Below are 144179 nucleotides of genomic sequence, written 5' to 3'. Positions count from 1 at the left end.
GGGTTGGACCTACAGCTACTGCCTGTATATTGTTGAGTAGGAGTATCCCATTCTTCTTCTTCATCTGGTCTTCTTCTGCATCATCACAAGATCAGTTAGTTACAACAAAGTCTTTGTGTTGAGGATGCTTCACACAACTATCCATGATACCAACTGCATCATACTGCAATGGAATTTTATAGAAAATATATGTCACCAAATGAGCTGCAATGCTCACACAGTGTATATACACATGAAAGTTGCTCTATCATTCATTTTAACAATGACTGGAGACGCTGCTGTGATGATGAGGTGATTCAGACAGTGTGGTGTTGCTGCAGGTGTTCTAGACATTGCAGTGAAAATACTGGTAGAGTAACATTGTTGTGAGAGGTATGAACAAAATAAAGCATGATTTTCGGTAATACACACATATTTATTCAGTAGCCATACATTGGATGCGCTACATCAACAAATTATTTGGTTCTTTATGTATATTCACACTTATACAGAATTCAGCAAATAAAGCTTTCTTGTATGCATGGAATTTAGTATGTAATTCTATCAAACTGATAGGTGTTCCTTTAGCTTCTTTAGACATCATATCGATGCAGTGTTCTAAGTCGTATGCGTGCACACTATATGTACGGAGATAGTTCACAATGTCTTTATACACAGTTTAAACACAAGTTATCCATCTGTTAAGTCTTTCCATCACAATGGATAGCACCATATGTAGGCTGAACAACTTTGTTACGGCGGAGTATTGTAGATAAATGGATCGATCCCCAGATCTCATCATGAGTGCCATGCTGTTGTAGAATGATGTTATAGATAGCATCAGGTCAGCATAGCAAATGTCCAGAGATAAAAGAGGTGAACCATACTCAGAGGTCATCTGTTGCTTGATGTAGTATTCTGCATCTCACAGTTCATTCCATTCCAGCTCCATAAACCGAAATTTAATACTTCTTGATGCTAACACCACACACTAGACACTGTCCACTGGTACTCCTTTACAAATATTTAAGCACTTTGAGCCGCTATCTGTTAAATTATAAGTTGAAAAGAATAGCAGTAGAGCACTGGGAGGGATCAGCAGTGTCTCATCCACAACGTCCATTCTCTGTGCTTACAATAACAGCAGAATATTCTGAGTTGGTGCATCAGAAACCACTACTGACCAGCAATGCGTGGTGTAGGATCCGAACACAATTCTTCTGAGAATTGGGAACTGGCTGTCTGTTTTCATTACACAAATCGATGAGCGGATTGATAATAGCAGCTCGTTGTCCTGCTCGAACATGATGGTCAGGTGCATTACAGGATCCCACAATGATGCTACCACCGCCAGTCCCGATAACACAGAGGTCACTGCAAATCCCAAGAAGGTTACTGCTGGCCCAGAGATGCCGTAGGTCGCTGCAGATGCCAACAAGCTGGATGTTACTGCCTGTCTGAACATATAGGATGTTGCTGAACAAATAGCCGGGTGCGGTGGTCTCGTGGTTCTAGGCGCGCAGTCCGGAACCGTGGGACTGCTACGGTCACAGGTTCTAATCCTGCCTAGGACATGGATGTGTGTGATGTCCTTAGGTTCTAATGACCACAGCAGTTGAGTCCCATAGTACTCAGAGCCATTTGAACCATTTTATTTTTTTGCTGAACAAATAATAATAAGAAGAAAATATAACCATGTACAGGCAAACACATGGAGTTGAACAAACACATGGAATGAAGCCACATGCACTTACTTTCATGCTTCCGCTGTGGAACAGGCAGATGAGAATCTCTGTTGCTGTTGGCGCTTCATGGTTCTTCACCTGACTGACTGTCACTGCGACCATATCTGTCTTATGTCTCCCGACGACACAATCACATGACCAGATGGCTTCTACTAGTTTTCAGGTGGGGAAGGGGGACTGCCGTGTTACTATTGGTTCCTGGCAGGACAAAATTAGTTTCAAGGGTCCTCTGTGGATTAACTCATTCGAGCCCCATACACTAAGGTGAGTACCTTTGGTTCATTCAGTCTGGAGTGGTGGAATAGGACAAAGTTTTCTCCTGCATTGTGGACTGACTGACACTTCAAAAATCATGAACAGCTCCAGCATAGGCAGTAGAGTAGCGAAATTCACCTTTAGTCCATCTCGCTTCATGACCATTACTCCCTGAATAATATTCCCCCTACAGTTGTCTGTTATCACTGCTTCCATTCCTCGTGTAGGAGACAGACCTCAGCTGTATGCTTACTGATAATACACTTATCAAACTTCCCTCCATCCAATACCAACATCTTGTGAATTGAACACATTTCCTGACCAAAATATATAAATAAATAGCTTATGTCCTTTTTCTCCAGCCTTTTTCTCTTCATTTCACAAAAAAGTTTAAGTAATAAGTAATCTTGCCGAAAAACACCTGATTTCAGATAAGTCCTTGGGACGAGGAGAGGCCTGAATGGCCATGACATTACGACCTGAAGGCTGAATGCCATCTTTGCTAAGCCAGTGGCCTAAGCATTTCACTTCCAGTTCAAAAAAAAACAACACTTGTCCATCTGACAGCGTAAACCCGCTGATTGCAGAGCGTGAAATAAGGTGCTGAGATTCTGCAAATGTTCCTGGAGGGAACGCCCGGTAACCAAGATGTCATCCAGATAATTCACACAGGTGGCGACGAACTGTGTAAGCTGTTCCAGGAACCGCTGGAAAATGGCCGGCGCCAAAGAGACACCAAAGGGAAGGCGCTTGTACAATACAAAAGGAGTGTTGACAACCATGATGTTTTGCGATTCAGCATGCAAGGGCAACTAACTGATGGTATGCTTCAGCCAGGTCGATCTTTGAAAAATACTCTCCCCCAGCGAGCTTGGCGAGAAGGTGTCGGGGCATGGGGTAAGTGTCGACGAGGGAGTGAGCACTGACAGTAGCACTGAAGTCCCCACACAGCCGAAGGGACCCATTGGGTTTCTGTATGGCCACCAGTCGTGTCGCCCAGGCACTGTACGTCACAGACTCCAGAACGCCAGCAGCCTGGAGCTGATCAAATTTCCTGCTTGACTGCCGGCTGTGAGGCCACCAGAAGGGGCTGGGCGGCCGGAGGCGCCGATGCCATAGAGACGTCGGACAACGATGAGTCCCGATGGTGCTGGCCTCTGTCGACTGGGCCAGGTCGACGTCCCGAGGGCGGAACGCGCCGTGACGCTTCTATCGCCGCCACCTGTGGCCGCGCCATAAGACGCTCGTCAGCCGCTTGAGCAATTTCAAAGGAGTGGGCAATGCAGAGGATCTCTTCCGAGGAGGAGTTATCGAGTTTCAATGCCGCAGTACGGACCTCAGGATCGGGAGCCAGCTGAACCATCACATCTCAGATCAGGGATTCCATATACGAAGCTGAACGAGAGGCAGGCGCTTAAAGACATGACTGGGGACGCCGCTAATGGACGCTGGGACCACGTGTTCGACTGTGGCGCCCTCACACTAAATGTGGGCCAGGAGGCGCACGCCACCTCGGCTTATGGCGCGATGGTGCAGAGACCTCTGTGGGTCTTCGACATCCATGTCGTCTGGCGTGGATTCAAATTCCGCGGCGCACGGTACCAGACTATGTGTTTGCTCTGATGAACACTTTCTAGTTTTTTATTGCCAAAATGTTGGGACCTGGTGAAAAAGTGTGAACAATTGTTAGAGATTCTCCACCTCAGCAAAATGATAACTGGCGAAAATTGTTAACAAAGTGAAAGTGTTTCCTGGTCGCCAAAATGTTGTGAATATAGTAACTGAATGCTGCTATTAATGCAGCCCGGAGTTTCCGTGCTACCAGATCCTTAGCGCTGGTTAACTGCATGCTTGTTAATTACAAACATGAGCCAACACATTAATAAATAACAAATAACATTTATTTAAAGTGTGGTACAAAATGATACTTAACTTTAGTATGATTTGATGCATGGCACTTGTTCTAAACCTAATAAAATGATATCTAGATATATGAGCCAGTCAAATAAAAATGAGACAGTTGGAAAAAGTAAGAAAACTCTTTATTATTTCAAAATTAATCACCAAAATTGTTGATACATTTATCCCACTGTGAGAAAAGATAGTCAATGCCTTCATAGAACTTCCCTAGGGAACTATGGCTGTACCCGGGCATGCACCTCTTCATCTGAAGCAAACTGACAGCCATGAATGTCTCTCTTCAGGGCTCCAAAATTATAGAAATTGCAAGAGGAGATATTGCTACTATAAGGAGTACCAGTAAGGGCCCGCCCACATGTCACCAAGGTCGTTTCAAGTATGCTACAGAAGTTGCACTGGGAAACTCTTACACATCTTTCATACAGTCCCGATCTCACATGCGATTTCCATATATTTGGAACCCTGAAGCAATATATTTGTGGCTGTTAGTTTGCTTTGGATGAAGAGGTAAGCAAGGGAACAAAATCAAAATGAGCACAGTCTGCATTGTTGCCAAATTTATTAAATATGGCGGAATCCTGGGTGTCCTCCTACCTCCTCTCTATGTGGGGTAGATGTGGCAACGTCGCACTGATGATGTCACCACACTTACTCCCCCTCCATCTCCTACTTCCCCTCCTCTCCCTTCCCCCACTTGTTAGTTGGCAGGAAAAATAGTCAGTCTGCACTGGGCTGCTGGAGAGGAAGGATGTATCAGATTGTCCTAGGGCTGTATACCCTCATGCAGCAACTGCACTACTGTCCACTGAGCATGCGCGCTGCACGTTTGTGCAACTCGTCAGTGAAACTGACACACTTACGGCGTGTTCCAACTTCGGTGACACTAGCTACACGAGTTTTGAGATTATGTGTGTTCATAGAGTGTAGACAAACTCAAATATGAAGTGGGGAATAGATAATAATCTTCGCTTTTTGGATATCTATGCTTTGCATAGGTGTTTGTGGGATTTCAGTGTTGCTGATTACAAAAATAAGTAACATAATGCTGAGCCTGAGGCCATCCCGTGCGATCTGAATACAGATAGTTTAACAATATCTGAGCTGCAGGACAAAATTTATTGAATTAAGAGCTCATTTACAACTGAATTAAGAAAAATACAGGCAAATGTAGTTCCAGCTGTAGAAATGCTCTTCTCTACCCATCATTCGATTTGTCTGACTTCTTTTTCTAAGGAATATTGTTGACAGTAGGGAAGGATACACAAATCAAGAAGCTACATTCTATATTCAGTATTCATCTATTTTGAACATCGCAGAGGTGCTCCCCATTCACATATGTCTGAATTTTGAAATATTGCCACTGTACAGATCTATCTTCAAGAGAGCATTTTGCAAACCATTCTCTTCTTAATGCGGCCTGCTTCGAATAATTACTGATATTAATGTTAATAATTGTTGTTGTTGTTGTGGTCTTCAGTCCTGAAACTGGTTTGATGCAGCTCTCCATGCTACTCTATCCTGTGCAAGCTTCTTCATCTCCCAGTACCTACTGCAACCTACATCCTTCTGAATCTGCTTAGTGTAGTTATCTCTTGGTCTCCCTCTACGATTTTTACCCTCCACGCTGCCCTCCAATACTAAATTGGTGATCCCTTGATGCCTCAGAACATGTCCTACCAACCGATCCCTTCTTCTGGTCAAGTTGTGCCACAAACTTCTCTTCTCCCCAATCCGATTCAATACTACCTCATTAGTTATGTGATCTACCCATCTAATCTTCAGCATTCTTCTGTAGCACCACATTTCGAAAGCTTCTATTCTCTTCTTGTCGAAACTAGTTATCGTCCATGATTCACTTCCATACATGGCTACATTACTGTTAATAATTATTGGTCAAAATGAAAGAGCATCACCACCAACTAAAACCACATCTTATAACATTCTGAGGGTTCTCGATTGTAATGTGATATGTTCTGGCGTCAGTACTTTATGCATTACAATATATTTATTCCTTATCGCCTAATTAACTCTATTTAGAAGAAATGGTAACAATTCTGGACAAATTCTAAGATAATTATAAGAACTTCTTTGGTCTTCCGTTACAAATTATTTCAGCAAGGATGCTAATCAACCGAGCTGATATCTTTTCTTCGTCCAGTCACGAATCGAAACACGTTTCTTACTGTTTTATTATTAAGTGATTTCACGCAACAAGCTTTTACTCCATTACAACTCGTTCGATGTGCAGCTGCCAAAACTTTCATTTCAGACACGACTCAGGAACCTACAAAATGACGAAACTGAAGTGTAGTTTCGCCATGTCTACAGGCAAATATGAAACCATTTGCGTGCAACTCATTTCACGCAACGAGTGGCGCAACCCAATGTCGTCGTGTAAACTAGGTTTAACGCGCCAACTCGTCAACTGGCCGATGGCAACCAAAACAACGAGTTTGGCGTCTCACTATCGATGAATACTGGCAGTGGTAATACAACTAATCACGATGCCACTTCTATGACGCTCGATGAGACTGTTTCTCAGTTCTCAAAATGGTTCAAATGGCTCTGAGCACTATGGGACTTACCATCGGAGGTCATCAGTCCTCTAGAACTTAGAACTACTTAAACCTAACTAACCTAAGGACATCACACATATCCATGCCCGAGGTAGGATTCGAACCTGCGACTGTAGCGGTCGCACGGTTCCAGACTGAAGCGCCTAGAACCGCTCGGCCTCACCGGCCGGCATCAGTTCTCAACGGGAGACTTTTTCAAATAGTGAAACTGAAGAGTGCGACAGCGAAAACTCCTTTGATTACTTGCTCACGACATCGTAAAAACAATGTAAATACTAGTTAGACACACATTTTGACACAACAGTTTACAAAATAACAGGAATTTTAGGAAAGTGTCATACAGCAACTTAAGGGTACGATAGCCGGCCGGAGTGGCCGAGCGGTTCTAGGCGTTTCAGTCTGGAACCGCGCGACCGCTACGGTCGCAGGTTCGAATCCTGCTTCGAGTATGGATGTGTGTGATGTCCTAGGTTAGTCAGGTTTAAGTAGTTCTAAGTTCTAGGGGACTGATGACCTCAGATGTTAAGTCTCATAGTGCTCAGAGCCATTTGAACCATTTTTTAAGAGTATGAAATAGCAGTTCACAAAACATCAGGAAAATATAGGACAACAGTTTACACACACAAAATCAGGCATTTGACGATTTCAAGAGTAGTATAAGTCAACAGTTCAGCGAGGTGAGGAAAACTATATGCACTGAATTATGTGACGAACTATCAGGGAAGTTCACAGAGCAAGGTAAACAACTAAAAGGCGAAATAATTACCGACATATCCCGCAATAGAAATAAGTTAACGGCAAGAGTATTATCCGTGGACGATAAGCATGAACAACTTGCAGGTGAGTCAAAAAACCTGAGTGAAGAATAGGCTATTCTCAAACTCAGGAGACGCAATCGCAAGTGGATACTTAGGTAAGAAAAGTGCTGGACGCAGTCAACGAACTGCAACAAGTGTGCAAAAACTTACCTACAGCACTACAAAAATTAAGTCTAAAAGTGGACCAGTTGAGTTTGGAGTCAACTTTTGCCAAACAACGGAGAGATAAGATATGCGCAAATGTAAAGGAAAAAACCTAAAAAAGCTGAAGAAGGTATGCTGTGTAAGGGCAGCACCCTCGCTGAAAAGGTGAAACGCCCCCTTAGAAAAATTATACACGACTGTGCTTAAACTGACACACAATATTTTTGGCGCAACGCAATCTGACTTACAATAATCGCTACAAGAGAATGGCCCTGACTAAATTAACCTATGAGTTTCACAAATCACTTACCTCACGAAAATCTTCGTTACTCAAACTACTGCAATACAGCGAGCGCCACTACTGCCAGCTAAATAAAAGATTCAAACTACAGAAGGCACTAACTACTGATATGCATAGTTAGCGAATGAAAGATTTTAATACAGAACAAACAATGTATTTACCTTAAGAGTCATAATATATGTCTCAGTTCATGACATCCAGTCTTACAAATTTCAAAACTCCGCCATCTCTCTCCCCACGTCCACCACTGCTGGCAGCTCACCTCCAACTGCGCAACGCTACGCGCTGTTAGCATACAGCTGCCGTTGCCCAACACTACAATGGCAGACAACAATGCAAACCAGCCACAGACTGCACATGGCACAGCCAGTGATTTTCATACAGAGCGCTACGTGGCAGCGGGGTTACCAATAATAAAACCTAAACAGCCTACTTACAAAGGTAGCATCAGAGTGCAAAATTTATGTAGATATAGTTGAAAAAGCTCTAAAATAGAAATAAAGTCAGTTTCTAGCGAACATAGATTCAGGTTTAAAGGAAGCAGAGGAAAGGTTACGAGGCAGTATTGCTAAAACTGACATTCCAAAACAACATTTAACAGAAAACAAACCCATGCTTTCACTGGTTACCCACGATACATGGCTAGCCCCTTGAAGGAAAACAGCGAAGGTTGCAGAATGCAACAACACTTGACACAGTTGAATGCGCTACCCCACAAATAAACATAAACAAGACTGTCACTGACTGCAGCGTGTTTGTCAACAGTGTTTGGAGATGAAGGATTACTTAGGCATAATTTTCAGTATTTACCTCTGAAGGGAAAAGAACAAACTTTCCTTGTACCTGGACCGAAGCCCAGGAAATTAGATTTGTTGTTGGACACACACAGGGTGGCGTTCTGCTGTGGGCTACGAACTTGGTGGAACGTTGCCAATACTACGGAGAGTTTGAGAGAGCCTTTCTGGATAAATATTGGTCTTGAGGCCGTACAAGAGAAGCTCAGACGTGAAGTATTCAAGCCAACTCCATTCAATACCAAACATGGAAGCTTAAGTAACTATTTAGAAAAATATTTGAATAAAACCAGGTACTGGACAAACCCGGTATCTCAAGTAGACATGTTGAAAATCTTAAAGAACCATCTACCTCCTACATTAGGGAAAACTCATTACCATTCCGGAACACGACACAGTATACTTTCTATCTGTACTAGACTCAATGGATCTGATGTACGAAGAGAGATCAGTACAACACTACCCTCTTAATATGCAGATAGTGCCACAAGGATTTGCGGACCAACACGTGATTAATGGATTTGTAGTACAACACGGATGACAACCTTACCCCACACAGACCTATGGTGACGCTAAGGTTAACGATGATGATGATGATGATGATGATGATCATGTTTAGTTTGTGAGGCGCTCAACTGTGCGGTTATCAGCGCCCGTACAAATCCCCAACCTTTGCTTAGCCCAGCCCAATCTCACCACTTTCATGAATGATGATGAAATAATGAGGACAACACAAATACCCAGTTATCTCGAGGCAGGTGAAAATCCCTGACCCAACCGGGAATCGAATCCGGCATCCCGTGTTCGGGGAGCGAGAACGCGACCGCAAGACATCGAGCTGCGGATGGTAAGGTTAACCACAACAGCAATGGCAAAAGCCATAAATTCAAGGGGGGATATAAAATAAATGAGAAAGAAATTTAACAAAAACAACTACAACGGGCAAGTAAAATATGGACAGCCTGTACAATATGTACAGATGCAAGGTACCGGCAATAATCAGCCGATTGCTTCACAAACAAAAAACAACGCCAGACAGCCGAATAATCCACAGACAGCGAAATTCGGCCAACAAAGTAATGCACGTATGCCGAATAAAACGCAAACGCAAAGAGAATTCGAGTCGAGAGCCTCACAGGATACTAACTGGCATAATAAATCTCAAGCAGTCCATACAGTAGAAGTTAAGCCAAGCCCAGACTCCGATGCCACCGCGATGCCGAAATACTTGAATTGGTCACGGTAGCTCCCTATTCTGTGACCTTAGAGGAGAGTGGCAGCATGAGCTTCATCGACACTTGATTCATCAGATACGATTAAGGTAGTGATGTCGAAGATGATCTGTATCAATTTAATGAGGATACACAGGAAAACTTGAAAAGGAACAAGCTAATATTAAAGCCAAAATATTTGACCTTGATGTACCCACTCTTCTTGACATAGGTGCTACGATTAATTTGATGTCGCAAGGATTCTTTCAAGAACTAAACAAACGTGGGCGTATACCCACACTGCCAGTAAAAAATTGCAAGGTACAAACTGCGGCTGGTCAGAAATCGAAAGGAGTCCAGCCAGATACAAGCTTCAATTCCCATCCAGTCAGGACAGATTTCTGTATGACGCAATTTTTTGACAGCAAATAACTTATCAGTTGACTGTTTAATCGCTATGGATACATTTAGGACATACCAAGTACAAATTGATATAGGCAAGGGCCAATGTCATTTCACAGCAAATAACCAATTATTTTCAATAGGCCTGATCAGGGGAAGTACTGATAGACGTGAAACTGAAGTTACTCACGACTTTGAGGTTCAGCAGCAGTTGCAGTACGTCACATTTCACGATGCTAAACTAAAGTTGAGTACTACCAAGTAATCAAGGGGTCGAAACCTAACTACTGTGAGTGTCGACTACCTATGAAAGCGCCAAACACCTGAATTACGTTGAAACTTTTACGCACTTTTGTTATGTAAAAATTGTTTTACACTGATCATACGTAACGTACTGTATTGATGATATCACTCCGTAAACCTCAGTACATGAAATGGCTATCCCTTATACAATGAACGTAACAAGTAAATAATGAGCTGCACTTTTACTACTACTACTACCCCTCGGCTCTACAGCCCTAGGAGAGCGTTGGCACAATATCATGCCATTCTATCCGGTCCACGTCTTTCCATCTCCATCCTCTGACACCCAACAGTGTCTTCTTCAATTCCGTCCACCCATCTCTCTCTGGGACGTCCCTTCCTTCATCTGCCTTCAGCCTTGCCATCAAAAATCTTCTTACATGTCCCATCTTCCTCCATTCTGACCACGTGTCCTGCCCAATGCAGTCTTCTTATTTTAATGTTAGTGACAATGTCAGGTTCTTCAAAAAGTTGTTCTAATTCTGCATTCGTACGGATGCACCAACCTTCTTGGGGTGTATATTTTACTCAGAAGCTTTCTCTCTAAAATGTTAAGAATCCTTTCCTAAGTTGCAGTCATGGTCCATCTCTCGGCACCATACGTAACAAGTTGTCACATAATTGTTTTGTAAATAAGGATTCTAGATTTTCGTGACAGAAGTGAGCTCATAAGCATGGGTAGTGTGGCAAAGTAGCATCTGTTGCCTGCTGTTATTCTAGCTTTCACCTCGCTGCTGATGTCATTTGTCTCTGTGATAGTCGATCTGAGGTACTTGAAATCTCTCACCCTTTCAGGCTCCTTGTCGGCTATCTTGAAATTTGGTAGGTTTCGCTGGTCGATCATTGCCATATATTTGGTCTTTTCGACATTGACTACCAGGCCAAGTTCTCTTGATCTCTCTCCAGTTGTTGATAGGGATGAGCCAGCACAACAGTGTTTCGTTTGAGTTATCCAACATCATCTGCACAGGCTAAGTGTTGACGTAACGATTAAAAATGGTTCCTCCTCTAATTATATCTATCTGACTTATGACTTTTTAGGCCGAGGTTGAATAGCAGTGAGGAGATGTTGTCACCTTGTCTCAGCCCCTGGAGATTTCGCCCTGCAATTTTACTTTGCAGTTGGTTTCTCTGAGGGTCATCATAATAAGTTTAACGAGCTTCTTAGGTATTCCCGCATCTTCCATTACATTCCTCAATGTCGCTCTTGGGATGCTATCATAAGCTTGTTTGAAATCGATATAAAGCTGATGTATGATTATTGATGTTTGTAACATTTTACAAGTAGCATGTGTAATGTGAATATTTGGTCAGTTGTTGACCTTTTGCTTCTAAAGTCGCTCTGATAGTGTCCAATACTCTCTTCCACATAGGGGGTAAGCCTCCTAGATAGGATTTTGGAGAACACGTCGTATGTAGTATTTAGCAGGGATATTCCTCGGCAATTCTGGCAGTTTAATTTATCTCCTTTTTATGTATGGGGGATATAACAGCCGTTTTCCATTCCATTGGCATGCTGTCCTCCTGCCAGATGTTCAGTTTTACTTTATGTATTGGTTTCCACAATGCTGCCCCAACATATTTGAGAAGTTCTGCCTGTATCTGATATTCCCTGGAGCTGTGTTATTTTTTAAGGTCTTAATGGCTTGTATCACTTCCTCCACTGTGGGTTCTGGTGTTACGACCTCTGGTCCATAATAAGTAATTTTCACCAGTTTTTTTTTTTTTTGTTCTAATACTTCTGCTTCTGGGTTCAGTATATCTTGGAAGTATTCCACCCATCTGTCGAATATTTTATTACTCCCCCCTATCAAATCCCCTTCTTTATTTCCACATACAATTGTTCTAGCTAGAAACCCAGCCTTTCCTTCTTTAATCTTTTGGTACATTTCACATGCTTGCTTCTCTTCTCGTAGCTGCTCAGTTTGTTCCAATTTTTTCTTTTCTAGTGCTCTTTTCTTCTTTCTGCAAACCCTCTTATCCACATGGTGCTTCTCATTCTATTCATTTAAATTTGTCCTAATTCTTCTCTGAAATTATTTCATTCATGGTATGTTACACTACTCAGTTCTTCCCATACATTCTTCAGCAAATCAGTCTGGCTTCCATTGAGCCCGCACATGTCCCAAAACCTCCTCAGCTGCCTCAAGGGTTGCATTCTTACATTGTTTCCACATTATTTCTATATGTTCATTTGATGTATCAGTATTGTTCTTAATCCCCTCTTCTGTTTTCGTCTCATATGCTCTCCGTATTTCTTCTGTCTTAAGTTTATTAATGTCGAAACTCAAATGTTTGTGGCCCTTTCTGTTTACTCAATAGTGAGATCCTTTGCCTGTACTTAATTCTCACTAGATGATGGTTTGAACTGCAGTCCGCTCCACATTGGCTCCTAACATCCATTATGTCTGATCTGTGCTTCTGGTCAATCAATTTATCGTCTATCTGATTTCTAGTTTGTCAGTCTGATGATATCCATGTTTCTTTGTGTATCTTTTTGTGTGGAAAACATGTACTGCTGACAGTCAAGCTTTATAGCAAAATCTATAGCCCTAATTCCATTGTCATTTGGTATTTCATGGAGGCTGTGTCTTCCTATAGTTGGCTGATAAGCCTCTTCTTTTCCTATTTTTTCATTCAACTCTTCTATTAAGATCTTAACATCACGTTTAGGAGCCTGATCATACAATTGCTCTACCTTCCTATAAAACTCATCCTTCTGTTGTTCATCTGCCTTCTCTATGGTGTGTGTGCATTTATAATTGTTATGTTGAAAAATTTTCCACTTAATCTTAATATATGCATCCATTAATTGATTAGTTCAAAGTCCATTTCAGTCCTTTAGCGACCACAAAACCTGTACCAAATGTATTCTTCCTCCTGTCACTATAGAAGATTGTGAAAATTCCTGAGTCCATTATGTCACTAGCCTTCCACCTAATTTCCTGGAGAGCCAATAGTTTTATACATGGTTGTTCACTTGCTTTAGCAGCTGCCATAGGGCCCCATCTTGGTATAGGCTCTGCACAGTCCATGTTTCTATGTAAGTAACTCTTATCCTTTTTTTATTTGCTGTGGTCGTCATCAAACTACATGACTGGTTTACTCCTGTGTTAGCATTCGCAACAAGTGATTTTTACAGGGAAAGACTGTTAATCTTCTGCCCAACCATTTTGGGGGGGGGGGGGGTGCCTCTAACAGCTCGCCAGTTAGCTGGTTCCATTTTCAGGGGAACATCCTTAGCCTTTGTAGATCCCTCTACTGATTACAAGGCAGCAGTTGATGGTTGGGGCTTATCTGCCTTTTTTCCAAGAGATTAGCCCTCATACCTGCTAGTTTTGGTCTGTCTCAGGCATTTTATTTCCCTGGTACCCTCCATACCTGGAGGGCATTCCCCCATCTGCCACTTGGGGAGGCGCCTGATGGGGAACCAGCAACCCCGAACGGGCAGCTGCACTTTTAAACAATAAACATTTGAGACTACTCGTAAAGTCAGATTTGAGTTGTTCTCAGAAGCAACAAACTATTTTGTTCTTGGGACCACAGTTAAGTTTATTAACAAGACGCAACTGAGCACATAAGTGCCTTTCTGTGGAATTTCCACAACCCTGTATAGTGTAGATCCTTCCTGAAGAATGCTATAGAGGCAAGGCCATGTGTGGGTATCTGAGCACTATAATGTACATGCGTTGTTGTTGTGGTCTTCAGTCCAGAGACTGGTTCGATGCAGTTCTCCACGCTACTCAATCCTGTGCAAGCTTCTTCATCTCCCAGTATTTACTGCAACCTACATCGTTCTGAATCTGCATACTGCTTACTGTATTCACCCTCCACGCTGCCCTCCAGTACTAAATTGGTGATCCCTTGATACCTCAAAACATGTCCTACCAACCGATCCCTTCTTCTAGTCAAGTTGCGCCACAAATTCTCTTCTCCCCAGTTCTATTCAGTACCTCCTCATTAGTTATGTGATCTAATCATCTAATCTTCAGCATTCTTTTGTAGCACCACATTTCCGAAGCTTCTATTCTCTTCTTGTCTAAACTATTTATAGTCCATGTTTCGCTTGCATACATGGCTTTCAGAAACGACTTCCTGACACTTAAATCTATACTCGATATTAACAAATTTCTCCCTTTCCTTGCCATTGCCAGTCTACATTTTATATCCTCTCTACATCGGTCATCATCAGTTATTTTGCTCCCCAAACAGCAAAACTCCTTTATTACTTTAAGTGTCTCTTTTCCTAATCTAATTCCCTCAGCATCACCCGTTTTAATTCGACTACATTCCATTATTCTCGTTTTGCTGTTGTTGATGTTCATCTTATATCCTCCTTTCAAGACACTGTCCATTCCATTCAACTGCTCTTCCAGGTCCTTTGCTGTCTCAGACAAAATTACAATGTCTTCGACGAACCTCAAAGTTTTTATTTCTTCTCCATGGATTTTAATTCCTACTCCAAATTTTTCTTTTGTTTCCTTTACTGCTGGCTCAATACACATATTGAATAACATTGGGGAGAGACTACAACCCTGTCTCACTCCCTTCCCAACCACTGCTTCCCTTTGATGCCCCTCGACTCTTATAACTGCCTTCTGGTTTCTGTACAAATTGTAAATAGCCTTAGTCTCCCTGTATTTTACCCCTGCTACCTTCAGAATTTGAAAGAGAGTATTCCAGTCAACATTTTCAAAAGCTTTCTCGAAGTCTACAAATGCTAGAAACGTAAGTTTGCTTTTCCTTATTCTATCTTATCTAAGATAAGTCATAGAGTCAGTATTGCCTCACGTGTTTCAACATTTCTATGGAATCCAAACTGATCTTCCTCGAAGTCGACTTCTGCTAGTTTTTCCATTCGTCTGTAAAGAATTAGCGTTAGTATTTTGCAGGTCCACGCGCGACGATAATGACATGTCAGCAAATGAATAGGACAAGTTTATTTGTAACTGCACTTGTATTTTATTATGTTATGTGTACAGTATGTGGAAAGGATAATACAGAAACTTTATGTAATGTAACTTTATGAAAGACGGTCAAAAACAAAATGCAAAATGTTAGGTTTATGTGTGTTAAAACAATATGTGGGTGTGTGTGTGGTAAACTAAAAACGTCAATACTTCATGTAACATGAATGTCTGGCTCAACAACGATGTAAAAGCAGCAAGGAACGTACCTTGTTGACGGATGTTGGTTATACGGTTGGTCTCCCCACTAAATAAGTCAGAGTGAAGAAGTGAATAAATTTCGCGGGCCGCTGATATGGAAACTAGTAGTCACTTCATCGAAGGTTTCACAAAGTATCACGCCGATTAACACGAACTTCACGAATTTTCGTAGTGAAAGCCACTGTAAACGCATGACAAGGACACTCGGGCTCGTATTGGACATCTGAGCGTGAACTGTGGTGGTAACGGAAATTGAGCATCTCATGTGTACTTCGCAAGTTAAACACTGTGCAGATTCTGATTGACAATAATGGGACTATGCGCTTGCAGCATGCACTTTGTTAGGAGAGAAAACTTATTGCAAAACTGTTGATTCCTTCAAACTTTGAAATGCAAATACAAAAAATGTGTGTATATTACGTGTGTGTGTTTGTTTTATGAGAATCTGACATGCCCATATTCACTCAGGTTTTTTGACTCACCTGCAAGTTGTTCATGCTTATCGTCCACGGATAATACTCTTGCCGTTAACGTATTTCTATTGCGGGATATGTCGGTAATTATTTCGCCTTTTAGTTGTTTACCTTGCTCTGTGAACTGCCCTGATAGTTCGTCACATAATTCAGTGCATATAGTTTTCCTCACCTCGCTGAACTGTTGACTTATACTACTCTTGAAATCGTCAAATGCCTGATTTTGTGTGTGTAAACTGTTGTCCTATATTCTCCTGATGTTTTGTGAACTGCTATTTCATACCCTTAAAAAATGGTTCAAATGGCTCTGAGCAATATGCGACTTAACTTCTGAGGTCATCAGTCGCCTAGAACTTAGAACTAATTAAACCTAACTAACCTAAGGACATCACACACATCCATGCCTGAGGCAGGATTCGAACCTGCGACCGTAGCGGTCGCTCGGTTCCACACTGTAGCGCCTAGAACCGCCTGGCCACTCCAGCCGGCTACCCATGTTAATTGATAACCATTCAAGATAACTCCAATGGCCGAAAATAAAGGCAATGCCCATACTAGCCAGGATCATCAAGCATCAAAACAGGAAATAAGCTCAGCCACTATGTGCCTTTCTATGAAGTCAGTACACAGTGAGGTGGAATGGTATTGAATCATATTATTTTTCTTTCTTTTCTTTTCTTATATATATAACCTATATGTAAACTGAACGAGCTATAAACCAAAGACACCGGCAAAAATAAATTAACCAATAGTTTTGTGGTAAGGATAATGTTTTGATACATTGTTAAATATCTGTATGAAACAAAGTAAGAAATACATTCTTCAATTATTAATTCATGCATCTTCACCCTTTTGTTTTGGTAGGTGGTAGCATACAGACATGTGCTAGGGTCCTTCATACCAGCATTGTTAAAAACGTTTATTTTAATGGGACGCGGAATGTCCTATACATCCAAAAATGTAAGGAACATTTTCTTATGAACTATTGACACCAGAATGATGAAACTTTTACAGTATAAAATTACATATATTTAATACCATATACCGTATGGATTTTAAGTTATTGGTGTTTTTTGGGAAGATATTAATTATTTTGTTACTGAAAATAATTGACACATTTCTTGGCATAGTATCTTTAAAATAAAATCTGTTATCAGTTATATATCACAAAAAGGCACTGTTTACATTCCTTGAAAATTTTAAGTCTTTATCTCTAATAGTTTAGCAGAAAATGTTTCTTATATGGCAAAAAAGTGAACTTGTGGAAAACGAGTTTCAAAGTTTCACTAACATTTTAGTAGAGTCCAGCACCATAAGAGGGGTTTTCAGTGTCACTAGACATCTCCCCATCTAGCCTTCTTTTCACACCTTTCATTCTTTGTCTGGCTTGCCTCTCACACTCCTTTTCGTTTCTTTCAGCATCCCTTTTCCTCACATTGTATATCGACATCATTGCACTCACCATGTACTTTCTGGGCATCACATCCAACTTCTCCAGCACATTGTACTTTATAATGTTACCTTTGTTGTGCATAGAAATGGCATCATATACTCTAAAATGAAAAGTATGACTTTCCACAAACATATTTTTGGGATTCTGGTCCAAATTACATTATTCACACTCTCATTTTGATTTTGTGTACGACCATGGAGACATTTCTTCAAAAGTTCAGTTGCAGAAAGATCTCTGAAAATTGGTTTTATAGACTTCATAACAGTTTCTGGTAGACTGTGATGATGCTTGTATACACGTTCAGATCCCTGATATTTGTTGTACTTGCACCAGGAACTGGGTCCCTGTGGGCATAATCCATGTAGTGGTTCCTCGTCAGACGATAAGGTGTGATAGTAAAGTGCCATTACAGCCTTTTCCATTCCATCAACACTGTGAGTATTTTGTCTTATTGCCAATCCATAGTCTCTCTGCAATCTGTTGATTACCTCGTCTGTCAATCTTTCAGCGCCACCCAAAGGTTTTCCATCACTGAGTACTTGGCCTTTCATTGTGGTCTTCAGTCGACGCAGCCTTGTTCCCGTATGTTTCTGAACGTAACCTCTGCACTCCTATTTAGTAATGGTAACATCATTTCCATAAGGGTTCAGCTCAGATACAGCAGCAAAAGACTTCGAATCACCATCAACTGTAGGTATCTGACCTTGTACCACAGAAGAGAGAGACTGAAAATGTCTTTCACACCGGAAACTTCCATGGCCCCACTAGACTCACTGTAATTCCTTCAACAGTTTTTTGCATGCCCATCCCTCACTCTTTTAGCACACTTACAGTTCTTGGATTTAATTACAACATCTATAACTTTTGTAGTATCAGCACTTGTTGCCATTATTACCCCATTATGTGAAGTGTGCCCGCGCTTCTGCCACATACCATCTATTGTGACAATCTATTCTGAACATCTTGAATTTCTTCATTCACTGCCACAGCCGCCTCCACTGCTTCTTTCATGAATTCTTGGGCAATATCTTCAACACAGGATCCAACAACCGAGTTATATTTTGAGAATTTCGTTGGTGGTGGTGGTAGATTCATTACACCATAAAACATTTGACCAGCAGAGTATCCCTTACCGACTGACCTTAGAGCATAAACAAATCTAATATTCACACCATAGTACTTGCTTTTCTCACTATCAGTTTCACCTTGGCCTATTTCGACATATTCTGAGTTACAAAATGAAACACTGTAATGACAACTAGTACAATGGAGACAGATTTCTGCTGCAAGTCCTATGTGTCGCTTGACATTTACTGACATACTCAATTTTCAACATTCCTTACACAGTACTGAACTCTCAGTCACCTTAGAGAGTAATGAAATGTTAATTATTTCTTTCACATTATCCTCACTACACTTCTCCAATAAACTGCAGTATTTTTCAGTTGATCCATGCAACTTCTTGCTTGTGCTAGAGACAGCAGTAGATTTCACTTCATGAATAACCTCACTATTTTCAGAATCATTTCCCAAGGTCGGAGAAATTGTCACAGCTCCACTAGTGTACCTAGGAGGAGGCTCCTTCCTCTTGCAAACTCTGTTACTAAATCTAGGCATATTTGATAAGTTCCAGTTACGCAATAGAAATACAACACAAATCGTGCAATAACCACCAAATGCTCAAGGTAAAAAAACAGTATCCGAAGACTACAATATGCAGACAAAACAATTGCCTATCAAATCGTGTTGCCAACATAATATAAAGTCTTTGGAAAGACCGGAAGTTTTGAAAAACGATGTTTTCTATGAACATGTATCCATGGAAATTCAATGTCGCGATATGCCCTCTGCAGCACATTATTGAAAATAATACTTTCAATACTTGGAGTTGAGCTACAGGTAAGATTCACATGTCATTTTAAAGAGGAAGATCTGTAGTATTTTATTTCACAATAAACTGAAAACCCAAAATTTCATTATTTTTAGGTTCCGGGTTCCCTTAACCATTCATTCAAAATTTAACGAAAAGAGTTATTAGAAAAGAAATATTTATTCGCATGGCTATAAGTTCAACTCCTATCTGTTCATCATTTCACTCACTGCCAAGATCCTGCATCAAGAGATTCGGTCAGACAAGAATAATTTATGAAACTTCCTGGCAGATTAAAACTGTGTGCCCGACCGAGACTCGAACTCGGGACCTTTGCCTTTCGCAGGCAAGTGCTCTACCAGCTGAGCTACCGAAGCACGACTCGCGCCCGCTCTCACAGGTTTACTTCTGCCAGTATCTCGTCTCCTACCTTCCAAACTTTCCAGAAGCTCTCCGGCGGACCTTGCACAACTAGCACTCCTGAAAGAAAGGATATTGCGGAGACATGGCTTAGCCACAGCCTGGGGATGTTTCCAGAATAAGATTTTCACTCTGCAGCGGAGTGTGCGCTGATATGAAACTTCCTGGCAGATTTTAGGTTGAGAAGTGAAGGGAATCATCTTCAAAGTTCCATTAGATTGGTAACTTCAGCAGAGAGCAGAATTGCGTTTAAAAACAATTTAGCAGTAGAAGTATTTGAACTCGCGACATGTTATCTATGGTGCATGAATCTTACCATTACGCAACTTTTTTTTTTTTTTTTACGAAGAGACTGGTGTGGGGCCTTAAACCAGCTCTTTTTTATTTTATTTTTTATTTCTTTTAATTTTTTCAATTTCTTTTTTTTTAGGAAGGGAAAATAAACATTTGCTCCGATGTGTAATGAGAATAGAATGAACATAGTATATATCAGTTCTAGGCTGCCGTTGCACAATATAAGAAAAGAAAGGAAATGTCTTCTTGAGGTTGGTTTTTGTTTTTGTTTTGCCAGGTAGTGAACAGAAAATTTTATGGTGCACAAAAGACTATCACTTCATTGTCGAAGGAAGGTTGCTCCGCTGCTCTGCGAGAGAAGGAAAATGTTGAGGCGAAAATGGGAAAGAAAAAAAAAATGCCTTCTGCATTGGTGAGCATCTGAATAGTATCTTAAAATTCCGACAAGAACTAAAGTCCTAGGAAGCAAATAGGATTCATACATACAGGTAACTGGCAACCTCTACTATCCAAATATTGTATTTGAAGCATTTAACCGTCAATTATGATTTTCAGCATATTTCCAAATATCCTCCTGTAGTCACAATGTTGGCTTATTTTAAAGTGTTCAATTTCTAAGTAAGAATAATAGTCTAGGAAAGTAGCATGCCTATTCTGCATAATAAACGATGCTGTGTGGCCCATGATCCACGTTGCAGCGTTGTTTTTTGTTCGTGAATATCGCAGTTTTTGTGACTGAATGATGTCTAAAAGGTCTACTCAAATGGGCATCGTACGGTCTATCTCCGACAATCGTTGAAGAAGAAATGTTGTAATTTCGTCTGCATGTCCGCACGTGAACCTATGAAGAAGCGTATCGACTCTTCCGCATGCGTCACAGTTGGGCATCGGATGAAGGCCTATCTTATGTAGCTTTTCATTCGTTGCTACTTTATCGTTGACTGTGAGATACCAGTCGGCTATGACGCGTGATGGTAACATGTCGTTGTGCACATTCCGCCATACTATACTCCAATGTGTATGTGGATGTTTTTCTTCCAGACGATTCCTGTGGTTTGTTGTCATGAGAAGGTCATAAAGCTTCCTGTTCGTCAGGCTTCCGTTATCGACGATGTTGTGTCGAATGTAGCTCATTTCCATGTAGTACAGTCGCACATGTCGGTAAGAAAGTGGAATGCCGGCGATATTAACGGGTGGGTCAAGGCTATGAGGCTTCCACCGCTAAATGAGGTTTGTGATGATACTGGTCCTCCGGGTACGAAACTCCTTCCTGATGCGATTTGGGAGCAGGGTGACACATTTTTTGTGTACCTTAACGAGGTTAAGGCCACCTTTGGACGAAGGTAAGCTTAAGGTATCGAACTGAACTTTGAAAATACCCCCTAAAAATAAACCAACATAACGCTTGTTGTATACTCTTGGCTAGATGGTCGGAGATTGGAAGAATTTGCGCCAAATAATTCATCTTGCTCGCAATGGTGATCTCGATGGACTTAACTTTCTGTAGTATGTTCAAGTCACGGTCGGAGTGAAGTATCAAAGCAGCACGTAATTTATTAAGCATGTGTGACGAGTTCTTCGTCAGGAATTGGTCTGGTTTTGCCTCAAAGGTAACACTGACGGTTGTGTGAGAATCCTTTACCTTGCATCAGGTAACATGGGATATGTCTCCGATACCGTTACCGATCTGCAAAACTGTGGTTTTAGTTCTATTGAGTATTGCTCCTGAAAGAAACGTGAATGTTTGTAGAAGAGTTTCTGCTGACAGAAGTTGTTGCGATGATGACACAGTTACGCATATATCGTCAGCATACGCAGTGCAAGGGATAGTGACAGACTCGACGCTAAGCCCGATCCCGCTATGCGCTAAGTTGTTCAGTAGCGGCTCTACTGCAATGGCGTACAAAATCATTGACAGAGGACATCCTTGGCGGATGGGTTGCTCAATGGAAACTTCTTTTGTTAAATGTCCATTAATGAGAATCCGTGAAGAAGCGTTTGTAGTAAGTTTGCGAATTAATTCTGTGACATGAGGTCCAAATCCTAGTTTCTTCATGCTTTTAAAGAGGAAATCATGACGTACACGGTCATAAGCCTTCTCAAAATCTAGAAAGATCAGAGCGCCCTGTCCTTTGGTTTCAGCATATGAACAGATGATGTCCCTCAAATTACAGGCAGCTGAGATTGGACTTCGGCCTTGCACTGCACTGTACTGGTAACTGCCCAAAACCTTGTACATAACAGGTTGCATCCTTAGCTTAATCGATCTGGTGATGATTTTGAAATCGGCATTCAGGAGTGTGATGGGTCGCATGTTTTCGACCTTCCTGCTATTTCCTTTTTTCGGTAAGGGCAGGATGATACCTTCCGTAAATGTCTTGGGTATGACTTCCAGGTACCAGAGTTCATTCGCTATCTCGAGGAGTGTAGGACCGAGGAGGTTCCAGTATCGCTGGTAAAACTCAGCGCTGAGACCGTCGGGTCCTGGTGATTTCCCTTTCTTTGCACTGTGGACCGCCAGTCGGATTTCGTCCTCTGTGAAAACAGTTTCCAGATTTGCATTATCCTGTTGTGACAAGCGACAGCTCAAGGTCCTAAGAAAATCATCGCACGAGTGTTCATCAACGGGTTGCTTCTTGTAAAGTTGACTATAATAGTCGTAGACGTGCGAGATGACGTCACGTTGCTTCGTGATGGCATTCTCAGCGTCATCAACGACAGCTTCTATCAACAAGGCTTTACACCGTTTCGTCGTTCTCAGGATGTAGTACAGAGAGGCCCGTTCTTCGGCGGCAACGTCCTTGGGGTGGGCTCGCACGATGATGCCATGCATTCGTTGGCGTTGTATCGCCGTGATTTTCGCTTTATATCGTTTGATCTTTACGTCGATATCGCGAGAAGGATTGTTAGTGCGACTGTACAGTTCTCTCGAACAGCGATAATAAAATTCAGTAGTCTGTTTCTGCCAAAAGCTTTTTTGTCGGGCGTAGCTCACGAGGGTGAGGCGTAATTTAGGCTTAGCACACTGAATCCACCACTGTAGAACGCTAGCGTAACAACGTCGGTGCCGCTGAAGCTGTTGCCACGTTAAGTTCACCTCCTCCTCAAGTTGGGCATCCTGCAGAAGGCTGACATTCAATTTCCAGTAGCTCTTCCCGCGGTAAATTGGCTGGCGTTGTAGGTTGAGGTAACACTGATATGCACAATGGTCGGAGATGTTGACAGGAGCTATGTCACAGTTGACAGTGTGTCGCTGGAGGGCATCGGACACATAGATCCTATCCAGCTGACTGGCAGAATGACTGGTTACGAAGGTGTACGCTACCCGTTCACCGTGCAGTTGTTCCCATGTATCGTGAAGATGCATGCCATTAATTAAATGTTCAAGTTCGATACATCTGTTCGTGTTAGGAGTTTGGTCTCTGTCGTTGAGCACACAATTGAAGTCACCACCGAGGATGAGATGTGCACGATAAGCGCTAAGAAGAATGGGGACTTCGTTTTTATAAAATTTTGAACGATCTCTCTTATGAGTGCTGCCTGAGGGGGCGTACACGTTAACAATCTGCACACCGTTCACTCGAAGTGAAATGCCACGACCACTGGGCAGCCGCTGCACATTCGTAAAGGGTATACGGTCACGCAGAAGGATGGCAGTGCCTACAGCATCCTGGAGATTGATGTTATCAATGAGAACGTAACCGGGCACTTCTAAGGCTGTGACTACCTCCTGTAGGAGGGTAATGTCAACGCTGGTACCATACAAGAAATCAGTTAGCGAACGGAGTTTCCCCTCACTTTGAATTCTATTGAATGTCATAGGTTTGGCTGTCGCACATGATGGTTCAGAGGACAATGAGCTCTGAGCGTTGGATCGTCCTTCTCGACGGCTTTGAACCAATTTCGTTGGTAACGTCTGGAGTACGAAGCGAAATGTCAAAACCAATAACGGGTCAGGGAGTGGAAAGGTCGCAGCGCAATGGTCATGCGCGAGAGCAGCTACTACTGCATCTCCTCGTCCTGCCGCCACCACGGTCACTGCTGTCGGGGTGCTGCTCGGTGCGCGCGCCGCCCTGTCCGCCACCGCCGGCTGAGTCTGTCAACGTGGTCGCATCCGCCTGGCCACCACGCGGGGCTGCGGCTGACGTCAGCGAGTTCCTGTGCGAGCGCTGCTGCAGCTGCTCGCTACTCTGTTCGCTCTTCCTCTTAGCCGTTACCGTGCTCTGTTCCCTCTCAGCGCTCAGTAGTGCCTTCAGTTGTTTGGTTTGTTCACGAATGCGTTCTTGCCTCGTGGTGTCTTCGCAGCTCACGGAGCAAGAAGATTGAGGTTCAGTCTCAAATCATCCGACTTTTCCTCTTTGCTACTATTCCCTTTGCTTCTCCTTCGGCGGCCTTTCTTCGTTTCTGCTGCTGTCTCTACCGATAGGGGTGGTTCAGGCAAACTGATCTGCACCCCCTCCTGTATCGCACACGGCTTAGTGTCAGAGGTGGCTGGCGCATCGTTGGTATCCAGCGGTAATTGCCCCGGTGAGGATGACGGTGCCGAATCGAAGTCCGTCCTACCGCGAATGTCTTTGACACTGCATTCCACCTGAACTGGCATCTCCGCCTCGCTAACATGTTCCTGCTGCCGGGGTGGTGGTACAGTCCCCGCGACTATCTCACTCAATAGCGGAACAAGCTTTTCACTACCGTCTGCAGGACGTTCCCGTGGAAGTTGAAATGGACGTCGACGTGCGCAGTTCATCAGCAGATGTTCTGTTGAATGGCAGATCGAACAGGTAGGGGGTTGTCCAATGTAAGTTACCTGTGCGCGACAGACGCCAATGGTAACATACGAAGGTATATGCTTTTTTAAGTATACGCGGACACTTCGCACCCCGCTGTTAACTTGGTAGCGATTTGCATGCGACCATTTTTCATTTGTAACTGACAAAACAGCGCCGTACAGCGACAGAGAACGTGAAATCAGATCATTAAGGCACTCAGGTGGCACATTAAATAACCTGACGGTTCTCACGCCGTATCCCGAAGCCACGATTTGCACATTACTAATACTGCCATCATTATGACGAAATGGTCTCACACCAGCATGCTCCTCAACGAACTTCTCATAAGTGTCACTTGAAATAAATTAGATAAATAACGAGTACTGCACAAAGTCCAACTGAAACGTATCAACTATATCTTCAGGCAATTTCAAATCTTCAAAAATCCACTCATGACTTCAAATGCCGTCGGTCTCAAGGCAGCGCGATCGAAAACACACTGAACGCCGTTCGCTCTGTTAATTGTCGACATCGTACTTACAGCAGTTATACAGAAACAAACGTGAACAGCGCTCGCACACGCTGCTCAGCACTCCACCTCAGCACTGCTCGCGACGAAACACTGGCCCGCGCTACCGCCCGTCACCACGCGATATGCATTAGCCGAGTGCCTGAACACGACTGACCAACCGAGCTACCGAAGCACGACTCACGCCCGGTCTCACAGCTTTACTTCCGCCAGTATCTCGTCCCCTACCTTCCAAACTTTACAGAAGCTCTCCTGCAAACTTTGCACAACTAGCACTGCTGAAATAAAGGATACTGCGGAGACATGGCTTAGCCAGAGCCTGGGGGATGTTTCCAAAATGAGATTTTCACTCTGCAGCGGAGTGTGCGCTGATATGAAACTTCCTTCCAGATTAAAACTGTGTGCCCGACCGAGACTCGAACTCGGGACCTTTGCCTTTCGCGGGCAAGTGCTCTACCATTTTTTTCTTTTTTTTTTAGGAGGGCTCAAATAAACATTTGGTCCGATTTGTAATGAGATTCTGGAAACATCCCCCAGGCTGTGGTTAAGCCATGGCTCCGCTATATCCTTTCTTTCAGGAGTGCTAGTTCTGCAAGGTTCGCCGGAGAGCTTGTGGAAAGTTTGGAAGGTAGGAGACGTGATACTGGCGGAAGTACAGCTGTGAGACCGGGCGTGAGTCGTGCTTCGGGAGCTCAGCTGATGGAGCACTTGCCCGCGAAAGGCAAAGGTCCCGAGTTCGAGTCTCGGTCGGGCACACAGTTTTAATCTGCCAGGAAGTGTCATATCAGCGCACATTCCGCTGCAGAGTGAAAATCTCATTCTGGAAACATACCCCAGGCTGTGGCTAAGCCATGGCTCCGCTATATCCTTTCTTTCAGGAGTGCTAGTTCTGCAAGGTTCGCCGGAGAGCTTGTGGAAAGTTTGGAAGGTAGGAGACGAGATACTGGCGGAAGTAAAGCTGTGAGACCGGGCGTGAGTCGTGCTTCGGTAGCTCAGATGGTAGAGTACTTGCCCGCGAAAGGCAAAGGTCCCGAGTTCGAGTCCGGTCGGGCACACCGTTTTAATCTGCCAGAAAGTTTCATAGCAGTGCACACTCCGCTGCAGAGTGAATATCTCATTCTGGAAACATCTCCCAGGCTGTGGCTAAGCCATGTCTCCGCAATATTCTTTCTTTCAGAAGTGCTAGTTCTGCAAGGTTCGCCGGAGAGCTTGTGGAAAGTTTGGAAGGTAGGAGACGAGATACTGGCAGAAGTAAAGCTGTGAGACCGGGCGTGAGTCGTGCTTCGGTAGCTTAGATGGTAGAGCACTTGCCCGCGAAAGGCAAAGGTCCCGAGTTCGAGTCTCGATTGGGCACACAGTTTTAATCTGCCAGGAAGTTTCATATTAGCGCACACTCTGCTGCAGAGTGAAAATCTCATTCTGGAAGAATAATTTATGCCGTATCTGGAGAAGCTTGCCTGCATTGACATTCTTACACTCAAGACCAAACACAATGGAATTAATGTGCATGTAATGACTCAGTCTTGACAGGCACCTATTGAACTTGGTTTATTTACACTAAAGATATCGTGCTTTGTGTGTTTAAGAACTTAAAGACAGATCAACAATTTCAATGCTTGCGGTGGTTATTTGATACTGCACTCTACTGGAAGCAGCAGTACATAATGCAAATTATGTTTATTAACCTTGAATCTAATGATATTCAAGGTTTGTTGATATTGGTATCTGTTGAAGTTCACCCAAGATTGTGTACAGATTCATAAATTACCTTCAAAATTTTCTCAACTATTCTTTACAATCAATTTTTTCAATTATTCAAGCAATTATTAATCCATTTCCATTTATGGTCTGTTAGTAGTTTTAGTCGTTATTGGGCTTTGTGTAGGGTGGTAAGGAGATGTGTGTTCCATGTTAGTTTTCTGTGAAAAGTTAGTTCTAACTATTTTACTTTATTAGTCAGAGGGATCGGTTAGTTGAAGATCGAGAGATGGAAATCAGTACGATGGACACACCAACTGGTGCGACCAATGATGGTGGCTTGACTTTTATGTGGAGTTGTTTGAAGTTTCCACATATCACATCACTCAACCAAGAAATTCAAGTGGTGTTATAGGGAGACATGGGAGACTTGAAGGGTGTGATGAATGGCAAGGTATGAAGTGTAATCAGCATATTGCAGGAGATATATTGGGGGTGATGGTTTTGGAAGTCTACAATGTACAGGATGTAAAGGAGGGGTGAACGAACAGATTATTGAAGCACACCTGGAGTGGGATGGTAGATGTGGGACAGGTGTGGTTGATTATAACATATGTGTGGCAGTGGTGAAGGAAGTGCACTATAAGGTGGACATAGTTAAGTGGGAGTGCATAGGTTTGTAGCCTGAAGAGCATTCCTGAATGACATACCCATTCAACCTCATCTTGGATATGCAGAGAGACAATTATGGTAGGCTTCCATTTATTCAGTTTATGGGAGATTAGTTTGGTAAGACAAAAGAGTTGGTTGTCGATGGAATAGTTGGGAGAAAAGCGACACTGAATACTTGGAATGGCTAAGTGGACTGCAAGGTGCTGACAGATTCACTAGGTAACAATGGCTTCAAAGTTTTTGCTGAAAACTGACCTGAGGCTGTCGACATGATGTATGTGAGGGTGGTTTATCAGATTTCAAGAAGAGGACGATTCTAGATATTTTCCACAGCTCTGGATAGTCATCTGTGTTGAGGATGATATTGTAAAGGATGGCAAGGGTTTCGTGATAAGCTCTGAGACATTCGTTAGGTAGTGCCGGCTAACTGTATTGTGACCAAGTGAAGTGTTTCGCTTCGTAGTAAATGCTTGTGTAATTCTGTCGGCTGTCATTGGCGTGTTTAGGCCTGTTTTTGGAGTGCTGTGTAAGTACTGAAAGTTCAGTGTGAGAGGTGGGATAGTTGTGTTGGTACATTCATTCGTGTACGGGTCCATCGTGTAATCAAAGTTGGAATCATATAGGGTGATAAATGTGACTTCCAGGTAGAATGTGAAGTTACTGGCTTTGGTGATGTTTTCTGGAAGTGGTCTGTTGTTTTGCACGATGCGATAGATGGGAGTGGGGTTGTTTCTGACGAGTCTAAGAAATGCTTTCCAATATTTTCTGGAGTTTATAGATATTTTGTTTAGTTTTGTGCGTGTCATGTGCTATTCCTAACGTCATTTGGCCTGTACGTCACTGCAAACATGTTGCTGGAGCGGTCGGTGGCATGTGAGTGTGTCGTGGTCACCAGTAGGAAGGAATTCTCTGTATGCACGATGAGATTCTTGGAGCTGGACGAGAGGGCATGGAGGGAGAGTAGGACGGCCGTATTAGAGATTCTGGAGTCAGATATGGTTGAAAATTGCATCCGAGGTGGTATGTTTTAAGAAATCAGCCACACCTTGGATGTCATCAGGATTTGGAAGGCTGGAATCGTGGCTTTCGACTACGTCATGAATTTCGGCACGTTATGCACTCCTGTCTTTTCGGGAATAATCCTGGATATGTCGAGGTGGATCAGAACCCTAGACTCAAAAGGTTTCATAACTTATCTTCCAGTGAGTCCTGCATTTTATGACAAGTTATTATTATAAACGCGAGATAAAATAGAGAAGCAATATACGTTAGGGAGAGAGACTATCGCAGACATCAAGAGATTAAACGTAACTTTAAGATTTCTGATGACAAGTATGTCTTTCTAATGGTCGATGTTTAGTTTTGTAATATCAGCGAACACAATTAGCAAAGTTCTATAGAAACATGTGAAGCAGTTATATCTGCCTGGCAAGGAACTGTTATGACAATTAATATAAAACATTCTTTTTAGGCTTTATGATAATTAGATGAAACTGACATGCGTTCCGCAGACCTCTTGTCAGTCACTGCAGATATATGATGTAATTTTCGAAGTGGAAACATTTTTCCAGACTTCTGTCACAGCAGATATGTGGCGTAATTTTCGAAGTGGGTACAATTTTCCAAACTGGTATGTAATTCACCAATTTATACTGTATTTTCAAATTAATAAAGTAAGCCTTGACCTCCATTAATCATTCTGAAGTGGCACATACAGAATGTTTACCCTTCCATAGTAATATTAATTTTTTATTAAAAGATTATTTAAAATTGAATCTGAAGTATGATATAAACAATGGCGAAATGAAAACATAAACAGTGCACACTGACATCGTGTACCTTGTTCATGAATCTCTTCAACATCTGAAGGAGGAATTGTCAGTCAACAGTTGACCTCACACGTTCAGTATGTAGATATTGACAATACTGAGAAATTTTGAGGGCCTTCAATACTGTTCGTCAATATTTCTAGTTATAACAATATGTCAACACGCGCCCTCATACAGATAATACACTTCACAGTTTGGCAATATTATTGAATGTGAGAGGACCTTTGAGATATGTGTTGAATCTCTTTTGTTTTATACTCTTTGTACGAGATTCATAGCACGCGCAGAGTTGATACGAATCTTTTAGGTTATGATCTTGGACCATAGATACTACGTGGTTATGATGAGGAATGTGAACTGCTTTGGAACTGTGTAGCTATGTTGTTTAGCGTTGAAGTGTGACGACGAATTTGAAGTTTTGTTTTGAAATTCTCTTTCTATGGTTAGAATGGTTTAATAACTTTGAGTACACATCTAAACTCTGTGTAATCTACTGATAACTCGTCTCATGGATACTACAAATGAAAGGTAATTAAGCTGATAATTTCTCGGTACATAAATACTTTGATCTAAGCAGGTCTGAGAAGCGATATACCGTAGTTTTAAGGACAGTAATGTGTAAAAATCTATTACTTTAAGTAGCTATATGTGATGTATTGAATAAGGAAGTGTTTGTATACTAATATTTTGGGAACTTAAATCGCTATGCCTATAAACTGTGTATGCTATACCGCTTTTGGAAGTATATTTTCAACTATATCTAGGTGTACGTTTATGTGCGCCCTGCACTCAATAAATAAATCAAAACCGTCTTTTCAGATTGCGATACATTACAGTACCAGTTAACAGCAACTGAGAACGGAAACTTAGTTTGTAGTTGTTTAGTTCCATTCCCACTTACATATTAGACAAACCGTCTCGAAACTTGGAAAACAGGTTTCGTTGAAGTAAAACGCATTCTTTGCGGGCAAAGTTATTGTTGGCGAGTCAATGCATGTATTTTGAAAAGTGCACAGAATATTACTTTCTATGTAAATTCTTAATGCGGGGGTAGTCAAAAAATTTTGTATTTAAAATACGAAAGTCTTGAATTCATGAACAACGAAATCCAAAATGGCGACAATATTAGGATTCTTAGTCTGTCGAAAATGGGCAAATGGTTTTTGCGCTGAAACTGATATCTTTACTGCTTTCTGTTCTTCGCTGTTTGATGATAGTTGTTGTATGCAGTAAAACTCTTTGGACATTTAACGCGCTTTGAGGTTATATCAGTCGTCAGAGGTCAAAACTTGCTTCACAGAGTTTCAGTATGAACTTTAAAATTCAATTTGTGCATTATGTTTTCCAGTTATATGCTAAAACAGTGCTCCAAAAACATGAGTACGTTAACTTCTTGAGAATGTTTAAATGGACGTAATTTATTTTTTAAGCTCCGATTTCTCGTTAACTGATCACTCATCTTGCGCAAACACTCGGCCCAACAGATGTTTACCTGAGTGTTCCTTAACTGTGCAGTGGTACGAACGCTGGCTAAACAAACAGTTTTAATTGTCGAGGATAGCGTATTCCAGCTAGAATCCTGTTAAAGATACTTTTGTATTTCAATGTTAACAGGTCATGTATACTCTACCAAGGGAAAAAAATATAAGATGATACTGTTGATTCATGTAGATGGTCTTCAAATCTGATATGAAACTACTTTTGGTTCAAACTAAAATATTGCACTGTCAGTTTGGTTTAGGCACACATTAATAAATTTTAATGTGTGCCAAGATTTGTAAGCCAGGTGGAGGCACTTGTGTTGTGGGTATGTTATTGTGCAATTTCGTTGTATATTTGTGCAATAAAGAATTTTTTACAGTAATTTCTGTTGTGCTGATTTTGTAGCAGTGTTACTTTCATACTTCTGTTATATGCTGACTTCGGTGAAACATTTTTTGTAAACTGGTAATAGTACAGTATTTGTAAATTGAACAAACTCGATTGTACTAGTGATTTGCAGCTTTTATTTGGCATATCTTACAAGTGATCCCATAAAATTTAATTTGGTTGTGTGACAGTTTTTAAATATTTTGGTTTTTATGTGTGACTACTCTATAATTGAGAAGTTCAAAACAGTTAACTGTGTTGCAGCCTTATTGAGTGGTGACAACATGTGCAGAACAGTTTTCAATTTGGAGACATTAACATTAATTTGGATATGGGTTAAATTACAATATTGCATGTTTATTACTGAAAAATAACTTAAATTAAAAAATAGCCAGTCAATATGACCTCCAAAGTTTTTAGAAAATCAGCATTTTAGACTCAAAAATAACAACCAGGGAGTGATTTTAGAGGTTTTTTTCCCCTAGTTAGATATCATAAGCTACCAGTCTTATATGGAGCAATGACACAAATGTTTCCTTAATTTTTTAAAATTTTTGAAATTTCAAAAACCTTAATTTGATAAAGTTTGGGGCTAATTATATCTGGTGAGGCTGAACATACATGAACTTTTGCAAATTTCGTATACTTAAGACATCAAAGAACTGTCAAAAATTCAGCTTTGATATTTGACTGTGAACAAAGACATGAATTTTTGAAAATGATAAGATAATGCACATTAGACTGCAGTTGATTTTATGACTGTAGCCTAATTCATATGTGATATTGGCTAGGTGTAATCAATTATCATTGAAGTTAAGATACTGAACTATATGCTGAAACTCAAAAAATTACTTATATTATCCTGAATGATGTAAAATAAATATTTTCAGTTAACTTACTTTTGAGATGTGTTGCTTCCTAGTCCTAGTGTTAATGTTAAGAACACTCATATCTTCAGACAACTTCTGTGATCTCCTAGTTGCTGTGGTAAGTTCAAGCACTGAAAGCTTCCTTAGTATGTTTTTCATTGGTACCCAAACTGTCACTAGTACATGTCTTGAACAACATGCTAGGGCCAGCAGGGTGATAAATATGCATAAAAACATGATTGTTGTACAAACTTGTTCTTTCGACCTATGCAAGCCACCATTGCCCATCACATACACTTGCCACTGTGCCATTGAATGTTAAATTTTGCTGACACAATGATCCTCATAAATTTTGGTTTATGATTTCTCCAATGCCAAGGAAATTGTGGAATTCCTTGTTTTATCACTGTACAGTTTTCAAATCTGGTTTGAAGTATTGTTTTAATTAGAACTAACAACTTCCTCTTCTGCCTTGATAAGAAAATAGGTTATGCCTTTAATTTATTCTTGCAAAAGGCGTACATATATCTTCTGTTGTAAGAATTTGGTCTTTGGTCATTTTTTGTAGGCTGGCTCTAATTACATCGCATTTTGTTGTACCTCCTCTTTCATCACATGCGGTTTTACTTATGGCAAGTGGCAAAAAAGCACGATTCAGCCTCCAACCTGAAATCTACTTTGTAGTTGCAAAGATTTGGAAAATTCTTTCTGTTGTTATATTGACCACCACTTCCATCTGAAAAAGTATGAGCTTCTCAACCTGAGGCAACTTTTTCATGTCACCTGTTACACTTTAGAAACACATGGACAACCGAAGTGTTGTACTCAAATTAGTCGCATAGAATGCAAATTGAAGAAGTGCAAACTTCATCTTTCTCATTTTTTAACTACAGAACAAATGATCATTAACCCTGTGGTACTCTTGTATTCATTTCATCTTGAAACAGCTAGGGCTATGCATGCAATTAAAACATTGTGCTTTGTCCTTCAAAAACTTACTTCGTGCCTTTATCACACAAACTCATCGTGCAGTCATAATTATTGGTGTCACAGACCACTAAATCAAGTAACTCTTCGTATCTCGTGTCATTGAGTTTGCACCTGCGATCATCATTTTGACATTTAATGACGAAACTAACACATACAGAGCGTGTTTCTGAGGATTTGGCCAAAATACACCGCTTAGGACGAAGGTCACAAAATTTTGGCCTTCCATTCAAGATGAGCATTTTTGAAAGCTACATAAACTTCATTTAAATTTGATAGTGCTGTCCACTAGTTGTTTCTGCTTTGTTACTTTAACTCCATTTACAACAACCCTTTTGCTGCCTTTGCTACCTGGGCACATTCTATTGTTTTGTCTTCATCAGAAAACTGAACCCATGAACTGTTTTTTTCACTTGACCATGATTCAGGGAGCAAACTTAAAATTTATAAGTTTTTGTTTTTTAGGTCTCACCGAACTCGTACTTTTTAATTACTCAATTAAGCTCAGATATTCTGTGTCAGGTGGTTCTGGTGATAAGATTTCTTCCTTGTCAGAATACTGTTGGTAACTGCATTATTAAAGCATGATTAACAGCCTTTTGTAATTCTGTCTGAAATTCATTGTTCCTTGCTTTCAATAGCTGCTTTTCTTTTTCTGCTACTTAGTTTCCTTATTTTCGAAGCAGGAGATACTTCTGAGTTGGAACAGGCAAAATCCAGTTTGCTAATAACATCCCAATTAGGAACATAAATGTCATTAACAGTGTTAGTGATTCTGTTTTTGGATTCACGGTAAGTATTTCTGAGTAACAGTTTGGGCACAGGGAATTTCCAAGAATCAGAGTAAGACTCACTTGGGAAGCCAATTTACTTGCACTTAACAAGGACAAATATTCAAGTTTTATTTCCCTCAAACCTTTAGTAACTGGGTTTTTGGGAACTTGGAGTGAATCAGAACATTTTTCCAAAATTGCGATTGTACTTCAGAAAGTTTGTTCTCATGATACTAATGAACTGATGATACAGAAGAACTTATTCATAATTTAAACAAAGTTTGTCTATCTTCGTCAGTCATTAAATTTTTAAGTTTTTTGGAACTGGACCATAAACCGTTTTGTGGCACTCTTCACTTATTGTTTGTCCAATAGAGCACTGTTCATCCATTTTATTACATTCCAATTACTCTTTAACATTCATTTATTATTAAATTTTAAAATGATTTTAGTTGATTTAAGATTCACCCACAACAAAAGCACATAAATTATTCTACACTATCAGTGAAAAGTATATACATCCACACTCACAGAGTTTTATGTACAGACTAGGCACTGGCTACTGGGCTCCTTTGCAGAATTATTACTCTGAGCTTCTGTACACACCTGTCTTGAGTACCAAATTGGTGCACAACACTGCACCCTTCTCAACAGTAATTTCACATGTTTATTTTACTTTCATTGTTTTGAACTAGTAATTATGTGCTGCTTAATTGAGAATAAACTGAGATGTAAATAGGCAACATTTTACTATACTGTCATGTAGAAGAAGGGGTAATTAGATGAATGACGAACACTAACTTAACTTAGTGACGGTTTATTCAGCACTTGCACATATAAGAGTGCGGAGTGAACTGCCTCCGGCCAGAACACTTGCAGTATATATACAGCTACAGAACATTCCAGTGCAATGATCCTTGACATTTGTGGATACTTCTAAAATGTACTGGAACAGAGTATAGAAATTAAAATAGTACAGTCCAGGTGAGTTTTGAACTCGCGACCCTCCATGCAAGAGTTTAGTATCGTAACCACTACACCATAATGCTACTCAGCTTCTTCTGCGACATTGTTCCCTCCTTAAGAGAACAGTGTCTTGGTGTTATGTTGTCCTAGTCTGGGAATGAGTCATCGATCCTACGTACTCAGACTCCCGATGACTGATGCTCGTGCTGGCAGTGATCTTCTTAGAACTTCTTTTGCAGCTGCACTCTTCGTCACCTTTCCGTTTGTTGCCTGCTGCTGGAGCTTCAAATTTACCCTGGGTGGCAGGATCCTTGTAGGGCTTCATTCGAAGGACGTGGACCATATCTCTGACATTTCGTCGTCTTGTGTTGAGGTCGAAATCTTAAACTTCATAAATAACTATGGACTACTGTCTAACAACCTTATAAGGTCCAAAATTGCACCTGAGGAGTTTCTCAGAGAGACCAAATTTCCAAACATGAGTGAAGATCCAGACGAGGTCACCAGGCTGGTAGACAACAGGATGGTGGCTTGCGTCATATCTTCGGCATTGTTTTCTTGAGCCTGCAGTGTGTGGAGTCGTGCTAACTGCTGAGCCTCCTCAGCTCTGGTTAACACCTGGCCGATGTAGTCCTTGTCCACTTCATCAGGATGTAACGGAAACACAGTGTCCATCGTCGTCGTCGCCTCATGCCTATGCACCAGGAAAAATGGCGTAAATGCTGTGGTGTCTTGTTTGGCAGTGTTGCAGGCAAATGTCACAAAGGTAGCACCTCATCCCAGTTACTCTGCCCATTAATGACGAACATTGATAGCACGTCAGCCTAGGTCTTATAAAAGTGTTCAGTAAGCCCTTTAGTTTGTGGATGGTAGGCAGTCGTCATGTGAGGAGTAATGTTACTCCAACAGTTTCTCTGTCACAAGATTCGATTGAGAAACTTTCCCTTGATCCGTAATTAATGACCTTGTGGCATTGTGTTTTAATACAATGTCTTCCACAGTGAATTTGGCTTCCTCAGATGCTTCAGCTGTTTTCACGGTTTTTGTAATGGCATAGTGTGTCAGTTAACGAGTGCAAACAGTAATCCATCTGTGATTCTTGAGTTTCTCCCAGCGTATTTGATAATCAAAATATCCACGGGTGTACTGCCGGTCTATAGTGTCCAACGGGCACAATATTTCGGCGATCAAACATGTCGCCATCATCAGGTGGACTGACGGACTGAGCTCCTGTGAACGCGCCGGCACGGAGATCCGTATGCTATGGCTGCTCGGGGAACTGGGTTCAATCGCGGTGGCAGCCAATTTAAATACCCTCTGCCCGCGGCGCGCTCCCTCCGCTGTCTGCGCCACGGTAGCGCGGTGGAACAGATTGCGACGGCGTCTGAGATGACGTCGGTGTGATGGCTCTGTCCGCCGTGGTCGTCACAACTATGCGTTTGCTCGATTTACTCTTGATTAACCCAATCGCTGGTTCCCAAGCCTTGCTAAGATTATAGCCTCAGTCACGGTTTATGAGGTAGTCATTGGTGCGAATTTCGATGGCCTCTCTAACAACGCTGTCCCAGTATCTCGATGTCTGTACCAGAATCCTCGTGCGGTCATACTCCATAGCGTGATTTTCCGACAAACAATGTTCAGCGACCGCCGACTTGCCCGGATACATCAGTCGAGTGTGCCTCTGGTGTTCACGGCATCGATCCTCGCAGGGCGGAGGGTATTTAAATCGGCCGCCGCTGCGACCGAACCCAGTTCCCCCTGAACAGCCATAGCGTACGGATCTCCGTGCCGGCGCGTTCAGAGGAGCTCAGTCCGTCAGTTCACCTGATGATGGCGACATGTTTGATTGCCGAAATATTGTGCCCATTGGACACTATAGACCGGCAGTACACCCATGGATATTTTGATTAATAATCCATCTATTGCCACTAGCAGAAATTGGAAATCGTCCGAGGAGTTAAATCCCAACACACTGGAAAGGCATTACGGTTGGTGGAATTGGTTTGTGTCGGCCAGGTGGTTTCTGAGGAACTGCCTTTCTCCTCTGCCACTCTCGACAGTGCGACACAGTGACGGACACTCCTAAATAAACGTGTCCAGAAAAATCTCTTTTGGATTCTATCGTAGGTCTTAGTAAATCCTAAATGTCTGGCCTCAGGTGTGTGATGGAATTTCTGTAGGACACCTAAGCATGTGTTTAGGAATAACTGGTAGCCACTTTCCGAACAGATCAAAGTTTTTCTTGCAAAGTAATCCATTAACTACCTTAAATTGTCCTTTCACATCCTCTGACTGTTGTAAGGCAAGCATAATTTGAGATCTTGGAGTCCTCCTCCTGCTTAGCAGAGTCATCCTGGAGTGCAGTGAGACAATCTTCATCAAAGGCTTGATGATCTTGCACAGGGTTTCTTGAGAGACAGTCGGCATCTTGGTGTTTTCTTCCACTTTTGTACGCTATGGTAATATCATACTCTTGAAGACGTAGTGGCCACCTGGTGAGTCGTCCTGTTGGATCATTAAGACCTGTCAGCCAACAACATGAATGATGGTCTGTAACAACTGTAAATGGCCTTCCATAGAATACTGTCAAAATTTGCACATGGACTGGATCTCAGCAATACATTCTCTTTCTGTAGTTGAGTAGTTTCTCTCGGCCTTTGTAAGTGTCATAGAAGCATAGGCTATAACCTTCTCTTTTCAATCTGAAATTTGCACCAGAACAGCACCGATTCCATACCCACTGGCATCTGTGTGTAGTTCTGTATGTGCTCTGTCATCATACAAAGTACAGGCTAAGTTGTCAGAGCTTTTTACAGCAAGTCGAAAAAATCTTGTCGAGCACCGCTGCAGATAAATTTAGCGTCAGTTTTTAACAACTCTTGGAGTGGCTTGGCTTCACTACAAAAGTCTTTGCTAAAACAACGGTAATAAGAACATAATCCAAGGAAGCTTCTCAAATCTCTAATACTGTTAGGAACAAGAAATTCCGTTATAACTCTTACCTTTTCTGGGTCTGGCCGCACGCCTTCGTTTGACACAAGGTGTCACAGTATTATGATTTCTTTGTCTCCAAAGAGACACTTGACTTAAGTTTCAGTCCGCCTTGTTGGAGACGCTTACGAGCGGCCCTCAGTCTTTTTGTGTGTTCATCAGATGTCTCTGAGAACACTATAGTGTCATCTAAATAACAAACAAATATTCCACTTCAGGTGCATTAGAAGATTATCAATCATCTGTTCAAAAGTTGCTGGTGCATTACAGAAACCAAACAGCAATACCTTAAACTCATACAGGCCCTCGTGTGTGAAGATTGCAGTTTTCTCATGATCAGCCTCATCTACTTCGATTTGCCCGTATCCTGAGTACATGTCCATTGTTGAGAAAAACTTAGCCCCCTTCAGACAATCTAGTTTATCGTCAGTTCGTGGAAGGGGGTAAATGTCCTTTTTAGTTATCTTATTAAGCTTCCTGTAATCGACACAAAAGCACCAACTGCCATCCTCCTTCCTGATGAGGACCACTGTTGATGACCATGCGCTCTCTGAAGGCTGCATGATGTCATTCTTAATAATTTTCTCTACCTTGTCAAGAATTATTCAACGTTCTGTTGCTGACACATGGTATGCTCTCTGGCTTATTGGTTGATGATCTCCAGTGCTAATCCGGTGCTTCACTGTCGATTGGTGTAATTTGCTCTTCACTTGTGGATTGAAGCATTAAGAGAAATCTTGAAGAATGGCAAGTGGCTTCTTCTATTGTTCCTTAGTGAAATCTAGTGATAGCCGAGCTAGAAGATCTTGCCTCGTAGTGGTAGCACTAATTTTGCCCACAGACTCTGCCTGGAAGGTTTCTAAGATGTTCAGCTGTTCTTCGATTAATGGCTCAGCGTTTGCTATGTACGTGCGTCTTGGAAGGATCTGCAGTTCTCGGTGACAGTTAACTATCGACAATTCACCGGATCAGTTCGTAAATGAGACGACAGAGGCTGGGATGACAAAATTATTCTTCAGTGGTATGCTTCCCTAAACGATCCATGGGTTGATGCATGGCATGACACATGACAGTTACCTTTCTAGCAGTGACTGCAAAAATGGTCACTTCATCGAGCACACACAGTCTCCACACATTCGGATGCGCATCTTCCTGTCCACAGTATCTCATCTCATCTAGCATAATCTTTGAGCGACCACAGTCTATAATTGCCTGAGAAACTTTCAAAAAGTCCCATCTGAGAATGACATCATGGCTACACTCTTGTAAGACAATGAATTCTAAGGGCTGTGTATGAGCACTTATACCAACATGAATGACACATCTTCTTCTAGGTTTTGCATATTTCCCATTAGCCACCTTCAGCAGTGATGTTTTGTTGTCGAGGAATACAGATTTCCTGCAACTGCTGGCTGTACTTCTCCAAAATGACCGAATATGATGATCCAGAGTCCACAAGAGCTTGGGCTGGTCAGCCATCCATGAGGCTATCGACATAGTTTCCTGTCATTTTTGTAGTGATTGACGGCAGAGGATTTTTCTCTTCGGCGGCCTCACCTCCAAGGAAGGTCGCACCCTCTAGTTTTCCAGGTTATGGCAGTTAGGTGATCGGCTGGAGCTTCTAAACGGCGATGGAGACCTTGATCAGCATGTTGGGGAGCGTACTCTATAGCGGCTAGTTTGTGACAATGGTGACCTACGTTGTCCTGCACCCACATCTTCTTGTTCATCTTTGACTTCCCAGAGCTGTTGTCAGCTAAGATCGGTCTGCTGTATTCTTGTGCAGGTGTCATCAAATATCCGCCGCCTTTCTTGACAATAGCGCACCACATGTCCCGGTCGTCTGCAGTGGAAACATGCTGCTTGGTTGTCATGGTTCCTCCAGACGTCAGTCTTCCTTGGTGCCCATACAGGTTCCTCATGCAGCATTGTGGGAACATAATTTCACCTAGATCTCGACTTTTTCACCATGTTAAAGGGAAATGTATGACAGAGATTGGGTTCAATGTCTGTTCCACTTCCTCCCTTATGACCTTTTGAAGCACCTCGGTTTTTTGCTCGCCGTGTAATCAAAGTGTCTTCTGAACTTCCTCTCTCACTATCTGACAAAGAACACTTGTGAAATCACTTACTTCCTCCATCACAGACATCACTACAATGTTTGGAAGCTGTTCAAACTTCTTGTGTGTGCATCTTTTTCCATGCATTGTCTCAATATACTGGCACCATTTTATGAAGTGGTCTGCTGTCGAAACCTCCTTCAGGAGTAGGGCTTGATACATGTCCTCAGCAACAGCATTCATGAGATGTGAAACCTTATCTTCCTCCTTCATTCTCGGATCCACTATTTTACACAGCTCCAAGTATGTAGGATGCTGTTGTTTCTCCTGGATGCTGTGCCCTGCCCTTTAATTTATCTTCAGCCTTGCACTTTTGTCGTTGTGTGTCGCCTGAAATACTTGTGCAGTTCTGCTTCAAATACTTCCCAGCTTGTGAACTTCTCCTCGTTGTTCTCATGCTATTGCTTGAAAGTGTCCTCCAAGTAGAAAAATACGTTAGCCAAACACACAGTGTCATCCCATTTGTTAAATTTGGCTATATGCTCATATACCGTCAACCACTTGTTTGGATCTTGGCCATCGTCACCAGAGAACCCAGAAAGATGTCTCATGTTGTGGCACACAGTTGCTGTCATCATTTTTTTTAAAACTGTTTCGAGCTTCACAGTTATATGGTAATAACATAAAAAAAGAAAATAATGTTTTTAAACAACCTTCATTGGATTGTTCTTAATCCTCTTGTGATATTAGAGAGGCTTTACCACATGCAAACAATATTTTCCTCTGGATTGCAAGTGTTCTGACACTATGCTTCGAGAGATCTGTGCCCTCAGTCATTTCAAAGCATAGTGACAATACAGTTGCAGTTGCATAATTTTGGCCGTGCAGTTGTTGCATACACACAGTACCAAAGTAAAAATAGATTCTGTGTGTTTTAGCAATGTTGTCAAAATCAAGAAGTGTATAATTCCAAGTTTTGGTAAAACTCAGTAGTATCTTTAAATCAATAAATGTTCCTGACACTGTTATCATAAATGATTTCAATGTGTTACTACATATTGTGGCCAGTAGATGGTGCTTAATGTCCATGGGTAACAAAATTGTCAGGGAATAAGACAAACTGCACCTGCTTACGTATAAGTTAAACTGCTTCTACAACCTCCCAGATTTCTGTAATACGGAAATTTGGCATTATGGAAGTGTCAGATTCTACCCATCTGCTTTGACCGATGACGTCAGTATGGTGGAAACGGCTATGTCCAGCATACATAATATGGTGACAATGACATCACTACATACATACACACACACCAACAAATGCAAACAGAAATAAAAATGACACAGTAATGTCTCACTTCAGAAACAAAATTAAACTAATGGGATGACCATGAAAAAGTTGGGGTTTAGGGTGGGGACAAGGTAAAACCACACAACATTAAAAAACCATGCCACCATCCAAAAACAAATAACATAAAAAAAATTAATTACAACATTCCGCTACACCAACAAAACCACAGGAAGTGGACATTTCCGTTGTCCTATACAGCTCAATTGAAACTACTGTTACATAAAAATCAGTAACTACATCCCCGAAAAGTGGAATTCCACACTTCCCTTCAACTGATAGCTCAACTGCAGCTATCAGTGCCAAAAAATGGCACTTAAACTTTGATAAGTGTGAGCAAAAACCCAAATACTCCATATCACTACATTAAAACACAACCAACCTACCAGAAATATAAAACAGACAAAACATCACAATTACTATGGAATAAAGGCAAAATAGGAATTAATTACCACCAAAAGCTGATGGCAGTACACCCCCCCCCCCCTTCCCCTTACACACACACACACACACACACACACACACACACACACACACACACACACACACACACTCTATAACACCCACTCTTGATCTTCCGTCATACCCATACCTAATTAAAAAGCAATCACCACCTTCCTAAACTTGAAACCATGTTTGGATGATGACAACCAAAACTCAAATGAACCAATATTAAACTTAGCATGTCCCAAGCAATTCAGAAACGCCGCAACTGACATCACACACCACACCATTACATAATGGATGGCATGACTCAGAATTTGTAGAGGTTTGTTAGTGCTCTTTGTTTCAGTTTGTGCTGTAAATGTGCATTCGTAGTTGATTTACTGGAAGTTTGTCTTGCATTTATGCAGAAATGCATGCCTAACATTACTTAGCTTAGTCCCAAATAATACAAACAGATCACTGCCTATATGAAGCAGTTGTTAATAAGTACTCTGAGAGGACTAGAGAAAAATTGTTTGTTGCACCAGGATGTACAAATATCTTAATAGCCGAAACAGTTTGGTGCAGCTGTTGTGTTACCTACATCTATGAGATGATCATATGTACATGGACAATCATTACTCTATAATGATACAGACAGATACATCCTCTAGTTGACATTCCATTGAAAAACGTGAAGTAAAACAAAATGTGAGTGATGGCTGCTAGGCATTATCCTAGTTATCTTCATAAGATACTGTGGGAAATTACCTGTTTTCTCTGCCTTGACTCCTATCAGAGTATAGGTGTTCATAATTTGAGTCAGAAATTCTACTTCTGGTGCTTGCCACGCCATTTGATTCACATTTATATCCTAGCATGTGTGGTGTTATATGAAACATTCATCCCATTAGAATGAGGTGGGTGACAAGATCTTAATACATTATGTTCTGGATTGCAGGTATTGAAACCTTTAACCCAGTTCATTAGGTTTTCTGGTGCTTTTTCTATTAGTGCACTACCCCATGAATTTGGATCATGCAGCTACAACTTTGGTTTTTGACTTTGTTTCATAGCAGTGCTCAGTGTTAGCTGCAGCTGGTTTGCAGTTAATTAGTTACATTTTCCAAGGATAAATTTGCACAATAGATCGTATTAACATGTAAAGTCATTTTACATTCACTTTGTGCTATAGCCAGAATAAACACAATTAATGGAACATAGTACTTCACAGAGCAACACATAAGATACATGTTTTGCATAACACTGAATACATTGACTGGACAATGGTAATACAGTGTACCGAATAGGCTGAACACTCACAATCGTGTAAAAAAAAAAAAAGTTGTTTCCTTGGTGGCTTACCACTGTGTGCAAGGCAGCTGAGCAAGGTGGCCTCTATAAGCAGGCCTGTCAGTTGTATGGATGTGCAATTGCAGAGACTGCACCTATGAGTGAAGGTACATCACATTGCAATTAATTTGTATCTATCATTATATTCTGAACATTTCTAAGCTTTTTTTATGTGAGTTAGTAATTCCTGCCCTTCACCTTTTGCACATTACAATAATGGAAATTCTTTAAGGGGTGGTGGTAATTCTCAAGGAGAACCTTTCTCAGTTTGTCTTCAAATTTTACTTAGCAGTCTGTCGGACACTTTATACCGCTGAGTAAATGATCAAAAATTTTTGTAGAGTAATGAATGCTATTTTTCCTTTTGGCCTTGTAGTTATGATCATGGTTCCTTTTGAACTGCAGTGGATTATTTATAACAAACTTCACGAAGGTATAAAATATACTGTGAAGTAGTAGTCAGGATGCTCAACTCCTTCAACAGATGTCTCTGAGGTGATTGTGGGTGAGCACCACATATTCTTCTTACAGCACATTTTTGCAAACTGAAGACTTTCTTTCTTAAAGATAGATTACCCAGGAATATTATCACCTTCTGCAAAAAGAACTAATTCTGCTTGGTATTTACTAGATGGAAGATTGTTTATGCATATGGGGAACAATAGCAGACCTAAGATTGAGCCTTTGGAACCCCATATGTGATTTCTTCCCAGTCAGAATTATGTCCCTAGACTGTATTGTAAGAATTACTGAATAAAACTTTCTGCATTCTTTTGGTTAGATATGACAGTCTCCACTGATTGGCTATATCATAAATCCCATAGAACTTTAATGCACCTAGGAGACTACTGTGATTCACATCAGATGCCTTAAGTGGGTCTCAGAAAATTTCGACCTGCACTGTTTTATTATTTGATCCTTGGGGTGAATGAACATGTAAGCCACATTCTCAGTAGAGCAACGCTTCTCAAACCAAAGCAGTGGACACTTCAATTACATATTACAGTACCACTAGCAAGAATTGTTGAATGAGTTGCAGATAAAAATTGCTTATATTGTTAAGGTAGTATTTATCATGATGTATTAGTGCACAGTTACATTTTTCTAGATTAAACCATGTTGTGCTGTCAAGTTTAATTTGAGTCAAGCAAATTGTAACATTGGATAAGCAATTTGGTACAGATGTGTTCTTGCACTGTGCTAGAAAGTAAAATTGTGTAGTTTTTGTGCATCTTCATTAAAAAAAGACATACAAAGATAGTTTGGATAATAGAAAGAAATGCAGATGTGTAAGAATTCAGATTCAAATAGGTACACTTGAAGACAAACATCACTAATCGAGCATATTTGAGGTATACTGATTAGCAGAGTCATTCTCATAAGTGGCAGTGTGACAATCTGTGGTGGAGTAAAATAACATGTCTTCAGCAATTAATCTGTGTAACCACTAATCACACATGACAAACCACAGAAATCACTCTTGTCAGGAATACACTTTTTTGTATTCATATGACCAGTGTGGAACACGCGAGGCAATACTGACCCTACGACTTATCTTAGAAGAAAGATTAAGGAAAGGCAAACCTACGTTTCTAGCATTTGTAGACTTCGAGAAAGCTTTTGACAAGTTGATTGGAATACTCTCTTTCAAATTCTGAAGGTGGCAATGGTAAAATACAGGGAGCGAAAGGCTATTCACAATTTGTACAGAAAGCAGATGGCAGTTGTAAGAGTGGAGGGACATGAAAGGGAAGCAGTGGTTGGGAAGGGAGTGAGACAGGGTTGTAGCCTATCCCCGATGTTATTCAATCTGTATATTGAGCAAGCAATAAAGGAAACAAAATAAAAGTTTGGAGTAGGTATTAAAATCCATGGAGAAGAAATAAAAACTGTGGTTCGCTGATGACATTGTAATTCTGTCAGAGACAGCAAAGGACTTGGAAGAGCAGTTGAACGGAATGGACAGTGTCTTAAAAGGAGGATATAAGATGAACAACAACAAATGCAAAATGAGGATAATGGAATGTAGTCGAATTAAATCGGGGGATGCTGAGGGAATTAGATTAGGAAAAGAGACACTTAAAGTAGTAAAGGAGTTTTGCTGTTTGGGGAGCAAAATAACTGATGATGACCGATGTAGAGAGGATATAAAATGTAGACTGGCAATGGCAAGGAAAGAGTTTCTGAAGACGAAAAATTTGTTAACATCGAGTATAGATTTAAATGTCAGGAAGTCGTTTCTGAAAGTATTTGTATGGAGTGTAGCCATGTATGGAAGTGAAACGTGGATGATAAATAGTTTAGACAAGAAGAGAATAGAAGCTTTTGAAATGTGGTGCTACAGAAGAATGCTGAAGATTAGATGGGTAGATCACATAACTAATGAGGAAGTATTGAATAGGATTGGGGAGAAGAGAAGTTTGTGGCACAACTTGACTAGAAGAAGGGATTGGTTGGTAGGACATGTTCTGAGATATCAAGGGATCACCAATTTAGTATTGGAGGGCAGCGTGGAGGGTAAAAATCGTAGAGGGAGACCAAGAGATGAATACACTAAGCAGATTCAGATGGATATAGGCTGCAGTAGGTACTGGGAGATGAAGCAGCTTGCACAGGATAGAGTAGCACGGAGAGCTGCATTAAACCAGTCTCAGGACTGAAGACCACAACAACAACAACAACATGACCAGTTTGGAGACATTAAATTTCATTATCTAATATTGTCAGTTTGTTTCATTATCCAATATTGTCAGTGTGGATGACTCACATGAAGTTCATTGTAATTTCTTGAGTTTTGCTGATGGCTGGAATGTACCATAAAAGCATGTTTATGTGCACTGTATCATATACTGTAATTTAAGCACAGTAGATGTAATGATTCATTTAATATTTGGTAGTGGGATTGGATGCTGCAAAACTAGTCATCCAAATTAGTCCTAACAGTGACTTTGGAAGAATTCAGTCAGTTTTTGTAAACTACTTAAATTTCGACCCTCAAAAGCATCATACAGATGACCAAATGTTTGCATCCTTTTCTACATTGCTATTTCTGTAACCCACCACAAATTGGTTCTGTAGTAGCTTCATTGTTGCCATCCTGCCTCCTCTTGTTCAGTATTTTAGCTGTGGTTTCTGTAGATCAAATATGCTATTAATGTAACAAGCTGTTCAATAGTTTTGGATAAACTTCTGTTAACGTGATGCCAACTATACTGAGTAACCAGTGTACTGTGATCCCTTTGCAGACCAGAAAATATATGTAGCCCTATTTGAAAAACTGCATTAGTAGTGATGAGACTAGATAGTCCGTAACTCCTGAGCAGTTGAGCTTCCAAGGAGCCCTCCTCATTTGTACCAACAGTTTGATTTTTTTTTCTTTTTATCTCAAAACACTAACTTTTCCAGTTACAACACTTTGCAAAGGCCTTTATTTGAGAGACTGAGATACATCTGTCTCACAATGTGTCCTGTATGAAGCCATCCTCTTGCCTTTGCAATTGAGACTGATTTCCATGATTTATTTTGATTATTAGACCCTGAGGATGTGACTGAATCTGTGTTAACAAAATTGCTGGCTAGAAATGTCATATTTGTCTCCTAGTATCACAAGATGCTGTTCCTAGCCTTTGTGTGATTTCAAATAGTTAATTCTACTTGAGTTCTCCAGCCTTGCCATGAAGTCTGACATTTGGTTGATATTTCTATCAAGCTCATCTCCTGTTGACATTTTGATGAAAAGCCTATAGTAAATGTAAACACCACTCATTGATTAGGCTGTAGGCCTGTTCTGACTGGCTATCTGCTGCCTACAATGCAATATGAGCAGCAATTTATGATTGTGGGATATGATCAGCATGCCTCCAATCCCTCTAGCTGTTATTGCCAATAAATAATTGTGATGATGTTGCTGCTTCTTTATTCAAGCAGCTCCTCACCGTAGAAAGATCAAAGTTTGTACTCGGAATCTAACCAAGCTTCATCCACACCAAAAGCAGCAGAACTAACCAGTTGGCTAGGGGTGGTAATTAGGATGCACAGCTTCATCAACCATATCAGCGTCTACATGATTACATTACAGTTCACACTTAACTGCCTAGCAGAGGGTTTATCTTGCCACTTTGACTAATTCCCCATTGTTTCACACTCATATACTATGTGGGAAAAAGAACACTTAAATCTTTCTGCATTAGCTCTGATTTCTATTAATTTCACTGTGGTCACGTCTCCCTATGTGGGTGGGAGTTCAGAAAATCTCTTCGCATTCAGAGGAGAAAATTGGTGGTAGAAATTTTGTGAAAAAGTCTCACTACAATCAGAAACATTGTTTTAACAACTGCCACCCCAACTTGCGTATTATATGTGCGAAACTATATTCCCTGTTTTGGCAGTCATATAAAACAACCTGCCCTTCATTGAATTTTTTTTCTGTGTTTTGACATTCTTATCTGGAAGGGATCCCATACGGTGCAGTAGATGATGGCCAATCTTAAAGTAGGCTGTCTAGTTGTTTGTTGCCCCTTTTAAGTGTTCTGCCAGTAAAAGTGTCTTTTTTAAACTTTCCACATTTTCTTTGCGACCATTCCAATTTAAGTTGTCCATAATTGTAATTCATAGGTATTTAGTTGAACTGACCGCCTATAATAGGTTCCTTTTAGTGCTCATGATGATGACCTCACACTTTTTATTGTTTAAAGTCAGTTGCCACTTTTGGCACCAGGCAGATAGATTATCTAAATGATTTTGCAATTGATTTTGATCTGCTGATGACTCCACTGGACGGTGATTGACAGCATCATCTGCAAACAATCTAAGAAGGCTACTCAGATTGTCCCCTCATCGTATGTATAGATTAGGAACAACAGAGGACCTATATTACTTTGTTTTTAGATGATTTTTGTTAATCACTACGAACTGTGATCTCTGACAGGAAGTCACATATCCAGTGACACAATTGTGATAACACAACATGGGCATGCAATTTGATTAGAAGCCGCTTCTGAGGAAAGCCACCTGGAAATTCAGAAATATTTTGAATGGATTTGAGATTCCCTTTCAGTAAGTCATTAAGTAGTGTGACTAAAGAGCCAGTTCCATTTTGCGAGAATATTTTTTAAATCCATGCCGCTTGTGGAAGTAGATGGTTTTTGTCAAGGCACTTCCTTATAATGTTCAAATACAGTATATGTCTCAATCTTGCTGTAAATTGTCATTAGTTATATGAATATGTTGTTCAACAAATCACAATTCTGTTAATTGTTTGAAAGATATACTATCAGGAAAGACTAATTCAGAGTGAACAATATATCATAAGGGGAAGTTGGGGGGGGGGGGGGGGCAGTATAATACAGTAGTGTGTCAAATTATTTATCCCTAATTGGCTTCCTCATTGTGTTCTCAACTTGATACCAGTGGCCCCTCACTACAAAAATGAAGTTTATTAAAATGTTACACCACATATTACACTCAAACTTGGTTTCCTTCAGTCAGTTAAGTCTGTTTAATCACAAACATTTCACTTGTTCCTGCTCTCAAACACTCATACTGCTCCTGTTTCTTACATTGTCTTGTGGTACACTACTTTGGTTCTGCAGAGAAATACTTAAGACTTTCCCTTGCAAATCATTTTCATTGGCCCCAGCATAATCCAACTGTTCATACTTTCATCTCTTCTCCTGATTTGTCATTCCAGATATCCCAACTAGATTTCCTAGCAGTCTCTCAGGTCTTGCACTCTCACCTGAACAACCCACTGTGATTCACTAACAAGAATTTATCGATGCTCAGTGCTTGCCGACTACCCTCTTCCCTTTCCGTCTATTGCTGGCACACTGTAGTGTAGATTAGGAAGCTGCGGGGGAGGGGGGGGGGGGGGGGGGGGGGCGGCTTAGTTATTTCTAGCGGAAATTCTGTCACATAAAGGAAGATAGATCAAAGTGACAAGTTGAAAATAGTAAATTAGTAAGTACTGCGCTTGCTTCACTTCAAATATAAGTAAATGTACAGCTGGCCTCAACCCAGAACACTTATTTTGAACATCATGTTTTATTAGGGAATGTCCATTTGGAGGTGGTGTGGCCTTGCCTTTGTCTGAGGTTTGCACTGACACGTCCAACTAGTTATGGGATGACCTATAGTTTAATGTGGGGTACAAACCAGTTTGATATTTTTCACCTACACACATCATGGCAAGATGTGATAAGTGATGAAAAAAGGACCAATACTTAATGTGGTGGTGAGCCCCCAAGGTCTTATAATTTACTTACTGAGCTACACATGTAACAGACTGATAAGTAAAGGTGGAGCAAAAGTGAGAAACTGAATTAATAATTCAACTACGGAATAGGGAAAAATGGAGGAGGAGAGGAATGCTAATGGCTAAGTTCTGACAGCCACCATATAGCGAACGGGTAAGGAAGAGTTGTATGTAAACAGAGAAAAAGTCCAAGAGGGGATAGTGAAGAGTGAGTTTCCATCACTGTAGGTAGTGGAAACTGGTTAGGAGGCTCTAAATATTGTGTGTCATGCATGTTTTTAATGTGCTCAGTATTTCCTATGGTGTCTGCATGACATATAATGTCATTCCTGCAGTTACACTGTCAGTGTGTGTGTGTAATTTCTCAACTTCACGCAGTCCTTAGCAGTAAATCATTGGCTTATTTGAACTACAAGCTTTTGTGTGTTTCATACTCTTGTGATTTTTCTCCCAGTTTTATGCACAGATTGAACTGTAACCTAATATTTAGTGTGCACAAAACAACTTGGCCTGTTCCTGCATAATGGATGGAGAGGAGACAGTTGTAGTAGTGGGGGTTTAGTTGTGAAAGACCACCACATGATTTGTAAGCTGTTAGCACATCTGCAGTCATATTAACAGGTTATGCCAGTACAAACAATAATTCAACAAATGACATTCAAAGTTTCTCATTAGAGTATCTAAAAAGAAATGGTTATGTAAACAAAGCTTAAACCACAACAAATTAAGCATAATCACATGTTGCCAGAAAGAAATTCTCATAAAACAAAAAAGGGTAAAAAATGTAGTGTGGGGAGCAAAGTGTTTTAGTAAAACACTGAAAAGGTAAAATAAAGAACTTGTCATATTAAAGTTGTGTGGCCATTCCCTGTTGTTCTGTTCATCAATATTGTCTGAATATGAAATTGTCTTCTTCCATGTCTTTTCTGTAGTAGTGAAGCCTTTCCTCCTGTATGTTTTCTTTATTATTGTTGTTGTATGATTGGAGTAGTTAGTAGTTCCAACAATCCTCTCAAGCACAACTTTTGATGAGATTTTTGCTTCCTCGTTTGCCTCTTCTGACATAAATGTAATAACATTGTGTATAATCAGATGTGCATGAGTATGAAAAACTTTCCCTAGACTGAAAGTGCTTGAAGACAGTGCAACATAGCAAAGAGAAAGCAACAAGAATGCTCAAAGTGTGCTAGTTGGCAGGTTACTGCCAAATGTGGTGCCTGCCTATTCAGAACAAAGGGGTGAACTCACTCAGGATGACTAAGCATTTTTGCACACGTGACATGTTTCATAATGTTTCCAGAATAAGATTACACGTAGCCAGTGTGATCTGCAAATGTTGCCATCGGCACAAGCTGGAATTTAGATCTTCTACCAGTCAGTGACACACAAACTACTTTCTTGTTCAATTAAGACATGGAGAAACTGGAAATTGGTGCATCTATGTTCCCCCTCTGCCTCCCCCTTCCCTGTTAGCTTATCCCACTTCTGGGCCTTCATGTATTGCAGAAATACAGTTTTTCTATTCCTCAAATTATTTAATTGGGTAGATAAAAAAATCTACTCAAGAAGTGGCAGCAGAAAACACTCACACAAGGTTGTTGTGATTGGAAAGCTTTTGGAGCCAGTGGCAGAAGGGTTGAAGGGTGAAGGAAAAAAGGACTAGAGAGATTTAGAAAATAGATTTTGGGAAAGTCATCCAGAACTGCAGGTCAGGGGAGACTTACCTTATGGTATGAGAAGGAGAGACTGATTGTTCAGGACTGTTTCGGATGAGATTTGAGAACCTGAGAGCTTAAAGGTGGAGGACGGGATAATATGCATACAACATTGTGCACGAGTTAATAAGAGTGAGAAGCTAAGTGCATTGTATGTAACAAAGATGGGATGGGATGGTGAAAAATAGACGGGAAAGACAACGAAAGGTGTAGAAAACTAAAATGGAGTGAAGAAAAGAGTAGTTACAGTGAAGAAATGCTGAGACAGAAGAAATTTACGTGAATTAAGGCCAGGTGAGTGGCGAGAACGGAGGACATGTAGTGGAGTTATGAGGAAATGGTGTCTGGGGTAAGAATACCGCTGGTGTGTGTGATGAAACAGCTACACACTTCCGTCCACATCAAACCTACCAATAAACAACAGTACTTCCATTTTGACAGTTGCCATCCTTTCCATGTCAAACGTTCACTCCCATACAGCCTTGGCATACGAGACAAATTTATTTGTTCGGATGCAGACTCTTTACAGCAATACACCACCATTCTCATCTCAGCCTTCACTGTACCTAATTACCCCACCAGTCTAGTTAAAAAGCTGATTTCCTGGGCCATCACTTCCAGTCCTGATGCTGCTGATCCCCCCACAAAATGCTTCGGAGCACGCCATTGGTTACTCGATATTATCCTGGTCTGGAATGTGTTAATCAGCTACTTCGACAGGACCATGACTGCCTAAAATCATGCCCTGAAATGAGATCCATTCTGTGAAAAAGTTTGCCGTCCACCCACCTCGCCTTAATTTACGTTAATTTCTTCCACATCAGATTTTCTTCACTGTAACTACTCTTTGCTTCACTTTGTTTCAGTTTTCTACATCTTTTGTTGTCTTTCCCATCAATTTTTAATCACCCCCTCCCACATCTGTTGCGTACAATGCACTTAGCCTATCACTTTTACTAACTCATGGATGATGTTTTAGTGGTAATCTCTGTCTTGCGTATTACCCTATCTTCCACCTTTAAGCTCTCAGGTTTTCAAATCTCATCAGATGCAGTCCCCAACAATCTGCCTTCCCTTCTAATACCGTGCAGTAAATCTTCCATGACCCGCAGTTCTGGGTGACTTTTCCAAAATCTAACCCTTTTTGTAGCCCTGTCCATTCCTTTTCATTCACCTTTCTTCCTTCCCCTTCTGCCTGAAAGGGGAACCACTGGCTCTGAAAGCTTACCAGTGACAACTGTCTTTTATGTGTGTGTTCTGTCCCACTTGGTGAGTAGATTTTTATCTTTTTAATTAAATAAATTTCTAAATAATTGATATTTTTTCTATTCCATATATTTTTGTTTATTATTTTCTAACCAGCATTTGGGATGGCATTTATTTTGAACTTGTTTCTTGCAGTTCATCTATATTACTGTATAAAGACATGTCATTTCATGTTGTTGTTGTGGTCTTCAGTCCTGAGACTGGTTTGATGCAGCTCTCCATGCTACTCTATCCTGTGCAAGCTTCATCATCTCCCAGTACTTACTGCAACCTACATCCTTCTGAATCTGCTTAGTGTATTCATCTCTTGGTCTCCCTCAAAGATTTTTTTCCCACCACGTTGCCCTCCAATGCTAAATTTGTGATTCCTTGATGCCTCAGAACATGTCCTACCAACCAATTCCGTCTTCTTGTCAAGTTGTTCCATAACTTCTCTTCTCCCCAATCCTACTCAATACCTCCTCATTAGTTATGTGATCTATCCATCAGCGTTCTTCTGTAGCACCACATTTCAAAAGCTTCTATTCTCTTCTTGTCCAAACTTTTTATTGTCCATTTTTCACTTCTGTACGTGGCTACACTACATACAAATACTTACAGAAACGCCTTCCTGACACTTAAATCTATAATCGATGTTAACGAATTTCTCTTCTTCAGAAACACTTTCCTTGCCATTGCCAGTCTACGTTTTATATCCTCTTTACTTCGGCCATCATCAGTTATTTTTCTCCCCAAATAGCGAAACTCATTTACTACTTCCTTTTCCTAATCAAATTCCCTCACCATCACCCGACTTAGACTACATTCCATTATCCTCATTTTGCTTTTGTTGATGTTCATCTTATATCCTCCTTTCAAGACACTGTCCATTTCATTCAATTGCTCTTCCAAGTCCTTTGCTGTCTCTGTCAGAATTACAATTTCATCGGAAAACCTCACAGTTTTTATTTCTTCTCCATGGATTTTAATACCTACTCCGAATTTTTCTTTTGTTTCCTTTACTGCTTGCTCAATATATAGATTGAATAACATCGGGGAGAGGCTACAACCCTGTCTCACTCCCTTCCCAACCACTGCTTCTCTTTCAGCCCATTGTCTCTTATAACCACCAACTGGTTTCTGTACAAGTTGTAAATAGTCTTTCGCTCCCTGTATTTTACCTCTACCACTTTAAGAATTTGAAAGAGAGTATTCCAGTCAACATTGTCAAAAGCTTTCTCGAAGTCTACAAATGCTAGAAATGTAGGTTTGCCTTTCTTTAATCTTTCTTCTAAGATAAGTCATAAGGTCAGTATTTCCTCACGTGTTCCTACATTTCTACGGAATCCAGACTGATCTTCCCTGAGGTCGGCTTCTACCAGTTTTTCCATTCATCTGTAAAGAATTGGTGTTAGTATTTTGCAGCTGTGATGTATTAAACTGATAGTTCAGTAATTTTCACATCTATCAACACCTGCTTTCTTTGAGATTGGAATTATTATATTCTTCTTGAAGTCTGAGGGTATTTCTCCTGTCTCATACATCTTGCTCACTAGATGGTAGAGTTTTGTCAGGAATGGCTCTCCCAAGGCCGTCAGTAGTTCTAGTGGAATGTTGTATACTCCCGGGGATTTGTTTCGATTCAGGTCTTTCAGTGCTCTGTCAAACTCTTCACGCAGTATCGTATCTCCCATTTCATCCTCATCTACATCCTCTTCCATTTCCATACTATTGTCCTCAAGTACGTCGCTCTTGTATTGACCCTCTAAATGCTCCTTCCACCTTCCACCTTTCTGCTTTCCCTTCTTTGCTTAGAACTGGGTTGCCAACAATGCTCTTGATATTCATGCAAGTGGTTCTCCTTCCTCCAAAGGTCTCTTTAATTTTCCTGCAGGCAGTATCTGTCTTACCCCTAGTGAGATAAGCCTCTACATTCTTACATTTGCCCCTGCTTAGCCATTTTGCACTTTCTGTCGATATCATTTTTGAGACATCTGTATTCCTTTCTGCCTGCTTCATTTACTGCATTTTTATAGTTTCTCCTTTCATCAATTAAATTCAATATTTCTTCTGTTACCTAAGGATTTCTACTAGCTCTTGTCTTTTTACCTACTTGATCCTCTGCTGCCTTTACTACTTAATCCCTCAGAGCTACCCATCCTTCTTCTACTGTATTTCTTTCCCCCATTTGTGTTAATTCTTCCCTTATGCACTCCCTGAAACTCTCTGCAACCCCCGCTTTAGTGACTTTATCCAGGTCCCATCTCCTTAAATTCCCACCTTTTTGCAGTTTCTTCAGTTTTAATCTACAGTTCATAGCCAATAGTTGTGGTCAGAGTCCACATCTGCCCCTGGAAATGTCTTACAATTTAAAACCTGGTTCCTAAATCTGTCTTACCATTATATAATCCTCTGATACCTTCTAGTATCTCCAGGATTCTTACATGTATACAACCTTCTTTTATGATTCTTGAACGAATTGTTAGCTATGATTGAGTTATACTATGTGCAAAATTATACCAGACGGCTTCCTCTTTTATTTCTTACCCCCAATCCATATTCACCTACTATGTTTCCTCACCTCCCTTTTCCTACTCTCGAATTCCAGTCACCCACGACTATTAAATTTTCGTCTCCCTTCACTACCTGAATAATTTCTTTTATCTCATCATACATTTCTTCGTCATCTGCAGAGCTAGTTGGCATATAAACTTGTGCTACTGTAGTAGGCATTGGCTTCGTGTCTATCTTGACCACAATAATGCGTTCACTATGCTTTTTGTAGTAGCTTACCCGCACTCCTATTTTTTTATTCATTATTAAACCTACTCCTGCATTACCCCTATTTGATTTTGTATTTAACCCTGTAATCACCTGACCAAAAGTCTTGTTCCTCCTGCCACCGAACTTCACTAATTCCCACTATATCTAACTTTAACCTATCCATTTCCCTTTTTAAATTTTCTAACCTACCTGCCCAATTAAGGGATCTGACATTCCACGATCCGATCCGTAGAACACCAGTTTTCTTTCTCCTGATAACGACATTCTCCTGAGTAGTCCCCGCCCGGAGATTCGAATGGGGGATTATTTTACTTCCGGAATATTTTACCCAAGAGGACGCCATCATCATTTAACCATACAGTAAAGCTGCATGCCCTCGGGAAAAAATATGCCTGTAGTTTCCCCTTGCTTTCAGCTGTTCGCAGTACCAGCACAGTAAGGCCCTTTTGGTTAGTGTTACAAGGCCAGGTCAGTCAGTCATCCAGACTGTTGCCCCTGTAACTACTGAAAAGGCTGCTGCCCCTCTTCAGGAACCACACGTTTGTGTGGTCTCTCAACAGATACCCCTCCGTTGTGGTTGCACCTACGATACGGCTATCTGCATCGTTGAGGCATGCAAGCCTCCCCACCAATAGCAAGGTCCATGGTTCATTGAGGGGGGGGGGGGGGGTCATTTCATATTTCGGCAAAAATTAAAATTTTTGCATGATACTCTAATAAACATTTGGACAGACATATTTTATAAGTGACTACCTACAGTTTTCTGTCAAAGCTAAATGCGCAGGGGAGAGACGCTGTGCTATGAAAATATGCGGTTTAGTTTTTTCCCAGTCAGTTTCAATGATGATAGCAGGGCATGTAAACCATTATACAAATTGTTTCTGCCATCCATATTCTTTCTCTTTGTATATAATTTCAAACAAATATTTTTTTACAGAACATTGTGGTTTCCTTCGTAGCTGCCAGTTTTAGAGAAAAAGGATAGTTATATTTATGCCTTATTGGCTTATGATTAGAATACTACTAAAGAATCGAGTTGTCTAAAACTATAATTCTTCCCATTCGCATATTAATACTAAGGGAAATATCATTGAGGCCGTCCTCACAGGTCCAGCAGTTGGAGATCTCTCTCTCTCTCTCTCTCTCTCTCTCTCTCTCTCTCTCTCATATGACATACACCAATGTTATTAAGTGATGTACTCAATAATTTGAAGCAACTTAATTCGCAGTCACAATTTGTAGAGTGGGTAGAAGAGATTACAAGAGAGGAGAAAAGGAAATGGACATGGGGAAGGGGGGGAGGGCAGTGTAGTTTAGGGCATATATCAGATTCCTCTACGTATTTAGAAAATGTGAAGTATTGACAGGTTCACTAGTCTTAAATAGTAACAAAGCAAGATATATCATGTGTAATGTTGATGCATTTTGCAAGTTCATTATTTTTTTCTGTGTCAGTATGGAATCCTTTATTTACATCTGGGGTTTTATGGAACCAGTCATTTGAAAAGTAACATAGTCAGGATTAGGCTAGCCATTTTCTAACGTGTAATTGTGAGAAAAATTTTTCCCATGTTGTCACTCTTGTGGACACTTTCTTGACATGCACATTTATCTAAAATTTTGGGAAATTTCATGAAATTAAAATTTTAAATGTTAGACTAATAAAAAGGCATCATTATGTAGGTAACATTCTGTTTTCTCCCATTTAGGACTACAGGCTGGAAGAGAACACACTGTGCTCTGGCTTGTAAATGAAGACTACGGCTAATTTGAAGCTGCAGATGGAAGACTACGGAAACATATGCTTTATTTCTCGCAGCTGCTCTGCATTAATAGAAACACTGGTTAATTGAGGTTTAGTTATGGACAATTTCAGTGTCGAGATTGTCCGTGGTGCAGACCGTGATAAAATAAGTGATCGTGGGAACGAGGACTTTGCAGTGGCACATGATATTGTCTTAGCCTTACATGGGGAATATTCTCAAATCACTACTCACCCTTCTTGATATCTTTTGTGCAAACAGACTTCAAATGTTTCTCAAAAACATTTATTGAATCAAGCCATCAGTAGCTACAGCAACATTAAAGTTTGAAATCATTAAGTGATACACAACTGTCTCTGTATGGCAGTAATAGTTACAGAGGCCTGGAAACCAAAATTATACATTTGATTTAGTAAATACATGACAAATTAATTGCCACATGTAAAACTAGAGAGCAACTCTGGAAAAATGAAGTAACTGCAAATGGACCTTTTAATGTGGTATGATGCATTGGACTTAAATTTACATCAGGTGTTCTGAGATCGAAAACAGAATAACTATAATACTGGGTATAGCTTGTTTGTATACAAGAAAATTCAGCATTAGTGAAGTATGACAGTGGCCAGACAGCAACATCTGAAGTATCCAAGGAGCTTTCTGTAAAGTGTGAGTGAGAATGGAAGGCCATCACCAAGAAACTGTTGCAGAGTTACACCTGACACAACAATAGTGAGAATCTGATGCATGATGTCACTTCAGTGGAAATAGGGATGACTCGAGGAAAATTTTAAGTAGAATATACAAGTAGTTAATTGATTACATACTCTCTTAACCCCTACAACTTAAAGAGAACTGCAGATTTTTAACTGTCTAATACATAATTCAGATGTAGTGGGTAGGAAGCAGATTATGGTGGTAAATTAATGTTAAGCAAGTATAAAGTTACATGGCTAGGAGACACTCAAGATTAAATTCAGCTGCCTGACCAGAAAGGGGTGGTCTTTTTAAACTTCACACACAGTCAACTCTCCTTTTTGCAAAGAGAGAGAGTTGTCATAAGTATATCTTTTGTGTGTAGGTGACTATAATGGGTGTATTTTTATAGTGTACCATCATATATGTGTTCTATGATGTTGGAAGAAGGGAAAGGACGTAATCTAAAGTGGACACACAACCTACCCCTTGTGAGTGTGGGCCCAACACGCTTAATGTCCCCATCCGGTGTATGGGTAACAATCAATATGCCCTCTCTCTGAATAGAGATGTTTGTAATTTAATCTAGACTGTTGACAAAAATTCTACTGATCATTAGGTTTATGCCTCCACCTCTCCTCCCCTTTCCAGCCTAAAACTAAAAGTGAATATTTCTTCCACTGCCACGATTCAAACCAGCTGCCTCAGCATCCAGTGCAGTCACACAAGTGTCTGTTGGTGACCTTTGCAACAGAGATGGGTTTTGGTTAATGTTAACATTTGTGATATGGTTGATCAGAGATAAGGCTTCGGTTGTAAATGTAGCTTCAGTACAGAAGATAAAATTTGTGCCATAAATTTGCAAGTAAGTGTTTTCTGGTTAGAGAAAAAGTTTGAGATTTAAGTTTGTAGTTTGGTAATTTTGCAGTTTTGCTCCAAAAATAACAAACAAAAGAAAATGAATGTAATCTTTGCAGTATGCTTAGAAGGCAAAATCTTTGCTATGATAATACAAACCCATCACATCTTTATTCTTTCAGTTCTGCAGCAGGGAAGAAATAGCTGCAGATTACTATGACAACTTAAAACTGCCTGGAGTTTTGAACTTGGATCCCAGTCATTTGCAGGCAGTGTGCTACCAGTTGCCTAAGTTTTCACCTGACATATGAGGGAGCGGGGGGTCAAAAAGTTTCTAGCCTAAAAAATAATGAAAGAAATTTCATAATACCAATTTATTTTTCAATGTAATGCCTGTGTACACTAATACACTTGTGGGCACGCTCAGATAACTTTTGCAAACCATTTGAATAAAAGAGCTTAGATTTCGAGTCCAACCATTGAATAAAAGAGCTTAGATTTCGAGTCCAACCAAGTGTTCACGGCATCAATCACTACTTTGTCATTGTCCTCTGATGTCCTTTTTTTTAGGTTTGGGAAAAGAAAAAGTCTGATGGAGCAAAATCTGGAGAATATTGCAGATGGTGTAACAATTTGAACCCGTAGTTGCGCAGTTTCCAGTGTTGTGAGGGCTTTGTGCACTGGTGCATTTCCTGATGTAAAAGAACACTGCACACCAGTTTGCTGCACCTTTTTTCTCTCAAATGGTGCAGGAGGTTGCAGTAGTATGATACTTTGATAGTTATGCCCTTTTGCAAGTAATCCGCCATAATACCCTTTCTGCATCCCAGAAGACTGATGCCATCACCTTAGTGGCTGATTTTTGCACTCAAATTTTTTTGAGGTGAGAGATGAAGAATGATTACATAGTCATGACTGTTGTTTTGTCTCAGGATCGAAGTTCATAGACTTCAAATTGGTTGACTATGTCTTCACAACACTGCATGTGCTCCTATCTCTGTTCTGTATTCAAGCCTTTTGGGACCCACAGAGATGAAACTTTCAGCATTCCCAAAATATCCACAACAATGTCATGGGCATGCCCATAGGAGGAGATTCCAAATGTGGTTTGAATGTACTACAACGTTGCTAGACCATCCTGCAAAATCGTATCGTGAATTGCAGTCACTGTTTCATCAGTAGCAACGGTGACAGGCCTTCCACCCCTTGGTGTGCCTTCCACACTTGTTCTAATATGTTTGGAGGTGGACGCCCAGTTTTTCACTGATGCATAAGACAGAGCACTGTCCTTAAGTTTATTCCGCATGTCCTCTGCAATTTCCTTGGGCGTCATTCTCTTCAAATGGAAATATTGAATCTCAGCATGGTTCTTGATTCTCTCAATATTCGTCATTTTGTGTACACTACGATATACAATGTATCCTAGTGGCAAAGCTAGTTAAGCTGGAGCCGCAAAATTTGATTTGCATAACACAAAGGGTCACCATAAAAGTACGTGGTGGTGTTTTGCTAGACATCACGGTAACTATCTCAATCTAGAAACTTCGACCACCCCTCATCTAATTCGTGCATTGTATGCTATGCATAGAGTAACAATAATTCATTCTTGACTTCTGCTTTCTTAGGTTTGAAACTGTAGGCTGTAGCCTCTCTCTGAAATAAATTCATATTGTGGAACAGTTGTAGGAAGACAAGTATTGTAAATGAACTGACACAAGGAAATTTGTGATGCACAGACATGGAAAAGAAAGATTCTGTAATGTATAATTACACTGAGCAACTGTTCCTGGTCAAATTTTGCTTACCAGTAGACAAGGACAGTATGAAAGTCTTCCACACAAGTAACGATAGAATCAGTTGTCCATGAGATACAATAAGAATGTGGCAGGTGCAAACAAGGTACATAGGGCCACAGTGAAGGGTTTGATTTCCACAGAACTTTTAGGGTCACAGTGAATTTCGAGGGTTGAATTCCACTGAACTATTTGGGGAGATGGGGAGGGGGTATCTGCAGTGTCAGAGGAAGTTAGAGGAACCATTACATACATAATATGAAGAAACTGAAGAGAGAAGTGTCAGGCAGTAATAATTTTTAAACTTCGAGAGATTATGCTACATTGCTTAAAACTAAGACAGCTGTTGGATAAGAACCATTAAATTCATTGGCAACATTACTTAAATCTAATCCTAGTAAGCTGTTACACAAATTAAAAATTTATGCCACTCATTAAAATTATGTAATATTTTGCAGAGGTTTAAAATGAGTTGATAAACAGGAATCCAGAGTGTCCTTTTTGAGCAGCTGTTTGTATAATTCTCACATTATTTTTCTGTAGTTTTACAGAGCCAGTGATGTTAATAATTGTCCCTATATTGGTAGGCAAAAAAAAGAAGAAATTGACTCATGCCTTCCAGATGTAACACCATTCATCCAGACTTTGAGATATCTTTGTGTGTTTCATCAGGATTGTACCAGAGCCACCTGAAACTTGGATAGGAAGAGTTCTGTTGTTGGTCCCCTTGAGATTCTGTGTATGGAAGGCCATCAGTTCCACATATCACCTTGCAAATAAGGGTGTTTCATAAAGGACTTTACAACTTTAAAAATTCATATAAATTTATTGAAAGAAGATACAGAGCTGGGTTTAGTGTTATTTTGTAGGGATACACATTAAGTTGTTTTTTACCTTAAACTAAAAATGTTGTATGTGGCTTCCGTTGGTTATCCTGCACACATCCCATCAGAAGCCAGTTTCTTTGCAAACTCACTGTAGTACTGTAGCTGTTAACATGCTTAGTGGTAGCGTAAATTCTTGCTCTAAGTTCAGATAGAGAAGTTGGCACAGGAGGTACAAACACGATATCTTTGATGAATCCCGATTAAAAAGAAAATAAAAACAAAAAAAGGAAAGTGATGTAAGGTCTGGGGAGCATGGGGGCCATGCAATTGATGCATCACGGCCAATCCATTGACCTGGAAAGTAGTCATTGAGAAAATCCAGGATGTCAGCTAGGTGGTGGGGTGGTGCATCACCTTGCATGAAGTAAACATTTCATTCTTGATCATCCTCATCAATCACTGGTGTCAAAAATTGATGTAACATATCCAGGTCCACAATACCGTTGATGGTTCTCTTATGGAAAAAGGGGCCATACACTTTGTTCTTGCTCAATTCACAAAAAGCATTCAGTTTAGGACTATCACAAACATATTGCAGTGTGTGGAAATTGCGCTGAATTGTTGTCGCAGACTTTGATTCTTCAGACCAAAAACACAGCTAGCACACTCAGGTCTAGTGAAGGCAGCCATCTTTAACGCAACTGCCGCTAGCGCTCCTTACGGTGCAATTCAGCACTAGCGAACTACGTGAGACCAAACTTGTTGTATTCCCCTACAAATTGACACTGCAATCACCTCTGTAGATACTAAGAATTAATTTACATGAATTTTCAAATTTGTGAAGTCCTTTTTGAAACACGCTGTATATTCGTCATAGAAATTGTCCAAATCATTACCTGTTGCATAATGTGAATCACTGTGGTGAAGTATATCTGAACCTCCATATGGCTTGATTCTCCTGCAATGCTGCACTTGATACATAGAAATTTTCAATGTTGTCTAAAACTTTGTGTCATTAGTAATCTAGTGCTCTTTTAGACAAATAACTAATATTTGCACATTTTCACATAATGATTTCCAAGACTCTGGCCTCGCCAGCTAGAGACAGTGGTCATGTGCATGAGAGTTGCGTTTGCATGAATGAATGTGTGTATTTGTCTAATTAAGAAGGCCTTTTAGCTAAAACCTTATTTATTTAGCCATCTTTTTGTTGGGCCTGCCTGCGACTCAGTGTCTCCACTGTATAGTGATTAGCAATTTATCCTTTTCATATATTTTTCTTTTTCTACACTCGGGACAAGAAGTTCTTTGAAAGATGGAAAAATGTAGCCATGCAATGGAAATCTTGTAGGTTGTTGACTTTCTCTTGTAGGTATGTTTGTGCATGTCCCGTTGGCAATCTTGTGATAATTCAGTCCAAGGATCACCCATCACAGCATGCTCATTCTGGTCAGTGACTACCTGTATTTTAGGCATGGTCTCACTTCATTGGCTGTCTCATGATCTCACTTCATCGGCTGTGGTGTGAATATTTTAAGACATGGTTCACTGATGCTTAGTTCTTGAGAAAAGCTTTGAAAATGTTGCTCTCCACTTAAGATGTTGAAGGGCCATAGAGCCAACTCTCACTTCTCTCTGGCCGTCTCCTGTCTCAGTACTGCAGTTAGAAACTGTTGCGGATGCCAGATGTTGGATAGCTTTTCCACTGCTGTTTTATTGCGCTAGTGATGTTTCCCTTGTATATGAATAACACTTTGTGTCCCACTCTTTAGCGCTGAAAACTACAGTACAACGAATGTCCCTTTTGAGCACTATATGAAACTGAAAATAGCATTAATTAAACATTTGCTCTGTCGAATACTGCCAGTGTCTCTTCCTCTACATTTAAAGGCATGGAGCATTATTTTTGAAAGTAGCTTGCAGAAAAAAGTGAAAAGAAAATATTGATGATTAATAATTATTGTATCCATAATAGTCCCAAGTTGAAACTTTGAAAGTTTTTTGCTAAGCAAGAAATATTATTCAAATTGTTTAAAGTCATAGAAATGTTTGTTATGCATCTCTTCTCAAAATTTATGTTACGATCCAGTTTCTGTGTAGTCCCACACACCACCCCCTTCCTACAAATGACTGTAAGGGTTAATTAGGAAATTTCAGGCTAAATCCTAGAACATTGGTGTAGGTGAGTTGCTCTTCTGACCTGAAATGATGCAGATTTGCATCAAGTTGAACAGGTAGGGCCTTGAAATTATCCCAGGTGGTACTAGGCCATCTTATTCTGGGTCATTCCATCTGCTAAAATTTCGTAGAACATCCTCCTTAGGTGCCATAGCACTGTGACAAAACAGTACTATATTGTTCGTGACTCTTAAGTGCTCAACAGACACGTCGGAAACTTGCAGCTTCACTGTGCTAGATGTCGGTCGCCCGCTTTTGCACCGTTGCATCTCACGTGGACCTCAGTAGCAGCGAGTATGCAACATTATTGCAGTGAGCGTGCTCTAAGCTTACCTGCATGACCTGCTCTGTGCGGAACCTAAAATAAGGAGAAACACGCGATCTAGTGTCGGGAGTGTACACCTTGCTCTCATTTTGTTTGAGCCCCCCCCCCCCCCCCCCCCCCCCCACACACACACACTCACACTATTTAACTCTTCCAAATCGGTTCTAATTGAGGCAGCTTTTATTTACTGTATATTTATTTATTTGCAAGTAAGAAAGTGCTATTGTGTAGTTTTCCTGACATATTTCTCTTACACTTGTTGCAAACTTATTAATGATCCTGTGTCTAAACTTTAAAACCAAAGAGGTTTCCCAGTACTAGCCAGAAAAAGTGCATGCTGATCCCTGCTGGTTTTCTTACTCTAGTTGAGATGTACAGGTGGTGGCTGTTAGTCTTCTTGGATTTGTCACATTAGCTCTTCCTGCCCTTCTTGTGAGATCTGAGAATAAAATATTGTTGAAATGAGATTGAGCTCCTACCTTCCTCCTTGTGGCTTCAGTTTGATAGGTCCTCTGATCTGTTTGCTTCATTTGTGAACACATTCACTTACCCTGCTGCATCTCCATTTTGCCATAGTCCCTCCATCCCCTCCCATATAGATACACATTGTGATTTTAGTATGGTCACTATCATGCATATTTGTTTGCATATTCATTGACCACCTCTTATACTGCTTGAACGAGCTGTCAGTGTTATAACAAATTTAGTGGTTAATTACATGATAGTGAAATAGAGGCAAGCAGTTGACATCCTTTGAAGTGCATTAAATTCGTAGATTAAAAATGTTCGGGCTTGTATGGATTGTTGCAACAATAAAGGTGTACTAAAATTGCTAAAGACAGTAAAAATACCCAATTCAGAAGAAAATGTTTTCTGTGGTTCCAGGTAGAAATAAGAAGAAGATATTTTAGGTGTGCTTATTTATAACATATTTTACATAGAATGATGACATGTAATTTATACATATTTTACTTTCAAATGGTAATCTTGGAACCATTTAGGTACACTTGATCCAACACACAGGCCTTTGCACAACCATGTACATTTTGTGATGCAATTGCCAATGTTTTTTCTTCCCTTTGTTAGAGCAAACTTTACAGTAGTGCATAGCATTCATTTTGTTGGTAGTTGGAAGTATTGTCACTGGGAAACTGCGCCTAAATTTGTCATGAAAAAGATTGGTGCGTGTGTAGCACTGACATTTCTCCTCCTGTAATTATTTTATTTGTGACTTCCACAAGAGAGCTTTTACTTGAAACTGTTAGTTAAGTATGAAACCATTCTCCGTAGACACTAGGAAAACTTTTATGAAGAGTTTTTCACACCATTTCATTATTTTACATCCTGATCCATGTCGGTCTTGTTGATGTAATCAGCAACAATAACTAACTTTATCATTTTTTCTTATCCTCTTTTGAACAAATGGGTCTCTCTATTGTGGTAACCTTATGTTTTGTTGGCAGGCAGTACACATAGTGTTCTTCCATTTTAGTACCAGAATAGGACCCTTTCCACATAAATTCATTTAGTTTTAAACTCCATTGTTTTGGAGATTGACAGTAAACTCTTTGTGTCTTTGGGACAACTCATATATGTAATGTTTGTTGATGTTACATTTTCAGTAAGGTCACACTTTTATATTACTGGCCCAAGTAAATATAGTGACCTTCACTGTGATATGGGGGAGCACAACCTAACCACTAAACCTGGGATGCTGTTGTCAGTCTTTTCTGATGTTCCATTGTAAATCTCACAATTTACCACATAGCTGCTGTTGCATCACAGAATTCATATTTTCAAGCAATATTTATTTTTCATGTAAACACCAAAACTTGGAAACTATATTTATGACTGAAAACGAAATTTTTTGTGATGGCACTGTTATATGAAACATTTTCAGACTGCTTGCCACATCAATTCAAAACACGAATATAGCTAATATTATGAAGAGGAACATGGTTTTGATCTTCCTTCTTGCTGTATGTCGAAATATTGTTCAGATGCAACATGAACTTATGCTTGGAAACCTATCACTGCTCAAAAATCAATTCACAAATCTAGTTTGTAAAAGTAGCCCATTTGGCTAATAGTGACTAAGTTTTGATAATTTCACCACACATATAAAGATTTTGCAAAAAAAAGTACATTTGTGCATTTTTCTGCCAGTGAGTGTATAGCATAAGGGAAGACACATTTTGAAAAAATGTAAATGGTGAACTCATACAGAATGTCTGCCATCTGCACAAGACATTGTGGCATGCCTATATTGTGTACAGGCATAGTGTGGATGGGCTGCCAAATAGCTGTTTGACAAAGTGGGCCTACTGAAGTAGCTTCTGACTGAAATTTTTTTCCAAGTTTGTATCTATGAATCACACAATGATGTTCTGTCACACCATTTTGTTGTGGTGTGTACATATCTTATTCTACACTTGAACTGCACTCCTTTTTCATCAAAGAATTTCATCATTTCATTTGAAATGTATTCACAACCATTGTCACACCTAAGTAAGCAGATTCTCGTGTTAAAACAAGCAGTAGCCATTTCATAATATGCTTTAAAATAATGAAACACGTCTCTAATTGTTGAGTATAAGCTATTGGAAAGTAAGCATAGTTACCAGTGACAATCACTATATATTTCTTTCCATCAAGAGAGACTCATGTTGTAGTACCAAGCATATCACTGTGTATCAGTTCAAGTGGCTGTGTGCCTCAAACATGTGAATGAATATGTGGTACTTGTGTTTGTTTACATAACTCAAACATTTATTTACAGTTCCAGTCAACTTTACTTTGTCCAACCCTTCTGCTGGATAGCAAAGCTTCTTCAAATGTTCAAAGTTCAAATGTCCTGAGCTTTAATGCTACAAATTTAAATCACTGTCTGAAACACAAGCAATACAGATAGCATCTGTAGTAAGTCTGAACAAAAGGGTATACAAGCCGGAACTTTGTCTTTGAGCTACATGTGTAACCATCAACTTTCTTTTCGTTCACACACTGACAGTAGATTATTTAGTAAATCTGTGGCTACAAGAACTTATTTTTATTTGAGATTGTGCTTTCAACCCAACTTCTCAAACCTTTCTTGCGAACATTCATGTATCTTGTTTCGGTAACATTATTTCTTACTGGATTTTCAAATGCCCTCATATTCATCAAAGGAAAAGATTCAATGACTAAATGTTCCATTGCCCTTGAGTCTAAAGATGTCTTCACTTACACTTGTTTCAAATTAGTTGCAACATTTAAAGAATTATTATTTCAACAGCTATGTACAGCAACATCAAGGTGTCACAATGCAGAACTTGTTAGGTTCAACATTGACAAGTTAAATGCTGAAAACTTTAGAAGAAGGTACATGATAGAAATTTCAAATAGGTTTGATGCTTTCAGGACACACCAAGATCAAGTCGAGGATGTAAATAAACAGTGGATCACTGTGAGGAATAATATCAAAGAGGAAGCAAAGGTCACAATAGATACAATTAAGAATAATAGGAGGAAATCGTGGTTTGATGACGAATGCAAGAAATTGGTAGAGGAAAGAGCGATTAGATCGGGATAGAATGGGAGACAGAAAACGAGAGTAGTTCTTGAACATGAGAAGGGATGTTGGTCGCAGGCTACGGGCAAAGAAGAGGGGTTATTTGAACAATCAAATTTAAAAAATGGAAACAAACAGTAAAACAAAAAACATTAGGGAACTTTACCTAGACATAAATGGGTATAGGAAGGGTTCAAGGCTAGAACAAATGCACTTCGAGGGGATGCTGGGGAATATTGACAGACCCCACTGCTATATAAAGTAAATGGACGGTGTATTTTGAGCATCTATTAAATGTACACCAGGAAACAAGAAATGAACAGGCGTACGAAATACATACAGCAGAACCCCAGATACCTGAGCCAACGTTAAAGGAAGTAAGAGAATGCAATCAACAAACTGAAAAACCATAAAGCACCAGGATCAGATTGCATAACTGCAGAATTAGTTGAAAATGGAGGACAGAAATTGGTGGAAGTAGTTCACAAAGCGATAACTAAACTATGGAACTCAGAGATGATACCTGAAGAGTGGCAGGGGTCGATTCTGGATCCCAATTTTTAAGAAGGGCGACAAAATGGATTGTAATCATAGAGGGATATTGCTATTACCAGTATGGTCCAAAATTTTCTCGAATATTCTGCTAAGCAGGCTTACACCATGTGCAGATGAAATTAGGGGGGATTACCAAGCTGGCTTTCGGAGGAACAGATCAACTATAGACCAAATATTCACCCTGCGTCAAATTTTGGAATGGAATGGGAATACAATAAACCAGTTCATAATCTTTTCATAGATTTTACAAAAGCATATGATTCAATATTGCATTCAAAATTGTACAGAATTCTTTTGGAACTTGGAATACCAAAAAAGTATGTTAGACTTATAGAAGCGAGTTTGAAAAACACAAAAGGTATAGTACACACAGGGAAATTGGAGTCAGAAGAATTTGTATAAAGAACGGACTTAAGCAGGGAGATGACCTGTCTCTGCTACTTTTTAATTTAGTCCTAGAATATATTGTACAAATGACAGTAGATAATTCAGAGGGTGTGGAGTTAAATGGAAATATTAAGATGCAAATGCGTTCCTCAAGGCTAGTGAAGATGTAGGTCTAAGGATAAGTGAAGACAAAGCTAAATACCTGGTTACTACTACACTCCTGGAAATTGAAATAAGAACACCGTGAATTCATTGTCCCAGGAAGGGGAAACTTTATTGACACATTCCTGGGGTCAGATACATCACATGATCACACTGACAGAACCACAGGCACATAGACACAGGCAACAGAGCAAGTACAATATCGGCACTAGTACAGTGTATATCCACCTTTCGCAGCAATGCAGGCTGCTATTCTCCCATGGAGACGATCGTAGAGATGCTGGATGTAGTCCTGTGGAACGGCTTGCCATGCCATTTCCACCTGGCGCCTCAGTTGGACCAGAGTTCGTGCTGGACGTGCAGACCGCGTGAGACGACGCTTCATCCAGTCCCGAGCATGCTCAATGGGGGACAGATCCGGAGATCTTGCTGGCCAGGGTAGTTGACTTACACCTTCTAGAGCACGTTGGGTGGCATGGGATACATGCGGACGTGCATTGTCCTGTTGGAACAGCAAGTTCCCTTGCCAGTCTAGGAATGGTAGAACGATGGGTTCGATGACGGTTTGGATGTACCGTGCACTATTCAGTGTCCCCTCGACGATCACCAGAGGTGTACGGCCAGTGTAGGAGATCGCTCCCCACACCATGATGCCGGGTGTTGGCCCTGTGTGTCTCGGTCGTATGCAGTCCTGATTGTGGCGCTCACCTGCACGGTGTCAAACACGCATACGACCATCATTGGCACCAAGGCAGAAGAGACTCTCATCGCTGAAGACGACACGTCTCCATTCGTCCCTCCATTCACGCCTGTTGCGACACCACTGGAGGCGGGCTGCACGATGTTGGGGCGTGAGCGAAAGACGGCCTAATGGTGTGCGGGACCGTAGCCCAGCTTCATGGAGACGGTTGCGAATGGTCCTCGCCGATACCTCAGGAGCAACAGTGTCCCTAATTTGCTGGGAAGTGGCGGTGCGTTCCCCTACGGCACTGCGTAGGATCCTACGGTCTTGGTGTGCATCCGTGCGTCGCTGCGGTCCGGTCCCAGGTCGACGGGCACGTGCACCTTCCGCCGATCACTGGCGACAACATCGATGTACAGTGGAGACCTCACGCCCCACGTGTTGAGCAATTCGGCGGTACGTCCACCTGGCCTCCCGCATGCCCACTATACGCCCTCGCTCAAAGTCCGTCAACTGCACATACGGTTCACGTCCACACTGTCACGGCATGCTACCAGTGTTAAAGACTGCGATGGAGCTCCGTATGCCACGGCAAACTGGCTGACACTGACGGCGGCGATGCACAAATGCTGCGCAGCTAGCGCCATTCGACGGCCAACTCCGCGGTTCCTGGTGTGTCCGCTGTGCCGTGCATGTGATCATTGCTTGTACAGCCCTCTCGCAGTGTCCGGAGCAAGTATGGTGGGTCTGACACACCGGTATCAATGTGTTCTTTTTTCCATTTCCAGGAGTGTAGAATGCCAACAGCAGTAGATCAGGAAATGTTAAGAGTTGGAGACATGCAGTTTGAAAAAGTGAAAACATTTACGTATATAGGCATGGTCATCACTTCGAGAAATGAGATTGAATCCGAACTGAAGAAGAGATTACGGGTGGGAAATGCATACTACTTCTCACTGAATAGAATACTTTCATCACGGATATTGTCTAGGAATTTAAAGATTAGAATATACGAAAACTATTATTCTACGAGTTATGCTGTATTGTTGTGAGACTTGGTTTCTCACTGTGCAAAATGAAAAGCTGTTTCGAGTATTTGAAAACAAAATTTTCGGGGCAAAAAGGGATGACATTAGCGGAGAGTGGCAAAAACTGCATAACGAAGAGGTTCATGAACTTTATTCAAGCCGTGACATAAGGGCACTTAGAGGGAAAACGTCCTGTGGGGAGACCGAGATATAGATGGGAGGACAATGTGAAGGCTGATTTGAGGAGCCTAGATATTGAAGGGGAATGAAAGGAAATAGCTCAAGACAGGAACAGATAGCGAAAATACGTCGCTGCGGTAGTGGAGTCCAGTGTGACCAGGGAGTGAGTGAGTGAGTGTGGGTGATCTTTGTACAATAATTTTATTCTGTGTTGTGCCCTAATCACACCTGTAACAATTATATTTAGACATTGCATCATACATACATTGAGATATCGTTATCATTAGATGCTTTCTTTGACCATTCTGCAAGACATTGCATCTTATGTAATGACATTTTGCTACTTTTAAAATCGTTATTATGTTTCACTTCTTCATCTAGTAGTCTAGCTTTTAGAAAACTCAATTTTAATTGCTTACTTTACAACTAGCTTTCCAAAGCTGTAACAACTTCTTATCCTGGAGGCATTGTTAGTTACAAATTGCATGTTGTTTTACTTTCTTCAGTATCAGCACTAAATGCTTTCAGATTGTATATTAGCTTAACAAGCTTCAAATTTATTTTAAAGAGTATCATCTCTTGCATTGCAACAGTATTTTTATAATGAGTTTATTAGCCACATCATTCCACTCGAGAGTTTTAATTAAGACATTTTAGAGACAGTGCCTACAGCAGTTGTCATTATGCTTTGAGTGATATGTCTGTGTAGCCAACCATATGAGCCAAATATCACTGAGAAAAAACGATTTTAATGACAAACTGCATTTGTCCTTTGAGAAAAATAGAGAATTAATATGAAGCTGGCTTGACACATGGCTGTAAGAGGTTGTAATAAAATCTGGATTATCTTTTGTGGCTACAGTAAATGTAGTTAGCTCATCCATTGGCAGTCCTTACTCTCATATTTGTGGTTCTGCTTGTACAGTGTCAGTGAAACAGAAATGTGTAGAATAAAGTGTTTCATTTAACATGAACATAAATACTAAAATATGACTTCTTGCAACGAATCGGAAGCTCAGTGTCTTCAGCGGTGTGGAATCTGTCATATTATACTATTAGAAGTTGTGGTATCTGATCCAAAAGAGTATGCATTTCCTTGTAGCTTGGGAAATTAGGCAAGAACAGAATAATTTGGGATCTAGCAATATTCCCACCATGCCATCCTAGCTCTAGCCAAGTGACCAATGCAAAATTTGGAATGGTTTCTCCAAGAAAATCTTGGGTGTACTACACTTAAATGTGTCAATGCAGTGGTAAATAATACACACTTTTATGGTGCAGTATTTATTATGTTAACTTGGGCAAACACAATAAAAAAAAATCTGGCTCACACATTTCATTTGGACAAGCCCTATATCGTGAACTGTGATCAAATGGGCACAAAATAAATTAGATCAAATTACAGAAAGTGCAGTAATCAACACAGATGGTAAATGCATAAAAGTATGTGGAAAATTGCATTTGCTCATAGTAATTTATGATTTGGTGTTCACACCCAGCAGATCTACTTATCACATTTGTTATAGCAAATATTTTAATATGCCACTGCTGCTGCCAGAGGTTATACAGTTATAATTACAATATTACATAATGAGTACAATGTTAACCAACTACATTTCAGATGTTATTGCAATCTCTTTATTATAAGAGATTGATGCTCTTGGTCTTTCTTCAGGATGGCTTCTACAAACTGCCAAGTTCTCTTTCTTTCTGCTAATTACAGAGATCTGAACTCTTCTCTCCATAAATTAGATTCACATTTGTGCCTTAGTTACTGTAACCACAATTCAACGAATTATGTGCACTTGCAGAAGACCGTTTCACATTTCATATGATCTATCTGAAAAATCTGAGAGACAAGTTTGATTATTATTTGTGTTATGAGGAATGATTTCTGCATGCATTGCCTTTGTGCCATCTCTTTTTGTTTCACACTTTACTTATTGTGTGTCCATTGGCTGCAAATGATGATCATTGTTTGTCTGCGTGCCAGTTCCAGTCCCATACAAAGGCTGTAGCAAATTTTGAGGAGGCTCCTCCCTGTCACTATGTTCTACACATACTGCTGGTATCGGATGTTTCCATATAGTTTTCTGGTTGGCAAGCAGTACTATCCCAGTCTCTTTTTGCAGATCTTCTCCATGTTGCCAAGAGCAAATGCAAATAATCACAGCCATATTGTCTACATAATAATGGTTGTTTTTATCCTCACTGGGAAACAGTGTCTGCATTTTAATCAGTCGGCCTTTTTTCTGCGAAAGGACCTTAATGGCCTTATACATAGGTCTTTGGCTTTCTGTTTGTAGCCTCAAGTAATCTTCTTCTGGAAACAAATTCACTGAAGTTAGTATAAAATCAATCATATGCACCACACTGAAGACTTGAATCTTTTCAAAAATTTTGTCAAGAACTCCTTGTGAGTACTTATTTAAGATTGTTGATGTCATCCTGTGGTACCAGCACACCTATGTAATAGTAAATCACCCGTTTCTCCCACCTAGCCAAATACCCTTATGAAGTATTTTAGATAATTCTGATACTTTTTTAAAAGCATTTGCTATAGATACATAACAATTTAGAACAGTTACATTATTTGTACAAACATTTTTTTTTCAAATTCTGTAAGAATTGAAGTTGTTTTCCTGTGGTATACCATTTTTGGATTTGATAAGCTAAAGACAGGCTGCTTACGGCACATGAAATGAACACACAGAGGTAATGTGGAAAACAACTTCTAATGGCATTTTGCTCTGACTGTCATCAGTGTGAAAGCCACTTGGCTCAGGGATGCCCCCCCAAAAATATTCTACGCTACTAGCTGTTTCAGAATCTGGAAGTCTATTTCCAAAAGTCACAACTTTCTGACGAAGTTACTACAATTCCCAGTGATAAACCTCGACACTCCTGTCTGTGACTACAACAAGAACTAGGCAACCATCATGGTCCAGATAGCGTGTACAATCTATAAACAGCATTTTTGTTGCAGATTTTGTGTGTGTTTGTTTTGCATATATAGTGAGTAAATTTCACTGTCGGTTTTGCATCCATCAGAAAAATTCAAATGTTTTAGTTCTTGCACATTCCAGATGGTCCAGTACATACATTTTCCATTGTGGAAGAATTTTCTGGTGAGAAAAAATTGCGTATTAAAGAGATGTCAAAAACATTAGTACGAAAACAGTAGTACAGTGTGTGTTTGGTAAAATGCTGCATGCTGGTCTACGAATACATATTACGGTGGAAATTAGAAACAAATTTGGCAGTACCTGTTTTTGGAATAGATACACAATTTTTCGTAACACCTAAATGCATGAATTTTTTATTTTTATTGAAAAATTTTTACTGCCCCCCCCCCCTCTCTCTCTCTCTCTCTCTCTCTCTCTCTCTCTCTCTCTCTCTCTCTCTCTCTCTCTCTCTCTCTCTCTCTCTCTCTATTCGTTTAGTCAGTTCCAACCTCATGAACCAAATCATGCCACTTATTCCTGACTTGCAATTTCTCCTGTAGACCTTCCAGGTTGGAACACATTGCTTCTGTGATGCCATTGATCCCTCTCATCCTCTGACGTCCTCTTCTTCTAGTTCCTTCAGTCTTCCCCAGCATTCATGTTTTTTCCAGCGAGGCATGCCTTTGCATTGTGTGTCCAAAGTAGGTCAGCTTTTGTTTTAACATTAGACCTTCCAGGGAGAAACCTGGTTTTATTTGCTCCAATATTGATCTGTTGGTTCTCTTTGCAGTCCATGGAACTCTAAGAAGTTTCCTCCAACACTACAATTCGAAGGAGTAAATTCTTCGCCGTTTAGCCTTTTTAATGGTCCAGGTCTCACATCCATACATCACAACTGGAAAGACCATAAGCCTCACAATACGGATCTTTGTTGCTAGTGTTATATCTCTGGACCTTATAACCTTGTCAAGGTTTGACATCACCTATCTGCCGAGCAACAGGTGTCTCCGGATTTCATGGCTGCAGTCACCATCAGCAGAGATCTGGGAACCGAGATAACTGAATGTGGTCACTACCTCCATGGTTTCTCCTGCTATATCCCACAAATTGGTAGGTGTAGTTGCCATAATTTTCGTTTTCTTCACATTCAGCCTAAGACCGGCTTTTTCACTTTCGTCTTTCACCTTCAGCAACTGTGTTCTCAATTCTTCTTCACTTTCTGCCAACAGAATTGTATCATCCATGTACCTGGGTTGTTTACATTTATTCCAGCTATTTTAATTCCTGTTTCTCCTTCATCTAGCCTCACATTCCTCATAACATGTTCTGCATACAGATTGAATAAGTACGGTGGCAGTATGCAGCCTTGCCAGACCGCTTTCTTAATCTTTATCCATTTCGTTGTTCCATACATAGTTCTCACTGTGGCTTCTTGGTCAAGGTATAAGCTCCATATCAGATGAATGAGATGATCTGGTACACCCATGTTTTTCAGTACGTTCCATAATTTGTTGTGATCGACCCTGTCAAAGGCCTTGGTGTAGTCAATAAAGCAGAGGTACACATATCTCTGGAATTCTCTTGGTTTTTCCATAATCCACTGAATGTTAGCAATTTGATCTCTAGTTTCTCTTCCTTTCCTAAATCCACCTTGTTCTTCAGGTAGCTCTCAATCTAGATATTGACGAAGTCTATTTTGTAAGATTTTCAACATGACTGCTAGCATGTGAGATAAGTGCAATTGTCGGTAATCTGAGCATTCTTTAGAACTTCTCTTCTTTGGACTGGGGATGAATACTGATCTTTTCCAGTCTTCTGGCCACTGCAGCGTGATCCATATTTTTGACATATTGAATGCAGCACTTTCACTGCATCCTTTCCAGTGACTTTAAACAATTCTGCTGGTATTTCATCATGTCGACTAGTTTTGTTATCAGCCATATTTTCAAGGGCCCACTGGATTTCGCTCTCCAAAATATCTGGCTCTGGTTCTATATTAACATTAACATCAGCAGTACGAGCCCTGTCGTTATGCAGTTCTTTCTTGTCTACGTCTTCCACATCTTCTGGCCATCTTTCCTTAACATCTTCTGCTTCACTCAGATCTTTCCCGTTTCTATCTTTTATCATTCCAATTTTTGCCTGGATTTTTCCTTTAATTTCTCTGATTTTCTTATAAAGATCTCTTGTCTTCTCCATTCCGTTACTATCTTCAACTTCCTTGCACTGTTCATTAAAGAATATATTTTTATCTCTTCTAGGTCATTTCTGAAAATCTTTATTTAATTCAAACACAGCTGATCTATCTCCCTTGATTTTTGCTTTCCTTCATTCTTCTGCAACTTGCAGGGCTTCAATTAATAGCCATCTAGCCTTCTTGCTGTTCCTGTTCTTGGGAATGTGTTTCTCTGTGGCTTCCTTGACAGTATTAGCTACTTCTGTCCACATCTCTTGTGAGCTTTTGTCCTCCAGCTGTAATAAATAAAATCTGTTTTGCAGAATGTAGTCAGAGGGTATAGAGTTAAGGTCATATCTGCAAGTTGGGATATTTTTTGCTACATTCTGAAGTTACAGCCGAAATTTTGCAATCCGATCTGCAGTCAGCCCCAGGTCTTGTTGTAGCTGACTGAACTGCGCTCTTCCACCTCTGATTACAAAGTATGTAATCAATTTGGTTCCAGTGTTGGCCATCTGGCGAAGTCCAGGTATATAGACATCATTTTGGTAGTTTGTGGTAGCGTTCTCGTTTCCCACGCCCGGGTTCCCAGGTTCGATTCCCGGCGGGGTCAGGGATTTTCTCTGCCTCGTGATGGCTGGGTGTTGTGTGATGTCCTTAGGTTAGTTCGGTTTAAGTAGTTCTAAGTTCTAGGGGACTGATGACCATAGATGTTTAGTCCCATAGTGCTCAAAGCCATTTGAACCATTTTGGTAGTTGAAACAGTGTATTAGCAATTAACAATGAATTTTGTTCGCAGAATTCTAGGAGTCTCTGTCCTGCTTCATTTGTTGTACCAAGACCATATTTCCCTGTTATACCTTCTACAGCTTGATTTCCCACTTTGCATTCCAATCTCCAACTATGAAGACTATATCCTTTTTTGGTCTTGACAGTAGTAATTCTTGTAAATCTCCATAGAACTGGTCAATAATTTCCTTTTCAGCATCGGTAGTTGGCGCATAAATTTGAATTACTGTGATGTTGATGGGCTGACCTTGAAGTCTGATGGACATCATTCTGTCATTTTTATATTTGCATTCCATTACATCTTTTCTCACTTTATCAGTAACTATGAAGGCTACTCCATTACTTCTGTTGTTATTGTGCCCAGAATAATACACCACATGGCCATCCGAAGCAAATTCTCCCATGCCAGTCCACCTCACTTCACTTATTCCCAATATGTCGATGTTAATTTTCTCCACTTCTCTTTTCACTATGTCTATTTTTCCTTCATACACGTATCTTACATTCCATGTTCCTATGCAGTGCTTCTCTTTGCACCATCTTACTCTTCGTGAAGCTCCTCTCAACCTGGTTCCCCCCGGAGATCCGATCGGGGAACTTGAAACTCTGGAACATTTTGAGCTGAGCGAAGCCATGGGGATTTTTGGGGATAGTTCAGTGGTGGTTTCTCGTTGCCTTCCACTGTCCTCTAACTGCTGTCTGCTCTTTGACTCAGTTTCCTGCTGGGGTTGGTTACCCAACCTTCCGCTGTGTTGCTCGGCTTAACAGGGGCACCACATGTAGGTAGGAAGTTGGAGAATTGAGGTGACAGAGGCTGTGAGAACTTTCAGGGACACCCCCCCCTCTCCCCCCCCCCCCCCCCCCCCCTCTGCTAGGTCATTTCCTAGTTGATTTACATCAAGCAGTGTGTGAGATTTCTGCTCCATTGCAAAAGTGAACATTGTCTGTACACACTCACAGAGACTTATTCACTGACGTTAAGCAATAAAAAATAATAAAATAAAAAATTACATAAGCTTCAGTAGGTTACAGAAGCAACAAAAAAAATTCCTTTAAATGTAGCACAGAAGTAATTAAAAAATGTTCAACTTAATTTGGAACATGCAACAGTCGTATTGCATACGATATTCCTTAAAGCAATTTTTATTTTTGTTAAAGCATAATGCTACTGTAGGCACCCCGGTGGTCCTGGTCGCCTACGGTGGACTGGAGGCCGAGCGGTGACCTCGCCAGTTGTCAGGATGCTAGGAAATGACTGGACGTGTCAGAAACGCCAAAGAAACCTTATTAATTTATAACACCTTTATTCCTGCTGAGTACAATGTGGCTTGGTGATACAAAAGACCTTCCCGAATCTTCGCTGATTCGTAGTGTTGACACCAGCTCCGGGCTGCAGTCTTGCTAGCGCAGCGCCGCATGCTGTGACATAGCCGAGAAATGTCCTTACTTTGTACTCTGGCTGCGCGTGGCTGGTGGCGTCCGGCTGGCTGGCTGGCTGGCTGGCCAGCCAGCCGGCTCGGCTGCGGACAGCAAGCCGCTGCGTGTGGAGTTTCCGGGTTGGAGTCCCGGTGCTGTCTGCACAAGAGGCTTTCTCGTAGTGTGGAGTGTACTCTATCCCACCCCGTCTTCTTCCCTCCTCCTTCTGGTGGCTCGTCTGCAGTGGACGGGCGGAACGGGCTGCTGTCCCCCTCGTCGGCTCACCCGGTTGTGACTCTCAACGACGGCTCACTGATGTGGTCAGCATTGGCGGTGTGCAGAGTCTGCCGCGATGTCTGCTAATCCTGGGTTGATGATTGACAGCACCAGCAGAGAGGACCATAGCTGGTACTGTCCCCTCACGTCTGCCTCTGGATGGGCCACCCTTACTGCAACACCTCCTTAATAAAGATTAACATGTTGATCACCGAGCTGAGCACCACACAGCGACACAGTACACACCTAACTGCGAGTGTCTTGTTGCTATCAAAGCTGGCGTATTTAAAGGAAGCACGAGCGACATCCTGACATCACGCTAGTTTGTAATGAACGCATTCATTCCACTTACACTGCTGATTCATCTGTCGTACTCACCCCTTAGGTGTTCTTGCGACAGTTGTGAAATGCAGTACAGCTGACGCTATACCTCTGTCTTGCACTCTATGAAAGTCTGCGTCTAACACAAACCCGCGTACTAAGCAATTCTCTCTCGCCTGTTGTGTGTAACCAGGCCATTACCCCTGTGTGACACATTCCGATATATGCACAATCCTCTTAATTCTTGGCTAACCTACTGCCTCTGGCTCTCGGCATAGGCAACGAAACTTTGACAATATTCCACGTTTCCAACTCTTTATTATTCTGCGACACAACAGTGCTACAAACTTTTCACAATAAACTCGTGTAAATCCAGGAAATTTAAGTCGCTGCCTTATTTCCAAGTGAGGTGGAAAATGACACACTTGGTCCAGTCATAACATCTTTGTTGGCATATGAGCATTTGGTCCTCTACTCTTCTTTGCTTGGATTTGTTGTTCAAATTCATTGTTTGGTCTCTCACATTTTAACGATGTGGTCCCAGCATGGCATAAACATTCGGCAACCTCCGTACAGAATTTGCGTATCTTTATGGTATTTTGATCCCTTTACACTGTGCTATTAGTACAAAATCAATTATTTACTATGCCCATATCTAATGGATAGAATATTGTAAGGTACCACTTCTGATATAAGAATTTTACGTCTGCCTATAATACTGTCTAATAAATCTACACCTCCCATATGTTTGTTGTACAACTTTATTTATTGAGGACATGTCACTGTTATGCGTGTTTTTGTTTTCCTGTTATACCTGCTGATTTTCCTTTCCAGCAAGAGTAGAAAGAAGCATAACAGTTTATCATCTTTCTAAACAACATTGGAGACTTCAACTCCTCAAACAGTTGCCACATGTTCAATACGCGTACCTCTTTCCAGTTTTTTTCAATTCTTCTTCCTTTGGAAGCTTGCAATCTGTCACTCGGTCTCTTCTCACCATTCCTAAACAATAAATGCCCTGAAACTTCCTGGCAGATTAAAACTGTGTGCCCGACCGAGACTCGAACTCGGGACCTTTGCCTTTCGCGGGCAAGTGCTCTACCATCTGAGCTACCGAAGCACGACTCACGCCCGGTACTCACATTTTTACTTCTGCCAGTATCCGTCCCCTACCTTCCAAACTTTACAGAAGCTCTCCTGCGAACCTTGCAGAACTAGCACTCCTGAAAGAAAGGATATTGCGGAGACATGGCTTAGCCACAGCCTGGGGGATGTTTCCAGAATGAGATTTTCACTCTGCAGCGGAGTGTGCGCTGATATGAAACTTCCTGGCAGATTAAAACTGTGTGCCCGACCGAGACTCGAACTCGGGACCTTTGCCTTTCGCGGGCAAGTGCTCTACCACCTGAGCTACCGAAGCACGACTCACGCCCGGTACTCACAGCTTTACTTCTGCCAGTATCCGTCCCCTACCTTCCAAACTTTACAGAAGCTCTCCTGCGAACCTTGCAGAACTAGCACTCCTGAAAGAAAGGATATTGCGGAGACATGGCTTAGCCACAGCCTGGGGGATGTTTCCAGAATGAGATTTTCACTCTGCAGCGGAGTGTGCGCTGATATGAAACTTCCTGGCAGATTAAAACTGTGTGCCCGACCGAGACTCGAACTCGGGACCTTTGCCTTTCGCGGGCAAGTGCTCTACCACCTGAGCTACCGAAGCACGACTCACGCCCGGTACTCACAGCTTTACTTCTGCCAGTATCCGTCCCCTACCTTCCAAACTTTACAGAAGCTCTCCTGCGAACCTTGCAGAACTAGCACTCCTGAAAGAAAGGATATTGCGGAGACATGGCTTAGCCACAGCCTGGGGGATGTTTCCAGAATGAGATTTTCACTCTGCAGCGGAGTGTGCGCTGATATGAAACTTCCTGGCAGATTAAAACTGTGTGCCCAACCGAGACTCGAACTCGGGACCTTTGCCTTTCGCGGGCAAGTGCTCTACCACCTGAGCTACCGAAGCACGACTCACGCCCGGTACTCACAGCTTTACTTCTGCCAGTATCCGTCCCCTACCTTCCAAACTTTACAGAAGCTCTCCTGCGAACCTTGCAGAACTAGCACTCCTGAAAGAAAGGATATTGCGGAGACATGGCTTAGCCACAGCCTGGGGGATGTTTCCAGAATGAGATTTTCACTCTGCAGCGGAGTGTGCGCTGATATGAAACTTCCTGGCAGATTAAAACTGTGTGCCCGACCGAGACTCGAACTCGGGACCTTTGCCTTTCGCGGGCAAGTGCTCTACCATTGTGCGCTGATATGAAACTTCCTGGCAGATTAAAACTGTGTGCCCGACCGAGACTCGAACTCGGGCACACAGTTTTAATCTGACAGGAAGTTTCATATCAGCGCACACTCCGCTGCAGAGTGAAAATCTCATTCTGGAAACATCCCCCAGGCTGTGGCTAAGCCATGTCTCCGCAATATCCTTTCTTTCAGGAGTGCTAGTTCTGCAAGGTTCGCAGGAGAGCATCTGTAAAGTTTGGAAGGTAGGGGACGGATACTGGCAGAAGTAAAGCTGTGAGTACCGGGCGTGAGTCGTGCTTCGGTAGCTCAGGTGGTAGAGCACTTGCCCGCGAAAGGCAAAGGTCCCGAGTTCGAGTCTCGGTCGGGCACACAGTTTTAATCTGCCAGGAAGTTTCATATCAGCGCACACTCCGCTGCAGAGTGAAAATCTCATTCTGGAATAAATGCCCTGTTTATGTAAGTGAACTAGAAGTGATAATGATGTGTAGTAATTGTCACAATAAAGGTTACAGTTTACATTTCTTTGCAGTACTCAGTTAAGGTGAACAACAGTATGTCCACTTGCTCCTGAATCCTCCCTCCCCAGCAGTCTTTTCTCAAGGCAGTTTTCATCACTAGTGAAAATTTCAAATCATATGTGAACCGTGAGATTCTGCTAATAATGAATAGCTTGTACCCATATTTATGTGGCTTATTTGGCATATACTGTTTGAGATACTTCATCGGCCTTGTGAAACACATTTGCTCATCGACAGACATGCATTCTTCAATAGGAACTGTTTGGAAACGAGACCTCAGCAGGTCAATTATATACCTCAACTTGAAAAGTCTATCATGGCCATTTTTCCCCTAGGAATAATGTTACTGTAGTCATTGAAATGATGATTGTCTGATGAGCTCAAACATACCTACCGACTTTGTACTGCTAACTAATTTATTACCAGTGACAGTATCCGAATAATCTCTTGTGTTGTGCATGTAAAACTGATGTTACAATACAGATGCAAATAAAATTACTCACGCCGTCACAGGATATACCTAGTGGTTTACTGGGATATTTCTGAACACTGTATCTTTGCGATACAAATCTGTCGATTGTAAAATGATTTACCTTTTCAAGTTCTTTGCAGGCCGCTTAATAGGAAGGAGGCTCTTCTTTTAAAGCATCATCAATTAAATTTGCAATGTAATGGCCACAAGTGTTTGTAGTTTCATAAACGGAAATCCAGGTAATGCAGTCCTTGAGTTCATTGCGCGTTTCTACCAGAACCTTTACGAAAATTGTCGGTATGTAATTTTTACACAATGTTGATTCATCTGGTATATCTTGATTTAAGCAATATTTGCTCTGGAAGCCTTTGCAGATAGGGTTTGTAAGTTTGTCAGGTAGGATATTGCTTGCAATGAATGCTTCACATCAATCCGTGTTAAACCGATTTTTTGGTTACCTTTGGACAAATCCCTGCAACTGCCTGCAACTTGACTGTTGTCAGAAGTTGTTGTCGTGGTCCTTTCTTCTGCATTCCTGTGATATGAAGACTTGTCTTTACATGCTGGGCTATTTGAAGCTTTTTTCTCGCAAACTAGACAATATAAAAAAAATCCAGGATCGTCAGCTATCCATGAAACAATATTTGTTTTTTCGGGCGGCATGGCGCACACACTTTACAAAATACACATCATAAACATGTTCAGCTGTGTAAAAGTAAATAGAAAGTTAAACCGAAACCATGGACGTACGACTAAAAGCTTGCATAGTTTCATTTAAGTGTTGCCGACGCTTACGGTACGACAGCAGAGGAGATTCATTGGGGGTGCGGGCGCAGGAGTTTTGACTCTGTCTGCCTGTTCCTGTTCCTCATCTGTAACGATTTTGCTAGGCAGTGGCCTCTCATTTAGCAATTGCACGCAGTTCTAGGTCAATATGTGAGACATCGGAACTAGATCGAGCTAGAGACCGCAAGTCTAGATTTTTAAAATATTGTAAACATAGAGCGAAAATATGCATTGTCATTTGTTTTTAGTTAAAATATGCAATATTATTTATTTATTTGTGTCAGAAGTACTAGGACACTGGTTGTGCTGATTTAAAATAATAATAATAATAATAATAATAATAATAATAATAATAATATTTGTATACACGAGTAATTCAGAGACATATGACCGTAATAAAATAGGGAAAAAAGAGTAAGAACTCAATATTTACATAATACGCACAGGAGTAAGAAAACAGTTTTTACATAATAAACACATTTACACTAGTTGTTTCCAGTATTTGGAAACATTGACTGCTTTGTTATAAGCCAAGGCCAGTTCCAGTCCTGTACAAGAGTATGGGCAGAGACGATATTTCAGGAGATAGGTTGTAGTTTGTTAATCCCCACACTCACACAATGTGTGTCCGCCTTGTGCAATGCCCCATTTCTTCAAGTTGTCCTCCATTGTTGCAGTGCCGGAGCGCAGTCTGTTCAAGGACTTCCATGTGCACTATCCTTCTTGGTGACCAGGTGCAGTGTTTCTTCAATTAAGTCTTGCTCTGGATGGACATAATGTCTTTTTTTCCACAGTTCAACCCTGGATATACTTTGGTCTCTGTCAATAGGAACAGGAGACTGTAGAAAGTTCTTCCTGGACTTCAGTCGAGGTGGTGGTGGCTGATGTTCATGCAAGGGGTAAGCCAGGTTATTGCAGACCTTTTGCCTCTCGTTGCTAGCAGCTATCTCGCATCTAATATTGGGTGGGGCTATACGTGCAAGTACATACAGCTTCTGTATTGGCGTTGGCTTCGTACAGACCGTGATCAGCCTGCAGGTTTCATTCAGCGCAGTGTCCACTTTTATTGCATGTGCAGAATTGTACCACACGTGAGTAGCATATTCGGCAGCAGAGTGCCAGGGCAGTCGTTTTTACTGTCTGGGGATGGGCACCCCAACCTTAACCAGTCACCTTGTGCAGCAGGCAATTTCGCAATGAAACCTTGGCTTTAAGGTAGGTGCAGTGTGCCTTGAAGGTCAGGGAGTGGTCCGGGGTAACACCGAGGTAAACTGGAGCACTTCAGTGTACAAACTCCTTTCCATTTGAGTTCACATTCAGCTGTTGAGAACTTTCTCTGCTCTACATGTTTTAGTTTTCGATGGGTTTGGCTTGAGATGGTTTTCCTCATAACATTCTGAGAGAATCTCCAGAGCAGCAGTGAGATTTTCTTCTTGTGTCTCAAAATTCTTACCCCGAATTGCCACTGCCAGGTCGTCTACATATAGGAAGCTTCTTACGTAGAGAGGAAGTGGTTGGTCATTGGTGTAGGTATTAAACAGCATTGGTGCTAAGACACTGCCTTGCGGGAGCCCAGTCTTTTGTATTCTCCATCTGCTCCGCCCGCCTTGAAGTTCTACAAAGAAACGTTGATTCTGCAACAGGATGGAAATTATTTGCATATGCCTGAAGTCCTTTGTAAGATCATAAATCTTCCTTAGGATGATTCGATGTTTTACAGTGTCATAGGAGCTGAAAACAATCTTCTATGTGCGGTGTCAGGTTAAGGGTCTGTGTACAGCAGTTATTTCCTGGCCTAAATCCAGCTTGCTCTGGCATGAGAAGAGGAGGAACAGCGCTTGGCGCTGCAGCCTCCTCATCGCCGCCGCAGGTTTTCTCTGTCTCAGCCTATGAGCCCAAACACTCGACCCGTAAGCCGTGATGGCCACGAGAATACTCGAGTGATATAGCCTTAATGTCTGCAATGGCAGATGGTATTGCTTGTTTGCAATACTGGCTATCTTGTGGATGAGGGCCTGGCTTTTGCGACATATGATCTCGATATGCGCAGAGAACAGTCTGAACTCATCGAGGTGGACTCCCAGATACCTCGCCATGCGTGTTCGCCTGATGGCTCCATCGTTGGCACCGCCAGCGATTCGGAGTACAGGGTCACGTGCCAAACGGCCGCGCAGCAAGATATACACAGTCTTCTCCGCAGACAGCTTCAGCTTTACTTTGTGGCACCACTGCTGCAGGGCGTTGAGCACTGCGTTGCAGTTTACTTCCAACATTGCCCGAGAGTCACCTTCTATCACTAGACGGATGTCATCGGCATACGCTACTACGCCTCGCACTTGTCGCAGTTCTCCTAGTTCCGCCAGCACAGGCTCGAGGCCTACATCCCAGAATATGGGACCGCAGACCGAGCCCTGTGGGCATCCCTTGGTGATCGACTTCTCTACCGCCTGCCCCGGGCACCGCAAAACCACCCGCCGGTCACGGCAGTAGTCTAGCAGGCACCGGTACAGGGGCCCAGGACATTCCAACTTCCTTAGGCTGTCGAACAGTGCCGGCCACCATAGGTTGTCGAAAGCCCCAGCGATGTCAACCATTGTCCCCGCAACGTACTTGGCTGTAGATGTGTCCACAAACAACATTGCCTTGTTTATAGCATCTTCCGTACACAGACCCCTCCTGAATCCATACTGGTCGGGACTGCGTCCCCTAAGTTCCCGGTGTTGCTCTAGCCGAAGGCATAGGAGCTTCTCCTGGAGCTTAGCCATGGAGTTCAAGAGACAGATGGGTCGGTATGATTTCGGCACTTCCGGATCCTTGTCCTCACCCTTTCTCAGAATGACCACTTCGGCCAACTTCCACGATACTGGTACCCGTCCCTGACGTAAACACTCATTGTAGAGGTTAGTCAGGTAAGGGCATATCTCTGCGCACAGGGCTTGGAGAACCTCGGCAGCGAGTCCATCATGGCCCGTCGCCTTTTTACGGCGCAATTCAAGAATTGCGGCGGTAACTTCACGTTCAGTGAACGGAGCAACCGGCATCCCATCGGCATACAGCTCATGGAGTTGTCGCCTCAGATTCCCCTGTTCCCCGTCCTCATCTTTGCTACTATCGTCGGGCAATAAGGTACTCATGAGGAGCTCAGCTGACGGCCCGACGCTCATCGTTGATGTGGCGTCTGAGACTGATCGCCAGAAGCTTCTAGCTAACAACAAACTGACAGAAGCACTCAAGTGCGAACTGCCGAAAAAGCTCAATCTGCAGATAGTCATATATCATGTACCATGTGTCATGAAGAATGAAGCTGTGGTTGAGCTAACTCGAACCAAGGCTTCCACCCTTCCTGTGAGGGCCGACTGCGCCATGGCCCAATCAAACAACTTAGCTCTCAGTTGTCTCTTAAAGTCCCCCAGATTACCCTCCTCGACCAGTTGTCCCGGTTTTAGAGAGTCGTCCACGAGCTTCAGGACGTCCTCAAGCCGCGTCGCGATAAGCTTCACGGTCGCAAGGTCGCTTGGACTTGCCTTGTATCGGGACGTGCCGTCATCGACTGGGCCGCCAGGCTGTTGTCCGGCTACCTGCGCCGAGTCCGGCTGCTTGTTTGGTTTCCACTTCTTCCGTCGTGTCCGGGACTTGCGTCTCTCGGCACCTGACATTGGCGAAGAGGCGCGGCTACTGCTGGCGCTTTCCCCGACTGGGCCGCTGGGCAGTTTGCCCGGCTACCTTCGAAACAGTTCCTTCCTTTGACAAAACATAGATGAACATTACATTTCTCACAAAATACATGAGTTTTATTCTTACAACTAGGCATTTTACACCTTTAGCTTCTGTATTATCATGGTACTCAGGAAAATGTCCAGTAAGATCATTCCGAATCTCTGGTGCTGGACGAATCTCAGTTCTTGCTCTTTTTGCTTTTATATCCTGTAAATCACTACTGGGTCTGCCAAGTTTCACTTTGGTACTAGTGCCCATTTTTACAAGAGCCTCTCCTATTCTCATCTTAAAATGAAGCAAATCCATTGTCTCTTTCTCTCCCAGTGATTCAGTATTTCTTTTGTATTCCAACCAACTGTTCACACACGCTAAATCTACAGCGTGGAACAACATTCTCAATGTCCATTTTCTAGATTTAATAAAAATCCTATACATGCTAATTAACATACCTATTTTGCCAACACCACCCAGGCCGTGAGACAGAAACATATGTCTTTCTTGATTTTTCCCAGCGCTGTACTTCATCTTGACTACCACATCCTACAAAATTTGATGCCAGAACTACTGGTCTGTTGTCAAACCATTTACACATTATAACTGCTTCATTCATGCTCACCACTTCTTCAGAAAAACCACGCCCTTTCTTTTTCAAATCCTTATCACTGGTGAAAGGTACATTCGGCATGCGACATAGTCTTGCTGTTCCTGCTGCATGTATATTTTTTATTTTTAATATTTCTAGTAAGTTGAATGTTGTGAAGAAATTATCAAAATATAAATAAGCATGTTCCCTGTTAATTCTGTCAACAAGTTTTAGAACAATAGATGCCCCTAAACCAAACTTTTTTACAAAAGTGTTTGAGATTTCTGGATTATCTCCTTGTTACAACAGAAAGTCCTAGCACAGACCACTTCTTACACATAATAAAAACAGTTTTATACCCCAAGGTTTAGGCTTTCCCTTACAATACTGCTTTATTCCTAAATGACCTTTGAAAGGAATCATTTGCTCGTCAACACACAATTCTTCCTCAATCTGTAGTTCCAAACATCTACGTCTAATACAATCAAAAATGGGTCTCACTTTGTAAAATTTGTTGTTGCAATTTTCTGGCCTTGCCAAATTGCAACTACATGGAAATTTGATCTCAGTTGGAAAAATCTCTCTCTTGACATACTTTCCACAAAGAGATCTAAATGCAATGCTGAATCCCAATACATTCTAACTGTGGGGTATTTCAAGCATCCCATAATTATATGAAGTGCTAGGAAAGCCTTTATTTCCGTTACATTTGTCGGTGTAAATATTTTCCCATGTTGCAATGCATACATGTTGGTTTTTTCAACCATATTTTCTAAGCAAGCATGAGAAATTTACTCTGAAAAATATTCAATGGGTGTCATATCACACTCTGGCTGCACTGAATACTGGTCTTCACCTATAGGTGTGCTTTGGAATGTAGGCGATTTTCTTCTCCATCTAATATCACTTTTTTCAGTGAACACCCACTCAGATGGAATAATAGAGTCTTCAACATTTGAGTCCTGTGCATAAGTATGATTTTGTTCATCTTCTGTGCTGCAACTATCGTCCTCCAGTTGTTCTTCTTCGTAGTTTGTGACTACATCAGCACCTAAAAATGACGATGCAGTATAGCAACAACCAGGTCAAAATATATATATAATAGTCAGGTGAGATTGATAGTTTTATTATTACATACCAGGTCTAGTGCATTGTGGAATAGATTCTGTATCATCAGGACCACTTTCATCGTTTTCTGAGAGCTCTAAGTCAGAAACCTCACCCGACATCAGCAAATCCAGTATTTGGGAAGCACCCCTCTCAATATGATAAAATTGTGAAAATCAGTATGTCAGATGTAAGCAATTTCGTGAACAGTGTTGAAACAAGACGCAAATACCAAGTCTGAAGCAATAACATCAAGTACAACTACTGCAATATTGTACATAAATGCTTGGAATTTTATCTACTGAACCTTTGCTAACATAAAATAAATTAGTTTCGTCCCCTACATTACAAAAAAAGGTACAGTTGCATCACAGAAGTTATTTTCATATAGCAGAGATACATTACAAGCACACAAGTAAAAACAACCATTGGGACTAAATGTCCATTTCAATGGACATCAGTTTTGTAACATCGATAATACAGTGATTTTCCGAAGCATGTATCTAATTTTGCTATAGAAAGTATCCAAAACCTTACTAAAACAAATAAAACTTAAAAACAAGGGAACTCTAACCTTTAAACACGTAAAATTGGTCGAAATATCTACCCATCTTTTACATGCTTCCTCTGTGCGGCCATCTTGTCTCAAACAATGTCCAAATACTTCATGACTTCACCACTAGATAGCAGGATCGCCCATCAGATTGAACCACAAGACTTCCATTGCGATGTACAAGCAATCCTAAAAACATCTGTGCTCTCAGATATGAGATATTACTCTCGAAAAGTAGTATCCATTGAAATGGACAAGGGGCCTGAAAGGGTTAATAGTGCAATGCTTTCTTTTTATATGCATGTTGGTATTGATTCCAGCTTTCAATCTATGGCAATATGCCCAACAATTTGCATTCCCAACATAGTTGTCTCGAAGTATGTGGCAAATTGAACTGTATCAGGATCACATTCCAAACTCTCTAGCACAATATGTAACATCTCGTCAAATGAATCTACATCCTGCTCATGCATCAAAGTCCTGATTTGCTTGTATACTTCACGATGTTTTTCTGCACCTTGAATCTTACATTTGATATTTTTTCTGCAACAATAAAGTTGCATTGGTGGAGCTGCCATGACATCATTCCATGCAATAAAGAAAGACTCAGCCAAATCTGACATAAAAACATATGGCGAAATTGGTCCAACCTGCCTCTTTATATGCTGGAAAAATATTGAGTCATTCCTGTCAGATATTAGAAATGCGCATGGAAACCTTTATCTCAGATCGTCTAGCACTAGTTGAGTTATAAGTTCAAAATTATATCTACTGAGACCATGTGTCCTTTCAACACAAACACAGTTGTTCCCATATTTCTTTAATATCTTGCCTTTAGCATTGTTCATAATTATCAATGCAAATTCAGAGCACTGTAATTGTGGGTATGAATCAAGAACCACATCTTGTTAGTTAGTTAGTTATATTACTTATTCCATGGATCATGAACACGATTCTTTCGTAATGATGTGGAACGTGTCAAAGTACACAAGATTCATTTATCCCAAATAATCATTGTTAGTCTTATATATGGTACAATTTTTAATGCTTACTGTATTTCTTTGGCCTATGTCTAAAAATTCATCTATGGAGTAGAAGGAGTTGTCATTCAGGAATTCCCTTAACATACTTTTGAATGCCGATTGGTTGTCTGTCAGACTTTTGATATTGTTTGGCAATTGACCAAAAATCTTTGTGGCAGTATAATTCACCCCCTTTTGTGCCAATGTCAAATTCAATGAACGGTAGTGAAGGTCACCCTGTCTCCTAGTATTGTAGCTGTGGACTGTGCTATTAATTCTGAAGTGATCTAGGTTACTAACAACAAATTTCATTAGGCTGTATATATATTGTGAAGCTACTGGCAATATCCCTAATTCTTTAAATAATTGTCTACAAGATGATCTTTGATGAGCCCCAGACATTATTCTGATAACACGTTTTTGTGCAATAAATACCTTCTTTCTTAGTGATGAATTGCCCCAAAAGATGATTCCGTAAGAAAGCAACGAATGAAAATATGCATGGTAAGCTAACTTACTGATGTGCTTGTCTCCAAAATTTGCAATGACACTAATAGCATAGGTAGCTGAGCTCAATCGTTTCAGTAGATTGTCAATGTGTGTCTTCCAGTTTAAATTCTGATCAATACAGACACCCAGAAATTTTGAACAATCTGCTTTAGCTAAAGATTTTCCCCCACACTCTATATTTATTTCCGGTATTATGCCTTTCCCTGTACTGAACTGTATATACAGTGTTTTTTCAAAGTTCAATGAAAGTCCATTTGTGGAAAACCACCTAATAACTCTTTGAAAAACATTATTTGCATTTTCCTCAGCTGATTCTTGCTTTTTAGGCTTGATTACAATACTTGTGTCATCTGCAAAGAGAACCAAGTTTGCATCTTCATGAATATAATTAGGCAAGTCATTGACATATATTAAAAACATTGAAGGCCCCAAGACAGAACCCTGTGGTACCCCATTCTTGATATATATATCACCAGTCTGAATAATCTGCTGCCCTTTGTGTACTATGTGGGTTTACTGTTTTAACCTTCTGCATTCTACCAGTTAAATATGAAGTGAACGATCTGTGTACTGAACCATTCATTCCATAGTACTTCGGCTTATCTAAGAGGATTTCATGATCCACACAATCAAAAGCCTTAGAGAGATCACAGAAAATCCCAATTGGTGATGTTCTACTATCCAGAGCATTTAAAAATTTGATCAGTGAAAGCGTGTATAGCACTATCTGTTGAAACACCTTTATGAAAACCGAACTGACATTTTGTTAAAACGTTATTCCCACTAATGTGTAAAGTTACTCTTGAGTACATTACTTTTTCAAACACTTTTGAGAAGGATGTCAGAAGTGAAATAGGACAATAATTGTTGACGTCTGTCTTGTCACCTTTTTTATACAAGGGTTTAACTATGGCATATTTCAATCTGTCAGGAAATATTCCCTGATTCAATGAGCTATTACATATGTGGCTAAGAACTCGACTTATCAGGTGTGGACAAGATTTTAGTATTCTACTGGAGATACCACCAGTTCCATGTGAGTTTCTATTCTTAAGTGAATTTATTATTTTCTTAATTTCAGACGGTGAGGTGGGTAGGATTTCAATTTCATTTGTTTGCACCGGGAATGCCTCTTTCATATAGAGTTCTGCCCTATCTGGTGAGCAGCTGGTGCCTATATTTTCCACTAAATTTATAAAATGATTATTAATAATATTTTCAACCTGTGATTTTTCATTTATAAACTTTTCATTGTGCTTAACAGTAATACTGTTGTCCTGTGACCTTGATTGCTCTGTTTCCCTTTTAACTATATTCCATATTGTTTTAACTTTGTTATCAGAGGTGCTAATCTCAGACTTGATACACATACTTCTGGATTTGTTTATAACTTTCCTTAATATATTACAATATTTCTTATAATGGTTGAGCTTTTCTTCGTCTCGACTTATTCTAGTGTCTTGGTATAGTTCCCATTTCCGGCTACAAGAAATTTTAATCCCTTTAGTCAGCCATGGTTTTTTATCAAGTTTATTTGAATTATGATTCACTAATTTCTTAGGAAAACTGTTTTCAAATATACCCACAAGTTTATCATGGAATAAGTTAAATTTAACATTTGCATCAGGTTCCCGATAAACATCCTCCCAGTCTACCCTTTTCAAGCTTTCCTTAAATTGTTGAATTGTTATATGGTTAATTGGGCATATTATTATTTTTTTTTTTTTCTCACATTACTGTATGGAGCAAAGTCATGAATTGAAAGTAGCTGTGCATCGTGATCAGAAAGCCCGTTCTTAATAGGATAGGTGCTTGCTTCTTTTAATTTATCTTGGTCTATGAAAATGGTATCTATCAGGGTGCTACTGTCTTGTACAATACGAGTAGGAAAATCAATGACTGATGTCAGATTGTAAGAGCAAAGTAATAGTTCAAGGTCGTCGTTCTTGCTTGAGTGTTTAAGAAAATCTACGTTAAAATCTCCACAAATGAATGTGTTTTCCCTTTTCTGACAGATAACGCAGCAAGAGATCTAGGTTTTTAAGAAACATTTGAAAATTTCCAAGTGGGGACCTATACACAGTCACAATTATGAATTTATCACTGTCCAATTTAAGCTCACAAGCGCATACTTCAATGTGCTGTTCTACACAGAATTTTGCGGTTTCTATGTTTTTAAAACTATGTTCCCCCTTAACATAAATGGCAGCTCCTCCTTTCTCCATATTGTCTCTACAAAAATAAGTTGCTAGTTTATACCCATTAATATTTACATTTTCCATTTGTGTAGTTATATGATGTTCAAACAGGCACAGTACATCAACTTCTGTTGTATTTTTAATATTCTCAAAACAAATTATTAGTTCGTCTATTTTCTTCCTTAATCCCCTGATATTTTGGTGAAATATATTAACACAGTTGTTTCCTCTACCTTTATTCGAACCATTTATTTTTTTACCTTTAAGAGCTGCCTGTCTGGACATCTTGTTCAACCTAAAAAAAGGTGCCCCTATGCCCTTTCGGGTCACAGGGGTTTTGCCTTGAGTGCTAGTGGCCCCCTTTAGACGACCTACAATTAAATCAGCTAATCTATCCTTCCCTAGACTATTTAGGTGCAGGGCATGTCGAGTGTATCCCCATCTCCCAATGCTACCAACAGGCACTGTATAAATGTGTGTTTTTGCACCGTCTAGCAGCTGCTCGCTCAACTCTCTGTTAACTCGCCACACAGAAGGGTTAACCGAGGGCTGATCGTAACGCTGCAATACCTCAACAAAACCCACATTCGTACATCCTGTTGCAGCTCCTATTTTATCCAGGTCACTCTTAATATCATAATTCCTATCCTTAGCCAGGCTGTTTCCTGCCCCACCTATTACTATCACCTCATCATTCTTGTCAAAGTCCCTACAGAGTGGTCCTATGTCTTCTATCACCTGGCTAAGCCTAGCACTTGGCTTAAACAAACTCGTGACCTGGTAATCTGCTCCTAATTTCTCCTGCACTAGTTGGCCTACACCCCTCCCATGACTGCTACCTAGCAGCAAGACTTTTCTTTTCCTATTACTAGATTTTCCCGACCTAATGCTGTTACCAATTTTAGTAGTCTGCTGCACCCTACTTTCAACTACTCCTGTTTTTGGCTCCTCCCTTCCTACTTCAGGTAACAAGGAGATTTTACTCATAACTGGAACTGCAACAACATCTACATGGCTGGTCCCTTTTCGCAATTTCCTTGTTACCAATTCCCATTTCCCGCAGTCTTTTTCCCCCTTTAACTTAGCTAATTCAGTTTTTACCGAATCTAGTTCAGCCTGAAGGGCACACATCTTTTCCTCCTGTTGTACGATCCTTTTTTCTATACTACAGAACCTACAGTTCCATGGGAGAGCCAAAAGCATAATCTCATCAAATTTCCCGCTACATGAGCCCCAATGAAAAACACCCCCACATCCCCCACATACCACACCCGATTCTATCTTCCTACGGCAGCTTCCACACTTAGTGCTCATGGCAATGTACAGTAATAAAATTTAAACAATGATCTCTTAATACAACAAACTATTTATAGAAAAGCACAGAAGGACTGTCTCAACAATTTACTTCGTTTACCCATGCTTTTACACTTATTGCATCATTATGGTGTCTTACTGACTTGGACAAATTATAAGATCAATCTATATTATGTATATCCTGTCTCGTAATCAAATGTATCCTTTCCAAGTTTTTATCTACAACTGTATCTCGAATTTTGCCTAATATAAGAGAATGGTATGCCACTTGCTATATCTGCAGCAATAATTTACCTTTCTCTTTTTGTTAGTTGCAGATGACATAACTTGGATTTGTGGCCAACATGGGTTGAAACATATTTCACGCTGCAGGTTCCATCCTTTTTCATATCTACTCTCATCTTAGCATGCACAGTGCATCAATCTTACTACTACCTTGCAATTTAAGACATCGCACATTTTTTCCTATAGACACAAACTTACCAGAATGGTGACAAATTTAAGAAACAGCTTCTGAATCAACCTTAGCATGGGAACGACGACGTTTGACAAACCTTAAGAGCGCTGTCTGCTCAGTTTCCTCCTTCCCCTTCTGAAATTCTTCAACAGTGCTAAAATGTAATATTTCACATCTACTTCACGTGCCGACTGTCAATGTTCAAAGAGGCTCTTTTCAGAAGTATATCTTTTATTGCATAGGGCGCACACAATTTTTTCTGCTCTACTTGCAGTCCATGAACCTCTAACAAGTATCTATTCAAATTACCTTTTTTAGGATAGACCTTATCGCACACATGACACTGAAAAATCATGTTGGACACACAGAAAATTTCACTGCTTACACACACACACACACACACACACACACACACACACACACACACACACACACACACACACACCACAACTCCTTTGAAACGAACCAATCCCATTGGATATCGCAACCCTGAAATGCTATTGGTTATTGGTTTTTTCGTTTCGAGCCAAGCTCTCCCTAAAGGTTTCTGTAAAGCTGTTGTCCCACATTATTACTCAGTCTAACTCAGTCTATGTGCGTGTAACACAGCGTAAAACGTATCCTTGTGATCGTACTTGACTGTGCTGGACACAGCTTGGCAGCTCCACGAGAAACGAAATCCAATGAGATTCGAGCAAACATGGAGGAATATATGGCATACTGTTTACAACAGGTTTATTCTTATGATGAACAGAGTATAGTGGGCAGATCACTCTCTACCCATAATTTTACATACTGTATCTTCAATAATCAGGTATTAAATATCATTAGAAGCTAACTTCGAGTTAAAATCTTTGGTTAGTGTTTTTATATGTCGTCATTACATTTTCTGACACTTTTGCAGCAAATCATATGAAAAGACGCATTCCATGCATGCATGTGAACATATGTTAAAAGATGCCTGAGAATTGTGAACCATTCTATCAAAAATCCAAGAAATCGCTGCTGCAGAGTCATTTTTCTTCCTTTCATCTCTGCTAGTTATGTCATCAGATCTTAGGCAGTAAAAAAATATCAACACTCTCTTCATGGATAGTGTGGCGCGGAAAATATCTCTTCCAGTGCCGTCTGTTGCAGACATAGACTCCAGATTTTCATGATTAGATTTGAAAATGGCACTGAAGTATAATAATCAAAATAGTGCCCTAAGTTCATTGATGTTCATGTCTCGTAGTTCTGTGTGCTGCTGATCAAAAAATTTTGATCGATATGAAGTAGTTTTCACATTTATATGACTCACAATTTCTTCTAATATATCTCTGGTAAACAAATAATCCAATGCTTCCAATGGACTGCATGAGTCTCCCAATCGGCTTGCAGGGAATTTCAGTGTAGGAACTTTTATTATCAAGTTGTGGGCTGATGTTCTCACATTCCTTTGAGGTTCTAGAGTGGACCACATATACCTATTTCTGCCATAGAAACTAGATGATTCCCATCTATGTTTATTTCCCCTCTAATTTATCTGATTCGCTAGAGTCACGACTTTGTTCTGAAGCACTTTCATGTTCACTGTTGTAAGAAGGGCCACTTTCATCGTCCAGATCATATGCATCACTACCCTCTTCTCCTTCTACTAGCATTTTCTCACAAAGTCTGGAAAACTTGGATCGAGCACTGACATACGTGAATGAGAGCTCGAAGCCATAGTAACACTGAAAATAAATGAAAACACTCACTAAGCCTAAAAACAAAATGACATTTCGTTGATAAGTAAACTTTTGACGTAGGGCAAACAGAAACACTTATGGTGTCAATAATGGCACCACCCAAACTTTACAGCTTGCACTGAGAAAGAGAACAACTCGACAATGCTACTAGTTCGTCAGGAGGTTCACTATCAACTGCCGAGAAGGTATGTAGAACTGCCAACAATAGAATGACCAACAGAGGAAATGGCATGTGTGTACAGTTTGACTGGTATCAAAAAGGACCCCACAACTCTGTTTCAGGATTTATGATTTGAGAAATATTTTCCACAAAAAACACTTCAGTCATTTAGCAATATATACTTAAAAACAAAATATAATTAAGTCGCCAAGCAATTAAAAGATATTATATATCTTTTCTGTTAATATCACCTCAGCATTTGCCGAACGAGAATTATTGATGTTGGGTGCAAACCAGCAGGAAGAGAGAGACAGAGCTTCAATAATTTTAAAGAAGAAACTTGCTCATTTATTTGAACGTAAATTTACAATGTAGCACCAGCTATTATACTTTTAAAACCAACCAAAAAAATATATATTTATTGCCAAAAGTGCAAAAAATTGCATTTATCTAAATAAACAGATGACTTTAGGAAATACTTCGATTTTAGAAATACAGCTTTTTTAAATTCCTTGTCGCCACTGCTGTGGAAGCAGAGTTGCCACTGCTGTTGTGGTTGTTGTGGTAGGCTGACTTTGTGAGCTCGTGAAACAGCTTCCGGTGCAGTACACTGCTAAGACAATTTTTCTCTGCCACTATTACACATCTATCTCCCAGGATCAGGTAACAGGATAGGAGAATGAAGGTCCTACAACACTCTAACAAATTAGTAACAAAGTCACGCAAATGAATTAAAAAGGTTTACTTATCTTTGTGACCTGTCGAATTATGAAGTCTGCAAAACTGCATGTAATATAACACAAAAAAGGCCCTCAGTGCCCAAGTGCAAATAATCGTAGGTTAACTTCATAGTACATAGCAAATGCAATTTACATCATCTGTTTGTTTACTTCTAAGAGTTCACTAAATGACATTCCTGGTCTAACTCAGCCCTGCACGATGATCTATAACTAAGTGGGTGAGAGGTGCTCTTCTATCTTCCGAGTAGGCTTCTGTTCACTGTCATCCAGTCATTGGCAGATTGTACTCGGCCAGCTATTGGCTGAGACAAAGTCGATATCCTCAGCACCACCCGTGGCGCTGGTGGGGCTTGTGCAAGTGGCGGATCTCTATGACACTGGCACCAGCTCGCATCTTTGCACCTGTAGTGCTTTCGTCCTGGCTGTGTCTTATTCAGACGACTCAGCGCTTTTTTTTCTCTCTCTTTGAAATCATATATGTTATTTGTGTCTAAAAGTTGGCAACTTATGTATAACCAAAAAAGCTGAAGAATTGTGTAATTGAGGTCTTCCCCAGTTATGGACTTGCCTCTCAGCTGTTCCAGTACCACATTATCATTTTTATGATGGATGTTACTGGATGGGTCTGTATACTGTCAAAGCCAGTGGTTGTGTTTACTTCTGTAGCTACTGTCTACTGTCTCTAACTGCTGTGTGCCTGTAGGGGGAGGGGGGGCAGCTTCAACTGGTGATGTGGGATTTCCACTTTTATAAAGATTGTAATCCCACCTCCTGCTGTTGACCTATCTTCGTGGTAGATAGTATAGTTTGGTACCAAGGTCCTAAATCCTGATTTGAGATGAGTCTCAGAAACTGAACAAATGAAGACATCCTTGCCTTTCAGGAATTCACTGAATTTTTTTACTTGTCTATGTATGTCATTTGCATTAAAAAAAGTACAAAGTTAAATCCTATATGTGGCTCTCAATGCACCAGGGAGGGGGAACGGTTTTTTGGAGTTGGTTGCAGCTATTGATGAGGACACTAATGCCGCAGTGGGTGTGTTTGCATCCCTGGGCTAGCTTTTGAGTGAAGCTCCTGTTGGATTCGTAGGATAGTGCTCTCTTCAGTTTCATATCTGGTTGGATTGCTGCTAGCATTGTCTATGATATTAGCAGGTGAGCTCACGACTTCTGTGTAGGTGCAGCTGTCAGCTGCATTTATGCTATGGTGATATGGTGCTGCTGTTTCAGAATCTACTCTTCCCATTATTACCTGCCATATTTAGTTGTAACATAACCTACTGATATACAGCTAAGGGGACATTGGAAAAAAAGACCACTTGTATCATCTTTGCATTGCATATAACAAAAAGAAACAGAAAACCTTGCGAAATGAGTAGCGTTACCCAATTAATGAACAGAGACTAGATCATCAGATGCCTGATCCTGACAGTATGTTTTTTCTGCGATGCATCCAGGTTTTGCTTTTGTTTCAAAGAAAGAAAAAAGAAAAGAAACCCCTCTCATGATATACTTTCCATTTTTCAGAACTGCCTAAGGAAGTTTATTTGTGTTTCTTTTCTTTTGCCATTTTTTTTATCATTAATTACTGACCAATGAAGTTGGTCCTTTCAGGTTTCCACTGGGATTCTATGAGCTTCCTGAGATGAGCTTGCTATTGGTCATTTAGAGTTCTGAACCTGAGAACCATGAAAGCCTTCTGAATGGGTGCTTCCAAGTGCAGAGATGTATTCTTTTAAAACCATCTATTCTGTTTGATTGTCTGAGGAATACCTCATTTCACATCTCATTTTACTAAGGTTTGAAGCTCCGCTTTTTGTTCCTCTGTATTTGCAATTTAAAAACCGGGTTGTTTTGGAAATCAGCCATATGCAAACACAATTAGTTTATTTTTATATTTCCCCAGACATGTTTTGACACCAGTGTGTCACCTTCTGTGGGCTAAATTTTTCTTCCTGTAAGTACAATATCACATTTGTAATAATTTAACTGCTGTAGGCCTAAGAAACACAATATTTGCAATTTGCTTCGTTTTGTTTGGACACTCAGCTTAAAATCACATCTAAAGTATTGTTTTGCTCAGTCTGTCTGTAATCTCAGTGGCTCTTGATTTTTCAAGTAAAGCTGTTTTGAGAAATAAATTGTATCCGCAGATAATTCAGATTCCATAATATGTATAAATGTATGGTCTTCCTGCTGAGAACATTCCTTCCCCCCATCTATAATCTCCCGTCTCCTTAGAGATTATATGGGTTAATTAATGATTATTATGTTACAATCCTCTTGTTGTAGTTGACCATGTATATCAAGACTTTGTTCGTTGTTAAATGCAACGGTGTGCTACTAACTGATGGAGACGCATTAAGAATAGGTAAAATTTAATTTATTTCCTTTATCACACTGTGCAAACATAAACACACTGTTATTCAAACTGTGTGCCACTACTATTAAACATAGAGATAAATCCTTCACTACGCAACCGCCTTTGGCTCACGCAGCCTACACCTTCCACAGCCTCTCATTATTCAAACTGTGTGCCACTACTATTAAACATAGAGATACATCCTTCACTACGCAACCGCCCTTGGCTCACGCAGCCTACACCTTCCACAGCCTCTCAACAACTGCCTCTGCTTGCGACTCTGCGCCACTGGGCATTGTCGCCCTCCAAAGAAAAACCACTTACAGATACTACACACCAGTATCCTCACACATCCAATGTGTTTTTCACTAGCTCTTCATGATGAGCCTCCATAAATTTGTTGAAATTCATGTTTTGCGACGTTTCTGTATGCATTTGTTGAAATTTGTGTTTTCAACATTGAAATGAAAGATCCCACACCTTTAAAAGCCTTATGTATTTTCTTTTCATCCACAACTAATTCAAAAGCTTCATTGAAGAGAGAAACAAATTTGGCCTTTGTAATTGTTTTTGATCCACCATGCTTTTGTTTTGAGAATCTGACACTGTTCTTCCATGAGCTTTGTGGATGGAAAACACTCACATCACAAGGCTGAAGGACATTAGTTGGATTTAATGGCAAACTGAAAATAAGTATTCCCTTCTCTGGACAGAACTTACTTAGAACTAACAAGTTTAAATGAGACTTTTGCCCATCTAAAAGTAATGAAACAGGGAAACATCTTTTTGCCAGTAACCAGGGATAAAAGCAGTTGGCAGCAAACTGATAAGAGATTGGTGCAGTCATCCAGTCTGAGCCACACTATCCAACAAAGAATTTCAGAGGGAATCCTTTTATAAAGATATACTATCATAGGTTTTACAATTTTTCCACTAGCAGAAAACTCAGCTATTACAGTGACTGTTCTTTCTCTTTGCCAGGAGGAATACTGTATTTTACAGATTGTAATACACACTTTTTTCTTCAAAAAAGTTGCCTCTGAAATTCAGGTGCATCTTAGACTCAAAATTAATATAAAAATATGCAGTGTTTGATTAAAAATTCCCACCGGTCTTAAAAATGGCCATATATGCAATGCTGTGGGAGACTTATGTTATGTGGCAACATTGGATTCAACTGCCACCAGCAGTGCAGCAATGTGATGAACATGAGTTGTGGGATTCACAAACTTTTTTGTGTTATCAGTAACAGTACAATATTTTTGTTAGTAGCTAGTTTTGCAATGAAAACAAAAAAGACGTTCATATTATGTGGGCTACAAATTGAAAGTAATAGCATAGGCAAAAGAATGTAGAAACAGAGCAGCCGAGCAGCATTTCAGCCTCCAACAACAGAAAAAACCATTTGTGATTGATGGGCTAGTAAAGAAGCACTGAAGGAAATGAGGAAGACTAAATATGCAAATAGAGAACTGAGTGCAAAACAGCCAAAACTAGATGATGACGATTTTCAGGGTTTTGAATTCTCTGTTTGGTTTTGTAAACTAAGAGTTTTTTTAGTCTGGCATTGCACTCCAATAATAAAAGTGGTAAAAATGTTATTTTTTTAAAAAGTGCTTAAAAATTAAGGTGCAGCTTATAGTCCTTAATATATGGTAGTAAAAAAAGATTCTTCTTTGAACCTAAGATTCATCCAGTTTTAGGGCAACACCTGCCTCATCAGTGTTGAATATTTGGTCACCATCAAGCAGTATGTTGTGGCAGTATGTTGTGGCAGTTTTCTTCTTGTCAGTGTTTTCAATATTCCTCAAACCAGCTTCATATGATACCATTAGTCAAATGCTTTCTCTTTCAATATGGTTTCTGAACTGTGATGTGAAATAGCAGCGTTTTAAGAAATAGTTTCATCCATTTCTCTTGTGGTCTACTATTTGTAAAGGAATTCTTCCTTCATGCATCATCATTTGTGTACAGCATTTTTCACTTCATGGATGCACAATTATTGCTTTTCCTAAGATCCAGTCTTTCAACAGCTGTTCTTCATTTTCAAGCCATTACTTAAATTACAAGGTACTGTATTAATACAAACATAAAATACAAAACGTTAAAACACACAATAGTTCTTAACATTTTGTACGTGCAGATTACATAGTTATTACATACCGCCTTCTCTGTTTGGCTGTTTATAATTTCAATGGAAGATTCAAAATGTTTGTCCATACGTTAGATCAATATAACAAATATGATTTGATTGCAACATAATTCCAGTGACACATTCAAAATCTTGATGAATTATAAATAAGAGGTGCTTATCCTTGTACCAACACAGTGTTCGAATTTCCTAAATTATGGCTTTGATAATCAGTATAGTTTTGGTTTTCTCTGCACGAAGTGTGTTATCATTTCATAAGCAGTAGTTGAAGATAGTTGTCAGTAATTATATTATTGTTTGTTGTAAAGACTTTTCTGAGGTGTAGTGTTTATAATTTATTTTTACTGGTGTGAAGAGCAAATTTCATTTCTGCTTCTGTTATGTCTTTAGTCAGGTAAGTCTATCTACCATGGCATAGTTTTGGTCAGCAGTAAGATTGGTAGTTCTGTTCCAACATTAGTCAGAAGTCCGTCAGATATCCCATTCTGAGGAAAGGGGTATGCCCCTTTTTGAGCACCTCTTCAAAGATTTCACCTTTTCTGTCATCTGGTGTTCCGATGATATTAATGATTGCTTTATCCTGTCAGGGTTTTGAATTTTGTCCAGAACTTCATACCCTTTCTGCAACATAGTCAGTTGCAGATTTTGGATCATTGTGTTCCTTTTTATTCTGAAATTTTCGTTTTGTGGTTTTAAAGACGTCCCCCTTCCCCCCAATCATTCGAATATGTGTGGGGAAAGAGTTGATTTCCAGGTTTTTTTTACGTGTTTCTGGACTCCACGCATCAGTCTGCGATAGGTGAGTTGTTGGCTTTCCCTGATTTCTCGCTGTGTTCCCTCCAGAAATTTCCCTTACAGCTATACAGTGATCACATATATCGTCAAAAGGTGTAATTAAAGCAGCAAAGAGACATTAAAATGGGAAAACACAGTAATATATTGGAAATGGTTTTGTCTGTCTCTGTTAAAGGAGCCATCTTGGGAACAAAACTGTTTTCAAACAAACCATGCTTCAGTTTACTTTTAAATAATTGATTATTATCTCATAGTGACTTGATATTACTTGGAAGAGACTTGAGGATTTTTATAGTAGAGACAGTTCTTCAGGTTGCAATATATGACACATTTCTTACTTGTGTTATGTGCTGACTGTAGGGGGTACAATATGACTTGTTAGGCAAAATTTCTGGTTGGCATGATCAGTGACAGCCGGCTCTAAATGTAATAAAAAAAGTAAGTTAATGCAGATAAGTAGGAAAAACAATCCCGTAATGTTCAACTGTAGCATTAATCGTATGCTGCTTAACACAGTCATGTAGATTAAATAACTGGGTATACACAGCAAAGTCTGAAATGGAATGAGCACATAAGGATGGTAGTACAGAAGGTGAATGGTTGACATCAGTTTATTGTGAGAATTTTAGGAAAGTGTAGCTCACTTATAAAAGAGACGGCTCAAGGAACACTAATGTGATCTATTTTTGAGTGAGCTTGAATGTTCAGATTCACACCAGATTGGATTAAATGAAGCAATTGAGAGTCATGCTGGTAGATTTGTTACCGGTAGGTTTCATCAATGCACAATTATTGCGGAGGTGCTTCACGAACTGAAATAGGAATCCCTGGAGAGGAGATGACAGTCTTTTCACACAACACCATTGAGAAAATTTAGAAAACTGTCTGAGATGACTGCAGAATAATTCTACTGCTGTCACCTTACTTTTCATGTAAGGAGCACAAAGGTAAGATGAATGAAAAGTGAAATCAGGATCCTTACGGAGGCATTCAGACAGTTGTTTTTCCCTTGCAGTATTTGAGAGTGCAACAGAAACGAAAATGAGTAGTGGTGGCATAAGGTACCCACTGCTGTGCATCGTATGGTGGCTTGTAGAGTATATAGACACACATGTATGCAGCTCATAGTGTGACACATTCGTTTCATATTGAGAAGGATTTTGAAGCATGGTGTCATGGCTGAAGAGAGATACCTGTATTGTGAGGTAGTGGTTAATATCCCTAATAGCTAAAATATTATGACAGGAGGTTCTTGGGAGGACTCCACACACAACTCTGACAACCTATTTCTGAATGGTCAAGACTTGTTTTGGTGGTAGTGATAATGATTCCATAACACATCAATGAATGGAAGTAGCTTCTAATCGAGATTATCTGGATATCAAATGTTGCTGAGCTAAGCCTTTCCAAGATTTGTAGTATGTGTTATTTCTAGTCAGGCCTATTACTATATCGATGCCTAAGAATTTCAAACAGAATACGCAGTGGTTTTGCTATTGTTTTTTTTGCCAGAGAATTTACTGTACACCACTTAAGAATACCTACACCCTAATTGATTGACATTGAATGTTTTACAGTCTGTCACAATGTGTGTGTCATCTGCAAGCATTGTAAAGATGCTTGCTTTGTTGGAGGACAGAGATGGGAGACACATAAGAAAAGTACTTAATGTAAATGATTTGCAAGTTATAAGTAACAAAACACAGACCCAATAAATTGGTGTAGTACAGTATTTCTTAATAACCTGTTGTATTATGTTGTTTTCAAAAGAATTAGTGTGAAGCATTTCCTATTTTCATTAAAGGTTAATCTGAAGTGACACCTGCAGTGCAGATTCTTGCAATTGATTATGTTGTCAGGCATGATGGTGTGTTCTGTGCAAGCTGAATTTAATCCATTACTGTACTTCACATTTCTGTCACTCATCTGATGAAATGCTGTTACAATATTTGTCTTCAGTGGAGTATAATTTGTGGCTAAGGATAGTGTGAAGCAAATTTTCTGGAAGAATGGTCAACTTCAGTCTTTTGTGAGAATTTTAGGGAAGTGTAGCTCACTTATAAAGGAGACTGCTTAGGGAACACCAATGTGATCCATTTTTGAATGTGCTTTATTCATTTTAAGCGTAAAATGATAATTACCACTAAATGCATGTGAAGTGCTCATGAGCTGTGTCAGATCTATAAATATGCTATTTTCAGAATTATACAGTTATGTATTAAGGTGAAAGCTTTACTGTCTTATGAATAATTCTTGCTGTAATGGAATAGAAAACACACACCCCTGCTGTCTAGTCCTCTGACTTTTGACAAGCAGACTAATACAATTGATCTGCTATTAATAGAAGGATAGGACCGTCGTATGTTGCAGGTCTCAGGAGCTTCAGCTGGTTGTCAGCAACAGTGCCGGTGAATTATGTGGACTTCAAAAGAAGTTGCTATCATCATACCAAGAACCACAGAAATACAGACAGGAAGGAAAGGGAGACCATAAATTTTACATTAAGAAACAAAAGTTCACATCTGTAGACAGTCAAAATGAGGGAGGTAACAGTGGCCCATCTGAGGATGAAGAGGAGCAGGGAAGCATTCTGGAAGGAGGGGAAACAGCAGTCGATTCCAATACTCACAAGTCTGAAGCTACAGATAGAGAGCCAGGTTACTTGAACTTCGGCTTTCAGAAGTTCTGTGAAGATGAAGAACAGTCTAGATATCTACTGAATGCTGAAAAGATAGACTGGAGTGAAGAATTAAAGTTTTTGGACGAAGTAGACAAGAGTAAACTAGAAGAACCTGCAACAAGCTCAAAGATTGAAGAACTGCTCATGTGCCCACCAGAGAAAGTAGAACGATTATCCTATAAGACACGTAAGGTGAAGGGCAGTGCAGTACCTCACATCCTCACCAATGAAAGAATGTACTGCACAAATTCAGCAGCGCTAATTCAGGAACAGGTTAAGTGGGTGAAAACAGAAATTTCACATGAAAAGGATCTGTTGTTGCAGTGTGACATAAAAGGGGCTGTGAGCTGCAGTGAGGACAGTGACCCTTGTGATGAAGCACATGGTATGAAAATAGGGCTGAAGATGAACAGTGAGGTTTTTATTGCAAAAGATAAAGTATCTGACTTGCAACAAAGCTCCTTTGGGATTAAAAAGTTAACTCTGTATGAAGCAACACAGTCTGGTAAACTTAGTGAACTAAATAAGCAGAATGAAGGGGGCAAAAGGGTGAAGACATGGGACCATGAAGTATCTGGAAATAATTCTGGGCCTGTAGTTAAATGTGTTTGTCTCACCAATATTTCTGGCTGTGCCTCTACATACACCTCTCATATTTCTCATCCCAAAATGGGGTTTAGATGGGTGGATGAGAAGTGTCCAGAAAACAATTGTCTGTCACTTTTCAAAGAATTGCAGACAACAGTCAGGATGCATCTTGTCTATCAGCAAAATATTTTGCAGCAGTTGGTGTGGCCAGTTTGTGGTACTAGCATGATGTGTGTGCCATTTTCTCTACTTGGCAAGCCAGTGGGAACTGCTGGTATTCATACAGACTGTAAAATGTGGATGTGGGGTGGAAGCTCTGCTGCAAAACTCAGTGTGAATGTGGCAGAATACTTACTTCAGTGGTCTTTGAAAACCAGCCAGACGCTGAATGACTTAAGTGTTACATTGTGTACATATTTAACTAAGAGTCAGACAGACCTCCTCCATGAAACATTAATATCATTACCAAAAAGGAAAGAATTGCTGTCTACAGAGCAAAACAATGGCACCTCATCCCAAATCATAGCTGTGGATGGAAACACCATTAGAGTACAGGGAAATGATGTGCCAGATGTGCAGAATGAAGAGAAGGAGCAAAAACCTGTGGACTGTGGTTTCCTGTTATTCTCTCCTGTGTGGAGTAATTTATGTGATGTCCAGAATGAAACAGCAGAGTGTCAGGTTTGGAACTGGGACAACGGAGTCACTCAGAGAAAATCATACAGTGATGAACACATTACTGGTGACAGCATTTTCCTGCCGTCTTCGCGAGTAGTGGCTTCAGAACTGCAACCATTCAGTGACAGGTTAGTACCCTTTCCAAGTTATTACTATCTGCTCCTAGCTCTAATATTTTACTCATGCAGTTTAGAATCTATTCAAGACTCATAACATTTTTATTTGTGAGGTGAGTCGACAGGCTTCATATACAGTCCCTCGCCAATTTATTAGATGCACTACCATTTTTAAGCAAATTTTGATTTATGTCTAATGAAATATTTTATACATAAATTGTGATAAAATACTTATGTGTAGTCTACTTCATAACTAAAGAAATAAATAAAATGTAGTATTTGTTGAAAATATTGTATTTCAACAATTACAACAAAAATTAAAATATTATGAAAGTGAAACATTGGTTTTAATATCTCGGTGAGCCACCTTTTGCAGCTGTGAGAGCCTTAATGTGATGTGGCATGCTGTCAATGCAGGACTGTATTGTGTCCTGGATTTGTGGATGATGATACCACAGATGGATGATCTTCTCTAGGAGCTGTGTTTTTGTTGTGATGACATCTTTTGCCACCTCCCTTTTCATTAGTTCCCCTACATTTTCTATGTGATTCATGTCAAGACTATTACCTGGCCAGTCTAACATAGGGATATTTTGTTCCTTCAGAAAGTATTTAACTGACCGGTCTGCGTGACAAGGACCTCCAACCTGCATAAAAACAAATGTTTTTGTGTTAACTGTTTTTGCAGGACTTCCTTGTACTGGTCTTGCCTCATTATGTCCTTAATCACCCTTGCCACAAATGACAGACCAAATCATCACCTTAGTTGCATGTCTTACGGAACTATTCACCATCACCTTGCCCAACGATAGCCAAGTCTTTGCGTTTTCTGTTGGTGAATCTACATGTTTGCACTGCTTGCTTTGTTCCTTTGTCTCTGAGTGACAGCAGTATACCCAGCACTTGTTCAGTGATTGTGTGTTTAAATACTTCATCCAGATTACCACTGAAATTTTTCTGCTGCTACCTTAGTTCAGGAGGCTTTTTTGAAAGGTTCTGAGCAGTTGTGAAACCCAGTGAATGGTGACATTTGTCATGTTCAAAATGGCGTGCAAGAAGTTGAAAGCTGATCTGACGATGACTTTCTAGTTTTTGCACTGTCGTGTCAGTTGTGATGCAGTGGTCTTTTAGCACCACAGCTTCTGTTTCTCTTGAGATTCATGATTCTTCACAGAGAGAAAAAAAGTCTGTTACTTCATTCTTCAACACTCAGACTTCTTTGGTCATTCGATGCACCTATGGCACCTAACAATTGTCATACAGTGGTGCACTTTCGCTGTACAAGTTACCCTGTGATCATGCATGAGCACAATAGTGTTACATATTGCCACTTGGGTGGCTAAACGATGTATGAGGGCATAGAGACCAGCAATCTGTAGTGTGAACGTTCAAGAACACTAAATGTTATTATTTTTCTTAATTTTCATTCTCATTACATTGAGAAAGTTAAATGGATAGCACTTAAATGGTACTGTGCTTGAATTATTTAGTTATTAGTTAGTTTCAAAATAAATGTATCAAAATTTTGTAGTCTGTTAATGTGAAACTGTTTCTCTTGACTAAGCTACATAACAGATATGATTTGGAGTTTGATCCTTACATAACTGTGAGTACAGAGAAACTTGCAATTTGAATACACAAGGCAGAAATCTTCAAGGAGTGGATTTTTTTTCCTTTACTGCAACATGAATTTCCTTGACTGTTGCAACTTATAAAGAAGTTTTACTTGTTGTATAAAAGTCTCCCAAATCATTTTTACCCTTAGTTGGGGGATTTACAGTATTTTTCACAATATGGATTGTCACTGGTTTGCAACTGCCCTCTTACTGAAATTCAGCATTATCTTCCTAGCATACAAAGCTTCAGTCTTAGGTTTTAGCACTTCTTTCTTCTTACTTTTGTTAAATTTCACCCAAATGTTAGGTGAAAATTGTACTCTAGGTACCAGAGGAATAAACTGCAGCAAATGGTAATTTTTTTTACCTGTAGTGAATACTTTTCAAATCACTTGTGTTGTTTGTCCTAAAAATTCTGTATAATTGTGTTTTCTTATTTTTGATTTTGCTGTGCAGTAGTTCTGTTTTTTTACTTACTCAGAATGCTTTGTCATAAGCATTTGTTTATCAGAGAAATGGTTTCTCTCAATCAACACTAATTTATGTGGCCACTATAAAGATACTGGGAATCCAGATGCATTTTGATTGAGAGTGTTTCAGTTAGTTATCCATTGGACTTGATAGTGCCAATCTTTACAGTGTGGTATTTTGTCACAAGGTAGCAAGTGCCTTTATTGTTTCTAGTTTGACCATAAAACAGGCTTCATCAAGTCACTTTTATCAAACCTCAATGGATGCACGTACATAAAGAATAATATGTTAGACAGTGGCTGTACTTGAGTTCTTACGTGTAACATGCTATATTTCGAAATAAATTTGTAGAAACAATGACATCCAGGAAATCGTGCTCACTCAGTAAAACAATTAAAATTGTATCCCAAGGCTTTAAAGAGTTGCCAAAGAAATTATTGATAAAACTTTTAAATACAAAATTCTGAACAGAACTGTATCTTAAAACAGTTGTCAGTTGCTGAAGCTCAATGCTCAGCTATCCTCATTGGAACAGTACTGTGGCAAATAAGTCAAACATGGATACTGTAAACTTCAGACGTCCTGAATCAGCATGGCAGTCATTCAAACAGTGACTCCAGTCAACTCTGCACTATCCTGTTGTTATTTTTTGTGCTGCCTTTGGTGAAGTTTAATCATTGTATTCAGACAGCCATTTATTATCAGTATTTGTAAATATATTCTTCATACAAAACATCTATTGTGTTGTACTGCAAACCAGTATCTCTCCACAGAGTTACTTCCCTGAAGATTCAGAACACATGCCAAGCTGCTCAGCATTACTTTCTAAGAATTAAAAATTTCACTAATTTTGGGTATGTTATACTTGGATGGTGAATTAGCACTGAATGCGATGTTTCTACAAATTATTTACAGGAGTTATTGTTTCAGGTCATCTGTGATGCTTCCAGGGCATAATGAAGAATTTAGTGTTGCTACTGGTGAAATGTGGGCAGTGCCAGCATTGGAAGACACATTTACTTCTGAACAAGAATTTCTTCCACCACACAGATCAGAGCTCCAGATGTATAAGTGCCATGCCAATGACAAGATTCAAAGCAGTGTCGATGAGACGTTCTTGAAATTACACGATAGGTGCAACCCAAATGGTGTACTGTCCCCAGACTATGGATTCTGTGAAGGTGATGATGCTGCAGGTCTCCCAACTCAAACTGCTAGCTTGACTGACAAATTCTGTAATGTATTAGATGAACACTGTGGTATTCTCACACACGCAGATTTCCCGAAAACTGCTAAAGGGAACCACGAGAGGTATGAGAATATTTTTCAAAAAGAAGCTGAATGTAAAGAAAAGCAAGCCATTGAGAGATTATGTGAACTCTTGGATGTTCATATACCTGATAGTAACAGGAAAGATAGAGATAAGTGTTCAGATACATTGCTCCCAGCTGATACCACATTAACAAACATCACTGATACTGATCAACCCATAAACAGAAGGGTAGAGCATACAAAGTTTCAACAGAAGTACAGAAATAAAGTTGTCTTAGCAGCAGATTCTCAGTTTCAACCAATTTCACCAGAACATGTATCTTTAGAGGACACTGGATGTATTAGGATGGCCCCACAAAAAGATGCTGAGGCCAAGAATACAGAAGTTTTGGAGTTTTCACACAGTGTTATTGATGGTACACTGCCTCCGAGCAGTGACGAAGAAGAAGAAGAAGATGATGATGATGATGATGATGATGATGACAGCAGTTCTGAGTCATTGTCCTCTGTTGTTACTGTTGTACCAAATGCCTCTTGGGTCCCTCAGAACATTCACCAATATCCAGTAGGAAACCAGAGCCAACAGAGAGGTAGCAGTGGAGGTGTAGGTGAAGGTGAAAGTGTTCCCTTCAACCAGCTCAATGACCACACATATGCTATAGTAGAATGCCCACAAACAGACGAGCCTGTCAGTTGTGTGGCAAGAACAAGCTGCCAAATGACTGTCTCTGTAAGAAACTTTGATAACAATGAGAGTATAGAAACTGTGCTTCACACCTTGGGCAGTGACCAGTCGTACAGTGGGTCACAGTCAAATTCTGAGAGTGCAGATGGGAGCGGTTTGTCTGTAAATGAGCCATCCCTGCAATTTTTGGATGATTTGGTGAGTATGTCTGTTATTGGGTCTTCTAATAATTTAGAGCACAAAATCGTCAAAGGATCAGGAGCACTATTAGTCGACACAAACAGTTTCAGTAACACGACAGCAGAAACACATCCACAGTGTTCCGAGGCTGTGCACTTGGACTGCAAACACAACACCAATTTGAACTCAGTGCAGGAACTTACGGTCATCAGTAAACTGCACGGACCTAGCTGTTATGACACGAAAGCAAAAGGTAATAACTTATCTCTGAGCAGTCTGATGGTAGTGCCTCGGTCAAAGAGAAAGAAATGTTTTCGTAAAAATGACACGGTTGCTGAGAAAATTTTATGTAGGACTAAGAAAAAGATGTTAGACATTCACAGAACATCAGTTGGCGAAACTTGTTTACAAATGAAGCCGTCAGAAGAATTGTCAAGATTATCTTCTGCAGAAAATAAACCAATCCAAAGTAATCTGACAGCACTCAGATTTGATAATCTAGACCCAGTATCACAGTATACTAGCAAGAGGAGGAGGAAACGTGTCTCTGAACCCGTCGAGGCCTGGTTGCGAAATACTATTACGTATTTCTCTGGTATAAAGGACGAGCATTTTGCAGGAGAAATGTCAAAAGATGTCACTTGTAATCTGCCAAAAAAGGAACACGATGCTCCAAGAGTCAGCCCAGTATCGATTTTGCCGAGAAAACGTTCATTGCTCGATAGCAGAAGTGATGAGAGCTCTGGTACTGAATTGTCAACTCGCCCATCCAAAAGACGCAGAGGGACATTGTGTGATGAAGGAGGCGTAACAGTTCAGACATACTCTAAAGGTGGCTGTTCTGTAAGTAAAATGTCTAAAGGAGGAAATGGAGCAGAATTATCTTGTACATACTGTGGTAAGAAATTTGACAGGGTTTCAAAGCTAACTGAGCACATTGGCTCGCACACCCTGCCCTACCATTGCTTAATGTGTGGACGCCGCTTTGGGAGAGAGTCGCAGCTCACTACTCACGAGCAGCATCTGTCCTGTTCGCCTCTAGAGAAATGCCGCTATAAATGTGAAGGATGTGGCCAGAAATTTCTCCAGAGGATATGTTTACTTAGGCATGTGGAAAAGCACACGGAACAGGACAAGAAGGAGCGAGTGGAGAAATCGAGATGCAAGGTTTGTGGAAAAGTGTTCGATCAGGCAAAGCTGCTTCTGCAGCACGAGGGAGAACACAGGACGAAGGGGCGGCAGCACACGTGCAGGGTGTGTGGCAAGACATTTAAGCGACAGGCCTTCTTGGCCAGGCACCAACAGCTTCACCGGGAGAAGGTCCACTTGGAGTGTGGCTACTGTGGGGACTGTTTCGAACTGAAGGACCGACTGAGAACACACATTAGGCAGCACTTGAGGGACGAGACAAAGAAAGCTCTCGAACAAAAGCGGAAAGTGCAGCAAAAAGAAAATATGATGGGAGAAGAGGTTGCAGGATCCTTTCCCATTATCGAAAGGGAGCTCTCCCTGCTGATCTGTTCCGACTGTGGCAAAATTTTCCGCTGGAAGACGGCACTGCAGAGGCACTTGGCACAGCACAAGCGGGAGGATCGCAGGAAAGCGGCACTCGATGCCGGGCTAGCCCGATTCCACTGTGACAATTGCGGTGACAACTTTGCTTCCAGAGGCTCACTGCGTAGCCACGTCCGCCGACATGTGTGTCAAAAAATTAATTTATCATCCGTGGAGGTGCAGCGCTCTCGACACCACTCCGGGTGCACCGGCAGTAAAGAATGTACGTCACCACTGACGACTCCCATCTTGCAGTATAACTGCAGCAAGTGCCTCGCAGACTTTTCACAGCTGTCAGAGCTGCAGCAGCACTCCTGTGGTACGGATGATCGACGACCATACACGTGTTACATCTGTGACAAGGCATTCCTATCCCCGCGCCACCTGAGTCAACACATGAGAGTCCACTTCCCACCCCACAAATGCCGTTTTTGTGGAGACACTTTTGCCCGTAGATACGAATTGCTCTACCATGAGTGGAGCCATCGTGACCATGAGCACTTCAGTACCAAAGATAAAAATGAAGGAAGCCCAAATAGTTTATAAATGAAGCCTTTATATTTTCTTCAGAGTTCAGATCTTTTTATTTTATTTAAATATCTTTTCCTGTGCTTTTAACAAATTGGAATTACCTTTTTCCCCCTTTGCTGAACCAGTGTGTATTTTTGTAACTGTGTTGCCCAGACACTTGTTTTATTATTGTTGTTATTGTTGTTATTGCTGGTTAAATGCAGTGCACGTTCACAGTGTACAGTTCTCAAGTCTCCATCTGATAGTGGCTCTCTTTGTTTGAATTCTCCGTGGTATTAGGCAAGTCATTTTTAAATGCGTGGCATATCTCACAACTGTACTACATGCTGCCGTCTATAAAAGTCTGTGCTGGTGCCAACACCTTTTCGTATTTTTCAAATGTGGGCACCTTGTTAGCCTGTAGTACAATTCTTAATTAGACCAGTTATGGCTAAATGTTTCCTTTAATTGCGTGCAATGTGAATAGATTGCATGTCCCTTATTGTCAGTCAGCAGACTGGGCACTGTCTGGTTTAGATTTCAAGTGGATCAGCATTGATTTCAGAGTACTACTATGACAATAGCAGCCAGGCTGCATTGAAACTAGCATGAATTTTGTGTGCTACAAAACCTGAAATAAGTTAACCTAGCCACAGAACCATTGCTGCAGTTGGCACTGTTGTCTTAGTTGTATTCTGCCAGCATGACCACTTGATGAAGTTTGACATGCATTGTCTCATCGACTTGAAACTTAAAATTAGCTAGTGTGAGGTCTGCATCAATTGTGTTTCCTCCAGCTGTGTGGTAATGCATCTTTCATGTAGAACTAAAACCCCATGTTTGCACATTTCACCAGAGCTTGGTGATGTACTCTGTTAACTATTACCAGGACCATTACACTTCCAAAAAATTTCTGTTTCTAGTTATCAATAGACCAAGATCGAAAAGTCTGTCTGTTTGAACGTGTTGCACATCCTAATGCACTCTTCAGAGAATGAATGAGGTAAATGATCTGCTCTGTAGACTAAAGTAGTTTACCAGACAGTTCTGATAAGATGTCTGTTCATTATGTTATGTTTATTGGATATTTATATTTCATTTTTTAATTATTTGATATTTCTGCTCCTTTTAACTGCTATTAAATATTGCCAAAATAAATACATTATGATTGTCCTTAAGGATGTTTCACACAGTACTGATTACTTAGTTTGCTTACATGTATGCTAATTTAAGAACTTCATCTTGCATTTGTATATTGCTATTTTTTGCAGGAAAATATCAAATTGTGATCTCAAATTAATTATTTTTGTGTAGTCATAAACTGTACCTGAGAAAAAAATGTTTATTTTGTTGTATTTTTGTAATAAATTGTAAGAAATCATATTTAACTTATTTTTTTTATGTATCCACACACAAAGATAAACAGGCTTCATATTTCAGTACCGTTTTGCAACTACAGTTGTATGAAGTCTGAACCAAACAGTCAACTCTTTATGACTTCATTACTAGGAATGTCAATTGCATTAGTTTTATTTATTCCATGCATTTCATTTACTATGGCATAACTATTAATTTTAAATTCATGTGAAGACTTTGCATTGTCAGGAGAGCTGTAAGTAGCCTATTGAGTTTGTTAATTTTAAACTGAAGTTTTGTTTGGTATTGTACACATGAATTTTCAGACATAACTGTATTATTATTATTATTATTATTATTATTATTATTATTATTATTATTATTACTATTACTATTATCATCATTATCATCATCATTATCTCCTTCACCAGCTGACAGCATATGGCACACAGCTGGCAGCTGTAGTACAATGCTCCATTCATTTCATAATTGCACATAAAGACAAATTAAGTATTAGGGATACAAAACAAGATTTTTTAATGTTTCACTAAGACTATTGCTTGGTAATTTTGTGATTCTTCTTACCTATTGATAACTATTTTGTGGAGTGTTCCTTAGACTATTAAGTTACAAAGACACACTAAATTTCATTATTCTTTTCAAAGATTTTGTTAAATTGTATTTCCATAAAATTTTTCATTTATACAAAAGAAAAGTCACAAACAATATCATAATCTATGTTTTTGTGTTTTGCATAACCTTTTCAACAAGAATTCCCCAAGGTCATAAGCAAATCAGTAAAACTCTGAAGAATACAAGTACATCAAAACTGAACTATGCATGCAGGAAAATGGCATGAGTGTAGGAACTGGTAGATTCAGTCATGGATGGCATGCTTTAGTTTGTTTGTCTCGTATATCACAAATTCCCAATAGTTCAGTTAATAAAGAGCAAGTGCAAATGATAAAGAATGTCATTCAAACTTCAGCATTATTCATTGAGAAAAAGCAGTGCTCTGAAATTACTCAAGACTATTTTTAAATGAACTTTTATTATACCACTATAATTAAACTGTGATGTGCACAACACTTCTTTCTGTTACAAAACTCTTCTGCGCTGGGTCATGCGAATAATGTAGGCACTTTTCTGCTATATGTTTATTTTGTTTCAATTCTCCAGTTCTGCTTAAAAGATAGTCATTTGCAAAAAAGGTAAGATTCATAAATTCAAATGCTGGTCATGCTCATAACGAAATCTGGTCTGCATGATTATATTTTTGTTGAGTTACAAATAATGCCAATAACCTAATGACATTTTTTTGCTAGTGGCATAGTTTCCGCAGTAGGTTAATCCAAATCAAAATAATGAATGAAAGTGTGCGCAATTGCTGATCAACTGTACTCTTACTTATCACATACATAACATAACAAGCTTTCAAAAGCTGTGTTTTCAGGGGTTCCTAAATGATAAGCGTATTTTAAGTTGCTATTACAATATTCCAACACAATTCGAGAGTGAGTCAAAATTCATTAGTATGGATTTCTTTTTACCATCAACACATGGCAAACAAAGCAAGAAGGACGTAAACAACAGACTTTATAGGCAGAAAGAGCATTCCTTGCCAAAAGAAGTCTGCTAGTATTAAAAACTGGACTTAATTTGAGAAAGAAATGTCTGGCCAGTCTTACCTTAAACCATTGTCACGCAGAGCAAGTTTGACTAAGCTTGCTGGATGGTGCGCACAAGTGTGTGGACAAACTGCAATGATCGATCACTGATCACTCAGGATTCCCATGCAATTTTATGAATTGCATACAATGTGTAATAGTATGGTTGCCAGGCTGTGCCTTCTTTGTCTAGTTCTTAAGTGTGTATGTGCAGTTTTATTTCATTTTGCTTTGTCCATATTGGGTAAAAACTTTACATTAGAATTTATAGTTATTTGGGGGCTCACGAACAATTCTGAAAATTGAAACTGAAGCTGGAGTTAAGTTGAGAAGGAATACGAATAGAAAAACATTGACATTTTTGTATCCCACCTGGAAGGCGGCACGTGGGTTGGATCAGGAAAAGGTAAAACATGTCGGTACTGCTGTAAGAATTTAAATCCCCTCTACTCAAGCAATAAGAATACATAACTTGGAATGAGGTGCGAAGTTGAAGCGAAGTGTCCTGGCTATCTGCAATGGGCAGAAGCAGTCGTGGAGCTCATAGACCTCGACAGCACCGGCTAGAGGGTGCTGTCATCAGCGTCTCTCGTAGTGCCAACCTAACCGAGCAGACCTATGTTGTGGCATCATAGATATTGATACCACACACACCCTCAGATTTTGTAGTGATTAACTTTTTGCAGCTTGTGCTCTAGAAGTAAAATTCAGACTTCTCAGTGATAGTCAAAATATACTGGGCTCCATGCAATGATTTTGAGCTATTTATGAAACAGCTAAAGAGATTATCAAAGTTTTTAACTTGTGTACCATAATGTTTTAATTAAAATAGTGTGTCTCAAAAAGAATGACCTGATTTTAAATAGAATTATTTATTAGGAAGAAGGGCTTCACACCAACAAATTGCATACTAAATTACTCATAAAAGACAGAAGTTATAAAAATCCAACATAAATGTTCAATATATTCTCCATTGGCCACACAGATGACATCTAGCCAATAGCCGAATTCATTCTAAACTGAGTGTAAGGTGTCTTCTGTCACCGAAGCTACAACAGCTGATATTCCCGTTTTTAGTTCATCAATGTCACGAGATAAGGGAGGATCGTAAACACACTGTTTAACATATCCCCATAGGAAGAAATCACATGGTGTTAAGCCAGGGGACCTAGGAGGCCAAGAGTGTAAAGCCTGGTCTCGCGGTCCTGCACGCCGTGTCCAATGTTGAGGCATTGAGGAAACTGCGCACGTTGTTGTGCCAGTGCCAGTGCTCCATCTTGCTGGTGGGTGAAATTGTCAGAGTCAGCTTGTGGGAATAACCAGTTCTGTAGCATTGCAAGATATGATTGTCCTGTTATGGTTTCTTCCTCAAAAAAATATGGTCCATAAACCTTGCTTTGCCAAACAGCACAAAAAACATTCGCTTTTGCTGAATCACATTAGTGTTCAATTGTTTCATGGGGATTTTCGAGCCTCCATATATGGACATTATGACAGTGAACCTTACCGCTAATATGGCAAGTTGCCTCATCGGTGAATATAGACATAGAAGTGCCATCTTCCATGTCCTCTAGAATAGCATTGCTAAAGTCCACTCGCTTCACTTTGTCAGTATCTTGAAGAGCGCCACACTGTCATGCATGGTAATGCAAATTCTTGGCTAGCATGACACGTTGTCTTGCGAGGGCTCTGCTCAAATGCTCGTCGGGTTTGTTCCACTGTTTGTTCAGAACATGTGGCCGGCCAGGCCTTTTGGCTTTACAGAGGCACCCTGTTTCTTCAAACTGTTTATACCACTGTCGAATGTTCTTTGGTGATGGTGATTTAGCATGAAATTGAATATGAAACACCCACTGAACTGCGATCACTGATTGAGTATGACTAAATTCAATAACACAATATACCTTCTGTTGCGTAGATGCCATATTGAGCGAGACTGGCTGCACACTCCAGATCAGCGCTCGTAGCAGCATCCAGTGGAGTTTTTCTGAACTCTAGACCAAGCCAATTACATGTAGCACTGTTTCAGTTACTTAGTGACATTTGTCTCAATATTATTACTTGTTAAAATTGGGTCATTCTTTTTGGGACACCCCGTATATAGGGAAATCCTATTCTGCAACTATACTGAAGGCCTTTTCATCTCATATGGTCTAAGTATAACCCATACAATTTGTAACAAGAGTTATGGAGTTATTGAAAATATTTCTGTAGATGTACTGAGATTGCAGTTAAACTAAAAGAGTAATGATTGATAAAGAAATTGAGGACTATAGTTGGCTATAGTGTTAATGGCCTCTGACCACACATCTCACAAGAAGTTATGCATTGTCAACTCGGCTGAAAGTGCACCGATAATACCACAGGCCATTGCAGTGCATGGATGCACCTTGGCATGTTTTAAACCAGCTCGCCTGGATCTGCCTCATGTTTGAAGAATGACAACACTTTAAAAGTAAGGTCCCTTTCTTGTTTGTGAAGCACTTGGTGCTTCCTAGGTATTTCAGCCATTATACTACAGAAATCAATCGTAGTTCTTTTGCATGTAAAACATCATAGAACAGTCAAATATAATGGAAGTACACAATACGGAATGCAGAAACAGAGGAGCACTGATTAGCTAGCTGCACAGTTGTCTACTGCATATCCCTGGCCCATATGCCATAAACCTGGTTGCGGATTGTAATACATGAAAGTGACACACTAAAAGATGTACACAAACCATTTCGGGTCAGTGACAGATGTAAAGTAATGTACAGTTTCCAGTAATAACATTTCAATCAACATGTTTATTACATTTCAATTTCTAGCTTTTTAAAGGATTTGTGGAAATATTGAGATCACTTGCCACTGCTGCTAACATAGCGCTTCATTTCCATAACAGAATTCCTCAACACAGTGGCATTCATGATAGTATGAGAAATTGCTTGGCAAACTGCTCTCACATGCTGGTCTCAGAGGAAGTGACTCATGGCAGGTGGTATCGACAGTGATCCATCACCTGTGTGCGGAGCACTTAAGGTCTGCATCAAATTGTTTGGTGACAAAAATGTGTTTCGAATGCAACTGTTCATTATAATAATTAAGATTTTTCTCTTAAAACAATGATTTATTTTCTTCACTGTGCAGATGCACACACATATATTAAAGGTACTTTTTAGGTTAACTTCCAGTAGTGCTTCTCTACTGTGGGTCTGCTTGCAGTGATGCACTTGACCTGTAATGTCAGACACTGACAGGAGTTCTGATTTGGCTGAACAGGCGGTATTCAGAGACTCTTACAAGCAAAGCTGCACTAGAGTTCTTATTCAGAAACGTGCAAAGCTCCTGGCAGTCGAGTTGCTTTTGAGCCATCACATTAGCTACTGAGTAAACTTACAGCAAATCTTACAATGTGAGACATGGGATTCTTCTCGAATCCCTGAGCACAAGTGGGAGATCGTAATGGCAGTACATTGCCTAATACTTAATGCTAGGCTAAGTGGGTAGCAAAAATTTGAGACAAATGACACAGAAGTTTTTGTTTTATGCAAACACTCATTTATTTGTCATGATCAAGTAAATATTCCATAATTGTTTTTTTTTTTTCCCACTAGCTGAGGTCATCATATTGGGTTGTAGGCTGTTAATTACTGATACAGAGATTGATGAAAGAAAAAAAAATGCTCACACTACTGCATTTCTGGAAGGCAGAGAGTCCTTTCACTTCCTTTCTTTTTGACTTCTTGTCATGTGTACTTAGTTGAAAGTTCCATCAAGGGAAAACATAAGAAACAGTAGCCTTCAACAGGGTACACTCACTAAGGAAAGCAGTTTGCATGTGACCCTTTCTCCTAAATTACTCATCTGACAACCTACTATAGAAAGCATGATCTGCAAGCAAGGTGAGTGCAACACTTCATTTTCTAGTGGTTATAAAAAGAAATAGGCAGCACTATTTGTGGACACAGGGTGGTGTCATCCTTCCTCTGACAGAAACTGCAGTACATTTCTCTACAGCATGTTTCCCTTCTCCTGGAGTACTCTAAACTGGCCTTCAAATTATCATTTTGGCCCTTTGTTCATTCAACTTAAAATACCACATGAACAATAAAAGTTGATAGTTAAGTGCATATACACTACTGGCCATTAAAATTGCTACACCGTGATGATGACGTGCTACAGATGTGAAATTTAACCGACAGGAAGAAGATTCTGTGATATGCTGATGATTAACTTTTCAGAGGAGTCACACAAGGTTGACGCCAGTGGAGACACCTACAACGTGCTGACATGAGGAAAGTTTCAAACCGATTTCTCTTGCACAAACAGCAGTTGACCAGCGTTGCCTGGTGAAACGTTGTTGTAATGCCTCATGTAAGAAGGAGAAATGTGTACCATCACATTTCCGATTTTGATGAAGGTTGGATTGTAGCCTATCGTGATTGCGGTTTATCGTATTGCGACATTGTTGCTCATGTTGGTCGAGATCCAATGACTGTTAGCAGAATATGGAATTGGTGTGTTCAGGAGGGTAATACGGAACGCTGTGCTGGATCCCAGCGGCCTCATATCACTAGCAGTCGAGATGACGGGCATCTAATCCGCATGGCTGTAACGGATCATGCAGCGACGTCTCAATCCCTGAGCAACAGATGGGGACATTTGCAAGACAACAACTGTCTGCACGAACAGTTCGATGACCTTTGCAGCAGCATGGATTATCAACTCTGAGACCATGGCTGCGGTTACCCTTGATGCTGCATCACAGACACGAGTGCCTGCGATGGTGCACGAATGGCAAAACGTCACTTTTTCGGATGAATCCAGGTTCTGTTTACAGCATCATGATGGTCGCATCCGTGTTTGGCGACATCGCGGTGAACATACATTGGAAGCGTGTATTCGTCATTGCCTTACTGGCGTATCACCTGGCGTGATAGTATGGGGTGCCATTGGTTACACGCCTCGGTCACCTCTTGTTTGCATTGATGGCACTTTGAACAGTGGATGTTACATTTCAAATGTGTTACGACCCGTGGCTCTACCCTTCATTTGATCCCTGTGAAACCCTAAATTTCAGCAGGATAACACACAACCGCATGTTGCAGGTCCTGTATTGGCCTTTCTGGATACAGAAAATGTTCGACTGCTGCCCTGGCCAGCACATTCTCCAGATCTCTCACCAACTGAAAACGTGTGTTCAATGGTGGTCGAGCAACTGGCTCGTCACAATATGCCAGTCACTACTCTTGATGAACTGTGGTATCGTGTTGAAGCTGCATGGGCAGCTGTACCTGTATATGCCATCCAAGCTCTGTTTGACTCAATGCCCAGGTGTTTGACTCAATGCCCAGGTGTATCAAGACCGTTATTACGGCCACAGGTGGTTGTTCTGGGTACTGATTTCTCAGGATCAATGCACCCAAATTGCATGAAAATGTAATCACATGCCAGTTCTAATATAATATATTTGTCCAATGAATACCTGTTTATCATCTGCATTTCTTCTTGGTGTAGCAATTTTAATGGCTAGTAGTGTATGAACAGTCTCCATTTAAATGGCTCCCTGCATGAGGATACTAAATAAGATTTACAATTGGCCTCATATTTTAATAACATATATAAAATTTCATATACTACAAGTTTTATTAGACATATTCCTGCTACTTGATGAAGCAATTAGGAAAATACAAGGGTGATTCTAAAAGGTAAGAATATTTTGATCTGCGGAGTTGTGCAGCTCTTCCCAACCCGTTTCACTGTGTCGTAAACCTTCTTAAGTTTTGGCATCATTACGATGCTAACAGCAAGTGGGGTTACTTGCTGCTTATTTGTGACAATATTAATGATCTTACCAGGTGTTGTGTTCATAATGTAACACTATTTCTGAATTCAAAAAGTCTGTCCTATCAAAATGTATTGAGAGATAACCATATTTAATGGAAATGTGATGAAGCTTTAGTTTGAATGTAACGTGTCTTGTTTAGTGGCAGACAAATGAACATTTGACTGACAAAATCAAATCGTGGACCGAGGGGAAAATTCTGTAGGGTAGACATTTTGCTGTTGATTGACTGAATTTTTGCTTTCCTGAAATATCACAATCGCTTTTTTATAAAAAATTTTAGTGGTGATTTCAGTTATAGAAAAGTGTACGAGAGGTGGGTCCTTAAACATTTTACATATGAATGCAAAATGGTAGCTGCACAGAGTTTTCTCACTCAGTACAAGGATGGTGAGGTTTCTGAAAAAGCCTGGGTCTCACATGAAAGGTTAGAAACAAAGTCCCCTGTCAGTGGAATGGCATCATTCACTATCCCTAACAAAAAAAGCCATACAAATTATGAGTAGCAGAAAGGTGAATTGAAAATGATTATATGGCATTATTGACTAGGAGACCATGTCTACAGTTGTTTGACTCCCAGGTGAAAGACTTCCTACATGACGCTGCTGCAGTGAATTGTTCGCCAATGATGGTGAAATAATGATGACAATGTGATGCCCAGTCCCAGAGTGGATGAAATCTCCAACTAGGCTGGGGATCAAACCCAGAGCCCCCATGTGTCAGTCAGCCATGCTGAACATTATGGAGGTGGACCAAAAATGTTTTGAGCTGCAGTATTTCAGGATCAAAAGGGTGTCCTATTCATTGAATCTTATGCCTAGAGGAGAAACTTTAAATGCAGTGGCCTACAGTAAGACTACTCATTGAATCTTATGCCTAGAGGAGAAACTTTAAATGCAGTGGCCTACTGTAAGATTCTTCCCTATGCCTTTCTGTTTAAAAGATATGGCATGGATTGTTGTCTAATGCAATGTGCCTCTTCACAATAATGCTTGTCCACTTTCTGATGTGTTGAAGAATTTGCTTCAGAAGTTTTAAGGGGGAAGATTTTGAACATCCACATTATAGCCTAAACCTGGCTCCGAGTGATAATTATCCTCCCCAAATTGACGGGTTTCTTGGGTAGAAATCATAATGAACAAAACAACAAACTGTAAGAGGACAGTATGACTGGTTCAACAACTTGGTGGCAACTAAGTATGCAGACAGCATTGGAAAACTTGAGGAACAGTACAACAAATGTATTAGTTTGAACAGCAACTTTGTATACAAATAACGAAGATAGTAAAATGTGTTGTAAAATAGATTATCTTGAGTAAAAATGCTTAGTGAAACAAATTTTCTTTACTTTTAGAATGACCCTCCTACATGTAGGGTTGGCACCAAGAACATCATAGTGCAAGTAAAGACTGTATCATCAAACCCAATTGCCCAGAGAGCAAAAAATGGACAAAGAAGAGGAAGGACAGAAGAACACTTTGCCACAGAATTCTATTCTGTTTGAGTCAGAGGAGTCAATATTCTTCACTAGCAGCTGCTGTTTTGAGATGATAGCCTTGCCACAGGTGGCCACTCACAACTTGTCTGAACTCTGCTGTGGTTATCACAGTTCTTTCACCCCCCCTCCAGCCCCCAGTCTGAAAATCACGAGTAGAGCCTGAGGACACAAGGTAGAGAACCAGCCTCTGCTGAGCTGCCCCCAGCTGCATAGAGTTTGCTGTTGTCCAGCTCTCAACAGCACATCATCAACTGATCCTGAATGCGCTAAACCTCTGACTTTTCATAAGCCTTGTCTTGGTGTAGACAGGAACTTGTAATCCTCGATAACATGTGTCTCTATTGTTATACAAGCAAAACACCATGGGGGAGCTTTACTGTCCATGCTGCTAGTTAAATCACAGTAGTTTTGTATCTGTCTGAGCGTGGGTGCATTGGTATCTCATGTTAAACGTTTCAGTGATTGCATATTGCACACTTGTACTCTGTTATGAAGACATTTTCACAGAATTGGGGTTGTTACATTAGACTGTTTTCTGTTGTATGTGTTGATGATTGCATATTTTATGCTTTTTCACAGAAGAAAAAGAACTGTGATGATGATGTGAGTATCCATGTGTCCCATACACTAAAATACTCAAAATTTCACTGAAAAACGTGCAAAAATGTCTTGTTGTAGTCACGTTCACCCTACGAAAACACACACATACCAAATGTACATCATTGCACAATAATTAAATATTGACAAGCACTTTTTTCCAACACTTCACACTGACAACAAATTATATTTACAGTGTAATGCATATGAATACATGTTTTGTCTGAATAATCCACCGGCCACTTTAATTCTGAGCCTTTGTTCCTTCATTTTTCCACAAAACTCTCACCTAGTTTACCTTTCTTGAAACTGCGTCAACTTATTCACAAACATGTGCCTCATTTATTGAGGCATATTTCAACCACAGTTCAGTTCCATGCAAGGAAAATGATGAAGTTTGTGAAAAGTTGGTATTTCCTTGTATTGTTCATAATAATCACAGAATCTGCCTTCAGCACATTTTCCCACACCATTAATGGGCAATTTATTGTGTGCACTTTGCTATTGAATACTGCATCACTTAAGATCATATTGTTCCCCCATGCTGCAATCTGCACACCATCAGCTTACTCAACCTTAACATTCTGCTTGCATTTTACATCAGAACGATCATGCCTTTCTTCTTTTCATCATCACAAAGTTTAATGGCATTAACAGCAAGAAACACAGGCATTTTCCATAGTCACTTGAAATGCTCGTATTGCAAGGAAACAATGATCACTACTTTGAATGGAATATGGTTGCACCTAGTGATGTGATGAAATTAATTCCCACTACGACAGTCTATGCTTTGCTTCATCAAGTAATACTTGCCAACATTTATGTTTGATTGCTTGATACCTTATATGTTAAATGACTTGTAGAAACCACATCAACACCCAGAACACTGAATTAATTTAACTGACCTCTTAAGCATAACCTAATCCAATATGAATTAATTATCCTAGAAGATTAGATGGGTAGATCACATAACTAATAAGGAAGTATTGAATAGGATTGGGGAGAAGAGAAGTTTGTGGCACAACTTGACCAGAAGAAGGGATCGGTTGGTAGGACATGTTCTGAGGCATCAAGGGATCACCAATTTAGTATTGGAGGGCAGCGTGGAGGGTAAAAATCGTAGAGGGAGACCAAGAGATGAATACACTAAGCAGATTCAGAAGGATGCAGATTGCAGTAGGTACTGGGAGATGAAGCTTGCCCAGGATAGAGTAGCATGGAGAGCGGCATCCAACCAGTCTCGGGACTGAAGACCACAACAACAACAACAATCCTAGAAATTCAAGTCACAACATGAATTTCATCAAATGAAAATATATTTGTCTATGTACAATATGTTTCAACAGATGTGTGATACACGTTGTTGGGTGGTTAAAAAGAAAAACTGTGTGTATTGTGAACAACTCACTCTACTTCTCAACATAGTCTCCTTTGATGGAGATACACTTGATCCAGCAATCCTCCAGCTTTTTCATCCCATCAGAAATAGTTACTGTCAAGCTCTGCAAAATACACGTTGACAGCAACTGTCGCTTCCTCGTTTGATGAAAATGTCTTCCTAGTGAGCCAAAGTTTCAAGTTAGCTACTAGAGAGAAGTCATTTGGGGGCTAAGTCTAGTGAATAGGAGGATGAGGAAACAGTTCAAAGCCCAATTCGTGCGCTTTTGCCATTGCTATCATTGATGGATGGGATGGGGGATTATCTTTGTGAGAGAGCACTTTCTTGTGTGGCAGTCGTGGTCTTTATTCAGCCAAGGCAAGTTTCAGATGATCCGACAATGAAGCATAATTGGATCCAGTTATGGTTCCACCTTTTTCTAAGTAATCTATTAGGATTATTCCTTGGGAATCCCAAAAAACAGTGGATCTCACCTGACAAAACAGTTTTTACCTTCTTTGGTACACATTCACCAGTGATGGTGATTGTTCTGACTGCCATTTTGACTTTGGTGTGTAATGATGGCTCCAGGTTTCATCAACAGTAGAAAAATGGCACAAAAAGTCTTGGGGATTGCAATTAAATATCACCAGCCATTGTATTGAAATGTTGTTCCAGATGTGCTTTGGGACTATTGTGTGCAGTCGTAGCACACAACTCGCACACAGCTTCTTCATAGTCAATTATACATGCAGGATATTGTGCACTCACTCAGTTGAGATGCCTTCAGTCTTGGCAATATCACGACTTTTCATTTGGCAGTCTTGCATTACTGTATTATGGATTTTGTCAGCAGTTTCCTTTGTGGTGACCTCAATTGGATGGCCGGAGCATGCTTTGTCTTTGGTGCTTGTCCATCACTTTTAAATTCATTAATCCAAAAGTAAATGGTCTTCAATGATGGTGCAGAGTGCAGGCAAACTTCATGCCGTTCTGTTTTGATTTGTGTTGTAGCACAACTCTTCAAATGAAAATGCTTAGTAACATCATGAAACTCGGTATTCTCCATTTTCAAATCGCATTCAACACACTGACCAGTTAAGGCAGCTGTCAACAATGAACTGTATGCTGCACATTATTCAAATTCTTTATACAGACCTTGGAATAATCTAGCTTACCAACCATGAAGGTGCTACAAAAATGTTCCTTTTCTTTGCGGAAATTTACGAGACTTATCAAACCATCTCCTATCATGAATCACAATGACAATAAAAGTCAAGGGTTGGAAGATTAATTGATACAACCTAACTGTTGGGGCATGGCAAGGCACTGTAGGATAGTTGAAGGGTGAAGCAACTACGTTCAGCGGCATTTATACAGTTGAATTTTAGTATACACTATTTCATATAACAATATGTTTTGAAGCAGTATCAGACAGATAGCATACCATTAGAAAACAACCGTTTTACAGAGAACAATGATTCACAATTACATATCAACACAATTCTGAAACTAATTTTCATTTCAATAACACTTATCTCTAATTGCAAGCATTAGATGGAGGTAAAATGTGGGTACCAGTCTTGGAAATATCTTAAACAATAAATACATTTTTTTTTTTTTAGTGAAAAGTCATTTAAACAAAAACCAAGACAAGCTACCTCATACTGAAGTTTTATCTTCAAGTTATTTAATCTTGGCAATTCTTAAATATGCTTTAGTTATTGTTGCCCAGTAAGAAATTTTACCGGATTAAAAAAAATAAATAAATTTCCTAATCATAAGCTTATGCCCCTTTCTGTGCAATCACAGATAAAAATCAACAAGACAACACATGACATCTAGAAAACTTTCAATATTTTCTTAAAGGCAAAGGCAATTATTACTTTTAACCAGAGCAGACACATGTGTAAACCAATTAATCCTGACATGCAATTTTAGGCTAACAGGTATTCCACCGGGGATCGACAGGCAGTATTTAACAGTGAGGACACAACCAGTGCTTCAATACATATTATTGGATTCCTGGTGGCAAGCCTTTATATTCAGTCCTTTGATATCCACCTCAGAGCTCCATTCAAAATATGTCTTGAATCACATCAGAAACAGGCCATTTAGCAACAAGCAAGCAAGCAATCATCATCATCATCATCATCATCATTTCCTGGTGTACACCTAGAATTTGTATTATATCAAAGGACAAAACAGATCAGTTAGAAATTAGCTCATACTGATGGTGAATGAAAGGAACTTTGAGGATGTGACTTGACTAACACTGCAGGATCCAGATGCAATAACAATGCCAGGTTTCCAGTCTGGCAGGATATTTGATATTAAATATATTTTCACCCACAGTCTGCTCGTTCTCCAACTATCCTCTACCACATGACAGCTAAACTTCTATTCACACTTAAAACAGTGTGGCCCGTTAGCTAAATGGTCAGAGAATTTGACTCGCATGCATCGGGCCTTTGTTTGATTTCTGGCTGGCTGGGTTGGAGATTTTTTCAACTCAGGGAATGGGTGTTGTGTTGTCCTCATCATAATTTCATCATCAGTAGCATACAATGTGGTGTCAACTGGTAAGTCTTGCAACCTGGCACCTGAACTTGCCCTGTGGGGACTCCCAGCCATTAATGCTATATGATCCTTTCATTTCACAGAAAAACAGAGTGCCATTTCACTGTGTTAGACAACATCCTCAGTGGGCAGAGAAAAATCCATATGTTTAAATATTTGTGTACTGAAGAAATATGTAGATCCGGTGATTTACGAATATGGTATCAGTCACTTGAATATAACATCTCTTGGTCTGCCACATACATTGTCTATTATGCTTATTGGCTTCTGTTGAATGGGAAACACCAATATGTGAACTGCAAACACATTTTTAATTTTGCCTGCTTCCTAATAAGTTATGAAAGGCTGTAGAATTTCTAAAATTGAGTATCGACTTTTTAAAATTGTGAAGAGAACTGTTTGATACCTACGAGAAAATGACAAATCAAAAAATCTGTTTGAAATATTCAGATGTCAGCAAGCATCTACTGTATCTATGAGAAAAAAGTATCACGATGCTGGTAACACTGCAGAAACTGTGATCTGTTGGAGAGAAAAGTCAGGTTACTCAATAAGCTATAAACTATACATACAAGACGATTCATTTCCTGTCTCAGTTCATTGTTGAGATTCCTGTGGAAATTAAAGAAACTGCCCAAACATTCCTTTGAGACCCATTCTTAGGATATTAAAACCACACTCTCCAATTCATTTGGTTCATTTTTATTATTTCATTTTCAAGTTATAGGATGTTGAAGGTCAAAAAACATTTCCAGCAATCTGAAATATGGTGCAATCAATATCTTTGAATGTTGTACCAGTTGTAGAAACTTATAGATGTCTCAAGATTGTGAATGCCACAGGTGAATAACGTATCTCGAATCCGTACAGCTTCTGAAAAATTATCACCAATCTTGTTTGAGGCAAGAGCAATTGAACTCGTCGAAAATTATGTCTTGTATTAAACAGACTTTGAAGTTAGAGAGCTAACAAGTGAGGGCCCAGCTGTGCTTTGCACTGCATATGGAGGGGCAAGGGAATAGATAGCTGGGCACTATGTAGCTTATTGTGCTGTGTGGCAATAGCACTGAAGGAAGGCCTGGCTAGCTTGGTTGGGAAAGCGTATGTGTCTGTCACATATGCCACTAAGAGTGGAGTGCCTGCAAGTAGAGTGAGCTGGGGGCATCATCAGCACCAGTGAGATGCACACTTGAAGCAAAGTGCTAAAGAGAACATTGTTACCCTTCTTAAGGCCAAGCAGTACACACTCTTTAGGAGTGCCATGGTCTAAAATACTGGTCCTATTACTCACTCCTTACATTCTAAAGTCTTCACTGGCACCAAGGGAATACCTGCTTCAAAATGCAACACAAAAGACAGTGTCTCTTCTCATCGGAAGGTGCTACTAGTATGCTTTTGATGATGACAAAGGGTTTGGAAACCAGAATTCTGTATTGAATTTGGGCCAAAGCTAGCAGTATTTGTTAGATGCTGTAGGTGCTCCACTTGCAGCTGAGAATTGTGTTTAAAAGGATCAACAAAGAGGCATTGGCTCTGTTCAAATGCACAAGATGTTCACGCAAAATCCTAGGAGTGGGAGCAGTGAAAATTACTCAACTTGTTTGTTGTTGGGTTATTTGTTAAATGACACACAAGGGCAAGCACCAGAGATGACCTTTTTTTGTGATGCTTTTGAAGTCTCGATTGTATTGTTAACTATGTTTGAGAGAGAACACCCATGTAAGACCAAGAAATGTTGTCACAAACAACATTTGACCAGCTGTTCCTTTTCTGTTAATAATCAACTGTCTTACTTAATCAAAACATGGATGGCAGTCTCTATCAGCAAAATGTAGAGAACACTCGTGTATTTGATTCAGAGACGAAATTAACACATGATAATGAAATAATTCAAGTTAACATAAGTTTTATGAGAGATTAGACCTCATAAATATATAATGTTTGATATTGTTAAAATCAACATTTAAATGCAGTTTGGGATATAAGTTTTGTTTGATTATATTTATCAAGGTTGGCCAATTGGTTCAAATTCGTATGAAACTGTATTTATGGCATGACACAACACCAAAATGATGAAGTTGGGGAGGCACAGAAGCAGCAAGTACCCAATATACTGTAAGGTATAATGAGGATATAGGAATGTACCTTGGGACTGACGTTAGCATGTAAAAGGATCTTCTGTCAGTGACTCAGAAGAGTCAAGATGTTTCAGTTCTAGCTGTAGAGGACTTTGGTTGGGGACTTGATAAAGTTCAGACGTATTTGGGTATTTCATTATGTAAGGAGCTGTGCCTGTATTAGTGGACCAGAAATTTTTCTCAGGAGTTCGGGAAGTCCAGACGTTTTTTTGTTCCTCTTCTAGTGAATTGTGGACTGGGTTGGGGGCTCGAGAGGGTCAAGACATATCAAATTTAGGGGCTGAATTTCCTGAACTGTGAAGTTTTTAAACTTCACTTTTTGTTGAGAATATATTATGATTTAGGAGATTTCTGTGCAGTTGAGTTGCAAGAGTTACCTTGACTTCGAATTCCTTCCCCAGTGGCACTGTAGCCAAGTAGTAAATTATGTTGGGAACTGTGGTCATACTCAGGAACAGTTAAAACAGTTCTTTGCAAATTGTAAGTGAGACTGACTGCTAAACTTGCGCCTGCTGAAGTGACTGAGATAGTTTGCGTCATTGATACACTGTTACTAATAAACTAGCAACTTTAACAATTTCCTTGTGTCACCTAGTTTTACTTGCAAAACCCAACTCCAGCTACATAGATCTCATTTGAACACAGATAGCAGATCTGCTAGGATATTATAAACTTGAGGTAACTGTAAAGGGAACTATTTTGCAGTGATGTATAGTTGGCCCCAGACAAATTCTGATGAGACAAATTTGAAATCAAATCCAATAGTTTTTTTACATTTCCTTCCCTAAGAAGAGTTTTAGTTCACAACAGATAGGATATGCTTCCTCCTTGCATTCTGATGGATATCTGGAATGTGTATGCCTTGTTACTTTCTTCTAGGGGAAAGAACCTACACAGCTCAACCATTTTTTCTCATTTTCAAGATGACTATAAGACTTATGTACAGTTGGCAGCGTTTTCATCATTGTTTAACCTACTTGAAGCATCTGGAGCATTTGAAATAGCATCTTCTGCCAGTAAAACCAAATATGTAACAAAGTAAATTAATACCTTATTTGTTTGCTGCTGTCACAATCTCTCATGAATAATTCTGTGTGACTGCTTTCAGACATAACACATCTCCAGACCATAAATATTACAATACTCATATAGTTGTTGCTATGTTCTTCAGTCTAAAGTGTATTTTGTATTACATCAAAACTGTGGTACTAACATCAGATACTCCGTGTTTGTGCATGGTGCTATGCAGTTTTGACATGCTATCAATAAACCCTGAAACCAGTCACCTAGAATAATACATGAGCAACTGTGATGGCAAAAACAGAAACTGATATCAATTGTGACTATATTCATCATAGAATTACAGGATGCCAGAAATCTACAGAAACAATTTTTTTCTGTTTTTAGATTCAATCCACTGAATACAAGTGGAGAAACACGACAAAAGATTCTGAGGTTTCCTGGAATTATGTGCTCAGTGTTAGGGCTTGTGATGGAAAACACATAGTTATTCAAAGCCAAAAGAACAGTGGCAGCATGTTTTTCAATTACAAATGGACCTTTAGTTTTTTTATGATGTTTGCTGTTGATGCTACCTATTGTTTCTTGTTTGCTAATACAGGCTATCAGGGCTGCATTCCAGACCATGAAGTTTTCCGAGAAACTTTGTTCCACAAAAAATGAATTGGCATTTACACCTCCTGAACCTCTTTGTGCAAGCATTAAGTGTAGTCATATGTATTAGTGACTGATGATGCATTTGCATCACAGGAACAACTTATTAAACCCTTTTCAGGGCTTCAAAAAAGGCACTCTTGCAGAAGACAATAGAACTAAAGATACCCAGGTGCTTGCAGAGCAGTGGAGAACAATTTTGTGTTGTTGGCGTGTTTTTCATGTATTTAGAAAACCACTAGTGCTATCTGTGGATAATGCAGAACTTGTTACAACATGCGTTTATCTTCACAACTTCTTGAGAAAAAGTTACACTTCAAAACTTCTGCACTCAACTCAAGGAATATTTGACAGAAAAAGGGGTGAAAATGTTTGTGTCTCATGGAGGTTCATAATCCAGAATGAATATTTGACACACCACAGATGGTCAGCCTTAGAACCATTATTATGAGGTACTTTACATCATGCATGCCTTTGTAAGATCACTACTGGTACTGACATGTTCACAAAAAGAGGAAATACAAATTCTTATAATGCAAGGAAATGAAAACTCTACAACTAAGCTACACAGATCGTAATGTACGTAATCTACGAATAAAAAACACCATATATTTGAAGTTCAGTGAGATTTATAGGAGCAGGCTGTCACTATAAGTGCAATGAATTTGTTAATTTACTTTTAATTTCTCATAGTCATGTCAGTTACAATAATCCACAATAAAGAAATTGTTTTACTAGTTGTCCATTCCATCTCTCATACAACAAGCTACACAGTACCACTGACTGTCAGATAACTGGCAACAAGAAGCAACATGTCATTTCTTGTTAACAAGCCTTGCATTCACGTGACAACAGATGCTAGAATGCCATTAATAAACAGTCCCAATTCAAGAATAACAGCAAAGTGCATAGCAACAACACTAAAAGAAGGGAAGATATTCACTATTCTGGATTAAATCTCCATTTTGGCACCGAAAGCGATGAATTAGGCTGCCACAAAAATGTTTGGTCATTTGCCAAAAAGTATTAAAAGTCTGACAGATAGCCAGCCAACATTTAAAAGCAAATTAAACGAATTTCTGAATGACAACTCCTTCTACTCAATACATGAATTTTTAGATATGAAGTAGTAACTGTAAAAAAAGTAATTAATTAGTTATTTTGTGTAAAGAAAACTTATGTTAGACACATTCCACATCATTATGAAATGTTGTTTTCATGATCTATGGAACAAGCATTAATGTTTGTACGTCTTTATGTAATGATGCATGGGGTGTGTTGCCATGTGTCACTCTGGTCAAATTGCTCCTTGTAGCGTGTGACACAGCCACATGCCACATGTTGCCAAGATGTCCCATTGGTGGAACTGCAGTTTAGAATGAGTGGGGGTGATATTTTGGGCTGACAGATATATTGTTCTGGTCTTCCTGATGTAAGTACTTAGTGCTTGGTATGAAATATGATACAAACACTTTGTCTGGGGTATAAGGTATGAGACAAAGTAGCAGGATTTCCAAGTTATCTACATCTGCAAAACTCATCAGACTGATCATGGTATACACCTCAGCATGTCCAGCAGGACTCCCATGCATGATGGATACTCAGAAGCATACTCAAACTCGATTTTAGAACCCCCTCCAACACTGTTGTGAAACATCAAGGATCACCCCTATTAAAACTGTCTTGCATTACTTACAAGTAAAACTACCCAGGGCCGACCGCGGTGGTCTCGCGGTTCTAGGCGCGCAGTTTGGAACCGTGCGACTGCTACGGTCGCAGGTTCGAATCCTGCCTTGGGCATGGATGTGTGTGATGTCCTTAGGTTAGTTAGGTTTAAGTAGTTCTAAGTTCTAGGGGAGTGATGACCACAGCAGTTGAGTCCCATAGTGCTCAGAGCCATTTGAACCATTTTTGAACTACCCAGGGGACACACTTCAGTATTGATTGGCTTTGAGTATATTGTAGTTTTGAGCAAAATAAAAGAAAGCAATTTTTTTTGTATGTGCCCATATGGGCATTAAGGAGATGAACCAACCCCTTCAAAAAAATTGAGTTTAATGTTCCTAAGTGAATACCACTGGAATTGCAACACATATAATACTTTCTACATTTTTATTGTGCATTACTAAGGTGCAGATAGATTTGTTGAAAAAGTGATTTTTTTTTTCAAAATACCCTCTCCCTCATTACTTTGTTTTTCATTTTGACCTTTGACTAATAGCAACATTTATAGCATTGTTAATATCAGATTTAATCATATGTGATGAAATTGTATTTGTCAGAAATAAGCAAGAATTTCTTTGTATAAAATTGCATTCAGTACCCCCCTTTTCCTTTTTTTTATTCAAACATTTAACATATTTTACAGACTACAGGATGCAACTTAATTTTTAAGCAATTAAAAACAAACATTTTTACCATTTTTATTGTTAGATTGCAAAGTCAGACTGAAAAAGTTCTTAGTTTATAAAACCAAACTAACCTTTAAAATCCCTGTAAATCATCATCTCAACTTTCTTCTTCCTCTTCCTCTTCACTGCCATTGTTGTCCTCTTCATATATAAGATGGTCTTCTCTGCCATTGAGAGCATTAATTATGCTGCACATCTTGAAAGATTTAACAATAATGTCTTCTCTCATTCTAGGCCATGACTGTTTTATGTGATGACAGACTTGTTTGGTTGTAGGTAGAGCATTAAGCTCTCTTCAGTGTGAATTCATGTTGGATTTCATCCATCATCCTTTTGTCCCACTCCTCTCTCAAACACACTTTAAATGGTTTATTTATCAAGACATTAAGAGGTTGCTATTGTGCAGTAGCTCCTCATGTAATAACAGCAAGCTCTGTATTTCTCTGTCTCAGTTTTTCAAGTGACCACTAAACTGATCTAGTACAAGAAGAGAACTCTTCTTCAACAAGGCATCTTTCCTACCCTCCCACACTATGTTAACTCTTAATTTCATATGAGCCTCATCCATACAATCCTTGTCACGTACATGTACACTAACATGTGGTGGTATTTCAGAAGGTTTTGCATTGTTTTGTGCTTGAAAATGATCACTGGATTAAGTTTAGTACTATCAGCATAACATGAAATGACGACATTTATTGCATTTTGTCATGTACTGTTGTTTTTATAGTTATAGTTTTAGCACCTTTGATGGCAACAGTTCTGTTACTCAGCACATCAAATGTCAGAGGAGTTTTGGTCATATTCGCTGTTTGGCTTAGTTCCACACAGGTGTTCTTTCGATGTTGACTAATAATGTGGTGGAAAGATAGTATTTTCCCTTCATATTCTTGGGGCATTTTCTGATACGTTTTGGTTTTGGTTCATGTGCAAAGTCCACGATGCTTGATAAACCTGTAGGCACCAACCTTCTCTACCATTAAAGTCTGCTAAGTTCCACTGTAATGCTAGCTTACAGGTGTGTATTTGAATCATTTTTGTATTAATTCCAGTGCTGTTTTGATGGTATTCTTGAATCCATTTCAATACACCATCTTCTCATTTTGGCCATTTTGCATTCAGTCCTCTGTTTGCACATTGAGTCTTCCTCATTCTTCTTTCCTATCCTGGGAATTGCAAATGGTTTTTTCTTCTGTTGGTGGACAGCAAAAGTACTGCTCAATTGCTGTGTTTCAGTTCTTTTGCATATACTATTATTTTCATTTTATAGCTCTCACCATTGAATACCTTTTATGTTTTTGTGTTACAAAACTTGCTAATAACAAACTTTTACTGATAAAATCACTTTAAGTTCAAGTTCACTGGCAATATAGGCTGCAATGATGCATTATAGGCTGGACCATGTTCTATGGTGTTGGTGGGACAGTAGGGAGACAGTGTTGGCAAGCTTCTGAATCCCTGCAACTCACATTTGTCGCATTGGTGCACTGCTGCTGCCAGGTGAATCAAATGTTGCCAGATAAAGATAGGTTTCATGCAGCATCAAATGAATGGCCATTTTTAAGACTGGTGGGAACTTTGAATCAAATACCAGAGATTTTAATATTAATTTCAAGTGTAAGACACGCATAATTTTGGAGGCAACTTTTCAAAGAAAAAAATGGTGCAGTTTATGGTCCATAAATTGTGATATGCAGCTTTCCCACTGTTGTAAAAATCTACAATAATGTACTAACAAATTCAAATATAACATAATTGACTCTGAGAAGGTTGCAACTTGAAAATAAAAAAAATACACCAAATACAAAAACAAAACACAATTACAAAGCAAGGTATTTAATATTTCATGAAATTAAAACAAAAATTATGTGGAGAACAGCATATGTTGATACATATTTAGACTAAATTTATCTGCAGAAGACTTATTACAAATGCAACATGAAAACAGTCATCAAAATGGGCATATCAGGTGCACATGCAGCAATATAGAGATATTTCCAACTTATTTCTCATACATGCGTCTTTTGAATACCACTTCATTATACAGGGTGTTACAAAAAGGTATGGCCAAACTTTCAGGAAACATTCCTCACACACACAAAAAAAAAATATGTTATGTGGACATGTGTCTGGAAATGCTTACTTTCCATGTTAGAGATCATTTTATTACTTCTCTTCAAATCACATTAATCATGGAATGGAAACACACAGCAACAGAACGTACCAGCATGACATCAAACACTTTGTTACAGGAAATGTTCAAAATGTCCTCCATTAGCAAGAATACATGCATCCACCCTCCATCGCATGGAATCCCTGATGCACTGATACAGCCCTGGAGAACGGTGTATTGTATCACAGCCGTCCACAATACGAGCACGAAGAGTCCTTACATTTGGTACTGGGGTTGCGTAGACAAGAGCTTTCAAATGCCTCCATAAATGAAAGTTAAGAGGGTTGAGGTCAGGAGAGCGTGGAGGACATGGAATTGGTCTGCCTCTACCAATCCATGGGTCACCTAATCTGTTGTTGAGAAGCGTACAAACACTTTGACTGAAATGTGCAGGAGATCCATCGTGCATTAACCACATGTTGTGTCGTACTTGTAAAGGCACATGTTCTAGCAGCACAGGTAGAGTATCCCATATGAAATCATGATAACATGCTCCATAGAGCGTAGATGGAAGAACATACTGATGAAACTAAAATGAGCTCTAACATGGAAATTAAGCATTTCCGGACACATGTCCACATAACATCTTTTCTTTATTTGTGTGTGAGGAATGTTTTATGAAAGTTTGGTTGTACCTTTTTGTAACACCCTGTATATGATTGTATTTGGTATTGTGCTATACATTTTGCTATTAGTAAAATGTTGAAATGAAAAACAAATGGGATCTTGAAAAAATGAATTTTTCAACAAATCTGGGATCTGGGTGCATAATTATAGCAGACATTAAAAACCATAGAACTTTTATTTGAAGCTTTTTTTTTTCAAGGATATTCATTCGGAGATAATAAACTCAGGTTTTTTTCCGAAGGGTTGTATCACCCCCTTAATGATCATATGGGCCAGTATAAAGAAGGTGTCTTGTATTTTGCTCTACATTACAACATATTCAAAGCCAATCAAAATTGAAGTATATCATTTGGGTAGGTTTACTTGTTTCAGCTGGATACACACAACACATAGTAACCAACAGACAACACGTGAAAAATAAGCATGCAACAGCACCAAGGGTGAACACAAATCTCTGCTTTAAATACATCTACACCTTCCTGCCTCCCCCCCCCCCTCCCCGCCAATAACCATAGTCACAAACAACATAGACTTGTAACCCAATCTTATAATAGAAGAAACCCAGAGACTCATAGAACAATCCCTATCCAACAACCTAAACCAGACAAAAACAGTAACATAGATGCTAAAATATTAGGTTGGTGCATCAATTTATGGCATTTTTAACACTGTACAAAAAGACAGATTGCTAATTACCATGAAGAAGACATGTTAAGCTGCAGATAGGCACAATTTCCAACTGAGTGAGGTGGCATAGTGGTTAGCACACTGAACTTGCATTTGGGAGGACAATAGTTCAAACCCACATCCAGACATCATCATTTTAGACTTACTTGTGTGTATGAATGGTTTGTGTGTCTCTTTTACTGATGAATGCTGTGGGCAAAAGCTTTATGTGAGGGTCTTTTGACTGTGGTTTGTTGGTTTAGAGGAGAGGACCACACAGTGAGGTCATTGGTCCGATCAGATTAGGAGAGGATGGGCCAGGAAATTGGCCATGCCTTTTCGAAGGCGAGAGAGAGACGCTCAGTAGCTCGGTACGGGCTTTTGTTAAAGTTTCGAGAACATACCTTCACCGAAGAGTCAAGCAGTATATTGCTCCCTCCTACGTATATCTCGCGAAGAGACCATGAGGATAAAATCAGAGAGATTAGAGCCCACACAGAAGCATACCGACAATCCTTTCCACGTACAATACGAGACTGGAATAGAAGGGAGAACCGATAGAGGTACTCAGGGTACCCTCCGCCACACACCGTCAGGTGGCTTGCGGAGTATGGATGTAGATGTAGATGTAGAAGGAACCATCCTGGCATTCATCTTCAGTAATTTAGGGAAATCACAGAAAACCTAAATTAGAATAGCCGGACATGGGTTTGAACCGTCTTCCTCCCGAATGTGAGTCCATTGTCCTAACCATTGCACCACCTCACTCAGTTTTTTAATTGTGCCTATCTGCAACTTAACATGTCTTCTTCACAGTAATTAGCAATCTGTCTTTTGCAACAGTGTTAAAAAAATGCCATAAACTTATGCACCGACCTAATGTTAAAGCATATGTGTTACTGTTTTTGTCTGGTTTAGGTCGTGGAATAGAGATATGTTCTATGAGTCTGTGGGTTTCTTCTGTCATAAGGTTGGGGTACAAGTCTAGCATTTTTGTGACTATGGTTATTTGAGGAAGGGAGGATGGGATAGGGGGGGAGATGGGGGGGGGGGGGGGGTTGGCAGGCACAACTCACACCTCTTGCACACATGACCTCCAACTCCAATATATCGAGCTGGAATGTGCCTTCTTAATGGTAAGTAGCAATCTGTTCTTTCCTACATTGTTGATATTCCTACCTGGAGTATCCATTGTTTGATTTTGCTGAACAGCTTTCTTTTGTCCTACAAACCTGTGATGTTTTCCCTTGTTGCTTTTCTCTATAGAAGTACTCGTCTCAGTGTCCAGCATGGCTTTCTACCATCCCACAACCCTGTGACATTTTTCTTTGTCACTTTTCTCTATAGCATTACTCTTCTCATTGTCCATTCTTTCTCTACTTTCATGTGTTTTTTTCACTTCCTTTCGAACTGCATCTACTTATAAGCCACATTGTATCAACGATTGTTTGTGCACGACACAGACTTGATGACCACACAGATTGTTGATGCAGCATCTGATGCCCCAGATTCTTTCCTCTGATAGTTATATTTATTCCTATTGATCCCAACCTGATGTACGTAAGTGTTTTATTTTCTACAGCTACCCATGCCGCACGAACTGTTGAACCTCAGCCTAACCCATCCCTATCCCTTTCTCTTCACTTACCGCAAAACACACACACACACACACACACACACACACACACACACACACACACACACAAATGTATCTGTGAATATTTTTACATGGCTTCATGCAGTTTCATGTATTTTTGTGTATGTGTGCACAGTTATATGTACCTAGCATATTTTTGTGTATATATAAATATTGGGCATCCCACCCTGAAATGCTGGAGTTGGCAGTCATGTGCGCATGAGGTATGCTTCATTGTGTCTGTTAATGGTGTGTGTCTCCTTTACTGATGAAAACTGTGGCCAAAAGCTTTATTTAAGTGTCTTTTAATTGTGCCTGTCTGTAACTTAATGCGTCTTCTTTATGGTAAATAGCAATCTGTCTTTTCCTACAAGATGTACAACTTTGCTTCCACTGTTTGTTGATAGGTGGCAATCATGGTGAGTAGCGGTTGAAAGAAACAGATCGCAGACCTCAGGCAGTTAGGTTGGACCTCATTCAACATAACCTCTTTCAAACATTAGTCGATCTGTGTCTGCATCATAAAGTTGTTCTTTATTGAAAATGTTAGTTTACGAGCCCAATTCTCATCAGTTGAGGGAGGTGTTACTGGTTTGTTCCAGTATGAAGAAAACAGCGGCTGAGTCTCATCGAATGCTCTCAAGTATGTATGGTAGGGATGCTATTAGTGAAAGAACATGTTGTGAGAGGATTCAACGCCCCAAGATCAGTGATTTTAATGTTGTAGTCTGGCATAGTGGTGGAAGAGAGAATGTTTTCAAAGATGCAGAACTGGAGACATTGCTGACTGAAGACTCACGTGAAACTCAATTAAAATTGGCAAGATTAGTGGGAGTGACAGAGCAAGCCATTTCAAAACATCTCAAGGCTATGGGCATAATTCAGAAAGAAGGAACTTAGATCCCATGTGAGCTGAAACCAAGAGACATTGAACGGCGTTTATGTGTTTGTGAACAGTTGCTTCGGAGGCAAAAACAGAAGGGATTTGTGCATTGCATTGTGACTGGGGACAAAAAAAGGGCTCATTACAATAACCCGAAATGCAAAAAATTATGAGGATATCCCGGCCAAGCTTCCACACTGATGACCAAAATGAATATTCATGGCTTCAAGATCATTCTCTGCATTTGGTGGGACCAGCTTGGCATCGTATACTATGAGGTGTTAAAACCAAGTGAAACAATCACAGGTGCTTGTTATCAAATGCAATTAATGCATCTGAGCAGAGCATTAAAAGACAAATGGCTGCAATACTGTGAGAGGCACGATAAAGTGATTTTGCAGCACGACAACGCTTGGCCCCACATTGCAAAAGAAGTCAAAATGTACTTGGAAACGTTAAAATGGGAAGTCCTACACCACCCACCGTATTCTACAGACATTCCTCCCTCCGACTATCACCTGTTTACATCAATGGTGCATGACCTGGCTGACCAACACTTCTGGTCTCATGAAGAAGTCACAAATTGGATTGATTTGTGGATTGCTTCAAAAGATGAACAATATCTTCGATGTGGGATTTGTACACTGCCCGCAAGATGGGAGAAAGTAGAGGCCAGTGACGGAAAATACTTCGAATGATTCATGTGTAACCAATTTGTTTCATTAAAGCCTCAAATGTCGGGGAGAAAATGGCAGAAGCAAAGTTGTGCACCTTGTACGATGTTGACATTCTTACCTGGAGTTCAGGATGCTTTTCTTTTCATGTTGGTATTCTGGTTGCAATGGGTTTATTTATTGATTGCCATTTTTTATTTGTAGTTCACTGTTGATATTTGAGTTCACATATTGTCATTTTGTTATTTGGAGATAGTGAGTGGCGCTATGCACAGTAAAAAATGGAGTGCCAAATGGAGAAATTGGAAAATTTCTGGCATATTCTCCTGTTTGAGTTCAGTAGAGGGCAGACAGCAGTGGAGGCAGCCAGAAACATTTTCGCTATGTATGGGGATAATGATTGGACAGAGAATGGCAAGAAGTGAACTTTTTCTCATTTTAAGGAGAATCATTTTGGCTGTAGTGATTCTCCGCCTCCAGGAAGACCTGCAGGGGTTGATGAAGATTGTTTAAATGCATTAATCCACAATTATGCATGTCAGTGTACTTGTGAACTGGCAAATGTGATGTAAAATTATAATGTACACCTATGGTCTGATAGAGCAGACGCCATCAACCCATCTAACTCCTCCAAAGTGTATGTGTTTGGGGAGGGGGGCGGGGGTTGAAGGTGAAAGCATGTTTACCTGCCACAGGGGACAACATGATCATGAAGGTGGTTTCACGAGAGCAAGGCTCTTCCATAGCACTTCAGTTGGACTGACCCCTCTGATAACCCGTAATGTAGGTAAACTGGGCACATAATTTTTAGTAGTTGGGACTGCATTCATGCAGACACAGGCTCATTATAATGGAAGTACATCTTCTGATTAATTATTTTCAGCTATTTTACAATAGTTAGGATCTTCAAAGAACCAACTGGCAGTTTTGTACTTTTGCTGTCACCTCTGGCCCCTCTCTGTCAGATTGCATTGAGGAGGTTGCGGGAGACATCTGTGATTGCCCATATCCCTAGAACTGGTATTCCCTTTTCTTCAGGCCCCCTCCACTGCCAGCTGTTGCTGTGGTGAACCAAAGAGACTGAAACAACTACTCCAGGTCATCACAGGTACCTGCAATATCTCATGCGAAACCCCGCCACTGGTCATGTAATTAAAGATAGCGAAAAGTTATGGTGGGAGTACTACTTTTCCTCCTTGGGATTGTATGTCTCTTCATCCCAGGTGTCGGCCAAGTTCTGTAGTCTTCTGGGCCACCAAAGATCAGTTGTTCCAAATCTCTTTCTTCAGGGTTGTAATTTGTGCTGCTGCATTGGTCCTTACTGAACACATTTCCACCCACATCGCAACAATGTCAGCCACTAGTGGCTGCTGCCCATTTGTGTTGGTTGGATCCAGGTACACCAATAGACTTTATAATGGACTTTTTCCTAATTGTTGTTATATAATCTCCATTTCTAAACAGGTTTCCTCCCTTAATACAGTGCAGTATAATGACAAATGGACTTTCCACATAATATCTGTTGTCTTGTCTGCCTACACAGAAACAAAAGTGGCAGCATTAATATCTTTAATCAGTCTTTCAATGTAAACTTGATACATACAGTCTAAAACTTCATTTTATATGAGGGTTGGAACTTAAATAGTAAGCAACTATTTATTCACAGGCAATACAAAAGAGTTACATGTTTGCACCTGTTACTGTCCTTCAGTTCAGTCACCAGCATCGTGTAGAACCCGTTGCCAGTGATGCAAAAGGCATAGTATACCGTTAGCAGAGGCTGTGCTGTTGATGGTGCGAATGGAGCTGTATACTGCCTGTCGAATCTCTGGAACAGTTCTGAAGCGAATGCCAAGAAGTGGTTCCTTCATCTTCAGAATCAAATCAAGATCACAAGCACTTCAGTCCCAGGAGTATGGTGGACACTACAGTACTTCCCAGTCCCAATGACTGAACAGAGCAGCCACAGCTTGTGCTGTATGTGCCCGTGCATTGTCATGCAAAATGATGGGTGGGTTGCACAGAAAGGGTCGCCGCTTTCGCAAAGCTGGTCACGGGTGGTGCTCCAAAAATGAACAGTAATACTATGCATTGACAGTCTGCCATGAAGGAACTGCATTAGGATAACACCATCACAGTCTTACATGAGAATCACCACAACTTTCACCATACTGGGGCTCTGACGCACTTTTGACTTTCACGGCGACCCACAATGACGCCATTCATTGGATTGGCATTTCAGTTTTGGCTCCTATGATGTGGCCCATGTGTCATTCAGTGTTACAGTACAGCATAAGAAAGCCTCTCCTTTGTGTTCATAGTGCTCCAAATGCATCTGAGCAGCATTGTAATGCATCCATTTCTGCATTTCCATCAAGTCATGCAGAACCCATTGTGTTGCAATTTTTCACATGCCCAGTCATTCCTTCAGAATGCAAAGCACAGTTTTATGTGCTATTCCACTTTCGTTGGCAAGCTCACAAATCATATGGTGAAGATCACTGTCTACTAACATGGATACAGCATGCACTTCTTCTTCAGAGACACTAGGACTACCTGCCCGATGCATGTCTGCCACAGTTTGTTAATCTTTGTTGAAGACTTTTACCCAGCGTGCCACTGTTCTGTACAGCAATGCCAATTCCCTGCATGCCTCTTGAAGACCTTGATGACACTTTTGTGTTGTACAACCTCTGGCACATTCAACTTCATCCAACTCCATTGTTCCTGTTTAGAAACCATAGTGATACCATTACGTTAGACCTCTCATTCACAAGTGACTGTGTTTCACTTCGATTGTGTACACACCGGTGACACGAGACAGATGAGTCCATTTTCTTGGAGATAAGATAGGTATGTCAACAACGCGTGCTATCAGCGACAATAGTAGATACCGTTGTATAGTGTCTCCACAGCAGTGTTGCCACTATTTAAGTTCCAATCTAAGTATAACATGTGATGTATGTTTACAGCTGTTTAAGAGGTCATCTAACACACTGTCAAGATTATCTAGAAGAGATAACTAATCTAAGAAACTGCCTTGGTTAGTTGTCTTCTGTTTTGCATTGAGGGCCCTTAGTGGTAACTAAAGAGTACCACTAAATGTCAAACACTCTACTACTCTGACTACTCTGTTTAATATTCTTCATAACTAATTCATTATGTTTCTGGACTGACATTTTATATACTGAATCAATCTGAGCAGCAATATCAATGGTGCCAAAAAATTGTATTTACTAGCATTTCTAAGTGTACATCTATATCTACATACCCACTCCACAAGCCACAAATGGTGCATAGTGGATGGTAGCATGTATCACTGCTAGTCATTTCCTTTCCTGTTCCACTCGCAAACAGAGAGCCCTATTTTCTCTCATCTTATCTTTGTGGTCTTTACATGAAATGTGTGTTAGTTGCAGTTAAATCAGTCTGTATTTGTCCTCAAATTCCAGTTCTGTGATTTTCTGCAATAGTGCCCAATGAAAATAACCCTCCAGGTATTGTCATTTGAGTTCATGACACTCTTTTGTAATACAGTAGAATCCCATTAATCCGAACTAATTGGGGCCGGATCCTGTTTGGATAACTAATTTGTTTGGATTAGCCAGAATTATGGTGAAGAGTTTCTAGAATGAAGTATACCAAGCAGATAGTATGTACACCATGGTAACAAATGGGAAAAAGTGTGGGAACAATGGCTCACTCCCTGCCCTTGTTGTTGTGCATTGTTGAGACCTTTGTAGTGTCTGTGGTCAGTGCACTGCCAGTTGGCTCGCAAAGCACTTGGTTATGTTAGTTATCAATCACTGGCACGCGTAACAGTTATATTGCATTCGTTCAGGTGTAGTGGTGTACATATTTTTGTCATGAGTAAATGGAAACATACAATGTTAACTCTCAAAGAAAAACTGAATGCTTTGAAGTGGAAAGACAATGGTAAGTACATGTGTAAACTGGCAACCATTTCTGATTGGAAGAAGAACCAAGTGAAGCTTCAACAATCCTGTGCAATGTCTTTGGGAAAAACACTCGAAATTTGGCAGATTTTGAAACAGTCCCAGTACGATAAAGTGGTTGAACCTCTTTTCCTTCGGTTTACGCAGGAAAGAGAAAGAGGAACTCCTTTGAGTGGAGCAATGGTTCAGGAAAAGTCTGTTTACCTGATCAAGTTAACAAATGGTGATAAGTCTTCTAGTGCGAGTGGAGGCTGGTTGGACAGAATCAAAAAACGCCATGGAATACGTCAGCTAACAATTACTGAAGAAAAGCTTTCTTCTGATCATGATGCAGTGAAGGAATACTTGGGTGAGTTTGAAAAAATGATAAGAGAGGAAAAGTATTCTCCCCAACAAATTTATAAAGCTAACGAGACTGGCTGCCAATAAAAAGCCTGGCATCA

General features: G+C 40.1%; 2 protein-coding genes across 2 annotated transcripts; one reads left to right on the top strand and one right to left on the bottom strand.

Annotated features, from left to right (window-relative positions):
• Window positions 1-29850: 29850 nt before the first annotated feature.
• LOC126292306 (uncharacterized) lies at window positions 29851-113378 on the top strand. The gene is made up of 3 exons (XM_049986238.1): window positions 29851-30151; window positions 103998-105719; window positions 108725-113378. The coding sequence occupies exons 1-3, from the start codon at window positions 30132-30134 to the stop codon at window positions 112029-112031; spliced, it is 5049 nt and encodes a 1682-aa protein (XP_049842195.1). The 5' UTR covers window positions 29851-30131; the 3' UTR covers window positions 112032-113378.
• LOC126292312 (uncharacterized) lies at window positions 89801-104001 on the bottom strand. Its single transcript, XM_049986243.1, has 2 exons — window positions 98941-104001; window positions 89801-98841 (listed from the first exon to the last, which is right to left on the bottom strand). Exon 2 carries the CDS (start codon window positions 93245-93247, stop codon window positions 91709-91711), a length of 1539 nt encoding a protein of 512 aa, XP_049842200.1. The 5' UTR covers window positions 93248-98841; window positions 98941-104001; the 3' UTR covers window positions 89801-91708.
• Window positions 113379-144179: the final 30801 nt, after the last annotated feature.

This window comes from Schistocerca gregaria, chromosome 9 (genome assembly GCF_023897955.1).
Source record: "Schistocerca gregaria isolate iqSchGreg1 chromosome 9, iqSchGreg1.2, whole genome shotgun sequence".
Classification (NCBI taxonomy): Eukaryota; Metazoa; Arthropoda; class Insecta; order Orthoptera; family Acrididae; genus Schistocerca; species Schistocerca gregaria.
Note: the sequence above shows the minus strand (reverse complement) of the source record. Positions and strands in the feature narration are given on the sequence as shown.

Bases quoted from the DNA above. Each gene is read 5' to 3' on its own strand.
- LOC126292306 (XM_049986238.1), top strand. From the start codon at position 30,132: ATGGATACTACAAATGAAAG. The intron at 30,152-103,997 runs GTAATTAAGCTG...ATAGAAGGATAG, and splicing joins ATGGATACTACAAATGAAAG to GACCGTCGTATGTTGCAGGT. The intron at 105,720-108,724 runs GTTAGTACCCTT...TTATTGTTTCAG, and splicing joins CTGCAACCATTCAGTGACAG to GTCATCTGTGATGCTTCCAG.
- LOC126292312 (XM_049986243.1), bottom strand. From the start codon at position 93,247: ATGAGCACTAAGTGTGGAAGCTGCCGTAGGAAGATAGAATCGGGTGTG.